This window comes from Musca autumnalis, unplaced genomic scaffold (assembly GCF_047663935.1).
Source record: "Musca autumnalis isolate F117 unplaced genomic scaffold, ASM4766393v1 scaffold_5, whole genome shotgun sequence".
Classification (NCBI taxonomy): Eukaryota; Metazoa; Arthropoda; class Insecta; order Diptera; family Muscidae; genus Musca; species Musca autumnalis.
In genome coordinates, this window is record NW_027412088.1 from 79,549,496 (window position 1) to 79,693,674 (window position 144,179).

Below are 144,179 nucleotides of genomic sequence, written 5' to 3' on the forward strand. Positions count from 1 at the left end.
TGCAACTTTTGGTACTTTTTGAGTAGAGTTGGATTTTTTTGCACAATTACCGAATACAACACTGTATTTTAGGTGGATTTGTGCCGGATTTAAAATAAACCCAGTCGTGAGAGGATTTAATTTTTGTATGGCAAATCTGGTCAGATTTGACCAGATTAAGCAATAAATCCTCATGAAGTGGGTTAACCCGACAAAAAGCTGTAGTGTAACCGTGCTATAACGCAATTAAGTTCATCATCTCGATTTATTTGATATGTATATATTTTATGAAAATGACAACTTAATTCGACTGAATCCAGCATAGTCCAAATGTATTATAAATTAGTGTGTAAACTGGTTTATTTCAATCTTCCCAAAATCATATGGTTACTAGGCGTTTACACCAGACAGTTTGTCTTCAAATACAACTCTGATTTACTAACACATACATACATTTGTCGTTTGTCTCCCAGCTGTCCATCATTTTTTCACAGACACTAGACAAATTTTTGACATTTTTGTAAAAATAAGTGGGATAATAATTGAAATGTGTTGAAAACAAAAGAACATGAACAAAAACAAAATATGTGAATGGATAACAAAAAGAAATCGACGATTTTCATTCAAAATTTTACAACTGTTTTTGCAGTTGTCGGGACGCCTACGTCACACAGGCAAGTTGTGGGATTATGACAATCAATACATGAAGTCAACTGTCCTGTCATTTGTAAACGCAGGGTTAGGGAAGCCAATTCGCAGCGCTAATCTTTTGTATATAATCAAGCGAGTAACCATGGTACAGATGAAATTGAAACTGACAATTTGACATTTCTTTTCTTCCATTTTCTGATTTTCGGTGTGTATTGGCTTAGTTTGACGTGTGGTTGTGTGTGTGTGTTAGAGAGACAACTGAAAGATAGAAGCAAAAATAAAGCTCCATAATTTTTGTAAGTTTTTAGTAAAATCAAGAAAAATATTTAAAAAAAAAACTATGTAAAACTTGTAAATCAATGTCCACCGCACAAGAAACAATAAAAAGTTTGAGAATAAAACACATTTATGTATCGGAAAACTCGATTTTCAATATGTGGCTAATGGCTAATCGGTAAGAAGAAAAAGCAGAAAAAATAGGGTTCTTCATTCGTGGAATTGGAAACGAAACACGGAGTATGAAATAAGAAAAAATTGACAATGTAACGTGCGTGCGTTTGTGTTTGCAGATGAAAAAACATAATTTTAAGTGCATTAAAAAAGTATGGAAGAAATGGTTGGTCCTTAAAAAATTATATATTGTGTGCTCGTATGGAAATTTCTCGTGAAACCCTGCCATGATCGAAGAGTTATGCGAAAAAAGTATCCATTAAAATTTTTAATACAGAAGAAGAAAAAAAAACGCAAGAAAACATACACACAACCAAACATTGAAACAGCCAGCAGACCAAGACCAGACCGATTATCGTAGTAGAGGAGCTGGCTATTTTTTGTTTTATTGAAATTCATTTCTTGGTCGGTTTCTTGCCTTTTGTTTTCGACTTTTCGTGGTGTGCTGATGGGGTTCCCAACGAATGTAATGTTTTTTTGTTATATACGAAGAAGTGAATTCGTTAAAAGTTTTGACCTATAGAAATTATGTTTAATAATGAAAATAACAACAACAAAGTGGTACATGGCAAATAGAGTAAAACAAACGAAAATGAATCTAAAAACAAATATCAAAAGAAAAAAGATGATGTGAAATGAAAAATATTTGTTTGGTTTATTTCATTAAAATAGTGTGATTTTAAATAAACGTTTGTTTTATTTTATAAAATGATAAACACATTTTTGTTAAATTTAAAGAGAATACCAATACCTGAATACTTACGAGTTTTTGTTATGCCGAATGTGAGAGTAATCGTTAAAATCTTTCCTAGTATGTGTATGTTTTTGTTGTTTTCTTTTGTTCGACATTTTCCATTTATGTGTGTCCATGTTTTTTTTTCTAAAGCGGTAATGTCTTACCCCCCTCAATTTATTAGTGTTGTTTTGTTCTCTCTATCTCCCCCTTCCTTCCTTTGCCTAAAATGCGTTGCTATCGTCGGTCTCAGTGTCTCAAATGAAAACAAATTTATGTATATTTTGGGGATTTTTTGTCGTTTAAGGTTTGTCTTTGCAAGCCTCATCTTTTTCACTGTATGAGTAAATTTTTATGGGTTTGAAAAGCCTATTGTGTAAAGAAAAAAAAACTTAATTACACTTCCATTCCATACACAGACAAGAATTGCATGACGACCTGTTTTTTTATAAGTTAGTTAATTATTGGTCTGTTCCAGTACTGCAAGAACCTACTAATTTTTACTATTTTTTTCGATAACATAAAGGAAAAATTGTTATCGTAGTAGAAAGTAGTAGCTTCTTGCAGGTTCTGGAACAGAGCAATTAGTGAAGGTAATCTATTGTAAGTTATTTATGTGTCAATTCCAAAGACAATTTTGTCTTGTGTTCATATTTTGTGTATTGCTTATCTTTATGCCCAGCTGCATTTTAAAAATTCCAAGGGAAATAACTCCCATAGTCTTGACATTCAGCGAGAAATTACAATCCGGCATTTGCCTAAATTGCTGCCGTACTTCTCATTATGTTTAGAGGAAGGAAAGTGTTATAATTCCTCTTATGTATCCCACAAAAAAGCTCAATTTTAAATTTAGAATGAAATTCTTGATTATGGTTACAGTAGCATAACTTGTTTGGGGTTTTTTTGATAACTCTATACCTTGGTACAGAGTATTGTAGCCTATATTGCGAAGCAAGGCACTAAAAGAAATCTCAAATCTGTATTTATTGTGGGATTTGAAGCATTACAACCCCATGAGAAGCAAAGCCATTTTTAGTAAAAATTCAATTTAACCGTTTGTTTCACTAACTTATATTTTTTTCCTTTTCATGTTTCCCTTTCCACACTGGCACCGCAAATCATATCCACCAACAACTTTTTATCTTCTCCACCACTACGATTCATACAACCAACCAACCACTTTGGACTGCTTCTTCTGTATATTCGTCGACACCATAAATACAATCGATGATTTTCATGTGGATGTAGAAGTGAACAAACAACAAAAACAAAACACATGTGAAAAGGTATCAAATGCAACTACAACCTTATGCTAAAACAACAAAACAGCAGAAGAGGGAAACAAATCGGCGACAACAAAATATAATACAACACTAGTACACCAGTCCAGCCGCACTCACTTCTTTGCAGAAAAGTAAATAAAGATAAAAAATAATATAAAGATTTCTGCGGGGGAAAAGAGGAGCAAACTGCACAAAATTGACTGAAAACGTTGATTTTTAACTGCTATAGAGGAGTGATAATATACTGCAAATAAATCTCCTCGGAAATATTCCAATATGTCAAATTCCGTTTAGAACTACTGTCTGTGCGGCGCACTGCTACAACTGACAGACAACAAAAATACATGAGATAACACAGAACATCAGGAGAGTGAATGTTAATGTCAAATTCTCACTGTACCAATAGAGAGGGAATAAACGAGACTTCAGTGTCTTCATTTAGTCAATAAAATAAACGCAAAGAAAACGCAGAAAACACACAAAAAAATTAACAATAATCTACGTTCCTGTTTTTATATGAGTAAAAACTGAAAAAAGTCAACCATATAAAATATAAACAAAAACAAAACTTTATAAAATAGAGACTGATTTGCTTTGAAAAACAAACCACTCAAATACATCCATCAAAGCAAAGAAATTAAGCAAATTCTAACAACATTTTTATAACTACCAGTGTTTTTGGGTGATTTGGTCAATGATAGCCGACATCACTTCAGTTGTATGTCAGCTATATTGCAATCACAACATACGTACAAGCTAAATGTAATGTGAAGAAACTGAAGTAGAGCTATTACAATTAATACCCAAAACTCTCCAACTGAAGCAAACACACCACAAGCACGCTTTACCAAGAAAACTTTAGCAGCCAAGCCAGCCACATCCACACACATTAAAAAGATGGGTAAACGTGTTGTTGTTGAATCTCACGATCACCACCATCAACAGCATAGCAATAATCATCATCATGTTACACCAGTTACAACCGGAGCACGTAATATACGTAAACGTAAATGTAATTCAAATGGCAATGCCAATACTAATCACAGCAGCGATAAGATCACCAACAAAGCTCAACGTATGAGCTCTTCATCGGGCCATGAATGGCATGAAAACGATGACGAGGATTCATCATCCAATGATGGTCCACCGGAGGTAGTACAAACACCCCGGAATTTATCAAGTAAACAAGCCAACAATTCCTCCATATTACTAAATAATTCCCTTAATGTAAGCCTTGCAAATGAGCCGAATGCATCGCTAACAGAATCACCAAAACCGGTATATACCCTCAGACCATCGGTTGTCAATGGCACCGTCTTATATGATTTAAATGAGAAACCATGGCGTTTGGGCCGACCTATTGGTAAGTCTGTGTGTATTAGAGTGTGGTTGATGTCGTAATGTGATTATGATGTTTTACCTTTGTTTTGGTAATAAGCAATTAATCACGTTAATCACAACAGCATCAACAACGCGCATTACCTATTGTTTTTATTTATTTATTAATGCTTATTTTTTGTGTGTTTTCTATTATTTAGGCAAAGGCAATTTTGGTGAAATATTTTTAGCATCTGATAACATCAGTATTCCGGTCACAAATGAGAATGCAAAATTTGTTGTTAAAATTGAGCCGCACTCGAATGGACCGCTATTTGTGGAAATTCACTGTCTGATGAACACTGCCAAAAAGGATAAATGTAAGTTTGATGTTTTTCTATTAAATGTTTAAGAGGTTTTAAATTTTGCAATACCGCTATCTTTTTGTTACATCAATTCCATTTTAGCTGAATGATATTATGGCACTAAATATTGAAAAGTTTCTAGTAGAAACGTGGTCACAAATATATAGGGACATTTTTTTTGGAACCTTTTTGAACGTTAAATTTTTGGAAGAGTCAATTTTCAAGAATTAATTGCATTCCTTCCTGTAGTCGGAATTTGACCGGAATTTAAAACATTTGACCATGGAAATACTAGAAACAGATTTAAAGTCCTTTCTTAAAATATTTTGGAAGCCTGTATGCCGAGATGTACCGACTTCCGCAGGAAAACAAAACGATACTTATACCCATGTCACATAGTGGTGGGTTATGGGAAAATTGTAAAATTGTACCAATGATAGTTTTTTTACCTTACAATGTACAGTTTTTTTTGGGCACAATTCATATCTCCAGAGAAATGAGGTTTCAAAGTTCACCAATGGGTCAATTTTAAGATCAAGAAAGTATATTTTAAATAACATCTATCAATGAGGAAAAGTATGAAATTTAAGGTACATTATGGGTTGAAAATATAACACATTTGCAGAACTTTCGAATACCTTTCAAAGTATGAATTTTCCCCTAAAATTGTTGTCTAGGGACGCGCCTAAGGCATTATTCTTTTCTATGGAAAGTACATACTTCCCGAGATATGGGCTTTCAAAGTTCCAAAAAACGGCCGTATAATGGGACCTATGTCAGAAGGTGAGAGCGTCTACCTCGTGTATATCCATTAGGCACACCTAAAAAGTAGATGCTTGGCCGTTTCTGTTTATTTTTCATCTCCACACGACAGTAGCCAATGCCACATCGGTGGGTAATTCAAATACCGATTATATTACTATGTCCTGATCAGGGATGCCAACTGTTCGAGGAAAAAATCGCTACAGCCACATACGCACCATAGGTCTGTAGCGATTTTTACCTTAAAACAGTTGACATTCCCGCTTAAACAGTGGTTTTTGTACGTCAGAAATCACCACAAGTAGCGGGAAAACCACCAACTTGGCACCCCTGGTCCTGATACCCAGAAAAGGCAAGAATAACTAGAGAGTTAATGGTCTATGACTTGACAATTTGACCTATCGACATATGCAGTCACGGGTTCCGTAAGACTGGTTTCAAGTTCCCCAGCCAACTCTGCTGCTTTTTTGATCTATAGATAGCTTATGTGAGTATTTGGACTTTCGTAGCAGTCACCGGCCCAGTGTCTTCCTCCATTTTGGATTCCTCTATGTGTAAGAGGCTTAATCCCTTCTTTTAATATTTTATTAAAACAACTTCAATTTATTAGTGGGAAAATTGGCGATGTTTACCAAGCGGTAAGGCAGGGAAGCCTATTTCGGATCTCGCTACAGATCCTCATCATCGTCTTTGTGTATATTGCCAGGCCATCCAGAGGAAAATTATAAAAGTGGTTCGCATATAATCGCTTGTGTGAATACTGTCGCCAGATTCAAGCTGACTTGATGGAATCCATGCTGATGATCGGCAACTTGATAGCTGTTTCTGATATTGGGGAGGACTAAGGCCTCAAGGGTCTTTGCTACGGACGACAAAAGCGAAATCGGGCTGTTCGATTCACTTTTGCTGGCATCCTTGCCGGGCTTCCGTAGTGGGACCACCATGCCCATTTTCCAGACTTCAGGAACAATGAGGGTGGATAGCGACAAGTTGAGAACTTTAGTGAGATACTCCACTCCCGGCTCATCCAGCTGCTTCAGCATTACCATGGAGATAGGGACCAACGCTTTGGATGATTTAGCGTTCTTGATGGCATTGGCAACATCATCCATTGTAAACTGTGGTGGTTCCTCCTCGGCAGGAAGAGATCTGATGCGACGTAATACTCTTCTCTTCGCCCTGTCACTCTCGGGGTTCTCGACAAACTGTCGATTGAAATAACTTGCGCACCTCTTCGTACAGTCAACGTAACGTCGCCAAACGTGACTGAGGTCCTATCCTCCCTTCTTCCAGGGTTCGAGAGTAACTTGCCCACAATTCACCTATACCGGCTCCAATGTTGCAACTCTTCAGATGATTTAACCACTTGTTCCGCTTATGCTTGCCGACCAGCCTGTTAACTTCCAGTGTCAGCTCCCTGAATCTGGGGTTGGTTCGGCGAAGCCCATCACGCTCATTTGCTAATCCCGTCGCCTCTGCTGGGAAGTTTGGTCTTACTTCGGGTATTTGACCAGCAGGGATATGGCGAGCGGCTTCTTGATTGGGACATGATGTTTTGTTGTTGGTTTTTTTTTTGTAGCCAAATATGAAATGTGAGGTAGTTTGTAGGGAGCGGTCAATCATGTTCCGTTGTGTATCAAATTTTTCTTCGATAGTCTAAAACAGATTGGGGGCCACCGTGGTGCAATGGTTAGCACGTCCGCCTTGCACTCAGAAGGTCTGCGGTTCGAATCCCAGGCCAAGCAACATCAAATTTTCAACGGTGGCAAAATTCCCCCTCAGTAATGCTGGCGATATTTCCTGAGTATTTAAGCCATGAAAAACTTCTCTACAAGTGGTGTCGTAAGACACGCCGTTCGGACTCGGCAATAAAAAGTAGGTCCCATATCATTGAGCCAATATGAATCGGCGTGCATTCATTGATATGAGGGAAGTCTCCCTTGTCCCATCAGGGATGTTTGTGGAACAATTATTATTATAATTATTATAGTCTAAAACAGATTACTTGGTTTGTGAACCGACGTTTCTATTAGGGCAGAAAATATAATGAAATTTTCAAGCAGATGGTTATGTTGAGGGAAGTTGCATTCTAATATTCTTAGCGATTGGTTATTCTTTTTGTCCATCAGTTTCTGTTTCTAAGTTAGAGCCCATCATTCTAATTTGTGGATAGCGAAACACAGATCTTTTTCGAACTAAATAATTTTTTATTCAATAAGTAAATAAAGATATAAGTTTGAGCTATAGTTCTATAGAAAATAACATATTCGAGGAAATACGCATAACCGCATTGTTTTTTTTTTTTCACATTTTGGGAATTATCCCATCTTAGTCTACATATTATTATTATTCTATTCATACATATAAGTAGGTAATGAAAGTAAATTAAAATAAAATCACATTATTTCAAGTAGTCCCTTTTTGGGCATGTTTGTAGGATATTGATAAGAACTTCCAATTAAAAATGTCAAACTAATCCCAATTCTCTTCGGATTCATAACTTGTATTACTGGTATTAAGCTGACAACCTAATGTTAATTGTGATAATTCATCATCACTACGTGGTTGTTGCGACCCAGCCGAGTTATTCCAATAATCATCGTCATCACAATCAACGATGTCATCACGATAATCATCATCATCGTCATCATATTCTGGCAAAATTATAAAATCTCCTTCAACTTTTATACCATTTGCTTCCAGAATATCAAACATTTCTTTCTCTGTCCCACCCAAACTTATTGTATACTCCAGAATACTTTTCCAGGGCAGTTGATATATGAAACGTTCACGATTGAAATAAAGCGGAACATGTCTCGATTGACTTATAAAATAGCGAGTTTCATCAATGATTTTTTGTTCTTTTGAACGTTCATCTTTATTGTAGGGAAAATCCACAGCATATATTGTTGTATAACTGGCAGCCTCGGTATTAACTGGTGGATTCTTGACAATTTCATGACGTAAAGGTCGATCCAACATATCGTTTCTAGCAAAAATCGCCATTTGTGTTGAATAGCCTATTTTACGATGCGTTGATGGTGGTTTGCCTAAACCCATAAATGCAACTGAGTAATTTGGATATTTTTTACATATATCATGAGCCCATTTTTTGAATTCATCTCGTGTCCATTCGAATTTGTGATCATGATGACGAAATCCATTTTCCAACAATCCATCAAATAAGACATTGAATTCACTATTTGGTGTTGAAACTATTGCCAGTTTTGGTTGTACAAAACCAAATACATTTTCGGGAAATTTCTCAAGTTCCTCTTTGTGTAGATGTTCAATACTTTAAATAAAAATGTGAGAAGATAAGGACTACATTTTGTATCTACATGGTTATAACACTTACAGTTCTAAAGCTATGACAACATCAACATCGTACAACTGTTCGACAGCATCCGTAACACTTCCCACTAAAATTTCAACTCGTAGGGGATTTTCACGTTTTTGCAAATAATCTGATATTAAAGGTATGGCCTTTTGTTGATGTACTTTTAACAGTTCGGCATCGATGTCAACCTGAAAATATTAAAAAAGAGTGTTATAGATCTTTTATGATTTCGTTTGGCGTTTTGGCTTTGTGTAAAATGGAATTGGAAAGTAAGCCTGCACAATAATACCAAGTTCTAGTGGGTATACCCATTCAGAACTATACGAATGCACAAGATATCAAAAACTGTCGCCTTAGCCATTCTTTAAGAAAAATGTATATTTTGGACGATGGATGGTTAAATCCCTTCGGTTTTGCTTCTACACCTTTCATTCAGCTAAAATAGAAATTTCTCTTCCTGAAATGTTTGTAGTTTTCAGTCTGTTCTAATAATTTTCTCTTTTATTTTTGCAGTTATAAAAACGGAGCCTAAAGCTGAAGAAAACCACCACCACCACAACAAATCGGCGGTAACACCCTCTGCTGCTAATTCCATCCTATCAGAACCTCCTTCGGGTATACCCGATTATATAGCATCTGGTTCGCATTTCTTTGGTAATGCAAGATATCGTTTTTTGGTTTTACCACGTTTCGATCGAGATCTTCACTCACTTATCAAAAAGTGCCGAGTTCATCAGAAATCTGTATTGACCCTGGCGATACACATAATAAATGTTTTGGAAAATTTGCATGACAAAGGATACTGCCACAATGATGTCAAAGCCCAAAATCTCATGATATCAAAATGCAAATATTTCGCACAACCCAGAAAGTCGTCTGCATCAGGGTTTAGTACTACGACCACAACAACTAAAAACAATGGTAAACACATAAAATCTTCATCAAAATACGATGATCATTATGAAGAGAAACAGCAAACGACGGATAGTGGTAATAGTTCCGAACAAGAAGCTAACGATGACGATGATGAAGATTTTGTTGTTAAACGTAAAGTTTATAATAAAGTTATCGATGAAAATTACGATGATGACGATGAGGAAGAAGAGGACAACGATGATGATGAAGAGGATGATGATGACGACGACGAAGATTTTGATGATGGAGCCACAACAAACAGTACCAACAGTAATAGTTTGGATAATTATCGCACACCGGTCAACAAACGGCACACACAAAAACGTAAAACCTCTCGCAATGTGGTACCCTATAGTGGTTCCAATCCAGTCAGATCATGTCGCCGTGAAAAAAGTAATCCTATGTATGATGAGATGGTATCATCCCATTACCTGCGACCAACAAAACGTGTTAGCTATTTGGAATTTTTCAATGAGGATAATGCAAGTAACAGTAATGGCATAGCCGAAGATATGCGTAGCTTATCATCTGATGAGGAATCTGAAGAATTTCTGCCACCTGGTAGTGCTAAAAAATCATCAGCGAGTAGAAGTAAATCACGTCGTCTCACCAGACGTCAAGAACAGTTACTGGCTGCAAACAATAAAAAACATTCATCCATTAAAGCTAGTAAACAACAAATAGTGGACAAAGATGAGAAAAAGAAACCAATTAAAATGGAAACGCCCGAAGAACAACAGCAACGGATTTTGGTCGAAGAGGAACGTATTTTCCTTATCGATTATGGCCTAGCCTCAAAGTTTATGGACAATGGTATACATCGCCCATTTGTCATGGATCAACGCAGAGCCCATGATGGTACATTAGAGTTTACATCCCGCGATGCTCATATGGGTGCCCACTCCAGGCGCAGCGATATGGAATGTTTAGGTTATAACCTGCTTTTCTGGTCACAAGGTTATTTGCCCTGGAAGGAGGCGGCCACAAATCAACAGCAAGAGAAAGTCCACCGCGCCAAGGAATACTTGATGACCGATGTACGTGAAATGTTGCGACAAATTTATGGCAAGCAAGTTCCAAAATATCTTGGCGAATATTTACATTTAGTGGGCCAGTTAAATTACCATGAACGACCCGATTACAATCGTTATAGGCGTCTATTCGAAAGGGAGTATGAACAATTGGGTTATCCACTAGCCGATATGCAATTGCAAATGACGGAGATACAACGTACTTGTGTACGTGTTAAAGAAGAAATTGAAAACAAAAATGATTTCTTCGATATGAATCGGGCAAATGGTGTGTTTAATTTAGCCTATAATGTTATGCAGACAGCAGTGGGTGGTACACCATTTCATGAACGTACCCTCTCAAATCGTGTATCACCGAAAAATTTACGCTCCAAGTCTGATAAAAAGGCGCCGAAAAAGAAAAAGTTCTCATGGACGGAAATTCTTTCACAAGATCCTGATCTGATTGCACGTGAAAGGGCTGAACGCGAATTTGACCGCGAAGAGGAGCTTAGTGATGTCCAGCAAGATATAGTAAGGCGTTATCAGGGAAAGCCTACATATGCGATACGGCAAGTTCTTCATAGAATGGGTTGTCCCATAGAAGAATATGAAAAGCAAAGAGATGACGAAGAAAAAGCACGGCATAAAAATAAAACTAAACAAAAGAAGGAGGAGGAGGAAGAGGTAAGTAAAAATATAAATATTTTTTTGTTTGTTCACCCAGAATACCAATATAGAATCAATTCGTTTGGTATGCATAGCCTAGATTTTCAAAGTAACTTAAATCAGCGTTAAAAGGCAAGTGTAACAAAACATAGACTACTATTGTTGTATTTTTACATTTATATTTTATACCCATCGGGATCCCGAAACACCAAACTTCAGCCAATTTCATTGAAAAAAGCAACCTTCAAAAAAGAACTGTACTAAAATGTCGGTTTCAAAATAAACATTTAATGCTTGGTTTACATTTACGAAATCCACTCGATTTCAACTGTCAATTCCATTTAAATGAAATCTCATCTGAAATCCATTGGATTTCATTTGACGTTTAACCAATGCAATTGACAGTTGAAATCGAGTGGATTTCATAAATGTAAACCAAGCATAAAACGGTGAGGATAATTTAAGCAAATTTAGTTAAAAATATGTATTTGAAATTTTATTAAAATCATATCAATGCTCCGCACATTTATGCGCAAAACTTTTAACGATTCCTGACACCATGATAAGGCCAACGTCTACTTGAGATGAAAGGGAAGGGAACCATGACATTAACAACTTTCCTACCAACTTCCCTTAAAGCACAAATGGAGAATTCTCTCACATCACTGAGAGCAGCCCTAGTCTATATTTAGCTCAGTGATGTAGGATCCATTCTTGGCAAAACACGCCCCAGCGTAATATAGGCCACATTCCCTCAGTGTTCGAAAAGAAACAGTACACTAAAATAACGTACCGCTCCAGGTACGGTATCACTAAAAAATATTTTAGTGTACCGTACCGGTACACAACCACTAAAAAATATTTTATCGTACCGTACCGGAGCACAACGAAAATCGTAGTGAACCGCAGTCGGTACACTAAAAAATCGTAGCGTACCGCAGTCGGTACACTTTAATATCGTAGTGTACCACTGGTCGGTTCACTAAAAAAAATAACGTACCGGTAATGTACCACACATGTGTTTTTATTTATGCGGAAATATGAATTGCTATATGCAAGTATAATAAATAAATTCAATATTATATAAATTAATTACATTTTAATCGTTTATAAATATTGAGAAAATTACTAGAAAAGATAATGTTGTTTACCAGGTTAGGCACTTTGACATTTATGATATTTAAAAAAGGGTGAAAATTCATGAATTCTAAAATCATTTACGTGAATAAATAAAGAAGAATGTTAGTATTTTGGGGTCACTAGCATTTTTTGCGAAAAAGATTATTCAAAAAATTTAATATTTGCTATACAATCCACATTAATTAATATACCCATGTATTTTGTTTGTAGTGAACAGTATCCCCTTTTTATACCCTCCACCATAATATGGATGGATTAAATTTTTCATTCCGTTTGTAACACATAGATATATTCATCGGAGACCCCACAAAGTATATATATTCTTGATCAGGGTAAAATTCTAAGTCGATATAATCATTTTCGTCTGTCCGTCCATCCGTCCGTCTGTTGAAATCAAGATACAGCTCGCAATTTTTTAGATAGAGCGTTGTAATTTTGTATAGAAGTTTCTATTACTCCTAGGATGTTTGGTATTACAAATTTGCTATATCGGTCCACGTTTTGATATAGCCCCATAGATCGGTACCACCCGATTTTCGGTATTTTGAAGGTTTCAGCCACATTATCACACCGAAATGGCTGAAATTTTATATTTAGTCTTCGTTGGGGTAAAAAACTTTCGCCCAGAAATTTGTCGGTATAGGCCCACGCCTTCATATAGCCCCCATAGGATGGTACCTCCCAATGTTCGCTATTTTGAAGGTTGCGGCCTCAATATTACACCGAAATGGCTTAAATTTGGCATTTGGTCTTCATTTGGGATATTAAACGTTCCATATGAAATTTTTCGGTATACGTTCACGCCTTAGTATAGCCCCACAGAACGGTACCACCATATTTCCCGTATTTTGAAGGATTTAGCACCATTTGGTATTTAGTCTTTGTTGGAGGAAAGACCTTTCTGACTGAAATTCGTCGGTATAGGTCCACATTTCGATATAATTGCATAGAACGGTTCCTCCCCATTTTTGTAATTCTAAAGGTTGTGACGTCATTATCCCACCGAAAGAGTGAAATTCGTTATTTAGTTTTCCGTGGGGTTATTTAATATTCCTGAAAAGAATTAACAGTATAGGTCCGCGGGTTCCTATATCCCCCATAAAAAAGTACCTCTTGATTTTCGGTATTTTGAAGGTTTTACCGGATTATTGGAAATTTGGTATTTAGTCTTCTTTGAGTCTATGAACTTTCCGCCTGAAATTTGTAGTTATAGATCGACTTTTTGATATAGACCCAAGGAACGGTATCTCCCGAATTTCGGTATTTTTTTTTAGGTTAGCCCCGTTGTTTTACCGAACTTGCTGAAATGTTGAATTTAGTCTTCTTCATAAACGAAAGGAAACTAATTGTTCCATTTTGCTTCAATACAACTCGTGAAAAAAAAGTTCGGCCTGGCCGAACTTAACGAAGTTCTAACTTGTTACTTGTAAAAATTGTCTAATTATTCAACTAAGGAACAAACAATATTTTAAAAACAAGTAAGAGAGGGCTATAGTCGGATGGGGCCGAACATGCGATACCCTGCACTACTTGCACTGGGCATTAGTGTTCCACGAATTTGTTTATATTATTGCGATACGTTATATGTTCTTTTAGAATGTGTAATAAGAAAAAATGTGATTTTTACCGAATTGACCAAAGAAAAAGTAAGAAAGCACCAGTTAGCTGTACCTCTGACCAAAAAATAAAAAGAAGCAAACCCAATAATTATACCGTATATAAAATATATTGATTTAGTATTACAAGTTTGCTTCAAAATTAGTGGAATAATGTGGGACTATACAAAATCACCAACAGTTTTAATTAGCAAAAATCTGCTTCATACTTCTCTTGTAAAAAATTCAAAACGATCCGAGAGGAGCTCTGAAACTTTACTTTCTCCAAATTAAGTGTAGAAGGTACTCGAAAGAGTAGATCGATAAAGTCTATATTCGCACCCGATGTATGTACATATATTTAGGAGGAATAACATAATGTACTGATTTTGGACCAAATAGAGTGCTCCCTTCGAAAGTTATCGTTCACACCATTTCTTGCAAATTTTTTGGACTTTTGACCCGATATGACGCATTTTTGAACTTTAACGAAGTTTGGGGAAAATATTACGAAGTTCAAAATTTTGTTCGAAGGCAGCCGGACAGGGCTAAATCGAGTCCATATTTTTTAAACGAATCCCCTCCAAACATACTTGGTCTAAAACCGTCATTTCTATTAGGCACATATTTGGTCGATATAAAAGAAGACTAAACAATATATCGAGGTATTGCATCGTTTTCTACCAAAGGTTATACACAAACTTCAGACCCCGTACAGCATTGCAATTTGCATCAATTAAAAAATATATAAATTTCTCCATCATGGTTTAAAAACATTTCTATAATGATTGCGACATTTTCTAGCATGAGGTAAATATAGTTATTTGCAAACAAACATTAACGACAAGAAACCCACTTATATGTTTTGCAGTAGTTTTGTTATTCAACCACTATATTGCTATCATTTACATGGGGAAAGTTCAAGAGTTAGTTTTCAAGTTTCGCGTTCCTATTTTGTCGGAATATATCCCCCAGATCTTCAAAAAAAAAAAATATGGGCGATTTCACCCGCTAAATACTATCCTGTTATTATCCAAGATGATTGGCATTTTTTTTTTTTTTTTTTTTTTGACCAAAACCCTAGCCTCTTGAAAAATTTTTCCAGTATTGAACTATAACTACGACATCTAGGTTGATTATGATTACACTGCACAATTGAAACTGTGGGATCCATGTATAGACTGTGCTGTAACTCTGTTATCTGACCACGTACTTCAACATAATTAGTATAGAGAGCTCCTCTGTCAAATATAACTTACGAGGAAGGAACATGCCTTCCAGCAATAAAGATATATGTAGTCATTAAATTAAAAATTTTAGGAAATTTCACACAAAAGTTTTGGTTCATTTTACCCGCTTAATATTATCTGATCATCACGTAAAATCGCAAGCTACTCCTCTGTCGTATACCCAAAACTAACTTAAAATTTCGCGTCTCTCAGACTGCCATTGCGACCTACAGAGCCGCTCCAAATATGCATAAAAATTTTGTTTTTGGTTCATTTCACCCCATAAATATTTCACGATCATCGCCAACTATAGGGGTCTATTCCGGTCTGAACCCGACCTCCATATACAATTTCATGACGATTGGTTCATAATTGCGGCCTGTAGAGTGATTAAAATTTTTAGTGGACGGACGGACACACGTCTCAAAATCGCTTTATCTCGCCGAGTTATGAATTTTGGTATACCACATATTTCGCGGTGTTACATGAATTTTTCGAAAAACAAATTTATAATACCCTTTCCACATTGTTGTGTAGGGTATGATGTTTTGATATGTACATTGACTACAAGGACCCTAATGAGCTCATAATAAACATTTCTCAAAGAAGCAAATAGAAATGCTTACATTAATAATGTGGATTTCAAGCCGTATGCCATAATAGGAAGTGGTTCACTTAAAACTTCTTATAGAATTAATTAAAAATATGTATTGATTGGCAATTTTAGCTATCTTCATATTTCACACTAATTTTCACAAAATTCGTAACCGACCGAATTTACCACATTCCTGCTTTTAATTTATATAATCTTGAATTTTATTTACTATTCTTACTCTTATTATCAAAACATCAAACATACAAATTTCCATCACAATTCACAAACCACATATGTGCGGTACATTACCGGTACGTTATGTTTTAGTGAACCGACCAGCGGTACATTACGATCATCGTACTGTACCGCAGTCGGTTCACTAAAAAATCGTAGCGTACCGCAGTCGGTACACTAAAAATCGTAGTGTACCGCAGTCGGTACAGTAAGATTTTCGTTGTGCTCCGGTACAGTATCACAAAAATATTTTTTAGTGTTTGTGTACCGGTACGGTACATTATCGTAGTGTACCTATCCACCTTGGTACGGTACAGAACGGTACGGTACGATACCATAGTGTTTATTTTCGAACACTGCATTCCCTAGTATTTCAGGCATGTAAAGTAGTAATGTCACCGTGGTGCAATGATTTGCATGACCGACTTTAGAGTTCATGACGCCAGTTATACATTTTTCTATTACTAAACAGTAGTTAATGTTGAATTATTATCTTGGAGACCTGTCATCTTAAGGTCCATTATTCACGTTGGGCGTTATAACAATCTAGAACGCGGTCGCAAGGCCCCAAACATAGCTAAAGATGTTTATAAATAACAAGCGAACAGTTCACAACGCCCAATTATTGTCTTTATTTTCTTTAGGGAGGGTTTTCAAACCAGATTTAAGAATTTTATCTAAATACAAAATTATTTTAAATAAAATTACCGGACTTAATGCTACTTTTATAATATTCTGGAGGAAAATAAATGGAGTCCTAATTTATATGTTTATTTCGTTTTAGCAGAATGATATTGAAGTGGATGCATGTGATGGAGGAGTTGGTGAAAATTCCGAACCCATGGAGGTTGATGATGAGCATGAAAGTGAAGATGCCGAAACAGATGCTACAGACGCTTCGGAACAGCAAAAAACAACGAATTCACGGCGTCAAAAATCAAACGGTAGGGTGCGCAGCAGTACAACCACCACTAAACGAACAAAAGTAGGCGCATCTAGAAAACTGATATTGAAAACACCAAACAGTTTACCAAGCGAAAAGCCAAATGCTGCTGATGATACACCCGATACGCAAACAGAAAGAAGAACTACACGCAAAAGATATGCCAGTAAAGTGAAATTATCAACACCCTCTAATTCAACACCCGTTTCATCAATAGTCAATGGTGGTGGTTGTAGTAGTACGACTACAAAAACGGCCAAATCTGCGGCAAAGCCAACAAGCAAACGTGGCAGTGCCATTACCAAAAGTAGTCGGAAAACTGCTATAACAGCAACGCCAGCAGCAGCTTCTGCCGCTGGTGAGGTGGAACAGCAAGAACCACAAACTACAAATGCAACAAAACGGGAACGTCGAACCAGGCGATGTCTACTCAAGACTGAACAATATGGTGGTCTTTTAGATGATGATTCAAATTCCAATTACACACCTGAGGGTTACGCTTGGAAGGGTGGCAATAACACAGAAAGCGTTTACACACGTAATTGTAGAAAATGATTTATTCAAAGGAAAATCAAAAGAAGTTTTCCTCAAATCGTCATCATCACCATAACCGTGGTCGATGACATAAATTTCCAAATCAGACATTGTTGTTTAAAATATTTTTTATTTGAATAATTCCATTTTTGATTTCGGAATTAGTTTTTTTACGTTTTTGTTACAAAACAAACAAAGAATCTAAGTTGTATTTTGTACAATTAAACCATGAACAAAAAAACAAAAATAATCCAAAATATACATAAAATAAAAAAAAAACGATTTGTTAAGTCGTCGTCGTATGAGAACTTCAAATTTACTAAAAAAAAGTATTAAATATATTTTAGAGCTTTTGTGCTTGAAAAATATATATTAAATAATTTCGTTATAATTAAAATGGATGTATTTTAAAATCATAATAAGAAAGCAAAAGGCTCCAGAGAGAAAATTCTTTACTCAATAAGTATGAAGATGCTCTTGATAGGAAAAACTCCATAAGTAATATGGCATATATTCAAAGAAAAATTCAATAACTTTAATTTTCAATACAAGAAAAAACAAAAGGAAATTCTTCTATAAAGAAAATGATATACAGCTAGTTAATAAAACTTCTGAAAAAAACACTTAGTAAATATATAAATATATAGCATAAAAACAAACCCACATTCATACAATGACATTGAAGAACATTATTGAAACGCATAACCCCCATAGTTATTAAACACGGCAACAACAAGAAAAGTGAATTTTAATTGAATACAAACACTAAAATTGCCACATTTATTCGAGTTTTATGTTTGATATTTGAAATTGTATTTATTTTGTCCTTATACATACAAACAACAAACACAAACTATTTTGTTTTATTACTTTACAAATATTGAATTCAATTCATTAATTATTATATTCTAATAAATTTTAGTCAAATCAAAATGAATATTCATCCTATAAAAGGAAAACCTTTTTTTTTTCTGCCTCACAAAAACCCAACTCAATCAACATTAGTAACGCATAAAAACAAAAGCCGTTCGTTCGCCCCCCGATTACATCCCAAACACATTTCATTTCATTCATTAATATTTCTTTGTTAAGTTCTTATGTTAATTTTATTATTATTATTATTTTTTAAACAATTTTTTATCCTTTGTGTCAGCAGTTAGTTACTATATAAATATGAAATAATAATTTTTATTTTTTTAATATCACTTGTTTTCTTTATTCCTTTCCCCTCTATTTGTGGATTTTTTATTATTTAAGTAGTATTAGTTGTAACTATTTAAAAATTCGTATAAGAAATTTAAAAAAAAAACGTAAACTAAAAATATTAATTTTTAAAGAATAAAAAAATAATAAATTAGGCTATACAGAAAAATAAAAACACCTTCGTAAGAAACAAATTATCTTTAAATTACAATACAACAAAACCCCTTCAAAAATACAAAATCAAATAAAAATATATTAAATTAAAAATAACATGTGTTTTCTTATAGTGGAATTAATTGGAAGTGAATGTGATTTTTCTATCGAAAAATCGAAAAAAATATTTAATTATTTTGGAAAATAAATAAAGGTAATGTCGGTCACATTAGGCAAATATTTGATCCAAATATTTTATCATACAGAGTTAATTTTGTGTTCACATTACGCTTATTAATGCAACAGAGATATACCCTCTTAAGTCTAAATCATTGAACTTTTGTGGAAAATGTACCGGCAGATGTGCACCGATATAATCTATCTCTGATGGACCAAATCGAGGATACCCCTAAAGAGCCATAGTGTGTGGCCGAAGGGGTTTTACAGCTTCAAAGTAATTATTACAGTCATTATGGACCTACCCCCGATAAAAAATTAAATTATCGTAATATGAACCGCGATGACTACCTGGTGTACAAATTCCAAAACGGTCCTAGGCATGTCCCTAAACTGGGGGCCTACTTACGACATCGAATCGAAGATCGAGTATTTGTTCGAGAATGAAAAAATCAAATTATGAAAACCTATTCGGGCCACCAACTGTACATTTACTAAGGTATATGAATTAGCAATTTGTTATAACAAAGTCAAAAAGTTTTACAAAAATAAATAATTTCGTAGTTTTCTAGCACAACATTCCGAAATTATTAACCAAAGTATTACAGCCAGTTTCTGTATGTCGAAAGAAGAATGTGTGCGAATGAACATGAACAAAAACTATCGAAATGAAAATACGGAATTGGAACCATTCCGATCGGAATCTGTGACATGCCTGGTAATCTGTCCCTCCGATGGATTTCTAACCATCACCACTCTAAATATTTTACATCTTTACAAAATACTTCTTTCTACTTTCTGATATCGTTGTTATTTCCCACAATCACCCCCTAAAGGATGATGTGTGACTTTTCACATATGCAGCCCGATTCTATACTTGGCTCAGCCTATATATTCTATCAGGTATAAGATGAAAAGCGAATGGATTCGATTTGCAGAATCGAAATGGTATATATTCGGGTGCCTTTGATGCTTATAGTTTTGCTTCGCAAACTCACCTTATTTAAAATATATGCAAGAAGGGCGCACTTACCAATGCACGACGATGATACTCAACATTCGCCTATAACTAATTTTGACCCATTTTAATCGCCGTGAGCACATTCCAGTTGTAAATTCGCCGTTTGGGGCCATTAAAAAGATTGCTGGCTTACACATTCTTTTCTATTTTTCCTTGTGCTCGGACAAAGAAATACAACAGAACATTTTTACTCGGCCCAAATTAGTATTATTTATATGTATTCTGTTCGTAAGTTGAAATTTTATGCCATTCCCGTTTTTGTGTACACACACATGTAACATTACTTCTATATATAATTGTTCCATAAACACCCAACCCATAAGGGGGACAAGGGAGACTTACTTACCTCTAAAATATGTTCCACAAAGGGTATTCGCCTGATCAACTGTAATAGTCGTACTTCAGCACATCCGAAATCAACAATCTGTAAAATAAGTCAATTCTAATGCAATACCACCGAATTCAAAGTGAAGCTACAACACATACCTTCTTAAGAGGTTGTTTCCAGCAAGGATCTTCTATAATACGTACTGCTGTTGAATAACGTTGTTCATAAACAGGAGGATCAAATTTAATTTGTCCTTCGTTAGTGATATAAGTCTTTGTGATAAGTCCTCCATTTGGTAAGCGATATGAAAACATATCGTTTGTTTTTGTCCTTTAAAAAAGCAACTTTTGAGGAGAACAAAAAAAGTGTGCAACTTCCGGAGCAATTTGAATGTTTTCATTAAGCCCTGATCGGGACTAATTTTTTTCACAGGTAGGTCTCGTCACACTGATCACAAATAAATACCTATAAAGGCCCCCACTCATTTATCAGTCTGTGCCGTCAGTCCGATGAACCCTTTCTGTATGTGTGACTGACAAGTGTGTAGCACGAACCATCAGTCAAGTCTAAAAATCTTGAATTTCTCCTCCAAAAATGAATGAATTCTACGTTTTTTGTGTTCCAACACCAACATTATTTTCTGTTTTTCAAAATTATTTATTGGCAATTTGCATGGATAGGTGCAAATCTAGGGAACGGGAACAAAATTTTCTTTAAAATCATAAAATAAAATCATTTTTGTCTAAATAGTCGGCCTTTAACAAGGGAATTTTCCATATCTTTGGAAGTATGGACTTCCGCAATAAATGTTATATATATTTGTGATCAGGGTGTCGAGACCTACCTGTGAAAAAAATTTGGTCCCGATCCGAGCTTAATGAAAACATTCAACTTAAACCAACTTCCGAAGCAGGGAGGAATGGAGTAATTTCTTAGATTTTCTTTTTTCCATGCAGCGCCTTTTGTGATAGCAACACACTCACATTTACGTATTATAAACAAAATAATGATTGAGATTTCAAAAAACTAAACACTGGCACAACAGCGAAATCAAAACAAACGAACACTCTCGGGGCAGGGATTTAAAGATAGAAAATAATACCTGATAAACCAGCTGATTTAAGTGAATATTAATTTTGGCGTCGATTCTGAACGCCATCTATCCTGAAAGGAAGGAACTTGTTAAAACCCAGAAAAAAGTTTGCATCATAACTCCAATTGCACAAGTTCCAATTTTTTTTATGGGTAGGAAAAGATGTACTCCAACGGCAAATGCACTGTAGACTTGTAGTGATTCAACTGCATCCGCGGATGCAAACTTTTTGCTGGGTATGAATTCACTTATGAATTTTATGAATTTTACAAGAGAGCGCGCAGCTAGGATGCACTCCATTTTGCTTCCATAGCACACAGCTATGATCATGGTACAATAAGAAAGGTAGATGCATCGGCTAATTGCTACAAGCAACTTTTTTTGTAATGTAAACTGTCAAAATTTTCGCCAAATGGTCTCTTGTTGTCTCTTTTTATCGCTTGTGTTTGTCTATAAAGTGTAGACATGCTATCTCTTACTTACCGAATCATATGGTTTTTTGTTTTGATTTTTCATGGCGAATTCATAGTTTTTTGACGTTTTAGATTCGATCAGCTGGGCTGAGGCATCTACCTTTCTTATTGTACCATGGCCATGGGCTGAGGCATCAAAGACATAAAGTAATAAAGACCTGACAAAATGCATGCAACAAAAAATGTTTACGAAACTTTGTGTAGAAACATTACCCTTAACAGATTGCAGTTAATTCAAAATCGCAACCAAGGAGGAACATTTCATGTAATGGTATCAGAAACGAAATTTATGAATTCAAGGATCTATTCAAGAATAATTCTATGTCAATTGGATCGGTAAATTCGGTTAAATACGTAAAAATGTATAAAAGAAAAAAATGTTATATCACCATATCGTGATATAACATTATGTTAAATTCAAAAGCCATTCACTGAAGAATGATAGCAAAAAAAAAATGTCTTATCTTGTTGTATTTATGTCTTTGGAGGCATCTACTGCTGGGCTGAGGCATCTACCTTTCTTATTGTACCATGGCCATGATCATGGTACAATTATACAGGTAGCATTATCATGCCAGCTGATGGTAACATAATGTGTCAATTGCATTGATTTGATGTCAAATTTTGACATCTTATGTTGCCAACAATTGCCGATGCGGCTACCTGTGTATTTGTACCATGGCCATGATACAATAAGAAAGGTAGAAGCCTCAGCCCAGCTGATCGAATCTAAAACGTCAAAAAACTATGAATTCGCCATGAAAAATCAAAACAAAAAACCATATGATACGGTAAGTAAGAGATAGCATGTCTACACTTTATAGACAAACACAAGCGATAAAAAGAGACAACAAGAGACCATTTGGCGAAAATGTTGACAGTTTACATTACAAAAAAAGTTGCTTTGTTGTAGCAATTCGCCGATGCATCTACCTTTGTAATTGTACCATGGACGCACTCCATTTTCGATCCAAATAACAGCTTTTGATGTAGTATTTTGGATGGAATTTAAAGGCACTCTTCGGATTGCATTTTCAATCAATCTAAAGATGCAATTAAAATGCAAGCCATTGCGAAATATCCCAGAATAAATAATGCCAAGTTTACACTTGCGCTCCAAAATCCACTGGATTTCACGAAATCCTGAAATACACCCCGGTGTTTATACTTATTTTTTGTTGATTTCAAACATATCACAATTATCAAGGTAGATGGATATGCGCAGCTGGTCAATAATGTATTTTCAAAACAAGCTTTTGTAACATGGTAGAATAAAAAAAAGTAGCAGCAATACACAGCTGACTGAACTGGGTTGTAACGTTAGTGTCAAATTTCATATGACATTTTATACATTTAATTCTATTTCGATGTACATTGGGGACATATATTTTTTGAGAAAAAAATATATCATTCGGAAAAAAACATTTCCCATAAAGACTTCTTCATATCAATGATATGTAACCTTCGAACGATAAGCCGCGCAGTAAATCCCCGCTTGTAGAGGCGATACAACGTTTGTTAATATGTGAGGTATTTTGTTAAAATTTAAAAAAATAAAGCCCTAATAAACATGTGCTTCTTTGATTTCTAGAACAAAACATTGAAACAGCTTCTCCTTTTTCTATGAATTTCCAGCGACCCCAAACTTTTTTGCAAGAATTCTACTTTCTGCGAGAATTTATGCATTTAGTGGAATGATGTGGAAACATAAAAATTGAAAATGTAACGAATTTTCATTCATGTTTTCCAAAATATTCAACCAAATGTGAAAAATGATTAGTTTTTTAAATTATAATATTTTATAGACATTTCCTTGTTTTGTTTACAAATACAACTGGCAGTAACGTTACAAACAAAAACAAATTCCTTTGTGGTTGTTGTTCGAGTTGTATTTGTTGTAGTATTAACTTTACCTTATATTTGTTCTACCATGCTTTTGTAAATTGAATTAAGTCCCAATTTACATTGGGCGAGTTTACTTGCGGCAATTGTCATTTTGTAGGAGAGAGAGGTGAGGCATATGGTAACCCTTTTCCTCTCAGCACCCTCTCTCACCAACAAACTGACAATTGCCGCAAGTAAACTCGCCCAATGTAAATTGGGACTTAGGGGTGAGTACATAAGCTGCCTTGCCTGCTTACCTTGCTTGCTTCTGATAAAAGAATGAAAAGGGCAACCCAGTTCGAAATTTGATCGGCCTTCTTTATTATTTTATTTTTATTATGTCAGAAATGAAGCAGGAAAGCAAGGCAATCAGGCAAGGCAGCTTATGTACGCAGGCCTTTAGTCATCAACAAAATACGACAATATAGAACTTTACTGCTTTATTTCGAAAAGTATCGTAAAATTATCTATATATCGTATTAATAGCCCGTTTCCACGGTACGTCGTTCGTTCTCTATTCGTTGTTCGACCCATAACTACGAATAAATTACTTATTTCCCCACACAAAATTCTATGAACGAATGACGATTTTTCTACGTTGTTCGATTAGAAATACTCTCTGTACGACGAATAAGTATGTCCCATCCCTAACAAATGAGAGAATTTATCGAAAAAATTCATTATGACATGTCTAAATTCAAAATTGAAAAATTTGTTGAAAACACAAACATTTTTAGAAAAAAGGAAAAAGATGAATGAAAATTAATGAACTAAACATTTTATATAGATGCAGAAGAAAGATGGTTGTGTTTCCTTCTTAACTCCACACACATTTCTTGTCCATTAGTTCAAAATCGCGTAAAAAATCAGAAACGAAAAGGTAACAAATACCTGAAAGTCTGTATACACAAATATTGTTTTGACATGTCTCTCTCTCTCTTTAATTTTGAAAATAGAAAGTCGATGGTCAGACTAGCAAGGTTTCATGAAACCAATTTCGTTAAAGTTTCTTTTCAAATTTCGTTAATGTCCACACACGTTAACGCGAAATTTAAGATCTTTGCGTGTCCTCTTTATTTTACCATTCGCGTTTGTTGTGTTTCTCATACCAATGAAAACAAAAAAGACATAAATAAACCAAAAAACAACACAAAATAATTAACATTAATATTTAAATTAATATTAATAGTTAAATTTTCACTATTTCAGTAATTAAATGTTTTTATTAAATATATTTATGTTGGTTTTGATGTTAACGTTTGCTTGAGAAAATAAAAATGAAAGAAAATTGAAGAAAAAAATCTTGCAACGAAGAACAAGAAGAGGCAACACAACAAACACAGAAAACCATGTACATGGGTTTCACTACTTCATACCCCTCGCCTATAAACTTGACGTCGCCATGTTGAAATCGTGCTAGTCTGACCATCGACAAACATATAAAAATATATTGAAAATACAAAATTATTCAGAATGAAATGTGTGTAGTTAAATATAGAAGATACATTTGAAGGAAAGTCTATTGCTTTCCTATTCATTTAATGTATATTTTATGTGTTTTCGGTTCAAATTTTCGTGAAAACAAGGAAACAAAAATGAACGAAATTTTGTTTATGTTTCTGTTAATTACGAATGGTTTCGTGAAAACGGGTTAATTCGTGTACGTCGTTCGACAGGCGAACAACTTAATTGAAACGCTCGTGTGAACATGACATAATTGTGTATAATACTAACAAGTGAAAAAATAAAAAATTATTTTATCGTTGAGACATCATAATAATAAATTTTGAAAAATAAAAATTGTGTTCAAAATATTACTACAAATCTAGCAAGACTTGCACTTCTCTTTAAACGAAAATAGCGCTGAATTACAAACGCCCTCTTCTGCTGTTTTCTACTACAAAAATTTGGCATAGTGGAAACTAGCAGCATGTTTATTGGCATCTGAATATGATAGCTGATACTTTGATTTTGATATTTCTGCTGGAGTTTTCGCAATTTCCGTAAATTTTCCGTTCCCGTATTTTTTAAGAAATTTGTATGTGGAAGCAATTTTTGACAATTCGCACTTTTTTCTAAAATTACTGTTAAAAAGTACGGGAACACAATGGAAAATATCATTGTAACAACGTAACTTAATACTTTTCACATTGTTAACACATTTTGATAATAAACTTTTTTGTTGCAGCAATTGACCATCTACCTTGTTTATTGTGATACGTGAAAAGTGTTGCAACTTTTGGTACTTTTTTAGGCAAAAACAGGGTTGTATATCATGAGTAATGTGATTTCGATGTTGATTTCGCTGAAATCACGAAATGAGATGATTTCATTTTTGTATGCGAAATCAGGATACATTTCGCTTGATTCCGCGCGAAATCATGAAACGCCTTCGAAATCACGAAACAAAGCCGAATGTAAACCAAGCATAAAATGCATTTGTTATTTGTGTAATGCTAAGTTTACATTTACGAAATCCACCCGATTTCAACTGTCAATTCCATAGCTCAAACATCAAATGAAATCTCACCTGGATTTCATTTGACGTTTAACCTATGGATTTGACAGTTGAAATCGAGTGGATTTCGTAAATGTAAACCAAGCATAAAACAAAAATACAAAGGACTTTATTGTATAAACACAATTTAAAAGGCCGTTTACATATAACCGGGTTAACCCAGTGGGTCTGGGTTTCAAATGCCATTTCCATTGTGTATACTTCAAATTAATCCTCACAAAGAAGGTTAACCCTGCAAAAAACTATAATATAAATGCCGTATAAAAAACTTTCCATTAAATCATCGATAGCAGCAAATCTCTGCGACAATTCAGCAAATTTTCTTTAAACATATCATATTTTAATATTCCAGCACTGTTTTTGTAATTTATAACGGTATTTAACAAAACAAAACAGAAGAAGTAGACATTTACGTATGATCTCTTAAAGTCCATTTAGACTACGCTGGATTTAGCAATTATCTGGTTTTATTTGACATATGTTGTATGAAAATGACAACTTAAATCCACTGGATTTGCTAAATCCAGCATAGTCTAAATCAGGCATTAAAAACTTTAAAAACACCGGTAATGCTATGTTTACATTTACGAAATCCACTCGATTTCAACTGTCAATTTCATAGCTCAAACGTCAAATGAAATCCAGATGAGATTTCATTTGACGTTAGAGCTATAAAATGGACAGTTGAAATCGAGTGGATTTCGTAAATGTAAACCAAGCATAAGGTTGTGACTTCTTACATGCCAAATAATTCAAAATTGAAAGGATAAAATTATTTTTTTTCGAAATGGAAGTTTTAGTACAAGGTTTTCAAATAACTTTTACATAAAAATGTGTACACATTGTTCGCATAAAATGTGATGGAAATCACATTTTTTATAATACTTTTTTGTGGATTTTTTTCCAAGTCCTAAAAATTGAAGTTGAGTTTTTTATACAAAATGTATATGAAAAGTGACAACGCATATGTAAAATCATATCGTGTAAAGTAGCCATAACTTCGCCATCCTTCGCCACTCTCCAAATTTTTTGAAGAATGTTCCAAACAGTGTCAATTTTACAAAAAATTTGGTTCCAGCTGCATATATGTATTTGCATTTCCGTGTATGACATTAAAAATACTGACGATGCCTCTGGTCGTTTCAATGAATATGTCGTATATCTGTATTCTCAGTTTCAACTTTGTTTTGTGTTTTAATTGTTTGTTTTGGTTTTCTTCTTTAAAGATTTAGATATTATTGTTCTGGAATCTACTTATGAGTGTATTTTTTACATTTGTATATTTTTGCTACATAAAATATGAAAAACATGTAAAAATGTAAAGTTCGGTGGTACCGAAGTTTATTATATCCCCTATCATGAAATATTCTGACCTCAAATGGAATAATTTGTCTCCTTTCCTGTCCACGATACCAGACCACTAAGAACTCCAAATAGCGAATTACAACGAAGTCGAACCGAAAATGTAGATAAAAAACCTCAGAATAACTGAAATAGAGAGGTACCGTAATATGAGGGCTATACCGAAACCCAGATCTAAGACCACAATTTTTGGCGCAGAGGGTTTTTGATCATTGAAAACTCCAAATGGCAAATTACAACCAATTAGGGCTGAAAATGTTGAAAAAATCTTCAAAATACCTGAAATCGGGAGGTACCGTAATATGAGGGCTATACCGAAACCTGGACCTAAGACCAACATTTTTGGCGCAGAAGATTTTTGATCATTAAGAACTCCAAATACCAAAGTACAGCCAATTAGGGCCGAAAATGTAGATAAAAGCTTCAAAATACCTGAAATCGGGTGGTACCGCTTCATGGGGCTATAGGAAAAACTTGACCCATATTGATGATTTTTTTGCTAAAGTATTTTTTACTTAGTTTTAGCATATACTGAAAAAATCAGATTGATCCGAAGATTATAAATATTTATGTCGCACCTTCCCATACAAGTGGACCACTGTGCACCGCTTCTATAAGAGGTGTTATAGAGTGCGGCATGGCACGTTGTTCGGACTTGGAAGAGGTTACATATCATTGATATGAAGAAGTCTTTACGGGAAATAATTTTTTTCTGAATGATATATTTTTCCTAAAAAAATATATATATCCCTAATATACATCGAAAATAGAAATAAAAATATAAAATGTAGTATGGAATTTGACACTAACATTACAGTCCAGTTCAGTCAGCTGGGTATTGCTCTTACCTTATCTTGTTCTACCATGATTTTTTGAGGGCTATTTTCTTTTTATTTTTAATAAAATACAATATGTTTGCTTGCTTTGGTTCCTTTATTGGCGGACAAATTGTTCTGTTTTGGCAAATCAGCTGATAGCTTGCTGGTTTTTGCAGGGAAAGTATCTGTTTACTTTTTACATTTTTCTTGCAAAAAACTCCTTATGGGTACTTTACACGATATGTATTTTACATGTGGGTTGTCACTTTGAGTATACATTTTGTATATAAAAAGTGGCAATCCATATGTAAAATACATATCGTGTAAAGTACCCATTAGTCCCGTGCCACACTACAGTAATTTCACTGAAATTTTGATATGAAATTATGCGTCTCTAGATCGACGCCCATAGTAGATTAAAATCATAAAATTGCTGTAGTGGGGAGTTCGATTTAAGAACACCTAATTTCATGAAATTTTTTAATTAAATTCACGCTAGTGTTGACCGGGATTTACTATCCGAGAAAGTTATTGCTGGACAATTCTTGCTGGGAAAGTAACTAGACAGACCTATCTTATAATATAACAAAAATAAAAGAATAAAGAAGAAAAGGGCAACCTAGTTCGAAATTGGCTCGGCCTTTTTTATTCTTTTATTTTTGTTGTGCCAGAAATGAAGCAGGAAATCAAGGCAAGCAGGCGAAGCAGCTTATGTACCCAGGCCTTTAAGGTGTGAACAGAATGAAATACGCCGCTTTCTTCACGCTCAGTTTTATGTAAAAGATTAAAGGCCAAGTACTACCTAATTCAAATGCTCAGGTAACCTTACCGGGCCAAAAACGGCTATGTTAAGCCCTGAGTATATAAGCTGCCTCGCCTGCTTACCTTGCTTGCTTCTGATAAAAGAATAAAAAAGAAAAGGTTAACCCAGTTCGAAATTTGCTCGGCCTTCTTTATTCTTTTATTTTTATTATGTCAGAAATTAAGTAATGTGTTAAAAGTTGTAAAACACTTCTTGTGGCAATTATTTTGCGAAATCACGCGTAGATAAAGATAACTAAAGGCCCCGGCACATACGGTCCGTTGAGCATCGCGTTGCAACAACCATATGAAAACTTCAAGAACAAACTTGGCATCACTTACACTTTTTTCGTGTGGTTGTTGTTTCTAACGCGTGACGCGACGTACAACGGGGCCATAATAGGTAGCTACCTATCCTAGGCGTTGAAATTGCGGGCATAAACAAAGCATAGTCTAAACGGGATATTACAGAATCCACAATTTTTTGCTCTTAAGTTTTCAAAAAATTAACTTTTTTCGAACATCATTGGCCAGCTGATGTCACACAATCTATTAAATTCACTGTTATTCAATTATCATAGCAATAAGATGTAAACAAAAATTATGACAACTTGAAGTACTTTCAATCAAAATAATCTTGTTGTTGTAGTATCTGTTTCACGTTATTAAGTCCCGGTCCACACTAGCGTGAATTTCATTAAAAAATTTCATGAAATTAAGTGTTCTTAAATCGAATTCCCCACTACAAGAATTTTATGATTTTACTCTACTATGGAGGTCGATCTAGAGACGCATAATTTAATGCAATTTTTTCAATGAAATCACTCTAGTGTGGACCCGGACTAGTTCCTCTAAAGCCACACGTTGAAACATTCACAGCTTTTGAGAGATGAAGGCGCTCCTTTACCTCCGCTCGCTCCCAAAAGCTGTGAACGCTTCGTATGAAAGTTTTAACGTGTGGCTTCAGAGTTGCATCATGCTAGCCATCAATAGGTCTGTTTGATAACTTCGCAAGTAAAAAGTTCTTGCAAGTACTTGGAAGTTCTCTCGGTTCTCTTTTATTGGACAAGTTTGTTATCGAATTTCATGTAATTTTTTAATGAAATCGCACTAGTGTGCGCCGGGACTTAAGACATTTTCTTGTCCTTTGTAAACGCCAAGTTATGAAACCAGTGTTGTATTCATATGCACTTGTTTTAATTTCTGATCACTTCCCAGACGATTAGGCAAACATCGACCTATGTATCTCTATGATTCCATTTCCGTTCTTGTAAAATGAAACGTGAAGCGATGCAGTACGCGTTTTTTGGTCGCAACATATTAAAAATTACGTTTGACAATCCAACGTGGAAATTAAAAGGGTCTTGAACGGATCATTTATACTTAAATTTTGAAGTGAATAAGGTAAGTTATTTCTTTTTATTAAATGAAACTAAAAAAGCATTGTGATGATAATTTACAGTAGACAAGCATATAACTGAATAATGTTTTAACATTATTTGTTGATTACTTTCGTCTGATTACACTGTGAACACAAATTTTGGGGCAGAGATAATTCCTTTTGGAGATGAAAGCTCTTGGTGAGTATGAACAACCCCGAAGGACAGATCCGCGGTGAGTCGAATTTCCGCGTTATGGCCTGATGAAGTTTTTGCTAGAGACCCTGTAAGCCATCAGGAATTAGCTTTATATCTTTGATCACTGTTGATTTAGCTTATTTTTTGAAATGTCCTTTGGGATTCTTAATATACTCACCAAGGGATTTCATCTCCAAAGGAATTATCTCTGCCCCAAAATTCGTGTTCACAGTGTTATTAGATTATTATCAAAATCTTTTTAAAATTTTAAAAGAGCTGTTAAAAACATGGTGCCTTCTCTTAATTTCAGATGGTTTTTCCATATTTTGACCCTTGGAAATAATGGTTTTCTGAAAAAAGGTGTGTACTATTTTGGTTATATTATACTTTGTCAAAGGCAATGATGAGTTTTAGTTATCCCTGTCAGAAAAAAGAAAACCTTGATGATACAACTAAACTGATACATTTCATTTAATTGCATATCGCAAATGAATTTTAGTAGTTTGTTAAAAATCTAATGTTTTGTTTTATATTTTCAGAATTTAAAATGACGTCTTAAAGTGGAAGACTGCAGATCTTTAATGAAATGGTAAGTTGTGCTGCAAAGAAGATGTAGTTAATATACCAAGATTTTTAAATGATGCTTTTTTATACCGCCCCAGTCTGACTATATGGTGTTGATTGGTTTTTCTCACTGATTAAAATTGTGCTAAATAATTTTTCTTCACTTTAAAAAGCAAAAACCTAATAGCTTTCTTTCTTTTGTGTTGCAGATTACAAATCATTGCTCTTTTTGAAAACATTTAGGACCATTAACGTCATATTGGAGTTGCTAAGGTATGTTTATCTATATGCGCTCAAATAATGTTACATAGGTATACTGGAAGTTGAAAGTGTTGAGCTACAACCTCACATTTTTAACCCCTAGTGCCATTTAGATAATATGATGCTTTATATACCGCCCCAGTCTGACATAATAATGTTGATTGGTTATCTTAACTGATATCAAAAGGTCGCTTAAAAACCACGAATTTTTAGTAGAAACCCAAAGATTGTAATAATTTTTTATCTTTGCAGGATATTGGAATTATAAAAACGTGGGCAGCCAATGAAGTGGAACGAAGCGGATTTATTTTTCCTGAAGAATGGGTATGTATCTCTGCTTTTCATATTTTTCCATAAACATCTTGTGATGATATTTATAGTAGACAAGCATATAACAGAATTTATTTATGTTGATTACTTTTCGTCTGACCTATTCGATGAAAAATGAAATCAATTTTTTATCTGTGAAGACTGGCATTGTACTAACACGTGTTCTTCTATTTTCAGTGCATTTCATGAAACACGTGATTTCGATTCCAGTTTGTTCCTCTTCATATAAAAGGTAAGAAAACGTCCGTTTTCATGGTAGAACAAGAAAAGGTAGCAGCAATACCCAGCTGACTGAACTGGGTTGTAGTGTTAGTGTCAAATTTCATATGACATTTTATACATTTATTTCTATTTCGATGTACATTAGGGACATATATTTTTTGAGAAAAAAAAATATAATATTCGGAAAAAAAAACATTTCCCAGAAAGACTTCTTCATATCAATGATATGTAACCTCCTCTAAGTTCGAACGATAAGCCGCGCAGTAAATCACCGCTTGTAGAGGCGATACAACGTTTGTTAATATGTGAGGTATTTTGTTAAAATTTAAAAAAACTAAAGCCCTAATAAACATGTGCTTCTTTGATTTCTAAAACAAAACATTGAAACAGCTTCTCCTTTTTCTATGAATTTCCAGCGACCCCAAACTTTTTTGCAAGAATTCTACTTTCTGCGAGAATATATGCATTTAGTGGAATGATGTGGAACCATAAAAATTTAAAATGTAACGCATTTTCATTCATGTTTTCCAAAATATTCAACCAAATGTGAAAAATTATTAGTTTTTTAAATTCCAATAATTTATAGACATTTCCCTGTTTTGTTTACAAATACAACTGGCAGTAACGTTACAAACAAAAACAAATTCCTTTGTGGTTGTTGTTCGAGTTGTATTTGTTGTAGTATTAACTTTACCTTATATTTGTTCTACCATGGTCCGTTTTATTAAATTATTCCATTAGGCAATGATGAGCTTTTAGTTATCCCTGTCTGAAAGAATATCTTGATGATACAACTAAACTGATAAATAAATTTTATTTTTAAAATTATATTTATTTAAATTGTCTAAATATTGTGAATAATGTATTTTGTTATTTTCAGGTAATTGGAACGATGTGTTGGGAACGTAACTGCGAAAAATGTGCTAAGATGTGAAAGTATTAGTAAACCTCGGTTTGTTAATACGACTATATCTACCGGGAAAATGTAGATACCTGGAAGTGAAACGTCGAGGTAAGCTAATAAAAATTGTTTTTATTTTTTCAATACTTGGAAAAATGTAGCCAAATTTGAAATAATTACAAGGAGTCCACCTTATACTCCACATAGAAATATTTTTTTTCTTAGAAATTATGCATAAAAATTGTTTTGGTCTGTTCCAGAACTGCAAGAATCTACTAATTTTTACTATATTTTTTCGATTCTTGCAGATTATAAATTATCTCCATTAGACGTTAGCTACTCGCATTTTATTGACATTATAATTAGGAGAAACATAATTTTAAATTTTCTGAGAATAATGGGTAACATAGAAGAGTTAGGGCCATTATTACATGTGTTCTTTTACTACCTGATGAATTTAAAAAAGCAAAATAAACCAATTTGGAGGCATTAAAAATGTAATTTTTACATTGAAAGTTAATTCTACGAAGCTCCTCCGGAACCGGAACGCTATAAATCTGTTCGGTAAATCCAACATATCACAAAAGAATACTTATAATAATGGGGGTTATCACTATTTTGTATTTTTTGTAACTTCGATTAGTCTCAAAAACCTGTGAGAATTATCGGAATTATAATGTTCATAATAGGCATACATACATAGCTGTTCATTCGAAATAAATATTTATAAATGATGTCTTGATATACCGCCCCAGTCTGAGTAAACAGTGCTGATTGGTTATTTAAATCTGATTAAAATGTTCACACATTTATCATTATTTCAAAATGAAAATGAAATTATTTACTTAATATATATTTATACATTTTATTTTCAGATTGGATGTTTCAAAATCGTTCAAAACTCGGCATGTACATTCTGAACATACTTCCATTCAAGGTTAGTTGCTAAAAAACAATAATGTTGTTTATATAAATTAAAGTTTTAATGATGCATTATTACCGCCCCAGTCTGAGATATTGTGCGGATTGGTATTTATATTTCTCTGATTAACTAAAATAAATACGCTTATGGTATAAAAGTGGAACATTATTTTATATGGTATGTTTTCTTCTTTACAATTTCAGCCATACCCACAATTTGACTCCATCCCCTGAACTAGCATTCATTAGAAAGAAACCAAAAGGTTAGTATTTTGTTGTATTTTCTTCAACTAAAATTATAATGATGATATTTACAGTAGACAAGCATATAACTGAATTTCACATTATGTTGATTACTTTCGTCTGATATTTTAAATTCTAAAGCATTTATCATTTTTGTATGAAATTTATCTAATATTTTATATTCTTTTTTTTACAGAATGTGGTTGTATTCCACGATGAATGTCTGAATGAAACTAACATGATTTAATTGTTCAAGGTAACTATTTAACTTATTTTTATTTCTTATACTTGTAAAGGCAATGATGAGCTTTTAGTTATCCCTGTCAGATCAATATTTTGATGATACAACTAAACTGATAAATACCTTTCAAACAAAAAATGTTTAAACAATAGTTTTGTGCAAATTACTAATTACGATTTTTTCTTTTCAGATATTTCAACAATATTGGTGTCTTGAACTGGCGTTGTGCTAATCTTGAAAATAAATAAAAAAAAACAATAAATTCAAATTTTAGATTAAAAACTTGCGTTTCTTTTAGGGGGGTTGGCCTTGAATTGTGGGGTATATGAAGTATAATTTCCACATGTAAGTGGTCCGAAGAAATCAGCACATACAAAGTAGTTAAATAACGCTAATATATTTTTAGGGAAAGAGAATCAATCTCTTGTTAAAATAAAGGGAACATTTTTTCCTTTAAAAATTTTCTACAGGTAGTGTTTTTATAGGCTAACTTCCGTATCGTCAGATGCTTTTTAGTTTTATGGGCCGATTCCGTACAGCGAGGCGAGTCATGTCGCGTCGTCTATCGTCTCTGTGACAAAATTTAAAAAATGCACTACGTACAGCGATAGAAAATAATCGTCGATAACAAGTTATTTTTATTTTTTTTATTTTATTTTTATTCGTTAGTAAAAATGTACGGCGACAGCTAATTTGTTGTCGCCGGAAAATGAACATTTCGACGACAAAATTTGACGACGTCAGGCGATATTGCCATACGGAATCGAAAAATTGCATTTGTCAACGCGACACGACTGCCTCGCTGTACGGAATCGGCCCATTAAAACTTCGTCAAAAGATTTAAGTTTCACACACAGGCGTTGATCCTCGAAAATGCATTAAAAATAAAAATGATACATGTTTACTGCGCTAAAAATGCGCTTTTAAATACATAGCTTCGCATTTGTTGAGTATTACGGCGTTATGATCACCCTTATTACGGTTGGCGTAGTCGTATGCGTTGTGTCTCACCATTGTATCACGAAACATGTACTTCCCTAAGAAAAACAATATCGCTGTAAACAGGGCCACTAGGAGCACCTTCGGAAAAAATTCACAAATGATCCTCGAACAGACCCTTAAACGCACAATAATGATAATAGTATGGTTCAAAATTTTTATGTTCAGTTTGAAGTCTGTTCGAGTAGGTATTCTTTGGAAATTGTTACCGAGGGTGCTCTTTGTGGTCATGTTTAAAGCGATATTCAGGGCAATCATGAATAAAAATTTCGTACTTAATTTGTTCCCATTCCCCAATTTTTTGGGTTCGATTATGGATAGCAATCCAACTTCAGTTGCGTTGCCAACAGCAAATTTAATAATAGCAATGTTCATTTCCTCATTAGAATTCAATACTTTTCTTTACAAATAAATTAATAGCTAAAGATTCAAAAAACACTGATATTCAGGTATGTGATGAAAATAGATTTCGAGCACAAAACGAGTCAAAAACGACTGTAGGTGCGATGCATGTACATTTTCCGACATCGAATTGTTTTCGATATCGGTTTCATATTCCATTTTGTTCTATGGAAAAATTGACCAAAAGACGTGTGATGCAATTCGATAATCGTTTTTTTTTTCTCTTATAGAAAACGGTCATATTTTTGTGGTCGATTGAAAAACGATGTAATAAATTTGGATAGATTTTTTTATGAGAAAAAGTTTGAAATGTAAGAACGGGAATTAAAAGATAAATTAACATTTATTTTCCTTATTTCTGGAATATTCACCCTATTACGGTTGGCGTTGTCGTAGTCAATAATTTTTGGTATTATGTAAAATTTTCGACTACGTCTGTTTTGTAATAGATTGCAAAAATACAGGGTGTTGAAGATTATTAACATTTTCGACTATTACACGCCACCCTGTTATAAAAAAGAAAACAAAAAATAGAGTCAGTTAAAATAAAAAAAAAACAATTATTTATTAATAAACCATAAAAATGTTAAGTGTGGGTTATTTTATATCCGAGGATGAGGATGAATATACTCCGAACGATTTAAAAGTAAGACGAAAACAGTTACGACAAGAATCAAACATATTTTCCATGACTGATACTCAGTTGCTGTTGCTGAAATCCATTTCTGTGAGGGGTATTTGTGACTAGTGGGCACAGATCCTGGTTCACTTGGACCTGTTGCTCATTTCCATGAGTGATACGTATGCTTACAGGGGTTATTGTGCGGGGATCCTGATTCACTACGACCTGCGGCTCTTTTGCATGAGGCCTGCTTACGCTTTGGGGAGTAACTGTGCAGGGATCGTGGTTTTCTAAATCTTCATGGATTATACATGCTTCAAACAGTTCTTCCTCAGTGGTTGTTTCTCGAAGCGTTGAAGGCTGCTGGATTCCAATTGACTGATTGCCCGCGTTTACAATTGTATCCAATTGTAACAAGCTGGATGCTGCTTCTTCCGTGTCTGTTAGTATGTACTGTTTGAAGGATCCTCCACCTGTAGCACGACATTCCGCCTTATTGTGAACTAACTTCTTCCTTAACTTGAATTTGTAGTCAGCCCAGACTTTCATTCAACCCTCACCTGTTCGTACGTTCGTACTGGCGGTCCTAAAATGTTGAGTTTCGTACTTATTTTATTCCACTCTTCTTTCACGCTAATTTTTTTTATTCCATTGCTGTAACGTCTGGCCAAATTTGGATTGTTCTGCAAAATCTGGACCATTGTGTCAAACTGCTTTTTTGTGGTGACTTTTGTTCTAAAACATGTGCAATATTATAAAATTTATACGAATATATAATCTTTTTGTTATATAGACACATAACTTTTGTTTAAATCCATTTTATTTGTTCGTTTTTATTAACGTTTTAAGAAATTTGTCTGTTGTCGTCAACAAAATCTCTAACGACTAATTTCACAGCGTTTCACGTAATAAGGGGTAGTTTACACTATATGTAAATGTCATATGACATGAAATTTTCCATCATTATATAGTCGCTAATATGTGCAATATTGGGGATTTTCCTTACGCCATTTACTTTGTGCGTCCACACCAGCAAAAATGTAATAAAATTACGTCTCCACATTGCCTGCGTGGGTAGATATGGAATGCTTTTATTTCGTGTCATATGACATTTACATATAGTGTAAACTACCCCTAAAACGCATCTCGTGGTAGCAAAATTGTAAAAGAATGGCATACAGAGTTGTAATATCTCGTATACGACATACATAATACCAATTAGTCGTTGCGAAAATGTCGTGTACGACATACATAATACCAATTAGACGTTACGACACGTCAATTTGCAATTTTGGATACGACTACGCCAACCGTAATAAGGCTGATTGTGTTTACAAAATATTTGATATTTTGATAAATAAAAACACAGAACAAAAAAATCTACTTTTAACATCAGTGTTTTCTCCAAATTGGTGAAGACACCCGCTTAATATGTTGTTATGCGCTGTTTGTAGTTCTCATCATGTAATAGCATAAGAATTTCCTCACTAAACTCTCATATAAATTTAAATAAGAACACACATTTTTTCATTAAATTTTATTTCGACTCTTGCCTTTGCCAAAACAAAAAGTCCTTTATGTCGCTTTCAGCTGGAGATTTGGGGTGACTAGGTCCGTTTTTGTATGTGCGAATTTAATGGAATTGAAACAACGTGGAATTGAAAATCGATGCGGTTCCCATCACATCTAAATACAATTCACTCGTTTCGAACAAATCGTTTTCATACCAAATCGATTCGAAATTCATCACATACCTGTATATCTCTGAAACCAATGCGAATCTTCTTCTGATCCTGAACCAAATTTGTAGATAAGGACAAGAATGAAATATTTGGAGAAATAATGAACTCGAAAAACTACATTTTTTGCCTCAAATTTCAAAATATATGCAAAAATACCACAATATTTATACATTTAGCACCGTATCTCCAAAACCGTTAATTTTTTCTGAACATTTTCTTTTGGAAAAATATTCCCTGGAATTTAATACATAACTCTTCAGAACATGTCATGTTTCAAAGACGATTAATAAAAATGTCAATAATGTAGTGAAATCCGAAATGCGAGAATAAACTGTTGGTGTGAACTGTGTTTGAAATACGTGTTGTAAAAGATATGATGCAAAATACCGCTGAAACAACATGAAGTAAGCATTTTAGAGTTTCAGAACGTTCTAAAGAATTGTTGAGAACTTTATTTGGAAGATTTTTGCAAAGGTTACTTGGTTCAACTCCCAATAGTTTAGCCGGTACTGACCAGAATTTTAGCAATTATGTAAAATTTTCTATATTTTATAGATTTGGATGCCCTAGTTGGAGTTTTTTCTTATGTGGTTTCTTTAAAATATAAGTTCTACTAGTTTGGGGCTACAATATTGCTAAAGACAGCAAGGCCAAATTCTTATTCGTTTCTGATATAAAGGCCTGATAAATGCAAAAAGTATAGATTTAGACCTGTTTAGATGAGACCATAAAATCCGAACTGGGTCTGACAGGACAAAACCCAACTAGGGTTTTTGTAGTCTAAATATGTACTTTCAAAAAATGCATACTAGAAGTTGTTTGCATTTTCATTGTTGCATAGTGTTATCTATTCATCACGTTATAACTCAAAAGTTTCACCCATGGGAATACTAGACACTTAAAGAGTTCGGTTTTTCGCTAAAAAAGGCATAATTTCAAAAACTGAGAAGCCAATTGATAATTCCCTTCGCCGGGATGAAATCATGATATTGGTAGCGATCAGTAAAATTTTGCAACACTGTCAGTTCGTTTTGAAAAACATTACTCTCTGTAATAGAGGGTAATAAATGAAGTTGAGCCAATGGGGGAATACTCCACTCAAACAATCGAAAATGAGATTGAACTTCAACAAAAAACAAAACAAACATATATAAAAAATAAACAAAAATAAGAAAATGACAACCCCCAGAATTTCAGTTCGATTTTTTGCATACGTTATCAGCTTGGTATCTTAACTGACCCTGTGTGCTGTGTATGCCATGGTCGTACGTTTCATCCCGGTTGACATTGAATAATAATGAAACAATAACAAAAAAGTACAAATTCATTGGTTTTATTACAAAATAATTTTGGGTTTTTCAAATTTTTTGAATTATTTAACAAACTATTTTTCATATTTTTTTCTTTTTGGCAAAACTATGTTCCTTATTGTAAAAAAACTTATATGCACTACAAATTTTATAAAATTAATTAAATATACATAGATTTTTGTTTTAATATACAACGACAGGAAACAAAAAAAGGAATAATATACAAAGTAGTTGTGGCAATAAATTAAAAAGAATATCAAAATTTCCAAAAGTTTTGATAACAAAATTAAAAAAAAACATCAAAAATCTATTTTAAGTTGGGTATTTATAAAATACATAATGCCATGGGCACATAATATAAATAATTTACAAACTAAATTTCTTATGGAAATCTTTAGACATTTTATTTAGAAGCATATTAATTTTTACTAATTCCAGGTGATCATCGCACTTGGAATCACATTATCAAAAAGAAATTAATTAATTAACAAATGCTGATTGACAATAGTTGCTGGAACACCTTTCTATTGGACCATGAGAGCGAATCAACTGATGCCATCTGCCTATTACATTGCATTCAACAATATTGCTTGATTATAATCACTGCATTGGATTTTGTTGTTGCAGTTGCCTCAAGAAGTTCGATTGTTTTCTATGTATAAAACTTTTAAACATTGCCTGGGTACGCGGCTCCAAATCATAGGTTGGTTTATACGAACGCAAACGATTGAAACAATTTACATAGCCAAAACGTTGTAAACGTAAAATCGAACACACAGCCGCCTCTTGAATGATTTTGCGTGTAAAAGCATTAAGAAAACGTGAAAATAAATCCAAATATATTTCCACATTCCAATCGGGTGGAAATGGTTTGACAATAATCGATATAATTTCCAATAGAGCTGATATACGAATATCATAATCACTGTTTTGTAAAGCATAATCGAAAAATTCATTGGCCAGAGGTAGAAGATGGGCTTTTATCAACATATTTTCGGCCTTGATGGGATACAAACGATAGGCAAATAAACCAAAGGCAAATGTAATGTCATCATTGAATTTGGACGTTTTCAATTTCTCTATTAGATTTAAAATCACATCATTAGCCGTGGGTTTAAAGGGATCATAATGATATTCAAAACGCAGTTTGGATATTAGGGATTTACCACGTAAATCTGTGTTCTCCATATCATATTTGGTGCTCATAAGACAGTGTTGTATGACGGTAATAAGGGCATCAGAACGATCATAGATCGGGTCTTCACGAGGCGGCAATACACTTGGATACCACATTAGCAGCTCGTGAATCATATTTATGGCCTTAATGGCATAGAAATATAGGCATTTGGCCAAAAACAAACGGGCGGGATGTAAGTGTGTTTGGGGTTCTAGAAATTTGCATGTAATCAAGTACAATTGGGTTAAATGTAAACATCCTTGTAGTGTTATTTTTTCTGCTTGTTGACAATTAAATAAAAGAGATTCTATTTTCAATTGTAGGTCTGAACAACATTTGCTTTGGGGGTTCATCATTATGATGTGTTTGAAAAGATAAAACAAGCGTTGTAGGACAAGATTTAAATGCCTTGGAGGCATTTCTTGTATAACTGACGGTAACTCACATTCCTTTACACCGGATGGTTCTGATTCTTTGACAATTTTTAAAATACTATGATAAAACAGTTGCCAATCTGAATTGGCATCCTGTTGAAGTTTTCTTGCAATTTTCGAAGCATGAATATCAGGATCTAATTGTAGGGGATTGTAACAATAGCCTTTCAGAAGTTCATAATAATATGTGGTTAAAGTTTTTTGCTTTTTGGAAAAGGTTTCTTCGCAAAAAGTTTTTTTAGTTGTTATTTTATTAAAATGGCTATTGGAATAGTTGTTAATTAAACTTTCCATAAGAGAATTATGTTTACGTTGTGGCCTATATTCGCTAAGAAGTTCTAGGGGAATATCCAAAGTGGTAGTATTCAAAACATCTTCCATATCATCTGATGGTGGGGGAGACATTGGAGAATCATAACAATCATCTGATGATGGAGTTTGTGAAGGAATGTAATGCGGCACATTTGGAGGTTTTTGTTCACTTTTGTTAACTACAAAGGTAGTGTTACATGTTAAGGAAGCATGAGAGATTGGATGGGAAGGTGGACTTTGTGGTGAGTAGGAGGAACTGCATTGATCTTCAACACACCTAATTGATTTTGTTTCTTCTCGTTTTTTGTTCAACACAAAAGTATTGTAGCTAGACAAAGAACAGGTTAAAGGAGTATGAGAGATTGGATGGGATGGTGGACTTTTTGGTGAGTAGGAGGAACTGCATTGATCTTCAACACTCCTAATTGATTTTGTTTCTTCGCCTTTTTTGTGCCCAATAAAAGCATTATTGCTAGAAAGAGTACCGGTAGCATAATTATACTTGTAAGTTGGACTTTGTGATGACGACTTTGGCTTGGAATAATTGCATATGGAATTGGTATTTTGTGAAGAATGTAAATTAGTTTGAATATCTGTATAACCTACAACTGAACTATTGTTTTGCAATGAATTGAAATTGTTTACTGTAAAAGTTTTATTACCAAACAAAGGAACCTGAGTATCTGGAGCATCATTTACCTTTGGTTTGCTTTGAATCTCTTCACAAATATTTAATGTTTCCTTATCACTTTTATTTGGTGTTTTATTTCCATCTGCCTCTATTGCCGAAACTTCATTTAATTCCCTAAAGAAGCCAATTTTTGGATAAAACCCCCTGTGGATAGGTTCACTTGTTTCCTCTTCTATTTTAGACTTAATTTCCTCTTTTCCGGTTTTATTTGCCTCGGCCGAAACCTCATCTATTTCTCTAAAGAAACCAATTTTTGGACACAACTCCTTGTGTATAGCTTCACTTGCTGTTTCTTCAATTTTAGACTTCATTTCCTTTTTTCCTGTTTTATTTCCCTCTGTTGACACAACATCTAATTCCCTAAAGCAACTTATTTTTGCCAACAATTCCCTCTTTATTGGTTCACTCATCTCTTGTTCCATTTCAGACTTCTTAATGGGGACTTTTGTTTCCATAATGTTTGTTACACTTTGCCTCGTACTTATTCTAGTATATTTACCAATTTCAACTGGAGAAATACTTAATTTTATGGATTTTTCCAAAACAATTTGCTGCTTAGCTTTGATACGTTCGGAACGTTTACAAGGTGGTTGGACTGTTGGTTCAGGTTGACATTCACTTTTTCGTTTGCGTCCACGTTTCTTTGGTAACGTCTCGGGAGGAGTTTTAAGTAAAACTTCAGCATCGCCATTGTGTAGTATATCATCGACAATTGGACACAGGGATTCGCTTAGAATATCATTGCAAAGAGAACTGTTGAGTATTGAGCTAACTTCACAGGGACTTTGGCTATCGTTAGTATCATCAGGCATCATAGATGTGGCTGTTGTGGATTCCAGTGTCATAATGTTACTCAATTTTGATATATGTGTACCATTCTCATGTGACGCTGATATGTCCGGTGGGCTAACGGTTTCATATTTTTGGTTGGCAATTTCTTCTGGAGGTTCTTCGGCTAAATCTTCATCAATTACAAGTTCATTCAGTTAAAATAAAAAAAAAAACAATTATTTATTAATAAACCATAAAAATGTTAAGTGTGGGTTATTTTATATCCGAGGATGAGGATGAATATACTCCGAACGATTTAAAAGTAAGACGAAAACAGTTACGACAAGAATCAAACATATTTTCCATGACTGATACTCAGTTGCTGTTGCTGAAATCCATTTCTGTGAGGGGTATTTGTGACTAGTGGGCACAGATCCTGGTTCACTTGGACCTGTTGCTCATTTCCATGAGTGATACGTATGCTTACAGGGGTTATTGTGCGGGGATCCTGATTCACTACGACCTGCGGCTCTTTTGCATGAGGCCTGCTTACGCTTTGGGGAGTAACTGTGCAGGGATCGTGGTTTTCTAAATCTTCATGGATTATACATGCTTCAAACAGTTCTTCCTCAGTGGTTGTTTCTCGAAGCGTTGAAGGCTGCTGGATTCCAATTGACTGATTGCCCGCGTTTACAATTGTATCCAATTGTAACAAGCTGGATGCTGCTTCTTCCGTGTCTGTTAGTATGTACTGTTTGAAGGATCCTCCACCTGTAGCACGACATTCCGCCTTATTGTGAACTAACTTCTTCCTTAACTTGAATTTGTAGTCAGCCCAGACTTTCATTCAACCCTCACCTGTTCGTACGTTCGTACTGGCGGTCCTAAAATGTTGAGTTTCGTACTTATTTTATTCCACTCTTCTTTCACGCTAATTTTTTTTATTCCATTGCTGTAACGTCTGGCCAAATTTGGATTGTTCTGCAAAATCTGGACCATTGTGTCAAACTGCTTTTTTGTGGTGACTTTTGTTCTAAAACATGTGCAATATTATAAAATTTATACGAATATATAATCTTTTTGTTATATAGACACATAACTTTTGTTTAAATCCATTTTATTTGTTCGTTTTTATTAACGTTTTAAGAAATTTGTCTGTTGTCGTCAACAAAATCTCTAACGACTAATTTCACAGCGTTTCACGTAATAAGGGGTAGTTTACACTATATGTAAATGTCATATGACATGAAATTTTCCATCATTATATAGTCGCTAATATGTGCAATATTGGGGATTTTCCTTACGCCATTTACTTTGTGCGTCCACACCAGCAAAAATGTAATAAAATTACGTCTCCACATTGCCTGCGTGGGTAGATATGGAATGCTTTTATTTCGTGTCATATGACATTTACATATAGTGTAAACTACCCCTAAAACGCATCTCGTGGTAGCAAAATTGTAAAAGAATGGCATACAGAGTTGTAATATCTCGTATACGACATACATAATACCAATTAGTCGTTGCGAAAATGTCGTGTACGACATACATAATACCAATTAGACGTTACGACACGTCAATTTGCAATTTTGGATACGACTACGCCAACCGTAATAAGGCTGATTGTGTTTACAAAATATTTGATATTTTGATAAATAAAAACACAGAACAAAAAAATCTACTTTTAACATCAGTGTTTTCTCCAAATTGGTGAAGACACCCGCTTAATATGTTGTTATGCGCTGTTTGTAGTTCTCATCATGTAATAGCATAAGAATTTCCTCACTAAACTCTCATATAAATTTAAATAAGAACACACATTTTTTCATTAAATTTTATTTCGACTCTTGCCTTTGCCAAAACAAAAAGTCCTTTATGTCGCTTTCAGCTGGAGATTTGGGGTGACTAGGTCCGTTTTTGTATGTGCGAATTTAATGGAATTGAAACAACGTGGAATTGAAAATCGATGCGGTTCCCATCACATCTAAATACAATTCACTCGTTTCGAACAAATCGTTTTCATACCAAATCGATTCGAAATTCATCACATACCTGTATATCTCTGAAACCAATGCGAATCTTCTTCTGATCCTGAACCAAATTTGTAGATAAGGACAAGAATGAAATATTTGGAGAAATAATGAACTCGAAAAACTACATTTTTTGCCTCAAATTTCAAAATATATGCAAAAATACCACAATATTTATACATTTAGCACCGTATCTCCAAAACCGTTAATTTTTTCTGAACATTTTCTTTTGGAAAAATATTCCCTGGAATTTAATACATAACTCTTCAGAACATGTCATGTTTCAAAGACGATTAATAAAAATGTCAATAATGTAGTGAAATCCGAAATGCGAGAATAAACTGTTGGTGTGAACTGTGTTTGAAATACGTGTTGTAAAAGATATGATGCAAAATACCGCTGAAACAACATGAAGTAAGCATTTTAGAGTTTCAGAACGTTCTAAAGAATTGTTGAGAACTTTATTTGGAAGATTTTTGCAAAGGTTACTTGGTTCAACTCCCAATAGTTTAGCCGGTACTGACCAGAATTTTAGCAATTATGTAAAATTTTCTATATTTTATAGATTTGGATGCCCTAGTTGGAGTTTTTTCTTATGTGGTTTCTTTAAAATATAAGTTCTACTAGTTTGGGGCTACAATATTGCTAAAGACAGCAAGGCCAAATTCTTATTCGTTTCTGATATAAAGGCCTGATAAATGCAAAAAGTATAGATTTAGACCTGTTTAGATGAGACCATAAAATCCGAACTGGGTCTGACAGGACAAAACCCAACTAGGGTTTTTGTAGTCTAAATATGTACTTTCAAAAAATGCATACTAGAAGTTGTTTGCATTTTCATTGTTGCATAGTGTTATCTATTCATCACGTTATAACTCAAAAGTTTCACCCATGGGAATACTAGACACTTAAAGAGTTCGGTTTTTCGCTAAAAAAGGCATAATTTCAAAAACTGAGAAGCCAATTGATAATTCCCTTCGCCGGGATGAAATCATGATATTGGTAGCGATCAGTAAAATTTTGCAACACTGTCAGTTCGTTTTGAAAAACATTACTCTCTGTAATAGAGGGTAATAAATGAAGTTGAGCCAATGGGGGAATACTCCACTCAAACAATCGAAAATGAGATTGAACTTCAACAAAAAACAAAACAAACATATATAAAAAATAAACAAAAATAAGAAAATGACAACCCCCAGAATTTCAGTTCGATTTTTTGCATACGTTATCAGCTTGGTATCTTAACTGACCCTGTGTGCTGTGTATGCCATGGTCGTACGTTTCATCCCGGTTGACATTGAATAATAATGAAACAATAACAAAAAAGTACAAATTCATTGGTTTTATTACAAAATAATTTTGGGTTTTTCAAATTTTTTGAATTATTTAACAAACTATTTTTCATATTTTTTTCTTTTTGGCAAAACTATGTTCCTTATTGTAAAAAAACTTATATGCACTACAAATTTTATAAAATTAATTAAATATACATAGATTTTTGTTTTAATATACAACGACAGGAAACAAAAAAAGGAATAATATACAAAGTAGTTGTGGCAATAAATTAAAAAGAATATCAAAATTTCCAAAAGTTTTGATAACAAAATTAAAAAAAAACATCAAAAATCTATTTTAAGTTGGGTATTTATAAAATACATAATGCCATGGGCACATAATATAAATAATTTACAAACTAAATTTCTTATGGAAATCTTTAGACATTTTATTTAGAAGCATATTAATTTTTACTAATTCCAGGTGATCATCGCACTTGGAATCACATTATCAAAAAGAAATTAATTAATTAACAAATGCTGATTGACAATAGTTGCTGGAACACCTTTCTATTGGACCATGAGAGCGAATCAACTGATGCCATCTGCCTATTACATTGCATTCAACAATATTGCTTGATTATAATCACTGCATTGGATTTTGTTGTTGCAGTTGCCTCAAGAAGTTCGATTGTTTTCTATGTATAAAACTTTTAAACATTGCCTGGGTACGCGGCTCCAAATCATAGGTTGGTTTATACGAACGCAAACGATTGAAACAATTTACATAGCCAAAACGTTGTAAACGTAAAATCGAACACACAGCCGCCTCTTGAATGATTTTGCGTGTAAAAGCATTAAGAAAACGTGAAAATAAATCCAAATATATTTCCACATTCCAATCGGGTGGAAATGGTTTGACAATAATCGATATAATTTCCAATAGAGCTGATATACGAATATCATAATCACTGTTTTGTAAAGCATAATCGAAAAATTCATTGGCCAGAGGTAGAAGATGGGCTTTTATCAACATATTTTCGGCCTTGATGGGATACAAACGATAGGCAAATAAACCAAAGGCAAATGTAATGTCATCATTGAATTTGGACGTTTTCAATTTCTCTATTAGATTTAAAATCACATCATTAGCCGTGGGTTTAAAGGGATCATAATGATATTCAAAACGCAGTTTGGATATTAGGGATTTACCACGTAAATCTGTGTTCTCCATATCATATTTGGTGCTCATAAGACAGTGTTGTATGACGGTAATAAGGGCATCAGAACGATCATAGATCGGGTCTTCACGAGGCGGCAATACACTTGGATACCACATTAGCAGCTCGTGAATCATATTTATGGCCTTAATGGCATAGAAATATAGGCATTTGGCCAAAAACAAACGGGCGGGATGTAAGTGTGTTTGGGGTTCTAGAAATTTGCATGTAATCAAGTACAATTGGGTTAAATGTAAACATCCTTGTAGTGTTATTTTTTCTGCTTGTTGACAATTAAATAAAAGAGATTCTATTTTCAATTGTAGGTCTGAACAACATTTGCTTTGGGGGTTCATCATTATGATGTGTTTGAAAAGATAAAACAAGCGTTGTAGGACAAGATTTAAATGCCTTGGAGGCATTTCTTGTATAACTGACGGTAACTCACATTCCTTTACACCGGATGGTTCTGATTCTTTGACAATTTTTAAAATACTATGATAAAACAGTTGCCAATCTGAATTGGCATCCTGTTGAAGTTTTCTTGCAATTTTCGAAGCATGAATATCAGGATCTAATTGTAGGGGATTGTAACAATAGCCTTTCAGAAGTTCATAATAATATGTGGTTAAAGTTTTTTGCTTTTTGGAAAAGGTTTCTTCGCAAAAAGTTTTTTTAGTTGTTATTTTATTAAAATGGCTATTGGAATAGTTGTTAATTAAACTTTCCATAAGAGAATTATGTTTACGTTGTGGCCTATATTCGCTAAGAAGTTCTAGGGGAATATCCAAAGTGGTAGTATTCAAAACATCTTCCATATCATCTGATGGTGGGGGAGACATTGGAGAATCATAACAATCATCTGATGATGGAGTTTGTGAAGGAATGTAATGCGGCACATTTGGAGGTTTTTGTTCACTTTTGTTAACTACAAAGGTAGTGTTACATGTTAAGGAAGCATGAGAGATTGGATGGGAAGGTGGACTTTGTGGTGAGTAGGAGGAACTGCATTGATCTTCAACACACCTAATTGATTTTGTTTCTTCTCGTTTTTTGTTCAACACAAAAGTATTGTAGCTAGACAAAGAACAGGTTAAAGGAGTATGAGAGATTGGATGGGATGGTGGACTTTTTGGTGAGTAGGAGGAACTGCATTGATCTTCAACACTCCTAATTGATTTTGTTTCTTCGCCTTTTTTGTGCCCAATAAAAGCATTATTGCTAGAAAGAGTACCGGTAGCATAATTATACTTGTAAGTTGGACTTTGTGATGACGACTTTGGCTTGGAATAATTGCATATGGAATTGGTATTTTGTGAAGAATGTAAATTAGTTTGAATATCTGTATAACCTACAACTGAACTATTGTTTTGCAATGAATTGAAATTGTTTACTGTAAAAGTTTTATTACCAAACAAAGGAACCTGAGTATCTGGAGCATCATTTACCTTTGGTTTGCTTTGAATCTCTTCACAAATATTTAATGTTTCCTTATCACTTTTATTTGGTGTTTTATTTCCATCTGCCTCTATTGCCGAAACTTCATTTAATTCCCTAAAGAAGCCAATTTTTGGATAAAACCCCCTGTGGATAGGTTCACTTGTTTCCTCTTCTATTTTAGACTTAATTTCCTCTTTTCCGGTTTTATTTGCCTCGGCCGAAACCTCATCTATTTCTCTAAAGAAACCAATTTTTGGACACAACTCCTTGTGTATAGCTTCACTTGCTGTTTCTTCAATTTTAGACTTCATTTCCTTTTTTCCTGTTTTATTTCCCTCTGTTGACACAACATCTAATTCCCTAAAGCAACTTATTTTTGCCAACAATTCCCTCTTTATTGGTTCACTCATCTCTTGTTCCATTTCAGACTTCTTAATGGGGACTTTTGTTTCCATAATGTTTGTTACACTTTGCCTCGTACTTATTCTAGTATATTTACCAATTTCAACTGGAGAAATACTTAATTTTATGGATTTTTCCAAAACAATTTGCTGCTTAGCTTTGATACGTTCGGAACGTTTACAAGGTGGTTGGACTGTTGGTTCAGGTTGACATTCACTTTTTCGTTTGCGTCCACGTTTCTTTGGTAACGTCTCGGGAGGAGTTTTAAGTAAAACTTCAGCATCGCCATTGTGTAGTATATCATCGACAATTGGACACAGGGATTCGCTTAGAATATCATTGCAAAGAGAACTGTTGAGTATTGAGCTAACTTCACAGGGACTTTGGCTATCGTTAGTATCATCAGGCATCATAGATGTGGCTGTTGTGGATTCCAGTGTCATAATGTTACTCAATTTTGATATATGTGTACCATTCTCATGTGACGCTGATATGTCCGGTGGGCTAACGGTTTCATATTTTTGGTTGGCAATTTCTTCTGGAGGTTCTTCGGCTAAATCTTCATCAATTACAAGTTCATTTGAAGGTGATCTAGTATCTCTTGTTCTTTCGATATCTGTAAGATCGGATGAAATTTCAATAATTGAACTTTCTTCCTCTTCCTCTGTGCTGATGTTGGCAGTCGAATCAATTACAGTTATGTGGGATTCTGTAGTAGAATTCCTAGATATTTCTTCCCTTTGAAGAGATGAAATGGTATTTGAGTTAAGAGTAGTACCCATACGGTGGTCTTGGGGTAATACACTAGACTTTGGCATTGATGAGCATGCATTTTCCTTTGTATCCATGTTTACAGAACTGCCAGGTGTATGTGACTCTGTAGTTGAATCCTTGAATACATCAATACTTTCAACAGCTGATGCGTTTTTCATTTCTGCATAATTTTGAATACTAGGCGGTCTATTTGATGAAACTGCGGGCTTAGTTGCTATTTCTTTGCATTGGTTGAATGATGTATCCTTTAAAGCAGTTTCTTTACAGCCGCGAATATCTGTAGATTGTGTTTGGGAAGAATTAGTAGACATTTGGGAATGTAAAACGTCTTTGCCATCGATGTTTAATGTGTTGGCAGGGATATGTGATTCGACAGTTGTATCCTTTAACATGTCTTTACTATGGACAGGTGAAGTATTGTTTAATTTTGAAGAATGAGCTTTAGTAATTTTTTGTTTTGATACACTCAGAGGATTTAATGAGATATCTTCACTTTGTACAGAAGATGGGTTATTCTTGTTGGAAAAATTTTCCCCACCATAGGCTGGTGGAGCAAACTGTATTCTCGATGTAACTGCTGACATTGTGGAAACTTCTTCACTTTGCTCAATGGAAGTATTCATTGATTTAGAGGCATTTCCTCTATTTCCGTCTTGAGGTGTAAATTGTTCAGTTGTGCCAAGATGTTGTGACGAAATTTCTTCACTGTGTACGAATGATGTGCTCTTCAGTTTTGAAGCACTATCTCCATTGCAGTCACGGGATGTAAAATGTGTTTTTGATGAAACTGCAGACATTGGAGAAATTTCTTCACTTTGGACACCAGGTGTGAATGGCACATTTTCTTGACCAAAAGGTCTTGTTGAAATTTCTTCACTTCGCACAAATGAGATAAAATTTAGTTTTCGATAATTTTCTCCACTGCTTAGTTGAGGTGTAAATTGTATTTTTGAAGAATCTCTAGACTTTGGCGAACGAACCATTTCTTCTTCTTCTGATGAAGACATGTTTGAGCTGTTGTTAGTTGTAGTTTTAATATTTGACACAATTATAGGATGTCGATTTTGAGTAGGGGAATCTATGGGTAATTTTGCCGGTGATCTATGGTTTGTAATTTCCATCTTTCTAATTTCAAAATCTCCATTTCCACATTTGCTATTTGGATAGAAAACAATTTCTTCCTCAATATTTAGCTTGGGGGTTTGTGATTTTGGTTTTCGTTTTTGATGGCGATAATTTAGTAAATCTCTAATTCGGCTGTGCTGGGGTTTTATGGAATTTTCATCTTCACTACAACTTGAAGTTGTTGGATTATAATCACATCTTTGTTCTGAAAATTCAACTTGCGTATCATCAATAAGAGTCTTCTTACAATTTTCTTGTATTATACATTCACCATTGTCATTTCTTTTAGATGTTATTTGAAAATCATTTTCACTTTTATTTTCTGATATTTCACAGCTTTTTTCATAAGCAACTGGTGATATACTTTTCCTAACGTCTTCACTTTTTGATGTTTGGTAAATATTTCCATGATCATCTTCTGATGAAGATATTTCCAAGTCTTTTTCATAGACAATTGTTGTTAAACTCGGCATAGCTTTCTCATTGTAATTTAATGTTTGGGGTACACGTACATTATCATCTTCCGATGAAGATATTTCAAAATCTTTCTCAAAATCAATTGGTGGCATATTTTCCTCATTATTTGTCTGATGATTCTCCTCTAGTTCTTTTTCAATAATCAGTTCTAATACCTTTTGATTTTCACTATCCATATTTTCAAGTAGTAATGTAGGACCAGTGGAATTTTTCATCATTGACATTTCAATATTTCTAAGTACAGGTGTTGGTATATCGGGTATTGAAAATATACTGTCATTACATGTTGTTGTGGAGGTGTTATTATAGCCTGAATAATTGTGGTCCAATTTGGAGACATCCTGCTGAGGGTTTTTCGTCGATTCTTCAAAGGAATTTCCACCTATTGGAATATCGCTCTCAATTGGAATGGGCTGTGCAAAATCTTTGCCTTTGCATGTTAAGTTCTTCTTTTCTATTTCTTCCATGTTATTATCTTCCCCACAACTTTCATCATTATCCGTATCAGAAGTTTCACTAAAAGCTTTAAGGGATTCTTCATTCTCCATGTTATAAATTGGTCTATTGCTCTTTGAGGTTTGAATGGACTGCGATGTCATGTTTTTGCTTGTATTAAACGTTAAATTCTCATTTTCCATACCTTTTATTTTATGATCTTCCTCAAAGCTTTCATCAGTTTCTGTGTCAGAAGTTTCACTAAAGGCTTTATGGGATCCTTCATCCTCCATAGTATAATTTGGACTTATACTATTGGTTTGAGTGGGCTGGAGAGTATTTTTACCTGTAGCAGATGCCAAATTCTTATTATCCTTTGTTTCCATGTAATACTCTTCCTCACAACTTTCATCATTATCCATATCAGAAGCTTCATTTAAGAACGTGTTATCCGTTATAACTTTGTTGTATCTTTCATTCTTCATGTTATATTCTGGACAATAACTCTTTGTTGGAACAGATGATGCTAGCATGTTGTTATCTGTGGTGAATGTTAAATTCTTCTTAACCATTCCTTTCACAGGAACATCTGCACAACTTTCATCGTTATCCGTATCAGAAGTTTCACTTAAAACGCATACTCTTTTGGATCTCCCATCCTTCATGTTATAATTTGGACTATTTCTTTTGGTTTGAATAGCTCGTGAAATGTGATTGTCTGTGCTGAATGTTAAATTCTTCTTAACCACATCTTTCTTGTTATGATCTCTACAGCTTTCATCATTATCGGTATCGTAAGTTTCCCTCAAGAGCGTGGTGTCCGTTGCCTTTTTATTAGATTGCCCATTCAAATTGCAAATTCGATTATAACTCTCTTTTTGGATACGCTGAGAAATGTCGTTTGCTGTTGCAGCCCCTATATTCTTCTTTGCAGTTCCTCTGCCGTTTTCTACTTCATAACATGCATCAATATGCGTATCAGAAGTTTCACTAATGTTATGAATTGGACTGTGTTGAATAGGTCGTGAGATGTTGTTGTTATTATTAAAAGCAAAATTCTTTCTAACCGCTCTCTTGGTGTTATCTTCTCCACAACTTTCATCGTTATCCGTATCAGACAATTCACCAAAAAGTGAAGTGAATAATTCCTTTTTCTTTGCGTATTTTGACTTTTTAGCTGTTTCTTTGGGTTTTGTAAAGCAAAATGTTCCTCGTGATATTGGTGGTGGGTCTTGAATTTGCTGAGGAGAATGTGCTTTTTGTTCCAATCTATTGGTACATGTTTGTTGGATTTTGGGTTTTATATCTTTTGGAGCAGCAAATTTATCTGTAGATGGTGGATTGATGTTCTGTGATGGTCTAGTATTGTATATGAAGTTGTGATTGCTTTCCATTTCTTTCCTATAAATCGACCCACTTCTTACCATCTTGATTCGTTGCTCAATTAGAGAACACGAAGAATCTTCTGGTTTATGGTTAGTAGTATTACCTTTTACATGCAGGTGTTTAGCCCTTTCACCTTCAATGTTGTCACCACCATTTAGGAATTCACTGGTAGCTTTTACTTTTCTGAATGTTATATTTTTTTCTTGTACATGGTTACATTTTACAAAGCTTTCTTGTAAGGAAGGAACTGCTCGGGAGGTAATATTCAAAAACGACCCTTTATTATTGTCTGAGTTTCCACGATTGACAGATGTCGCCTCATCAGAACCACCTTTAGAGTAGTAAGCATTCCTCTTTGAACTTAGAATATTTTCACTTTGGACAGCCAGATTATGTTGTGGTAACTGTTTAGATTTTGTATAAAGTTCATGGTGTAAAGAAGAAGTCGCTTGACAAGAATTCGTAGGGTTGTGGTGCATCTCTTCATTGTTCTCTGGGGTTTCATATTCCACATCATTGTTGTTGCCAATTGATGAGCCACCATCACATTCTTCTCCGTAACTGTCTCCCATTTTACTGGTTTCTTCTCCGTGTGGATGTAAGGATGGTGGCGGTACTGAGCAGGCAACTTCGTTTTTAATTTTAGATTCTCCACTACTCTTTTGAATCTCACAATTCTCTCCATCATAACTTTCTACTGTCATTTCCTCGTTATACTCTTGATTATCATAATCATTATTGTTGTTCTCATTTGAACCATATTGTTCATACCCATCATTGTTGTCGTAGCCATTTTCATTCCTTCCAATGATTTCTTTCAAAAAATCTATTGCCGTTTCTTGTGAGGTTACATCTTCATTTTCAGAATTTTGTTTTGTTTTGGGATTCTTTTTCGATTTCTTTTGCTTCTTGCCTTTTAATAATCGCTTAAGATCTTTCCGTTTTGATTTACTCATTTTTAACTCCGGAAATAGCTCTTTTATGTCCTCTAATATTTTAGATTTCTCTTTTGGCTTCGAAGGCTTTACTTTTTGTTCCACATCTTTCGGTTTTTCACTTTCCAGATCATTACAAGTTTGTAAATTATTTTCGATCTGTTCATCCGGCCCCGAACTGGAATCTTTATCAATGTTTTCGGAGGAAGGAGTTGATGAACTGCAATGAGGTGTTGACATTTCGAGAGTATTGCCTATAAAATAGAAAATGTGGAAAAGTTAAAATAAGTTTTCGGAAGTTTTTTATTCATAAATTCAGTGGAATCTAAGACAAGTAAAAATGTATCAGGCGGCTTTGTCGACAGATATACCATCAACCTGTGTGAATTGAAACATTTATCTATTGACAATATTGAATCGAATACCGGCTACGTAACCAAAATCCTTTTCTCCAATAATTATGTATTTGGGGGTTTTCAGATTGTGTGGATTAAAACTCAAAAGTTTTGCAGGGGAGGTAACAGAAGGAATGGATCGATATAGTCTATTTTGAAGTGGAAAATATTTTGGAGTCATTTCTTTTCGGCAGATATCGCTCCCACCAATCATTTTAGATAGTCACCGTATAACTTAGTGCTGTTGGATCACTATGTCAGGAAGCATGAAACTAAAAACAAAATAACGTTGAAAACAGGACCACAAGGTATATCGGAATAAATTTCCAAAGAATCTTCGAACAGACCCTAAGGATGTTGACCTTTTGGGGGAAAGCTAAGTTAAACTAAATTCGGACAAAATATAAAGAAAGGTGAAATTTTGGACCGAATCGGCTGATACGTTCGAGTGTTATCTTGGCTCCAGCCACTACACATGGTGCCATAGGGGATGTTTTCAGCTTTCGGGCCATTTTCTCTGGAAGTATAAACTTGCCCCTGAAAAAAACATGTACCGTCGTAATGAGGGCAGCAAATACAAATTGTTGCAGCAAAAAATCGAAAAGATTCGAGAGGAGGTATTAAATTACACTTTTCCCAAAATTTGTGTGGGAGGTACCCGAAGAAGTGGACCAATAGAGTCCATATTGGAACCTAATTTATGACTTGTAGAAATTTTACGATGTGCAAAGTATGGGCCAACTCTGTTATTGCCTTCGTGAGTTATCGGCGTACAATTTTTTCAAAAATTTTTAAACTTTTGTTGGGAAGGTACCCGAAGGAGTGGCCTGATATGACCCGTCTTCGAATTTAACGCTTTCAGTGTCAATAATAAATTCTGTCCACATAAAAACTTTCGTAAATGTCGAATATAATCGACTTGTGGGCTGGGAGGGTTAAACCTAGTTTGGACAAAATATTACAAATGCCAAATTTTGGACCCGATTGTTTACCCGATCGAGAGTTATCGCGCTCTCATCCAGGCAGCCAGACCGACAGACAGAAGGACGGACATTGCTAAAACAACCCAAATGGTCTGAAACGAATTTCGTCCAAAAATACTTGGGGTCTAAAATCACTATTGCGATGAGGCACATTTCGCCCCTATGAAAGTGCATATACCCTCTTTAGCATAAATGCGAGGGTATAAAAATTTCGATCAATATGTTGTATGGAAATATTTTTTTCGCAACTTTCCATACAAGTTAAACCACTGTGGAACACCACTAATATTATTGACAGATAGTTATTTAAAGTACCAAAAAATACCCACGAGTATGGGTATATATGAGAGCCTTAAACCAGTCAAAGACCGAAAAACATAGACCGAATGCGTGCTATTAAACTGGTTTTGTCCGATTCGATTAATTTTAGTATCTTTTTCTTACCTTCTTCATGATCACATTCTTCACCCATTTCATTATCCACTTGTTCCTGATTCTCTGATATATCAGCAACAGATCTCCTTGCCTCAGGGCGTACAATATTTGTAGAGGTTAACAAAGAAGATTCGTTAAAATGTAAAGGACTCGTAGCAACACTATGGGTATTTCTCGCTGTAATATTAAAGAACAAAAGAAATACAAATAACTAAAAAAATATACGAAAAGCTAAAAAACAAACCTTCGTTTCTCTCTCTTTGTGCGGTTGTATTATCAGTGTCTTCATGATGTGTATCAATATTAGACGATTGATTTGTGGCAGATGCAGCTTGTACCGAACTATCATAGATTTCTCTTAACCAATTGTGGAATTGTTGCTGATTAACGGAGTCTTGTGTTGGAACAGCAACGCCTGCATTGCTGCTATTTGTGGTATGTAATAGACCCAATACCATTCTACCAAAAATATGCCAAAGTTCATGAAATGTAGGATTTGTACTTTGACTTAAAATAGCACTTGAATTAAGAGTGGGCAGCAATGGATTGTTGGGTATATTGCTGATTGTTGGGACAGCGGGTTGTTGGGCGGCGGGTGTAGTGTTTTCATTTTGGCTAGAGGTAGCATTTGGTGTGGGCGAAGGAGATGGTGTTACCCTCTCTTCTTTAATAATGGCATTTTGTGTATTAGCCTCCGAAGAATCAGCATTGGTTGCCGATCTTTTTACTTTATTACGCGGTATAAAATCAATTGGCCTTCTTATATTACAAAGCCATGTACAGGTTCCTATTGTTCTAAATGTCCTTTTTATGTCCTCAGACATGTGTTGTATGTCTGATAATGGAGATACCGGATTTATATTCTCCCATGGAGCAAATTCCTGTAAAATATCATCAATAGCAGGTTGCATGGTCTGCGCATCTGAACAACTTGTTCCCACACTACGATAACTAATAAAACACGATGTTGTGGTACTGCGAGTTGTCATGGTGCTAATGTGTTGTGTTCCCTGAGTACGCAATGCCACACTACACTGGACACTTTGATCCCTCATTTCTGGTTGTTTTAACGGCCTTGTCTCTAGTATTGGATCACATTGAGTTGATGCATCCTCCGAAGAAATTTTCTGTGTTTTAGATCGAGAAGATAACATTTTGTTGTTGCCGTAAACCATATTAGATGTTATATATTTTAATTTAAATTTAGCACAATATTGCTTTAGCTCTTCCACCAAGTCCGTTTCGCTAAAATATCTAAGCATTTCCTCTCCATCCAGTTTGTGCACAAGTCTTAGATATTTTATGACCAGCTCATTGTAATCCACTGGCCTTCCTTTTTGATCCTCCAAACATGCCTCAAATTGGTCACATCTTAAAGACTTGACAGCCAATTCGGTATCGACCTTTTCATATTTCTTCTGCAATTCTTCCAGTGTTTTGGATTTTAGTTCATTTTGTTGCTTTTCAGCAGCATATAGATTTTGTATATCCAAAGCTGTCCTTTGAAAATCCTTAAGCTGAGTTTGTAACTGTAGATTGTCATTTTTTAAGTTTTGAATTTCTTTTAACAAACGATCAGCACTGGAAATTTTCGTAGCCCAATCCAGGCGTTTTTTAGAGCGTGAAACTTTTTGTGTTGGAACATATATCTCATGTTTATGTGCGGGAGCTGGTGTAATAGTTCTCACTTGTTCTGCATTGGATGCTGATGCTTTTGGTGGTGTGGATTGTAAGAAATCCAAATTTAAGTCATTAAAATCAAACTCAGCCATTTTTAGCGCAAATAGTTTCCTTCTTCTCTGACGTCATAAACTTATTTTAATGTTTAATATAAACAATAAGCATATTATTTCGTGTGTAATATTTGGCTTATCTGGAGTTTAGCCGCTCAGCTCCGATTTTGATGAAATTTTTTTTACAAGTAGATTTCACTTCCCTGATCACGAATGTACACATAATTTTTTTGGGAAGTAAATACTTCCCGAGATATGGGCATTTGAAGTTCCAAAAATTCCCTTGTAAAAAGCCACTTAATAAGAGAAAATTTTTAAATTAGAAAAAAATTGTGTTCCCTTGCCCTAGATTTGCTCCTGTCCATAGGAGAAAGTCTTAAATCGCCGGCCGAAGGCCGGCCAATTAAAAAAAAACTGTAAATTAAAAAAAAAAAATTGGGATGAGCGGCTAAACTCCAGTTGCTCCTAATATTTAATAACTGGAGCACATTTTAATACAAATTACGCGAATTTTTGAGCACATTAATTCTCATTATTTTGCTTGTAAAGTGTAAAACAACACATTTTTTCCATGCCGTAAACGTTTTTTTGACGTTTAGTAATGTCAAACAAGAAAAGCCGCTAGAAAGGGATTTATAATTCGATATTTTATATCGATTTCCGATTTCGATATTTGTGTATTGTGTCCAAGCCACACTTCAAGCTTGGTACTAGAGCTGGCAAATAATCGATATACCAACACTATCGTTAGTTTGTCGTCACCATTAATTTGGAAATAAAAATGGCGGAAATGTCTATGATTTGGTTGATATTTTGCACAAGTACTTAACAGAAATATAAAGGAATAAAAACAATTGCTTTTAATAAAAATACACAAAAATTTTCTTTTCCGAAAAATTTGTACGTATGACTACGGACTTACTTTCTCACATGCACAAAACCGAAAAACCTCGTAATTTGTATTTATTTCAATAAATTTCGAGGTTAGGGGTTTTTAATCCGATAATATCGATAGACAAAACTATCTATGGGCATTCAATTTTTAAAAAATAATCGATACTATCGATAGTATCATCGATTTTTTGCCAGCTCTACGGGGTACACATTGTCAGTTTTGAATAACAGCTTTGCTCAAAAAATCGGTTGCTTGCTAGTGTGGCCGTTAACTTTTGTTATTCGTCATGCAACCGCAAAATATTTTGTGGTTGTTGGACGGTTGGACAGTTATCGATAATTGCGAAAAATCGACACTCAAAACTGACAAATTGCCTTTTCTCCAATAACTCTAAAGGGCTGTTTACACCATCTATCAATGTCGTATGAGATGTCAAATTTTCTACCTGCGAATGTTGTACACATAGTGTGACCACTATGAAAATTTTCACCTATCAAAATGATTTGGCAACTCATATGTAAATTTTTCATTTAGGGGGCGCTCTATTTGATACGGCATTCTCGTATGTAAACATAAATTAATCAGCTGTTTTCTGGAATTCTCAAAAAATTGAAAAACAAAATCTTTTAAAAAAGAAAATGAAGAGTTATGTATATTTAAATATTTAGAAAAGTAAAAAAATGGTGTTTATAATGTTATTTTCAGATCGATTGGTCGAAAGAAGCAGTATTGGAAATGATTGCTTTGTGCCAAAAACATGAATGCCTCTATAACCCCAAAAGCCTATTATACCACAACAAACATGCTAGATATTCATATTCCTTCAACCAAAATTAAAATTTGCGCAAATTTGCAACTCAACAATAAATGTAAACAATGACAAAAACAGCTGTTTTTATATTTATAGGTTATGTCATACGAAAATAACACTTGTAGGTATGAACGCACAAATTGAATGTTGTATGTATGACGTCAATTTTGACAAACATAGAGAATGTCGAATGGGTGAAAGAAACGACAGCTCATGTGACATTGATAGATGGTGTAAACAGCCCTTAATGCCACACGCTGAAACTTTCATACGAAACTTTACCATTAATTTGGCGTTCTTAGGTCGAGTTTCCCAATACAGTAACTTCATAAGTCCCTGTTTATACAGGGAAAGTTGAAGGGAAAGGAAATTGAGTTTATGGGCGAGGGAGTAGAGAGGAATAAGAGGGGGTACACACACCTCTGTACTGGCAAATTCTGTTTTGTTTCGTTTTTCTTCGTATACAACCTGAAGTTGGCTGCAGATTTGTTTTTGCATTTTCTTTCATTTTATTTTCTCTGTCGAGAAACAAACAACAGCGGAGGAAATTGAAAAAAACCATTTGGAGAAAAAACTATTTTTTTAAGTGGAAACATCAAAATTAAAATGCAATTCAAGGGTTCCATTAATAATTAATTGTTTATCACACACGTCCATTTTTACTTTTCATTACAATTTTGCCTTGGCTTTGTTTTTGAAAGGCGCAATGAGAAAATGAGTGTGAAGAAGAATAAGAAAAATTATAATATTGACACAAACATGATTTCCGTGTCTAAACAATAAGGAAATTTTAAAAGAAATTGGGAAGAAAAATTTTCTTTCGAGTTTGAGTGTCTAAACACGGTCTAATATTACTCTAGTATGAAACTCGATCTATAAACGCCAAGTCCCGGTCCACACTAGCGTGAATTTCATTAAAAAATTGCATGAAATTAGGCGTTCTTAAATCTAATTACCCACTACAGCAATTTTATGATTTTACTTTACTATGGAAGTCGATCTAGAGACGCATAATTTCATGCAAATTTTTCATAGAAATCACTCTAGTGTGGACCGGGACCAAAATAATAGGAAAGTTTCGTATGAAACTCAGTAGTCACACGCGCAAAATTTGCGACGAAACTTTCCCATTAATTTGGCGTTCATAGATCGAGTTCCCCAATACAGCATTTTCATAAAATTACTTTGTCCCGGGCCACACTACAGTAATTTCACAGAAATTTTGCTATGAAATTATGCGTCTCTAGATCGACGTCCATAGTAGAGTAAAATCATAAAATTGCTGTAGTGGGGAATTCGATTTAAGAACACCTAATTTCATAAAATTTTTTAATGAAATTCACGCTAGTGTGGACCGGGACTTTAGTATGGAACTCGATCTGTGAACGCCAATATAATGAATTATAAATTCTTGTGTAGCCACTGGAGAATAAACGAAACTTAATTCTCTTGAAAATAATGAATGTGTATGCTAATTATTAGCTCCCTCCAAACATTTTCTATCGCTTGCTTGACGCAAAAGTCACTGAAAACGGATTGTTGTGCCTACTGCGACAGTCGCATTTGTTTCCGAAAAGACAAAAATGACTAAAGAAACTTCCACTTATGCGGTCCAAACTCTATTTTCGCTTCCGTCACTGTTGTATGTTTCTTATGCGATTCAGTTGGAGTGTGCATTAGGTACTCATGCAGGTACCGTTTACGAAACTTTCAGTAGTGGCGGAAGCGACAGTTGCTCTGTTCCTTTACGTGCCTGAGGTTACCATTTCTTACCATTTTTAACATGTAAAGTGTTCCCTTTACCATTTTCTGCCACTGTTACCATTTTTAAAAGTAAAGGAACAGACCAAGCAAATTTATATAAGGTAAATGCATGAATTACAACAACTAACAAATTTACAAAAACAACATTGTTGTTATTGAAAATTAATTGTCAAAGAAAATATTGAATAATAGGGTCGATTCAAAAATTCTTTTAGGAAAAACATAAATACATTTTGAAAATCCTCTAAAATAGAACAAATTTGAATCAAAATATATATGTAAAGCATTCAGAACTCTCGTATGTCATTGTTATTACACGTTTACGATAGAATGAAGAATATTATGGTAGCAAATTTCGAAGTTTAAAATTTCATGAGTAGACCCTATTACATTTTGAAAACTAAACTTACAAAAAAGTGAAAATACAGCTGATTGTCACGTCTACCTTGTATAAATATGCCTTGGAACAGACCAAGTATTTGTAAAAGGCTATTTAGTTTTTTTTTATTGTTTATTCAAACATATTATTATTATTCATTTGAATTTAATATTACTGCGGTTATAAAATATACATTTTATTATAAAATTTGTCAAAAAAGAAACAATTTTTATAACCGCATTAACATTGAATTCAAATGGATAATAATACGTTTGATTTGCTTTTTTATAAAAGTTGTAAATAAACAATAAAGAAACTTAACAGCTTTATTTTCATTTAAATTTGTGTATCAAGTTTTTACCGATTGCTAACAGAACGTCTCAAGAACTGAAGAAATCAACTAATGTTTTCTTCTACTCAAGGCATATTTATACAAGGTAGAAGTGACAATCGGCTGTATTCTTACTTTTTTGAAAATTTAGTTTTCAAAGTGTAATAGGGTCTACTCATGAAATTTGAAACTTCGAAACTTATTACCATGGTAGAATAATAGAAGGTAGTCGCATCTGTCAAATTTGGATAAATACAACACTGTTTGTCTGTACGGGAGCGTGTCAAATGCGGCATGACATTTCATAATAAAAACAAAGTTGTTTATTATTTTTTTGTATTTGTAAAACAAGAAATATTGGATAATTAAACTAATGCTCTGACTGGTAAGGCGCCCTTATGAAAAAAACACTTTTGAACATCATAGTCTCAACAATTCCTCTCTTATAGATGCGGTGGAACAACGATTTTTTTGAACTTTTACCGAAATAAAACAGAATCTGCAGGTATTTACCAAAACTGAGTTTATTTTTAGAAGTCATTGATGGCGGACCACTAAATCCTCTGCCGCACTGTTCACCACTTGGACGGCTGGTATAGATGGTGTACTGATTTCTACCACTAACTACGCCAAATATTGGGTATAACCTATTTGCGATAAGATCAGACGTAGGAACGAGATCCTCAAGTTGCTGGCCGGTAGCACTTGTGCTGCAGACAAAAAAATTGTTGACCTCTCACAAAGCAATAGACCGGTTTGTGGTTAGTTATGCGGACCTAGCGTGTTATGCAAATGTTTGCGCTGCCCAGTGGAAGAATATTCAAACCTGGCAGAATGCAGCCTCTGCAACTCATGTCACCGGCGGACCGTCTTCATGATGAGGCACAGATTTTACCGGTCCGTCAACACACCAAATGTTGCCGATGCAGTACCTGCTTGGGAGTTACCGCCTTGAGCATCCCTGCCACGATCCCCACCCAGTCATGTCACGGGAGATATCTTTATGATCTGGAGAGAGAGGTGCGAGAATCTGTAGATCAACGAGCCTATCAGACATGCTTGAATAGCACTCAAGCTGATGCAGTTGTACAGACAACACAAAGTTACAGTTTGAATGTCGTACTTGGAAACCACATTCATCGCCGCAGAAGAACCTCAGCTATCAAGGCACACACAAGAGGTTGCATTTCAGGTTGCAGAATTGAGGACACGGAGGAACCAGAATCAGATAACCGAATAAAATATACGAACATATTTGCTTTGCAACAAAAACAACAACAAAATTATCAATACATATTGACAATGGGCCTGCGCCAACACCTCCACTAGCAACAATTGCATGTGGTCAATATTGCAACAATCGCAGCTGAAGCAAAAACATTCACGAACATTACCACCAGACTAGGTAGACCTGCTGTTAAATAATTTAGACGTTTTTTTTTACAATTACGACACCATTAGTTTTGTGTTATATAGATATAAAGATATAGTTCTTTTTAGTTACTTTTTATTAATAAAGAGATCTTAAAAATAACAAATGATATTTCACTTTTTTAAATTTGTTAGATACGGTTTAGTCACACACTATTGAAACAAAGCTTAACGGCTTTGTATAAGTGCTCCATGACGTCATCCAAAGCTTGGGTTTCTACTCCGAAAATCTCGTTGACAAGAACAGACCAGCTGCAAAGGGCTTGCATTCCTTACTGATTTTACCAAATTTTTTGTGTTTTCTAGCCCCTGTTTGGCCCGTCAAATAACGCAGCCGGAATACGAAGAACAGATCGATGTTTGTCTCAATCATTTCAGGTTCGTTGGGTAAACAACATAATCATTTCTTCATATTTGGGATGGATTTCTTCAAATGTGCATTAATATGTTGTTCCACCAACAGCGGGAACAGTGAAGGGTACATCAATAGAAGGCTTTTCAATATCTATTTGTCTTTTGCACTTTTTGACGACCGAGAAAATCTAATTTGTAAACAACATTTTTTCATTTCAATTTAAAAAATCAAATCAAAATTAAAAAACTGACATTTGCACTTACGTACATTCAAACTTATGTACACATGTAAACACACACATATGCATGTAAGCATTCTGTGTCAAATTCAGAGTGACAATGAATGTACTTCAAATTCAAAAATTGAAAAAAATTTAAATCAGATGTTAGCATGGAACTACCTTTATTCTTATACCATGCTTATTACAATAAAATTCTTTTTTTTCACCGTAAACGTGTAATAACAATGACCTACGACAATTCTGTATGCTTTATATATACATTTTGATTCAAATTTGTTCTATTTTAGAGAATTTTCAAAATGTATTTATGTTTTTCCTGAACAAATTTTTGGAACGACCCTATTATTCAATATTTATCTTTGACAATTAATTTTCAATAACAATAATGTTGTTCTTGTAAATTTGTTAGTTGTTGTAATTCATGCATTTACCCATGGTACAAATACACAGGTAGCCGCATCGGCAATTGTTGGCAACATAAGATGTCAAAATTTGACATCTATTCAATGCAATTGACACATTATGTTACCATCAGCTGGCATGATAATGCTACCTGTATTATTGTACCATGCATTTACCTTATATGAATATAGGTGTGTACGATAACCCAATAATTGGTCTGTTCCTTTACTTTTAAAAGTGGTAAAACCGGCAAAAGTAGCAAAAGTTGTAAACTGCCCCATATGAATTGTATGGTGTCTGAAGTAAAAGAACGCTTTTCGAGTAAAAAGTGGTAAAACTTGAAGATTCTTGCACGTAAAGGAACAGAGCTAATTTGTACAAATTCGTACAAATTTTTGCTGAATGCTGTTCGATAACAAAATTATCCAGCAAAAGAGAGCGAGTTTGGAGAGATTTTTGGAGAGTTTTGTGACTGAGAACTTGCAAATTTTTGCTGGGAAAATTTGTCCCGCAAAAATTTGCAAGTCTGATCAGCTGACTTTTAATCACATGCTCAATGTAAACAAATCGAAATGTTAACATTTTCGATTAAGAAAATTTCACGATTGCACATTTTTTTTAGATTCTAAAGCGTTGTGGATAGGATTAAAGCATTAAATAAGTAAAGTGCAATTTTAAAATTTATGTTTTTGTACCGTTTGGTTTAAAATATCAAAAGAAACAAAAACAAATTTCATACATTTTCGGAAACAGCTGACTTTCTTGCAAGTTTTTGCAAAATGCTGTTCGATAACTTTCTGCAATTTTTCTTGCTTGAGAGAGTAAAATTCACTGAGAGAGGTTGCTGGAACTGACTGAGTAATTATTGCTGGGAAAGTTATCGTACACACCTTATGCCTTGCTTCTACTTATTTGCTTTCATTACAATTCGCTTAACTTTTTGCAAGATAAATTGTTTTTGTATTGCTGCCACTATTGTTTTGAAAACATTTGGCATGGTACAATTACCTAGGTAGATGCCTCAGCCCAGCTGATCGAATCTAAAACGTTCAAAAACTAGGAATTCGCTATGAAAAAACAAAACAAAAAACCATATGTTTCGGTAAGTAAGAGATAGCATGTGTTAACTTCACTGTACAAACACAAGCGATAAAAAGAGACAACAAGAAACCATTTAGCGAAAATTTTGACAGCTTACATTACAAAAAAAAGTTGCTTTGTTGTAGCAATTCGCCGATGTTTCTACCCATGGTACAATTAGAAAGGTAGATGCCTCAGCCCAGCTGATCGAATCTAAAACGTCAAAAAACTAAGAATTCGCCATGAAAAATCAAAACAAAAAACCATATGATTCGGTAAGTAAGTCCCAATTTACATTAGGCGAGTTTACTTGCGGCAATTGTCAGTTTGTAGGTGAGAGAGGGTGCTGAGAGGCAAAGGGTTACCATATGCCTCACCTCTCTCTCCATCAAACTGACAATTGCCGCAAGTAAACTCGCCCAATGTAAATTGGGACTAAGAGATAGCATGTCTACACTTTAGTCCCAATTTACATTAGGCGAGTTTACTTGCGGCAATTGTCAGTTTGTAGGTGAAAAAGGGGGCTGAGAGGCAAAGGGTTACCATATGCCTCACCTGTCTCTCCATCAAACTGACAATTGCCGCAAGTAAACTCGCCTAATGTAAATTGGGACTAATAGACAAACCATGGTACAATCAGAAAGGTAGATGCATCGGCGAATTGCTACAACAAAGCAACTTTTTTTGTATTGTAAACTGTCAAAATTTTCGCCAAATGGTCTCTTGTTGTCTCTTTTTATCGCTTGTGTTTGTCTATAAATTGTAGACATGCTATCTCTTACTTACCGAATCATATGGTTTTTTGTTTTGATTTTTCATGGCGAATTCCTAGTTTTTTGACGTTTTAGATTCGATCAGCTGGGCTGAGGCATGGTACAATTACTTAGGTAGATGCCTCAGCCCAGCTGATCGAATCTAAAACGTCAAAAAACTAGAAATTCGCCGTGAAAAATCAAAACAAAAACCATATGATTCGGTAAGTAAGAGATAGCATGTGTTCACTTCACTGTACAAACACAAGCGATAAAAAGAGACAACAAGAAACCATTTGGCGAAAATTTTGACAGTTTATATTACAAAAAAAGTTGCTTTGTTGTAGCAATTCGCCGATGTTTCTACCTAAGTAATTGTACCATGGGCTGAGGCATCTACATTTCTAATTGTACCATGCATGGAAAAATTTTGACAGTTTACATTACAAAAAAAGTTGCTTTGTTGTAGCAATTCGCCGATGCATTCGCCATGTTTCGGTAAGAAAGAGATAGCATGTCTACACTTTATAGACAAACACAAGCGATAAAAAGAGACAACAAGAGACCATTAGGCGAAAATGTTGACAGTTTACATTACAAAAAAAGTTGCTTTGTTGTAGCAATTCGCCGATGCATCTACCTTTCTAATTGTACCATGGAAAGTTCCGATAACATGGGAAGAGTTATCGACCAGTTCTCTCATCTCTAATGCAATTTCTTATTTGCGAAAATTATTCCATTCGTTTATTCAACAACCAATTTTCGTCGGGAAAACACGACTTAATCGAATTAATATTTTATTGAGAGAGATTAAGTAAAAAAGATAAGGCCACAAAGAAAACGGTATTGGTGGGTATTGTTTGGTACATTTTGTAATTGAATGATGTTAATATAAAATTAATTAATTGTTTATTGGAACTAATATGGCTTCTACAACAGTTATTTAAACAAAGAATAATAGCTACAACGTATATTTTCCCCTTCTATCCCTTCTTCTTATCTACAGTGGAAAAAATGATTAAATTCGTCATATTATTAAGCTTAGTGCTCCCGGCCATCTTGGCTGAAGAGAAACTAATCCGTGTTCCCATCACGAAAGTTAAGTCGGCCAGAAAACATTTCTACGAAGTCGGAACAGAGCTACAACAATTACGTTTAAAATATGGTACTGGAGGAGTTACTCCCGAACCTTTGTCCAATTATTTAGATGCGCAATATTATGGACCCATTTCAATTGGTACACCACCACAAAATTTTAAGGTAGTTTTCGATACAGGATCCTCTAATTTATGGGTTCCCAGCAAAAAATGTCATTTGACAAATATCGCTTGCCTTATGCATAACAAATATGATGCCACCAAGTCCAAGACATTCAAAGAGAATGGAACTGAATTTGCCATCCATTATGGTTCTGGAAGTCTTTCGGGATATTTGTCTACGGACACAGTAAATATTGGTGGCTTGAATATTCAACAACAAACATTTGCCGAAGCTTTAAGCGAACCGGGTTTGGTATTTGTTGCTGCAAAATTTGATGGTATCTTGGGTCTAGGTTATAGCTCAATATCGGTTGATGGCGTTAAGCCACCCTTCTATAATATGTATGAACAAGGTTTGATCTCACAACCTGTGTTTTCGTTTTATTTAAATCGCGATCCCAAAGCTCCTGAAGGTAATGTAAACATCACTTATTCGTATGACAGTTTTACTATATTTTACTTTATTTGACTTAGGCGGTGAAATCATATTCGGTGGATCTGATCCAAATCACTATACTGGTGATTTTACGTATTTGCCGGTTACACGTAAAGCCTACTGGCAAATTAAAATGGATTCAGCCTCAATGGGCAATTTAAAATTGTGTCAAGGTGGCTGCCAAGTGATCGCTGATACTGGTACTTCTCTAATTGCTTTACCTCCCAGTGAGGCCACATCGATAAATCAAGCTATTGGTGGAACTCCCATTATGGGCGGCCAATATATGGTGTCATGTGATGGTAATGCGTTTTTTTTTTTCAAAATGTGTTTATTGATTGATAACTGTTTTATTGTTACAGCTATTCCAAACTTGCCCGTTATTAAATTTGTTCTCGGCGGCAAAACATTTGAACTCGAAGGTAAAGACTATGTGCTGCGCGTGGCTCAAATGGGCAAAACTATTTGCTTGTCTGGTTTCATGGGCATTGATATTCCACCACCAAATGGCCCTCTATGGATTTTGGGAGATGTTTTCATTGGCAAATATTATACCGAGTTCGATATGGGCAATGATCGTGTTGGCTTTGCTGATGCCAAGTAAGCAGCAACAGTCCATCCTGTGAGATAGTACAGAGGGTGTTTCTTTGTTAATTTTGTCAAATATTTTAATTTTTTATAATGAATGCCTTTGTTAAAAGTAATGTAAAATGATGGACTGTATCGTATTTAAAGCATAACAATAAAGATTAAATTTAATCAATTTGGGGTGTTTGTTTACTTTTTTATTTTTTGACACTGCGAAATCAATTCTCGTTGTTGCTGATATTTGCATTGCAAAACAAAATTCTTTCGATTTCTTTTCTTTCCTTTGTCGCAAATGTGAGTCATTTTAGTCTTTTTTGCGTGTCTTTCCCCGTGCATTTTAATGCACTAATTGCAAATGCATTAACAACTAATACCAATGAACGGAAAGAAACAAAACGATTCACGTACCAATCACACAAAGCCACAAACTTTTCAGCTTCTCTGAATCGTTTCATTCTCACAACCAAAACAAAATCACAAACTTTTCAATGTAAAAAGATGGAAACCGTACGATTTCTGAAATGTAACTTCGGCTATGCTTTGCCGAGCTGTTTTATTCACCACCCAAACAAAAAGAATTTTTGGCAAACATTTTCTGTGCGAAATGATCAACGACACACACACATTTGATTGCTTAACAACCCTCCTATCGCTAACATCAACATATGAATTTTGGGAGAAAATATTCAGAATATCTAATAAAACATCAGAATAGTTTCCGATTTACGGAGAAAATATCTAGAATTTTTTTAGAATTTGTTCCGAAAATTTTCAGAATCTCGAAACAAATCTCCGAAAAGAATTCTTTTTTCTTCAGATTTTCGAATATTTCTTCAGAGTGTTATCAGAAAATCTTTCGAATTCTAAACGAATTCGTGTAGAAACTAGAATGTTCTTTCCGAATTTCCCTCGACAAAACGTTCCGAATTCTGCGAACCGCTTCACACAAATTCGGACCTGTTTTGCATGCGATTACGGCATCAGAAATGGAAACTTGTGCAGAAAATACATCCGAATTCGGCACGATCTCGGCAAAAATTGTTGGCTGGGATACTAAACATACTACGGTTGATGTGGTTGATGTTTTCAACCACCAAACGAATCATTCGTTCATTAAATCGTTCATGTGTTTTGAACTTTTTTGTTTTCTATCTGTTGTTGTGGAATTAAGAACTTTTCGCTATTCGTTTTGTTCGTACTCACGAATGTAAACAAAACTAAACAGCGAGTTCGGTCAACGTGGGTTATGTTTCGTTTTGAATTGTTCCTATGGAAAATACGAAACGAAACGATTGGAAATGTTATTTAAAGTATTTTTACGTACTCTGACTAATACACATCAGTACGCTTAGGTCAGTAATTTTATATTAACAATCAGAACAAGAGAAAGTTATTTTTATAAACTCAACTGAAATGATACGGAAATATACAAACAATTTAGTGAATTTTTGGGGATTTCTAAAGTCGTCAAAACGGAGCCACTGATGTTGTATATCTTTGTAAGATTCATAAAGAGAACAAAAAGGACTTGGTAATGAAACGAGGAGAATATAGCTATTTAGTTTAAAGAGTGCAGCTGTACATATCCCAGCAAAATGTTTGTAGCCAAAGAAGTAGTTAAATCATGAGTGCAAGTGATTTCGGACTACATCTTTTTACGTGAAAGAAGTCATGATTTTTACAAGGGCATGGTGCAGTGAGGATACTGTCTAATTTACTTCTTAAGCACACATTTTGGATTAGTTCTTTGTAGTGAATAAATCACAACAACATATGATTCAACTACTTCTTTGGCTACAAACAAAGATGTAGTTCGAAATCACTTTTATTATTTTTTGTATACAAATTACTTTTTATGGATGCAAACATATTGCTGTTATTATAATTAACAAGAAACAAATTATGTTCTTTGTCTTTTTAAGTTTTTTTTTTTTTTTGCAAAATTTTGAAATTTCTAAAATGTGAAAAATTTATGAAATGGATTCAAATCGGACATTGTCAAAATGTGAAGAACGGACTGCATTTTTCATGACTCTGCGTGGACTGCTTCAAAAAAAGCTATTCAATCACTACTTCACAAGGAACAACTTCAAATAAATTTTGCTGGGATGTAGTTGCTCTACTCAATTATTAACACAAATGTGTGTATGTGGTTTGTATTTTTAACATTTACAAGATTGATAACTTATTGAACTTTAATTGAAAATAGGAAAAACATGCATATTCCAAAGTGTTGTTCGTTTTTCAATTTACATTTATGCATATGTTCAATGACCAGTAGGAGATAATGGGTACTTTTGCCTTGACTGACCATTGGAATGGAAATAAATTCCTTGTTTTGTTTTGAAAAAAACATATGTATTATATTAAACAGATTTACTTCTATAGGTAGCACGAAACAGAATGTTTTTTCTATAAAAAGTGCGTGAAATAGGTGCCAATATTTCACTTATTGTTACAGTAAAGTGTCCTATATGCCGACCTAAGGGTGGATTTCCAAAAACTTTAATTTAATCTATACAAATTTTGGATATACGTATAGTCTCGATAATCCGGACAACGCGGTAATCCGGACACTAACATTTTTTACATTGCAGACTCGGTAATCCTGACATCTCATATTTTTCTCACCTCGATAATCCGGACATCAATATTTTTTCCTATCATGAGTGTTAGAGACTTTTTTATTTCATTGACATTTTCGTTCTTAGCAATAGCAATTGGTGTATAAATAAGACAAATTAAGTTTTTCAAAGTTTTCGGTCCACATCTCGACAGTATTTTAAACCTAGTGTTGGGTAGCCTAGTTCCCATAAAAATCGATGTTGGGTGTTCATTTCCTCTAAAGGTTCATTAGGCCTCTGATTAGTGAGATAGTCCCATGGAACTGTATAATGTATGCCAATGAAATTTTATTTAGAAATTTTTAAAACATTTAAGGCGTTAGGATTAATAGCTTAGTTTTTGGATTTTTTAAGATTCTCTCAGTTTTCGACTTACCGACAAAAATCGGTAAAATTAAAACGCAACATTATGAATGACAAGTTTAAATATACGTTGCTATAGGCGGAACTTAACTACTTTTTGATCGCTAACTAACTGAAAAATATCGTTCATTACCGAAATTAAGGCCTCGCTACATAAGCTGCTTTGCCTGATTGCCTTGCTTACCTGCTTCATTTCTGACGTAATAAAAATAATAGAATAAAGACGAAATTTCGAACTGGGTTGCCATCAGTTGGAAATTGGGTCGGCCTTCTTTGTTCTTTTATTTTTTATTGAAGCAGCAAAGCAAGGCAATCAGGCAAAGCAGCTTATGTACGCAGGACTTTACAAAAAAATTAAATATTACCGATTTTTTCGGTAGCGCAAAAAATGATTTGGAGAATCGCAATTCTCGTATAGAAATTGCAATAAATTATTTAAAAAAAAACCCATGACTTCTTTTATTATCATTCTTTGATATTCAAAATCACCGGTAACTACGGATTGTTTTATTGTACTCTCGTAATTATACAACCAATAGATTTAAATTCCATTGTTTTCTTCAAAGGCTATACCATTTATATATAAAGGTAGGGTCACATTAGGCAAATATTTGCCGAAAAATGACAAATATTTGTTTGCTTCAATCTGACCAGCAAATATTTTTCAAGGGCAAACAAGAAAACAGCTGATTTTGGGGAAACAAAACCATTTGCCAGCAAACAAAAAAATTTCCAGTTTGCCCATAATGTGAACACTCTTGAGCAAATATTTTTCACTCTTTTGTGCAAATATTTATTTGGTCTTACAAAAGTTTTGTAAGAGCAAACAAGGGCAAATATCTGCTGAAACACATTGTTGTCACCTATTAAAAAAGGATATTATCCCAGCAAAATGTTTGTAGCCAAAGAAGTAGTTAAATCATGAGTGCAAGTGATTCCGGACTACATCTTTTTACGTGAAAGAAGTCATGATTTTTACAAGGGCATGGTGCAGTGAGGATACTGTCTAATTTACTTCTTAAGCACACATTTTGGATTAGTTCTTTGTAGTGAATAAATCACAACAACATATGATTCAACTACTTCTTTGGCTACAAACAAAGATGTAGTTCGAAATCACTTTTATTATTTTTTGTATACAAATTACTCTTTATGGTTGCAAGCATATTGCTGTTATTATAATTAACAAGAAACAAATTAAGTTCTTTGTCTTTTTAAGTTTTTTTTGCAAAATTTTGAAATTTCTAAAATGTGAAAAATTTATGAAATGGATTCAAATCGGACATTGTCAAAATGTGAAGAACGGACTGCATTTTTCATGACTCTGCGTGGACTGCTTTAAAAAAAGCTATTCAATCACTACTTCACAAGGAACAACTTCAAATAAATTTTGCTGGATATGAATATAAAAAATTAACATTACTTGTAAATATATAATACAAAGCGAATATTTAATGAATAAACAAATAAACAATTGAAAGGTGAGAGATTTATATATGTATATACTGAATGATGCCCAAAATCAATTTTCCGAATTCTCTGGACCAAATTTGATATCATTTTAGGTGCAGATTTGTTAGGTATAGGAATAGGCGAGCTGTTTTTTATAACGGAAAATAGAAGAGGAAAAACGCGAAATTTATTGTGAAATCTATCGTTGATGGATGTCTTGGAAGTAGAATACCGCTATAGAAAATATTTCTACATTTAGTCAGTGGGACTGGAAAAATGCCATGAACATTGATTTCAATGCTTGCATTACAATTAAATAATTATTTTGGTTATTATTGTACTACTTCGTGGATTTATTTTTTAGTGTCTATTGTCTTCAAGAAGTCGGCCAATTTTTATAAAAAAACTACATCTTTATCACGGTGCGCCTCAACCAAATTGAAATGGTAGGTGCTTACACCTGGGAAGTTTCGTGGATTCTGAAACGCGTTGCTGTTTAAAGTTCATATTTGTTGGGGTTTTTTAGGTGTTTTATTTTGCTTGGAAACATCAAGTCCTATCGAAATGGGACTAAAGAAGGCGTTGAATGGAAATTCTCTTCAAGGATTTTGCTTGAAGTCTTATAGAAATTGGACTAGAGATAATCTTATAGCTGTGAATATTCTCTACAACTTTTGTAATTTTTTCCTAGATTGTAATATTTCTTGAGATATATAACCTTAAATTGTGACATTGCAGTCACATGCAGTTATAAGCAGTCGATGGAGTCAGTGCATTGTCCCAATTTGAACTTCTATATCTCCAACATTGTAAACAATAGGAAAAAGTCATAATGGTCAATCGTTTATAGAATTTTCAATGCTACATTTTCACTTGCGGTTTCTAAGCCAAATCTTGAACGCCTATAAAGACCCGAAAAATATGAACTTTGGCCGCGACATATTTTAATATCGCTTAGGCGGTTTTTTGTTTTTTGATTTTTCATTGAAGTTTGTAGTTTCATTGTAGTTTTAAAATCTGAAAAAACTTTCCATGTGTAAGCACTTTCCATTCCAAATTGATTCACGCGCACCGTGTTATCTGTCAATTTTAATAAATTAACACAAAAATCCTTTTTTGGTTTTGAAAACATTACATTGCAAACTAAAAATTAAAAGCTGTTAATAAAAATAATTTTCCAAAGCACAATGTCAATGTACCATCATATACATATGTATGTATGTACATACATTCGCAACAATACGCAAATAAACTCATTCCGACAAGGCACTCACTGCCAAACAGATTTTATTCTCATTCTCCACAATAAACGAAACGCCATATTTTTTATTTGACCATATTTACATTAGGCAATTTTCCTTGCGGCAATTGTCAGTTTGTAGGTGAGAGAGGGTCTTGAGAGGCAAAGGGTTACCATATGCATCACCCCTCTCTCCATCAAACTGACAATTGCCGCAAGGAAAATTGCCTAATATAAATATGGACTTTCTCTCTTTCTATTTTTCTAGTCCAAATAAATTTATTTTTTCGACAGTTTGCTCAAACACCCAGCAAACACAATGTCGGACGTCCGACGCGTCTGCTCAAAGTCGGAAGTTTTTTCCGAGGCGTCTGACCGACTTCGGTCCGAACTCTGTCCGACTAGTCTGACGAACTTTTTCCTGTCCGCTCTCTCCCTCTCTGAAGGAAATTTTTCTATTTTCACTTGTGCTGCTTTGGCAAAATTAAGTGTAAATAAGCAGAGAGAAAAGAATTGTACATGTTTCGCTCGCACATTGTAAATGTGTAATTGTTGATGTGCCGACATTGATGCAGTACGAAGAAAAATTGAGTGCTCGGGTTTTAATTTCTGTATCGGAGAACAAATTTGGTTTATTTTTGTTATGCGTGTAGATGCATGATAGTGTTTAAATGTTATTCATAGTGATCGGTTGCATACATATTTCTTTATTTTTGTGAAGTTAATGAAAGTAAAGATTTTCTTCGTCAAACTTCAACACTATGTTTTATATTTGTATATGGCCAAAGTTAAGTTTCTTAACACTTTTATGTGTATGAACATTTTTTGCATGTGAAGACATGTATTTCCACAGATCGTGTTGACGAATTTGTTGTTTTCCACAGTTTGTTTTCCGCATTTAACACAGCATAAGATGATATTAAAACCTTTAATATGTTTATAGTAGATAAACTTTTATAGAATTTGGATATTTCTTAACTAAAACACTTTCGAATTTCATAAGATTTTACTTCCGAATTCGGACCGATAGCTGTCCGAAAGTCGGTAAATAAATCAGAAATTTATACGATAGTTTATCAGAGTTCGGACCGAATTCGGTCCGAAAGTCGGCTAAAACATCCGATTTTCATCCGAATTTCGGTCAGAGAACACGTCAACCACGCCATATGACTTTCGGTCAGAGTTCGGACCGAATTCGGATCCGAACTCGGACGTTTCATCCGACTTTCGGACCGAATTCGGTCCGAACTCTGATGTTTTTTCCGATTTTGGTTTGCTGGGCAGTTTTTGGGTGAAAATATTTTTTCAAATGTGAACACATGGCAAATATGTTTGCCCGTTGCGTTATTTGTCACTGTTTGAGCAAACAAAATAGGCCAAATATTTGCTTCTAATGTGAACGCAAACAAAAATTTGCATGAAATTCACATTTGTTTCGGCAAATATGATGAAACAAATTTAGAGCAAATATTTACCTAATGTGACCTTACCTTAACAATAACTTTTTTTGGTTTCGACCACAAGGTAAATTCTGTTGCTGATGATCTTAGGTAGCAGTCATTCCTTTCGAAAGGATCTTAACTAGCGCCCTTTTCCTTGGGAAAGGGTCTTAAATAGCAACCTTTCCTTTTGAAATGGTCATAAGAAGCACCCTTTCCTTTTGAAATGGTCATAAGAAGCACCCTTTCCTTTGAAAAAGGTCTTAAGTAGCACCCTTTCCTTTGGAAAAGGTCTTAAGTAGCACCCTTTCCTTTAGAAAGGGTCTTAAGACGCATCCTTTGCTTTGAATAAGGTCTTAAGTAGTCCTTGGAAAGGGTCTTAAGAAGCACTCTTTCCTTTGGAAAGGGTCTTAAGAAGCACTCTTTCCTTTGGAAAGGGTCTTAAGAAGCACCCTCTCCTTTGGTAAAGGTCTTAAGTATCACCCTTCCTTTGGAAAGGGTCTTAAGTAGCACCCTTTCCTTTGGAAAGGGTCTTAAGTAGCACCCTTTCCTTTGGAAAGGTCTTAAGTAGCACCCTTTCCTTTGGAAAGGGTCTTAAGTACCACCATTTCCTTTGGAAAGGCTTTTAGTAGCACCCTTTCCTTTGGAAAGGATCTTAAGTAGCCCCTGTCAGGGGTAACAATCTTGACGCGATACAGGGGCATAGGTCGCAATTTCTCGATACTCGACATGTTATTCTGGACGGACTTGCAAGCTCCGCCCTACATGACATTTGTGAACTGACCAAAGGTTATCCAGGTAGCGATCTCCTACCCATTAGTGATCCCCCAACACCGGGGTGTTATGCGTTATACTCGTGCATATCGGTGTTTCTCAAGGTTTGCAGTGGGGTACCTATAAACTGTATTTGAACGGAGCCTCGTTGATACCTGGGCGAATCAACGAGTAACGAACTTGTTTTTCTGTTAAGCCCTAGCCGTGGTAAGGAGGCTATGCCACGGTTGACCTCCTGACCTTCCCTTTAACTCAATAACATATGGATACTCGAATTAATAAACCCCCCCCCCCCAAAAAAAAAAGAAAAAAAAACAAAAACCCTCAGAAAAACCAAAAACTCCGAATGATATTGGTGTGGATGCCTTGGCACCCTCAGTTTTCACTTCCACAAGCGCAAATACCTCCTTCTCGTTGACGATTAGGAACATGGACACGAACAATTCTTTCTCAATTTCCCCTTCCACTTCGCGTGGTGCCCCAACTAGGGGCGAGGTCGCCAACCCGAGTTTAGACATCATAAACGATAGTCTAAACAGACAAAGTAGGGTCCTTTTGCCTAAACGATTCAACATTAACCAATGAGGAGGAAATAATGGAAACCTCCATTATTCCCTCCACCGGTCAAGCTGAGCCACCACTTCTGCCTGACAAGGTCGCACCTTCAAACTGTTCAGGTGGAGAAAAATTACCATTGCTTCTTAGGCAAACTGCGGTGAATGAAGTTGTCGGAGAGTGTGAGGCAACCATGGACAACATGGATGAGACACAAAAACCTTTAACTTCAAAAAGCGCCAGCAAAGAAGCAATGGACAGAAAAGACTATCGTTTTGCGATCTCGTATTGGAAGCGGTATGTCAAAAAAGATCCCAAACTAATCACCGATAGGGAATTCAAATTAATTCGGAAAAACCTAAAGTTTGTGAGGAGGTTCGAAAGAAAATATCCTCACTTAACGATTAAGGATTTTCCTGTTGTATCTTCCGTGTGCTATAAATCAAACAACTGTTGTCTTCGGAGAGTTCATTACAACTGAATGACTATTTATTAAACATATGATTACATCGATAGTGGATTGACAATTATCCAATACGTATCGTATACAACACCTCTCCCCTCTCTTATTACCAAGTTATAAGATAAAAGTAAATTCAAAAATAGTATAAAAAACATTAAAAGTTATGTCTAAGAAAATAGATACATTTCAATCTGTTTCAACTACATAATCGTTCAGCCGATATGGACGTCGTAAATTCCTTCTACGATTCATCCTGACAGGGACTGCCTCGTCATTACCATTCGGTTCTTCTTCTGGCTCTTCAAACCCGATGAATGTTGACCCCGGAGAACTTGGTGGCGTTGCGAATGACTGCTCGCGGACATCAGCATTCACTACTTCATCAGTTACTTCTCGTTCAGAATCGGACTGCTCGCGGACATCGGCATTCACTACTTCATCAGTTACTTCTCGTTCCGAATCGTTCGTTGTTGTAGGGCCCTCTCTCCCCTCCATGACCAAATCTGATGGTTCATAATTACCTCTAAGTGTTCTATCAACCACATTACAAGGCATCACTTCGCTACTAACCTTCCGTAGTTGATCAATTTGTCTGCTCCAACACCTGCCATCTTTCAATCTTATCTTGTAATGCAAATCGCCAATTCTCTCACTTACTCTTCCAGGTTTCCACTTTAGCTTATCCAAATAGTCTCTGGCCATCACTGCGTCTCCTATTGATAATTCTCTTTTGATTTTTTGTCTTTCTGGGTCTCGGACTTCATTGTTTGGCAGTAGAAGGTCCAATCTAGTTTGTATTTGTCGTCCAAACATTATCATAGCTGGTGATTTATTCGTAGCCGGATGTATTGCGCGCCGATATGCCATTAAAATTCGATCAATTTTTTTCTGCAATTCGTCCTTACGCGGTATTGCCTTCAATTTGGTCTTGAACGTTTGTATAAACCGCTCCGCTTGCCCATTAGTTGCGGGGTGGTACGGTGCACCCAACTTATGCATGATACCATTTTGTCTTAAAAATTCTTGAAATTTAGGGCTTTTGAACTGTGTTCCGTGGTCGCTGACTAGTATGTTCGGTATACCAAATTGAGCAAATATACTTCTGCATACTTCAATTGTTGTTTCAGTGGTTATATCTGGAACTATCCTGACCTCCGGCCACTTACTGAAAGCGTCTACCAGTACAAAAAAATATTTGCCCAAAAAGGGGCCAGCGTAATCCACATGTACTCTCTCGAAAACCTTTTTTGGAGGAAGCCAGTAATGAACCAGTTCTTTCTTGATATTTGGTCGTACTATTTGGCATTCATAACATCCACCAACAACTTCCTCAATATCCTTATCCAAATTCTTCCACCAACAATACGCTCTAGCAAGTGACTTCATTTTTGATACACCAAAATGTCCCGAGTGTAGTTCTTGTATGATCTTTGCTCTCGAAGGTTTTGGCACATACACTCTTATGCCTCTCAATAGACAACCTTGCTGCAAGCTAAATTCAGTTGAGTCGATTCCAAAACTATCGACAGACTCACACTTCCTACCATATGTCAAACATTCCACTAAGCGCTTCACTTCAGCATCCTTCTTGGTGGCCTCGCTTAATTCCTTGACAGTAATTGGTAAATTTTCAATTAAATCCATTTCGATCTGATCTACCTCACAGATAGTTTTGTTGCATTCCTTTACTGGAAGCCTCGACAATGCGTCCGCATTACCATTGTCCTTAGATTTACGCAGTCGAATCTTGTAATCAAAGGATTCCAGGAATAATGCATAATGTCGCATACGTGTTGCGGACAAAACAGGTAATCCTTTATCAGGTGCGAAAATCTGCGATATTGCTTTATTGTCTGTGATTAATGTGAATTCCCTTCCATATATATATTGAAAAAACTTTTTAACACCAAATATTACCGCATACGCCTCCTTGTCCACTTGACTATACCGCCTCTGTGTTTCATTTAACGTTTGGGATGCAAATTGTATAGGCCTCTCAGTTCCATCGCTGAATTCATGGCTTATCACAGCACCTACCCCCGTGGGACTCGCATCCACCGCTAACGTTAATTTCCTCCTTGAATCATAATGTGTGAGCACCACCTCTGAGCCAACTTGCCTTATTTCCTCGAAGGCAGACTTACATTTGGCATCAAAATTAAATGGAACTTCCTTGTGCAGTAACCGATTCAAAAGATAAACTATAGAGCTCAAGTTCCTGATAAACCGGCCATAATAATTCACCAGCCCCAAAAATGATCGAACTTCGTCTTTGTTCACTGGACATTTCATTTCCTGAATAGCCTTTATTTTTGCTGGCATCTTACGAATTCCTTGTCGATCGATTACGTAGCCACAATACTCTCTCGTAGAAATTCGGACTTACTGAGGTTTACACGCATATTGTACCTGTCCAATCTCTTTAGTACTTCTTCCAAACGCTCCAGGTGTGTTTTGTCATTGTTGGCTGTTATTTTAATGTCATCTAGAAACACCTTAACGACTGGTATGTCCGCTAACAACTGCTCCATTAACCGTTGCCATTGTGAAGGGGCGCTAGCCACTCCAAACATCAGTCTTGTTGGTTGAAATAACCCTTTGTGTGTGCTCAAGTTTAACAATTTCTGGTCATCCGAATGTACTTCTAATTGGAGATATGCTTTGGATAAATCTATCTTCGAATATTTTTGGCCACCCGCCATTGTACTGAACAATTCGTCGACTGTAGGCAGTGGGTGTTTGTCTACTACTAGCACAGGGTTGGTCGTTATTTTGTAGTCTCCACAAATTCGTAGCTTATCATCTCTCTTCCTGACTACCACTATCGGTGTGGCCCACTCACTACGTTCCACTTTTATCAATAATCCATCCTTTACCTGATTATGGAGTTCCTCCTCTACTCTTTGCAATAATGGAAACGGCACTCGTCGCGCCTTCATACATCGTGGAACAGCATTGGGTCTAATATTCAACCGAGCTTGAAAGCCCTTAATTTTGCCCACTGTCTTCGAAAATAAATTTGGATAACTTTCCAATATCCTCGTCAACTGGCCTTCCAAATTGGCCGACTCCTGAATTTTATTTACACAAGCGGATGACACACTCCTTCCTTTCAGCATCTTCAGCCAGTCCAATTTGATTAACCGAAGCCACTCTCTACCTAGCAGTGGCTTCCGATTTGCACGCACTAAATACATTTTGACCTTTGTTACATCTTGTGCACTTACTTTCACTCAAATATAACCCGTGCAATCGATAGGGGTCTTGCAGTAACTACACAGCTCCGAATCTGGTTCATGAATTCGTATTTTCCTTGAAAAATATTTATATGCATCAGCAAGGCTTACAATGGTGACAGGGGCTCCCGTGTCGACTTCAAACGTTATATTTCGATTATTCACTTCTAATGTGCATAGGATTTTATCCCGTATGTTGGAGTCTTGTACATTACTTTCCATCTTATATACTCCATTGTCAGATTCCTCCTTTTCACTGCCTTCGCCGTCTGATATTTGTTTCATTGTTCCTCGTGCCCTAAAACACACCCGTCTTAAATGGCCAGTCTTTTTACAAAAGTTGCACACCGTATTTATGTGACGACATTCGTTTGAATTATGTTCACCGCTGCCACATCTGTTACAGAATGTGTTTTGTTTTGCTCTTGTTCTTTGGCCTGCCTCTCGTGTTTTCTTTTCTCTCTCTTGTCTTTTTTATATTCACCATACCTACCGCTTCTTGTTGATGTTCATTGCTTGTTTGTTCTTGCTTGTTCATTTCTGCAAAACCCTTTTCAGCTTGTTCATACATGTTCGCTAAATTTATTGCGTCATCCAATGACAAATTGTCCTTTTCTAGTAACCGACTTTGAATTTTCTTATTACCAATTCCATAAACAAATTGATTCCTCAGTGCTTTATCCTCGTATGTGCCAAATCCACAACCAATTGCGTGCTGTCTCAAAGCCACTAAATATTCTGCAGCTGATGCTGTTGAGTGTTGCTTACGCGAATGAAATTTGAAGTTCAAAAATATCTCATTTGGTTTAGGATTATAATGTGCTTCCAACAATTCACAAATTTTATCATATCCAAAATCCTCTGGTAGCTTGGGTAACGCCTTGTCGCATAGCTTATCATAAGCCGCAGTGCCCATAAAATGCAACAGATAACTGGCTTTCATGGCCGTGTCCGTCTGAAAAATCAGCATCGCCGTCTCGAATCTTTTCACCCAGCGATTCCAAGATGTAGCCTTTTCATCAAATGGCTCTATTTGAAAGCTGCTACGCGGTTTTGGTTCGCTCGTCGCCATAATTGTTGTATCTTCCGTGTGCTATAAATCAAACAACTGTTGTCTTCGGAGAGTTCATTACAACTGAATGACTATTTATTAAACATATGATTACATCGATAGTGGATTGACAATTATTCAATACGTATCGTATACAACATTTCCGGTTAATGAAATTCCCACGTCGTGTGAGAGAGGGAATCCTGTCGACAGAATGCCCTCCTGCTCCACCTGCAGTTGACCTGGCTACTTCTTCCTTGTGCAGTAACCGATTCAAAGGATAAACTATAGAGCTCAAGTTCCCGATAAACCGGCCATAATAATTCACCAGCCCCAAAAATGATCGAACTTCGTCTTTGTTCACTGGACATTTCATTTCCTGAATAGCCTTTATTTTTGCTGGCATCTTACGAATTCCTTGTCGATCGATTACGTAGCCACAATACTCAATACTCTCTCGTAGAAATTCGGACTTACTGACGTTTACACGCATATTGTACCTGTCCAATCTCTTTAGTACTTCTTCCAAACGCTCCAGGTGTGTTTTGTCATTATTGGCTGTTATTTTAATGTCATCTAGAAACACCTTAACGCCTGGTATGTCCGCTAACCGTTGCCATTGTGAAGGGGCGCTAGCCACTCCAAACATCAGTCTTGTTGGTTGAAATAACCCTTTGTGTGTGCTCAAGGTTAACAATTTCTGGTCATCCGGATGTACTTCTAATTGGAGATATGCTTTGGATAAATCTTTCTTCGAATATTTTTGGCCACCCGCCATTGTACTGAACAATTCGTCGACTGTAGGCAGTGGGTGTTTGTCTACTACTAGCACAGGGTTGATCGTTATTTTGTAGTCTCCACAAATTCGTAGCTTATCATCTCTCTTCCTGACTACCACTAAATCGCAGCCCACACAGGCTGTGAAGAAGCCAAAACGGTCAAAAACAAGGTCCAAAAAACCAGCTGCCTCCCCAACAACATCTCCGCCGCCCCTTCTTCTAAGGCCTTAAACAAGGTGATGGAGGTGGGTCAACTGATGGGAAGGGGGAAGCTCGCAAAACGGGATAATAAGTCTGTGACAGCGGCGATGTCCTCAAAAGCTGGTGGTACCTCAGTGACCAACTCATCTACAGCCGTAGTGGTGAAGAGGATGAGGTCTTCTGAGGAGCAACCAACCGGGTGCGAAGAAGTCAACTCTGTCACGACCGATCATCTCGCATACCTCTGCTGCATCGGCAACCAAGGTTAGTGCAGGAGCTAATAACTGTGGAGCTATGAACTCCACAGCGACCGCCACCATGCAAAAACCTTGTGAACCGAAGGTGACCAAGGATAGTGTGAAGGACAACACAGGGAAGGCAATACTTTCACAATACTTAACGTAACAATTCCCAGCAGGGATTCCTGGTCTAGTGGTAGCCGTCCTCTTGGCGGTCTGGCCATCTATACAGACGGTTCAAAGATGGAGGATTTCACAGGTGCCGGGGTCTTCTGTGAAAACCCACAAATTAAGCAATCCTTCAAACTCAACGATAACTGCAGCGTTTTTCAGGCAGAGATTTTTGCAATAAGGAAAGCAGTGGAGATGGTCAAAGAACTTGGGAGTACCCTTAAAGGACCGGTGACTATTTTTGTCGATAGTCAAGCGGCTCTTAAGGCTCTCAAGTCATGGACCATAAATTCAAAAGCTATCCTCTACTGCAAAAACGCTCTGCTTGAAGTACGCGACTTCGTTGGTCTTTGCTGGGTTCCAGGACACAGTGATATAAAGGCAAACGAAGAGGCGGATGAACTAGCACGGTGTGGCTCTCAGTCGACTGACTTACCAGTTGAGTCATCAGACCACCAAATTGCTACTACATCCGAAAACTTCGCGGTTACTTCCTTGAGACGGCGGGGAAAAGATGGCAAATGGAACCTGGCTGTAAGGTATCCAAGTCAATCTGGCCCAGCTATTCTCAACATAGAACCAACTCTCTCTTTTCACTAAATAAGTTAGGGATAAATACCACTGTAGGTCTCATTACCGGTCATAACATGGTCAGGTCCCTAACTTCTAGATGGGACAACAGTAGTGTAGACTACTGTAGGCTATGTCAAGATCCAGAAGAAGCAGAGACGGTCGAACATCTACTATGTAGGTGCCCCCCGTTACTCACGAGGTGACATCGATTCTTCGGTAAATATGAGTTAAATACTTTGACTTTCTTCTCCGACATAGACCCCATCTACATGTACCAATTTGCCAAAAATCTCACATGGCTAGGCAAACAAAACTATTAATCTCTGTTTTTCATTCTTCTTCACAGAGGGGGATGGAAATCGGCTCAACTCTGAACCACACCCTCAGCGGCAACACATCCACACCCGCATCCCATCCACTACATCAACATCTTTGCCACAACCATAGCAGCCGCACACCCATATCCATTACTCATCGCATCCATCACACCAAACCACTCTACATCAACAAAACCTGGAGTAGCTACGATGTAATGAAGAACTTTCTAAAAAAACGGAAGAGCAAACCGTAATCAAAGTAATTAGATCTCCAATTTCTAGCTTTAAGAACTTTTTTCCCTGCGCGAAAATTGTAGAAAATGAATGTGGAGGCACGAGGATCGTTTTCTATTTTGTAATTCAGTTCTTTATTGAAGGAAATATGTAAGACAACTAACTAAACGTTACAAAAGTAAATTATGTATTATGTACAATGATGGATGATATGTGTGACACATGTAATATGGCAGACAATATAAAATGCAATAAATAAGAGAAGAGAGAACATAAATGAGTATGCGTGAATACTGTTGCATTTGTATATAAGAACAATGTTGCCACACATAATATTATTGTTATTTATCTAGGTATTCTCATAGCAGGGTTACCAAGCACATATGATGTACAATTGGAAATATCAACACTCCTCCTCAATTGTACACGACTTGTGCCAATGTTCTAAATTTCTCCAGCTTTGACAAAGGTAGTGGTTTAGTCAGCATATCTGCAAGCATTTCTTCGGACTGGCAATAATTACAATCGATGACCTTTTTATCAATATAATCTTTTACGAAGTAATATTTTGTGTCAATATGTTTTGTTCTGTTACTTAACTTCTCCTTCTTTATCAAGTTTAAGCAACTTCTGTTGTCTTCGTAAATTTTCGTCGGTTGAACTTGTTGACATCCGAAATCTGCTAAAAGGTTTCTCAACCACTTCGCTTCTTTTGCAGCTTCTGACAGCGCGATGAATTCAGCTTCAGTTGTAGATAGAGAGACAAGTGTTTGCTTTTTACAAGCCCAGCTGATTGCGCAACCATTTAATAAAAACAAATATCCAGAGTTACTTTTCCGGTCAATTCGGCATTCAGCCCAGTTTGCATCAGCGTATCCGATCAACGTATTCGGTGTATCAGTCTCACAACTAAGTTTCAAGTACATATCAATTGTTCCTTTAAGATATTTCGCCACACGCTTCAGCTCAATCCAATCTTCTTGCGAAGGACAACTTATTTTCTTTGATAAAATGGAAATACTTGCCGCAATATCTGGACGGGTGTTAACAGCAACATACAGCAAGTGACCCAACAGACTTTGATATTCATTATTTCTTAACAACGGATCAGAATTTATTTTTCCATATGATGGTTCAAACGGATATTTTGCAATTTTAGCATCTTGAAGTCCAAATTTGTTAATTACCTCATTGATGTACGTTTTCTGGCCAATTAGAAATTCACCTCTGCTTGTCCTTTTGACTTCAATTCCCAAAAATGTTGACACTGGACCGAGATTCTTGATTTCAAAATGATTACTCAACATTTTACCAACATCCGCAATCAAATTTTCATTTCTCGAAGCAACCAACAAATCATCAACATACATATAAATAATTCTTCCCCATTGATGATTTTGGTGTAACAGCAGGAATCAGCCTTACTTCTCGAAAAACCATTATTAATCAAAATATCATTAATAGCATTGTTCCAAACATTTGCTGCTTGCTTCAAACCGTAAATGCTTTTCTTCAGCTTACAAACCTTGTTTGAATCGCCTTCCACAAAACCAGGTGGTTGCGCCATATAAATGGTCTCCTTCAGTTTTCCATTTAGGAATGCACACTTTACGTCCATATGATGAATTAGCATGTTCTTTTGTCCAGCAATAGAAAGTAATATACGAAACGTTGATTGCCGTGTTACAGGTGCGAATACTTCATCATAATCAGTTCCGTATTTCTGATTGAATCCCTTTGCAACAAGGCGAGCTTTATAGCGTTGAATTTTGCCATCGCTATTAGTTTTTAATTTGTAAATCCATTTACATCCAATCACATTTGCATTTTCAGGTTTAGTAACCAACTCCCAAGTATCATTTTTTAACATAGAATCCATCTCCTCCTGCATCGCAGCAGACCACTTTTCTTTTTGTTTCGACAATACGGCTTCCTTATAAGTCTTTGGTTCGATAATTGATTCGGATTCCATGACACATGCTGAGTATCGAGCAGGACGAACACCTTTATTTCTTCTTGATGATCTACGTAGGACATTTTCGTTTTGATTAATAGCACTTGTAGTAGGGACCTCCTCTTCATCATCAGAAAAATATTCCAAATCGCTGCTCAAACTACTATACGAATCACCACGAGAGTTCATGACGTCATCAGAATCTTTCTCACCTATTTCCCTTTTTGACGAAACGTCGATTTCTAGTTGACTGGGTTGTTTGACTTTATCGCCTTTGGCCTCAACACTTTCATTTGAATTCACAAATCTAAAATCTCTGCTTATTGTCACTTTATTGGTATCAGTATCAACAAACCGCAATCCTCTGCTTTCTTCGTCATATCCCATGAAGGTTAACAGCTTTGATTTATTATCCAACTTCTTTCTTTGCACATGGGGTATCAAAACATAAGCCTTTGTTCCAAAAATATTTAAATTTTCAATATTCGGTTTTGAACCATTCCACCTTTCCAAAGACATAAATACAACAAGATAAGACATTTCTTTTGCTATCATTCTTCAGTGAATGGCTTTTGAATTTAACATAATGTTATGTTACGATATGGTGATATAACATTTTTTTCTTTTATACATTTTTACGTATTTAACCGAATTTACCGATCCAATTGACATGGAATTATTCTTGAATAGATCCTTGAATTCATAAGTTTCGTTTCTGATACCATTACATGAAATGTTCCTCCTTGGTTGCGATTTTGAATTAAATGCAACCTGTTAAGGGTAATGTTTCTATACATAGTTTCGGAAACATTTTTTGTTGCATGCATTTTGTCAGGTCTTTATTACTTTATGTCTTTGACCTTTCATACGGTGTACACGGAACGGAATTTGAAATCAATCTATTTTGCAGATAATTTGCACACACGACTGCTTCACCCCAATACTGTTTTGGTAATTCAGCTTCTTCCAGAAGACATCGGGCCATTTCCATCAAATACCGATTTTTTCGTTCAGCCACGCCATTTTGTTGTGGGCAATAGGGGACAGTGAACTGAGATTTTATGCCACGACTACTTAGAAAATCAACCATTTGTTTGGATTTATATTCCCCACCGTTATCCGATCTAAAACATTTGGGATACCTTCCAAATTTATTTTTCACCATTTCAACAAACGCCTTTAATTTTGTAAATACTTCAGATTTTTCATGTAACAGGTATACAACGGTGTAACGGCTATAATCATCAATAAATGTCAACACATATTTCTTCTTTCCAGGTGTTATTGTTTGCATGGGTCCACAAACGTCTGTGTGGATAACTTCCAAAACTTCCCCAGTTTTTTTGACTTTGACATTTTTGGAAAGGGTTTTTGAGTCAATTTACATTTGGTACATACCTCACAAGTCTTTCTCACGCCGCAATCCACAATACTAAAATTATTTTCCAGCATACCAACTTGCATAGATTTAACAGCACTGATGTCTCGGTGTCCAAATAATTTATGGTAATAATGTTGGCAACGATCCATTTTACACGTAACAACATTTGCCTTTTCGGTACGTTTACAACGCAATTGGTACAAATTGTTGACCAAATCTGCCAAACCGATTTGCACGCCCTTATCGTCGCTTATTTTGCAAATATTACCAGTAAATGTAAAGGTATAACCCCTAGTCGACAATCTCTTCACTGAAAGTAAATTTCCTTTAAATGATGGAATGAAGAGAACATCTTCAACAGTAATGACCACTTCAGCGCCTTTATTATTCATCATTTTAATTTTGCACACTCCTTTACCATTCGAATAAACAGCATCACCATTTGCAATTGTAACCTTTTCACGCCATGATGTATCCAGTTCCATAAATTGTTCTTTTGCACTGCAAATATGGCATGTCGCTCCAGAATCAACAACCCATTCACCTTCAGCACCGCTCATAATGAAACACGCATTCTTCATATCTATATTTTCTTGTGCAATTTTGGCTTTGTGTTGATCCAATTGCTTATTTTTTAACTTCCAGCAATTTCTCCGTATGTGCCCAACACCGTGGCAATGGTGACAAATAATTTTCTTTTTGTATACAACTTTATTCGTTGTTTTCAACACAGAGTCTTCACCGGCTTGCCTTTTCTTTAATTTATCATGCTCTTCCAATAATTTATTCTCCACAACAGTCATTGTAAGATCTTTCTCATCTCTAACTTCAAGAGCAGTTATAAGTGTGTCATATGTAGCAGGCAGGCTACTCAATAGCATAGAAATAATCCACGACTCTGACAAATTTTCACCCAATGATTGCAACTTTGAAAACATTATCTTCATTTTTGTTATGTGGGAATCCATATCTTCCCCAGGTTGTAATTTGAGTTCACAAATATTTCTCATAAGTTTCACCTTATTACTCAATGAAGATTTTTCGTGATACGATTTAAGTGTGTCCCAAGCTGTTTTTGCATTTGCACAATTTGCAATACGATGCACTTCACTTTCTTCAACAGCTAATCCAATCAGAATTGTTGCCTCAGTGTCACGCTCTTTCCATTTTTCATCAGGAGTCACAGGAACAGGTTCACTGACAACATCCCATACCTTTTCCTTCTTTAACAACAGCTGCATTCTATATTTCCACAACTCATAATTATCTCTGTTCAACTTTGTGAACAAGAATTTTGAGTCAGCCATGATTCTCGCCAATCGAGTAAATATCCACGATAAATTTCACAATAAAAATTTGTCAATTGTGAACAAAATTCGCAGAATCCAGGCACCAAGAATATTTATTTCAATTCTTCAAGAAACAGCGACAACAAATCCTCTTTAATTGCGAACGCATAGGCCCATAACCTGTAGAAAATGAATGTGGAGGCACGAGGATCGTTTTCTATTTTGTAATTCAGTTCTTTATTGAAGGAAATATGTAAGACAACTAACTAAACGTTACAAAAGTAAATTATGTATTATGTACAATGATGGATGATATGTGTGACACATGTAATATGGCAGACAATATAAAATGCAATAAATAAGAGAAGAGAGAACATAAATGAGTATGCGTGAATACTGTTGCATTTGTATATAAGAACAATGTTGCCACACATAATATTATTGTTATTTATCTAGGTATTCTCATAGCAGGGTTACCAAGCACATATGATGTACAATTGGAAATATCAACAAAAATTGATTGTCATTTACATACATACCACATCATATATCTGTTAATTATTATCAACATTAAATTTTTTATATTGTATTATTAATTTGTATTCAATTTACAAGTTGCTTTAACATTGGAGTAGCTATGATGTAATGAAGAATTTTTTCTAGGTTTAACCACTTTTTATCACTCCGCGAAAACTTATTATCATTTGCATACCACATCATACATCTCTTAATGATCATTTCCAAATTTAACTAATAACTTATACGATATACTTATTATTAATCTGTTGCTTTAAAATTGGAGTAGCTATGACGTAATGAAGAATTTAAAAAAAAATTAAAGAATATAGTTGTAACCAAAATAATTAGATCTCCAATTTCTAGATTTAAGATGAATTATATATATGAAATTTAGGTGGATTCTTTGTAATTATATAAATTGGCCTCAAAATTGGCTTCAATTGCAAAGCAAATAAATAAAATAAATAAATAAAACCTGCAATAGACCAAACACCATATATTACTTCAGAATAGACCAGTCACCACTTTCAACACCCATCTTATAAATCAGAATCTATCATCATCACATACCCTTACTCATCACATCCACCCCACCAAAACCACTCTACATCAACAAATCTGCGACATACCAATCACCGTTTCATCTTTATTATAAACCGTCACCTATCATCATCACAACCTCAACAACAATACATAAACATCTCTATAATAGACCAACCACCGCACATCACTGCAGAATAGACCAGTCACCACACATAACAACTTGATTATAAACCTACATCCATCATCACAACCTCAGCAACAACCTATAAACTTACATCCATCATCACAGCATCACCTACACAATCAACTTCACAGACAAATCCGTAATAGTCCAGCATCTATCATCACCACATATAGTCAAACCACAACACACAGTTTCTTTAAGGATGATCACATTGGACCTCAAGGTCTCCGAGTGAAGTACCTGCCAACAACGGTAACTGCGCGTCCTAAAGCCAAACCAAGCACCCTTTCCTTTGGAAAGGATCTTAAGTAGCAGCCATTCCTTTGGAAAGGGTCTTAGCTAGCGCCATTTCCTTTGGAAATGGTTTTAAGAAGCACCCTTTCCTTTGGAAAATTCTTAAGTAGCACACTTTCCTGTGGAAAGGGTCTTGAATAGCACCCTTTCCTTTGGAAAAGGTCTTAAGTAGCACCATTTCCTTTGGAAAGGGTCTTAAGAAGCACCCTTTCCTTTGGAAAAGGTCTTAAGTATCACCCTTTCCTTTGGAAAGGCTCTTAAATAGCACCCTTTCCTTTTGAAAGGCTCTTAAGTAGCAACATTTTCCTTCGGAAAGGGTCTTAAGTAGCACAATTTCCTTTCCTTTGGAAAGGGTCTTAAGTAGCACACTTTTCTTTGGAAAGGGTCTTAAGTAGCACACTTTTCTTTGAAAAGTCACCACATATAGTCAAACCACAACACACAGTTTCTTTAAGGATGATCACATTGGACCTCAAGGTCTCCGAGTGAAGTACCTGCCAACAACGGTAACTGCGCGTCCTAAAGCCAAACCAAGCACCCATTCCTTTGGAAAGGGTCTTAGCTAGCGCCATTTCCTTTGGAAATGGTTTTAAGAAGCACCCTTTCCTTTGGAAAATTCTTAAGTAGCACACTTTCCTGTGGAAAGGGTCTTGAATAGCACCCTTTCCTTTGGAAAAGGTCTTAAGTAGCACCATTTCCTTTGGAAAGGGTCTTAAGAAGCACCCTTTCCTTTGGAAAAGGTCTTAAGTATCACCCTTTCCTTTGGAAAGGCTCTTAAATAGCACCCTTTCCTTTTGAAAGGCTCTTAAGTAGCAACATTTTCCTTCGGAAAGGGTCTTAAGTAGCACAATTTCCTTTCCTTTGGAAAGGGTCTTAAGTAGCACACTTTTCTTTGGAAAGGGTCTTAAGTAGCACACTTTTCTTTGAAAAGGCTCTTAAGTAGCACCTTTTTGTTTGGAAAGGTTCTTAAGTAGCACCTTTTTGTTTGGAAAGGGTCTTAAGTAGCACCCTTTGCTTTGAAAAATTCTTAAGTAGCACACTTTCCTGTGGAAAGGGCATTGAATAGCACCCTTTCCTTTGGAAAGGGCCTTGAATAGCACCCTTTCCTTTGGAAAGGGTCTTAAGTAGCACCATTTCCTTTGGAAAGGGTCTTAAGTAGCACAATTTCCTTTCCTTTGGAAAGGGTCTTAAGTAGCACACTTTTCTTTGGAAAGGCTCTTAAGTAGCACCTTTTTGTTTGGAAAGGCTCTTAAGTAGCACCCTTTTGTTTGGAAAGGGTCTTAAGACTCACCCTTTCCTTTGGAAAGGGCCTTAAGTAGCACCCTTTGCTTTGAAAAATTCTTAAGTAGCACACTTTCCTGTGAAAAGGGTCTTGAATAGCACCCTTTCCTTTGGAAAAGGTCTTAAGTAGCACCATTTCCTTTAGAAAGGGTCTTAAGTAGCAACCTTTTCCTTCGGAAAGGGTCTTAAATAGCACCCTTTCTTTTGAAAAGGGAGTGGCGGTTCGACGCGCCCTCCAAAATTCAACGAAATATATAGCCTGTTTTCACCACAATTCATTCCTGTACATTTTCTGAAAATTTTCCGGTTTTAAATCTATACGGAACATACAAACATTATATTTTATATATAAGGAAGATTATGCTCTTTTAATGTTTTTCTTCAATTTTATAGCATATTTTTAGGCTAAAAAAGATGCAAAAATAACAATCCGAGACTTTTGTATAATCATCGACAGAACACAACTATTTACAAGAAGATTAGTAAAAAATAAATGAAAACATGTATTTTTCTATAGAATAACATCTAGCAATGGCTTATTTTATTTATTTAATACCAGAATATGGTTTACAAAATGTGTTTATTCTTACAAAAATATTTGATATATTTAATAAAAATTGTTTTTAATGTGTGTTTACCAACTAATATAACAACAATAATAAAATGATTCTAATTCAATTATGTTAGTACAAAATAACACGTAGATATAAAATGTTGAATAGTTTATAATGTAGAGTGTGTGATGAGCGCAATTCTTTTTGGGGTTAAAATTTCATATTTACACATTTAAGTTGTAATTTCAAATTGATAATTCAATTAAAAATATATACTGATGATAGTTCGTTTACTGTTGGAAGTTAAAATTATAAATGTGCAGAGTTGAATAATTTCCAATTGACAACTCCGAGTTATTTGTTGAAATCGGATTTCTTTATGATTTCGTTTGGTAAAGGTTTTTATAAAAATTGTTTTGTTTCTCCAAACAGATTTAATTTGTTATTAATACTATTCTTTAGGAAATCAGAAATAAAGGTTCGAAGTGAAGATTTAAATTGTACTAATGTAATAATATAATACACAGTTACTGTTTTTGTATTAAGCAATATTAGAATTTGAAAATAGTCGATGAAACATTTCATGACCATATTCATATAACCATCATTGTGGTCGATTTTCAGTGTTTTTAATAGTGGTTGATGATGTGGCGGAACCTTCGTTAGTTGCTGTTTTTGGATTTCTCGATGACTGTGATTCGGCTTCTGTTGCTTCAGATTCTTTGGAATGTGCCTCTGGCCCGGAAGTATTTGCATGCTCCTCATCAGACTCCGTTGTATCTCTGATAAGTTGACGCATTTTATATAAATCACATGTTTCGTTGACATAACGATTAAAGATCTCAGGTTTATCGGCATAAACATGATGTCCAGCACCATTAACTACTTTAATATCCACAGTGGAATCACCACGTTGTGCTTTGATTTTCTCACCAGACGATGAATCAATCCAGGAACGTGTGCCATAAATAAATGTCATGGGTATATCATGTCGTACATCTTTGATACGATGAATCATTGGATGCTTGGCCCAACCAAATGATTCCATCATTGTGTGAAAAGCCGATTCACCACTTGGATATTGGGCATTACATTGATGTATATATTGGGGTATGAGATTAATGTCATCATCAATGGTGGAAGAAAATTTACGCATAATATCGGGGCGAGTTTTTTGTACTACCCATTGACCAAATGGTCCAGCTGCTCGTAGGGCCCATAATGGATTTAGGGGTGTTAAAGCGTGAGCCAGGGCTCTTACCCACAGTGGTATTTGTTTGCTGGAGAGTGCATCAGATGGTTTTTCAGGAAAACCCCATGGATCGGCCAATATAAGATGTTTTACTCTGTCTGGATAGGAGAGAGCATAGCTGGAGGCAATAAAACCACCCATAGAATGTCCCAATAAGATCATATTTTTAATATTCATTTCACGCCTCCATTCTTCTACTGATTTGACAAATTGTTTTTCACACGTTAAAGCATCATTGGAAAACTTCGGTCGCGAACTTCTGCCAAAACCTAAGATATCAATGGCATACACTGGACGATCTTTGGCCAACGCATCAAAATTCATAACCCACAAGGCTACACCAGCACCCAAACCATGTAACATTACTAAGGGTACCTCTTTCGATTCCGTATTAAAGCTGACCGTCCATATTTTATCGGACTCTCCAATAGCTGGACCTATATCAACAAAAAATCCACGGTACGGTGTTTTCAAAAATGATAGAATTTTCTTTTCGACGGCTCTTAACATGGTGGGTGAACTGGTTGTCCAATTGCTTAAAAGTCGAAATAACCAAAATCCTTTGGGTTTGTAGTCCTATTGGGGGAAAAATAGACGAAAAAGTGGTAAGTTTTAATAGATGTTGTGCATTAAGATAAATTTATAGTTATATCTACAAGTAAAAAAGTTTTGAAATTTTCATCTATGGACAGATCAAAAAGTGGCTACATTTCCCCAAAAATTATGTATTTAGAATATTTACAGAATTATGTGCCCCTTTTCGACGTATTAACTTGTCTATTTGGATTAAAGCTAAAAAGTTTTGCGGAGGAAGTACCTAAAGGAATGGACCGTATTGTCCATTTTGGGAGTGGAACTTATTTTGCGAATAATTCCTTTCGATAGATATCGCGCACACCGGTCATTTCAGTTTATTATCGTATAATTTAGAGTTTTTGGGCCATTATATCAGGAAGCATGGACTTGCCCAAGAAAAACATAATATCACTGTAAAAAGGACTCGGGACTACAAGGAGTAGCTTCCTTAAAAATTCCAAAGGATCTTCGAACATACCTTAAACTGCACTTAAACAAAAATATTGAACTCTTGTGAGGGTGGTAACCTATGGAGTTGACCGGTATGATCCACATCCGAATTTAAATTATGTTTGGACAAAATATTAGGAAATCCAAAGTTGCGATTGCTCCGTTTAAAAGATATCGCGCGAAATTTTTAGAAAACATTTATGAATTTTTATGGGGGAGCTACTGGATTCGCATAAATATTACGATATCACACCTTTTCAACAAAAAGGTAGTAACTCAAAATTTCTTATTTTTAAGTAGAGGCAAAAAACTGTTGAAACATTACTAGTAACTCTGAAGACATGAAGAGCGGTATAACGGTATTTTTGATAAAAGTGTAGACAAAATAATGAGATTTTTACAGTGGGTGGAGTTGATCATTATGTATAGTTTTTTTTTTAATAAAAAGTGAAAATGGCAGAATGTTGAGTTACTACCCCTTTGTTGAAAAAGTGCGATATGTAAAGTTTGGACCAACGCAGTATCCTGCACTTGTACAATTTTAACAGAAAGTATGGACGTGCCCTGAAAAATCTTGTACCGTCGTAACAATGTGGCTGGAACCTCCAAAATACCGAAAATCGGCCAGTATGGCTGACTTCCGTATTGTCAATTGCTTTGTATTCGTGCATGAAACTAGGGGTTCTTAAATCGAGTTCCATACTAGAGTAATTTTGTGAAATTGCAGTAGTGGGGCAATCGATTTAAGAACCCCTAGTTTCATGCAAGAATACAAAGCAACTGACAATACTGAAGTCGGCCTATCTGTCTATAGCGCCAATATCTGAACGAGGACCTTTACCGACAATTCTTTGTAGGGATGTATCCAAAACTAAATTCCAAAATTTCAGCCATTTTGGTTGAATAATTTGGTTAGAACTTAAAAGAGAATTGGGCGGAACAGTTCTATGAAGCTATGTCAAAACGTGGACCAACATAGCCCAATTTGGATAACAATTTCCTTTTAAATTGTATTTTTTTAAATGCCAGACCTTCGGCCGTGGATTTAAGGTTTTTTTTCCCCATGGACAGGTCCAAATCTCTGTTACGGGAACAAATTTGTCTTTTTGTCATTTTTCCCTTATAAACAAAGGAATTTTGGGAACTTCATCGACTTCCCCCATAAGTGTTGTATATATTTGTGATTAGGGCGATCCGATCCCACCCGAGCTTAGCGCGTAAACTCAACATAAGCCAACAGAAAAACGGATTTCTATCAACATATCATTTTAACCTGATCAAGAATAAATATACTTTATAGGGTGTGTTACAAACGGAATAATAAAGTTAGCGTACACACTTGCTATGATGGAGGGACATAAGACGAGTTTACCCAATAAGCTCGGATCGGCATGAAAGTTCTGAAGTTGCGAAAATTCCCTTGTTACTTAGTGAACAATTTACAATTTAACAAATATTTTATTCCTGTGCCCGAAATTAGCTCCTGTCCATAGGAGGAATTCTTAAATCCCGGGCCGAAGGCCGGCTATTTAAGAAAATTTTGTTCGCGTAGTGCTTAAACTCGGCTTGTTCCTTTTTTTAAATCTTGTGTGATACCATTACAATTTTCATGAAAATGTTTTGAGTTTATGGGTAAGAAGGGAGAAAGGGAGCCCCTACACCACTTCTCTCTCCTAAAAGTTAAAAAATTTCATTATATATTTTTAATGTCTGGCCCTAGAGTAATTGTAAGTTTCTTAATTAGCCGGCCTTCGTCCGGGATTTTGGAACATTCTTTTAATTTTTAATTTAATTTCAGATGCCCCTATCTCAGGAAGTATATATATCCCCGGAAAGTGTAATACGTCGTTGGAATCAGGATCAAAAGGTAAATAATTTTCCGCATACTGTCGGAAAGGGAAAGATAAACCAAACTTTTTTGGTTTCATCTATGAAATAGGTATACTACCTACCAATCATCCTTTTAGCGAAAATAATTTCGTAAACCCTGCCGGGGAGTGTGTGGCTAGCGTGCACTCTGTCGGATTTTTTCCCGTCCACTTATTATTTCACAACTTTGCACTTAGAATTTAACACTTCCAGTGTTTTCCACTAAATATCAATATACTTTAAAATAAATTAATAGGAAGCGATTAACACAATGTTTGAAAGAATCATTTTTCAAAAACTAGTCTATCAATTTAGAAAATATTTGCATTGCAAATTTCCATTAAAATATCACTATAATAGCCAAAATATGTCGAGCTACTTGATTTGTTTTCAAAAAAAAAACATATTTCATTTTAAATTAATAGGAAGGAAATAGAACTTTTGCACAATTTGTTTTTCTACTTTTAACTATTGCAAGTCATTTAATTATGCTTATCTAATACAATAACGTCATCGTCCAATTTTCATATTAAAACAATGCAGATAGAATGCATTTCTTTCTTTCATTTGCCCTTTGATATTTATCAAAGTTATTTAACAAATTACAACAAACAGTTAATGGGCAAGGGATAGTGAGGGGATATAATAATTAAATTATTACTCAATATTCCGTTTGGAGGGTGAAAAGTATACAGCCCATATCATTACGTTTGCGGCTCAGATGTTAATTTTTTGATTTGCTTCCTCATTGCTGGTTCTATTACGTTGTGGCTATTTTTTTTTTTAACAAAACGACGTTGTTGCACACTTGATATTCGACAAATAACACAGATTCGATTCGTCTGTTTTGCTTACCTCTACGTCCATTCCCTCTTTAACAACAGCAACAGATTGACAATAGTTTGTCTGTGCCAGAGTCATCTTAATTTTTGTTTTGTTTTTGTCTATTTTATGTGAATTTCTATATTTTTTTGAATTTTTTCTTTATTTTCGTTTGTTTCACTTTGCAATTTTTATGTTTCTGTTTTTGAATTTCTCTCTACAAGGAAATCAAGGAAATGTTAGAAAAATTAAAATAAAATTAATTCAGTAATTTCAACCACACAAACAACAAATATAAACTGCGGACCGATGGAATATTTTTCATTTTAACTATTCCGTTGTTTACAAGAAATATGAGAATACATATATTCTCTTACTTTTTTATCATTTAATACTGCAAAAATATGTAGTCACACGATACGATTTGAAAGTGTTGTGAAGAAGTTCTCGAATGTTAGAAGATTGAGATTGATAAAAAATGATTCTGCCCCCCGCACAACGAACAACAACTGTAATTTTCGGGTTTTGTTTTGTTTCCAATATTTATGATTTGGTCTGTCGAGTTAGGGTTGTATAGATCGATTCACAATTTTATCATTTATCGATTAATCGAATCCGATAAAATGATATATGTACCATCAATATTTGCTCTGTTCCAGAACCTGCAAGAAGCTACTATTTTTTACTATGATAACATTTTTTCCTTTATGTTATCGGAAAAGATAGTAAAAATTAGTAGATTCTTGCAGTTCTGGAACAGACCAATTGAATGACAGTTTTGCTCATGGTGGAATAATACCCAGCAAAAAAAAATGGAAGTGGTGCAAGTTGGAGTGAGGATTTCATTACATGCATGGATGCGCTTCCAGTGGACTAATGAAAAAGGCAATCCTTTTCCTCACATTTGGATTACATCCAACAAGCACTTTTATGTATAAACGATAAAAAATTCAATTTTCATTCAACAAATGAAATTAAAATATTATAGTTTTTTGCAGGGTTAACCTTCTTTATGAGGATTTGTTTGAAGTATATACAATGGAAATGACATTTGAAACCCAGACCCACTGGGTTAACCTTGTTATATATAAACGGCCTATAAGAATAAAATTAAAATGTCTTATTAATGGCCTGTTCCCGTACTTTACAAAGTGGTAAAAGTCGTAAACGATTTTCATACAAATTTTTGGTCTGTTCCAGAACCTGCAAGAAGCTACTATTTTTTACTACGATAACATTTTTTCCTTTATGTTATCGGAAAAAATAGTAAAAATTAGTAGATTCTTGCAGTACTGGAACAGACCATTTGTGTACGGGAACGCAAAACTCGTAAAAGTGGTAAAAATTTTAAAAATGGAGTGCTTCCTAGCTGCGTGCTGCGGAAGCAAAATGGAGTGCTTCCTAACTGCGTGCTGCGGAAGCAAAATGGAGTGCTTCCTTTCTGCGCGCTCCCTTGTAAAATTCACTGAGGAATTCATAGAAAAAGAAGCACTTCGTGACACTTGCACCAGTGATTTAACTGCTTCCGTGGATGCAAACTTTTTGCTGGGTAAGGTATTACATCGATAACAATAATCGGAACATTTACCAGACCAAACGTCAAAATTTGCGAACAAATGATGACGTTTGGTGTGGTAAATGGCCCGATTATTGTTATCGATGTAACACATTATTATTCCGCCATGGTTTTGCTTGACTTTTCTTGCTTGAAGCGGATCAGTTTTGACCGACAGCTTTGCTCAAATAATCGGATGCTTGCCAGTGTGGCCTTTCATTTTCGTCATTCATCAGGCAACTACAAAAAAATGTTGTGGATGTTGGACAGTCAGCTGTTGGTTGATTGCTGATGTGAACCAAGGCATATTTATATAAAGTGGGGTATACACGATCAGTTTTGTCTATCAGTTTTGCTCAAATAATCGGTTGCTTGCCAGTGTGGCCGTTTATTTTTCTCAGTCATCAGGCATATTTTGTGGTTGCTGGACTAGAGCTGGCAAAAAATCGATGGCACTATCGATAATATCGATAATTTTTTAAAAATACAATATCGACAGATAGTATTGTCTATCGATATTATCGGAATAAAAACCCTTAACCTGAAATCCATTGATATAAATAAAAATTTCACTGCTTTTCGGTTATGTGTGTGTAAGAAAGTAAGTCCGTAGTCACACGTACACATTTTTCGGTAAAATAAAATGCATTTTTTACATTTTTTATAAAATAAAAGCAATTGTTTATTCTCCTTTCCCACGGGAGTTGCCAATCTTCTACTGGGCGCGTCTTCCCGGGTGGCGGATGGGAAGGGGGTTTCTGAGATATGCGGGGTCGGCAGCGCCCGAGGGAAACTGAAGGTGTTCACTGTCTCCACATATCTCAGAAACTCTGGGGGTTTGTTTCTCTTTCAAACCCTCCGTGGACCAAAATTGGATCGGGGTAGTTCCCTTAAATAAATCAACTAAGATGGGTAAAAGACGTAAAAGGAGTAAAGTTACGGTGCAGGGAGTTAATAACCCAGTACCGGCGGTAAGCGTTGGTGAGATCACAAGCCACGTACCGTCGAGATCAAGCGATTGTGATCCGGCTGTCTCAGGTGTGGATGCCTTGGCACCTACAGCCGTAACTGCTACAAGTGCAGTATATACAACCCGAATTATTGTTGACGGACCGGTTTTTCAAAGGATAATGCTTTAGCCAAAACTGGTGTTAATCAGTCCACGGCTGACAGGACCGAAGTTTTGGGCGGGGACGACCTACATCTCAAAGTGATTGGGGACAGTCTGGAGAGACAGAGTAGGGAACTCCTTGACCAACTGGAGAGACTTGTTCCGACCGTACCACCAGAGGACATGCTCAACAATCTCACCCTCACTGACGACGAACTGGACATTACGGTGATCCCAGCTGAGTCAACAAGAAGGTCTGATGACGACATGTCCACTGACGGTGATGTGGTCGAAGAGGTTGTGAATCTTGGTTCGCAACCACAGACTAGTCGCAACCAGTCTGGTCCTGTATCGGCACCAGCCGATACTAAGCTTCGAAGGCAGATTGCCACGGAGTCAATGGATGTTGATGGAGAACCTAGAGATGATCCATCAGCAGCCACTGACTCTAAGTCGATGACCATCGAGGGGGAATCAACGGAAGCTCCAACAATCGCCACTGACTCTGAGTCTCCGGCCTGCGTTGGGGAATCCAAGGAAACCTCATCGACGGACACCGACGCAGACGCAATTTCCGCCAAAGAGGCTTCAGATACGAGGCACTACAAGCGTGCAGCTTCGTATCTGCGCAAGTTCGTGGGAAGGGACGCGAGCTCGCATACTAGGAGAGAGATCATGTTCATCAAGAGCAAGCTGAAGTACATGCGGAAATTCGAAAGAATTTATCCAAATGCACCCAGATGCGAGCTCCTGGTGGACAAAATCTTTCTCCCGAACCCTGCTTCAGCTTCAGCCAAAGACTCAGTAGAGACTGCGGCGACAAGTAAAAAGGTGGAGGTGAAGCCTGCTGCTTCTGACAGCAAGGTGGAACCTAAAGCTGTTCCGAAGCCGAACCCGAGCCAGAAGGGACTGGAAAAGGATAAGGGGCATAATCCGACTCCAAATGATTCTCGTAAGAGTAGTCAACTGGAGAAGGTGACTGTCCCAAATCCGGCTCCTACCCCAACTAATGAGGGTAAAGCGGACGAACAGAAGACCTGCGCAAGCCACTCGGGAGTAACGACGGGTGGATCGACTGGGACACCATCGACTTCGGAGAAGACGAACAAGTCCTCGCAGTCAAAGACTGTGAAGCGAGTTCGCTCTTCAGAAGGCCCTCAGCCTTCGCCAAAGAAGACGATGATCTCTCAGACGGTCAACACGGCGAACTCCTACGCTGGTGTCCTTGCTCACAAAGCCAAGGGAAGCAGCACCAGTACTGAGAAGGCGTCCACCTCCTCAGGAAAAGCTGTTACCAAGGCACGTGAGCGAGGACGTAGGAAACCCTACGCCAAAACGGCCACTGTGGCAAACGATGACGAGCTCCTAGTAGCAATCATCGACCGAGCTGACCCCTTCGGGGAAATCAGCGAAAGTCACTGGTTGCTCTTCGAGACTCGGCTTCGTTTAGCCATTGTGTCCACTGAGGCGAACCAGGGTGACCGTCAGTTTGGTGGCGCCTTCCTTCACAAGGGAGTTAAAGTCATTAAATGTCTCAACAGGAGCTCGCAAGAGTACCTTAAGAAGACAGTTAATGGCTTTGATGAACTTTGGGAGGGGGCAAAAATTGCTGCGGTGTCTATAACGGAGATTCCGTCCAGGAAGGTATTCCCAGCATGGGTTCCCCCACCTACCGTGGATAAGGAACTTCTGCTGAGGATGCTGGAGCTCCAGAACCCCGGTCTCCTTACTAAGGACTGGACTGTAATGAGTCTCACCCCTTGTAAGGAGAATGGAGGGATGGACATCAAGATGGCGGTAGACTCCTCAGGAGAGGAGTACCTTAAGATTCGTGAGGGAAAACTGAACTTCGGTTCAGGATGGGTTCGGTTCCGACTGAGTCCACCTCGCGGAAGTCAGTAGGAGTAGGCAGGCGGCAGGTGCTACGCATTTTGCAGATTAATCTGCATCATTGTAAAGCAGCTGCCGCCGAACTACTCCTGTCCCTCACGAACTCAGAGGTAGACATTGTTCTAGTCCAGGAACCTTATATATATAAAAATAAGGTCTCTGGACTGAACAATGCCAACTTCGAGGTCTTTGCATCGTCCGAAGGGGACAAGGTGAGGACCTGTGTGGTAGGTAGGAAGAACCTCAATCTAATCTTTCTATCTAATTACAGTAATGGAGACATGTGCACGGTGCGACTGGAGAACGGCAGGGAGAAGGCCACTCTCCTGTCCTCAATCTACATGCCGTATGAGGACCCTGATCCACCAAATCAGGGGGTACACAGGCTGCTGAAGGAGAACCTGGGCGTTTGTAACGTTATCCTTGGATGTGACGCCAACGCCCACCATTTTTCACTGGGGCAGCAAAGACACAAACACTAGAGGTGAGTCGATTTTCAATTTTATATTATCTTACAATCTAAGAATATGTAATATAGGAAACGATCCCACCTTTAAAATTAGAGGCAGGGAGGAGGTCATTGATCTAACCCTGTCTAATTTAGATGATTCTGTCGTCAGGAACTGGAGGGTATCCAACAAATGCTCCTTTTCGGATCATATGAGGATATACTTTCAAATCTCTTTCGACGGAGTCCGCCAAAATCCTTATAGGAACCCGAGAAGGACGGACTGGGGAAGGTTCACTGATCTGACGAACCATCAACTGACACTTCCCGGAAGGATAGAAACAGTTGCTGAGCTTAACAGTAAGGTGTCCAACCTAACAGAAATCCTTCTTCGCTGCCATAAGGATGCCTGTCCATTAACTTATCCTGGGAAGAAATCCCAACCGGTGTGGTGGAACAAGGATCTTAGCGAACTACGGAAAAACACCAAAAAGTTGTACAACAAGGCGCACTCGACGAAACTTGACAGTGACTGGGAATCGTATAAAGCGAGTTTCACCAAATACAAGAGTGAAATCAAGCGCGCCAAAAAGAAGTCATGGGTTTGTTTCTGTGAGTCTGTAGAAGGGGTAAACGACGCTGCCAGATTCCGTAAGATACTCTCGAAGGACCCCAAATCCATCGGTAGTGTCAAAAAACCGGACGGCACGTGGACAGACTCAGGTCTTGAGACTCTAAACCTTCTAGCTGAGACCCACTTCCCTGACTGCACGGATGCCAGTAACCTTCACATTGAATGTGACAACTTCCAAGTCCAAGAGTCAGTGGACGAGAGCCTCATCGATAAGGTTGTAAGCAGAAACAAAATAAAGTGGGCAGTAAGTACATTCAAACCCTATAAGTCACCTGGTCCAGATGGAGTAATTCCTGCGATGCTTCAATTTGCTGCACCGCAGATATACCAAATTCTGGAGGAGATCTTTAGGGCCTGTTTGTTTCTTTCCTGCGTACCAGATCTGTGGAAAGAGGTAAAGGTAACTTACATCCCCAAAGCGGGGAAAGTCAGTCACTCTGCACCGAAAGACTACAGACCTATTAGTCTATCCTCCTTTCTCCTCAAGACACTCGAACGACTGATCGATCTGGAGATTAGGAGCTTTGTAGACACTGCCTCGCTGAGCGACTCGCAGCATGCCTACATGAAAGGTAAATCTGTCGAAACTGCTCTTCATGAGGTCGTGGGTTTCATTGAGAGAAATATGGAGAACTCAAACTTTACCTTGGCGGCTTTCCTGGATATAGAAGGAGCCTTTAACAACGTAAAACTTGAATCCATTCATCTCTCGCTTAGATCGGTCAACACCCCGGAAACCCTGATCTGCTGGATAAAGAGAATGCTGGAGAGCAGGATCATAAATTCCAGTATCGGGGAGTTGACAACAAGGAAGACAGTAACACGAGGTACTCCCCAGGGAGGTGTACTCTCACCGCTGCTGTGGCTACTTGTGATAAACAATATTTTGGCGGAATTCGACAATCAGGGCATCAAGGTTGTCGCATACGCGGATGATGTAGTTTTACTAATAACTGGCAAATTCTTGTCCACTATTTCGGAGCTTATGCAAGGAGCCTTATCAAAGCTGTCTCGTTGGGCCACCACAAATGGCCTTGGTGTAAATCCAACGAAAACAGAACTGGTATTGTTCACCAGAAAGCGTAAGCTTGGCGACTTCATACCACCAACATTGGATGGAGTGCAGTTGCATCTATCTCCCGAGGCCAAATACCTAGGTACAATCCTGGATTCTCAACTGAGATGGAAAAGGAACGTCGAGGAACGGACGAAGAGAGGTATGATCGCACTCTATTCATGTAAGAATTCGATTGGGAAAAGTTGGGGTCTAAATCCAGCTATTATACACTGGTTGTATAATACTGTGGTGAGACCCATCCTATCCTACGGATGTCTTGTCTGGTGGCATGCGCTTCGACACAAGTCGAACTCGGGCAGCATAGACAAGGTGCAAAGGGCAGCCTCGATCCTGATAACTGGAGCTTTTAGAAGTACACCACAAGCAGCTCTGAACGCGATGCTAAACCTCTTGCCCACGAGAATTAGCATCAAAGGTCAAGCAGCACGTAGTGCTCTAAGGCTACATGAATTGAATCGTTGGCGTGACAGCACCTATGGTCATGCATGCATTCTTCGAGGGCTAGGGCCAAACCTTGGCTTAAATCAGCAGGGGAAGTTCAGCGACTACTTATCACCAATCCATAGATTTGATGATTTTGAGGTCGTTATCCCTAGTAGAGATGACTGGACCTGTGGTAACCCTCCTCTGGACGGTCTGGCTTTCTATACAGACGGTTCCAAGATGGAAGAAGGTACCGGAGCTGGCGTCTACTGCGAAAAGCTTTGCCTCGAGTACTCCTATAGGTTGAACAGCGACTGTAGCGTTTTCCAAGCAGAAATCTTCGCGATCAAAATGGCCGCAGAGTTGATAAAAAGTCTGGATGCTGAAATCTTTGAACCGGTGACTATCTTCGTTGATAGTCAGCCGGCTCTTAAAGCCATCAAATCCCCCAATATCAAGTCTGAGGCCGTTCTTGAGTGTAGAACTGCTTTGGCGAACCTAACTAACGCTGTCCGACTCTGCTGGGTACCGGGTCACTGTGACATTGTGGGAAACGAGAAGGCAGATGAATTGGCAAGACACGGATCTCAATCAACAAGTCAAGCTATCACTGTTTCTATTAAACCACCCATATGTCACGTTTTTCGGAAGGTGGAGACGTTCTTTGAAGAACATGCCAAGGAACTATGGCATAATGAACCAAGGTGCAACGTGTCAAGGGCCATTTGGCCGAATCTTTCAACAAAGAGAACAACTTCGCTTTTAAGTCTGAGTAAATCAGAAATCAGGGTATTGACGGGAGTCATTACCGGCCATTGCTACATCCGAGCTTTTATCGGCAAATGGCAGGATGATGGAGTGGACTATTGCAGGCTCTGTGAAGATGAGGAGGAAACGGAGACGATCGAGCATATTCTATGTCGTTGCCCGATGTTAACTCAAAAGCGGTATAGACTAACAGGAGTACGCTTTCCTCCAAGCTTAACCTTCTACTCAAACATGGAACCAACAATCATAAACAACATCATTAAAAATCTGATGTGGCTGGGACGGCGCGACCCATAAGCGTAACTACTTCTCTGACAGTTTTTTCCACCATCGCCAAAACCACCCTCTCTGTCTTTATTACATCTTCATTATTTCTTATAATTAATTCTTTTATTATTATTCTCCAAACCACACCCCCCTTTTTTCTTTATTCTTCTCTCTTTTCTCTTCTCTTTTCAGGTAATTCTGAACCTCCTTTTTCTTTATGGATGATCACAATGGACCGAAAGGTCTCCGAGTGGCGTAGTCAATATACATATATATTGACTACACATCCCCAAACCTAACCTAACCTAACCTTATTCTCCTTTACATTTCTGTGAACTACTTGTGCAAAATGTCAAGAAAAACATTGACATTTCCGCCATTTTCATCTCCAAATTAATGGCGATGACAACTTAACGATAATATCGATAGCAATCGATATTTTAAAACATTCAGCCCTATTCTGAACATTCCCATGGGAGCGAAATTTCCCATTCCCACGTTTTCCATATTCTAAACGACGTGGGAACTGCAAACCATGGGAGCTGAAATTTCGAAATTCGAAATTAGTTACACCAAATTATTATAGCATACTTTTGGGAGCTGTAATTTTGTTTTGTAATACAAAATGCCTATTTGCATTGAATTCGCGGTTTTTGAATTAGATTAGCAAAAGCACAACTCACTTAATTCAACAACCGTGCATTGATTTATGGATTTTTAAGTGAATGGAGTCGGCGATGTGTGATGTGGTTCTAATAAGCACATTTTCTTTAGAATGTGCGAATTGGTGTAATCATTTTTTTAATTAGTAGGCAAAAATAATTTTTGTGTATAAAGTAATCGGAACTTTTTAAGTTTGTAACGAATTTAAAAATTGTATGTTGATACGGAGTAATTTTAGTTAGGGGTTTAACGAGTATATCGCTAGTTTTACTTATTCCTAATGATCGCTAGAACTCGTATTTTGCATATTTAAAAAAAAAAAACAATTCAAAAAGATAAATTCGGATATTTTTCTCAATTATTACATATTTTTGGGTGTTATTACATATCGTCACCATAAATTTCCGAAGACGTATCTCAAAAAAAAAAAATAAATAAATAAATAAAATACGTTTTTGATTGAATCTAAAACTAAAACACGTGCCCTTGAAACATTTCAAGCTTCTACGTTAAAAAATAACGATCCTATTCAAGAAAAGGCATTTCGGAAAATGGAATAGCATTGCAATAATTTGGCATATATGTATGTACGTTTGTGTGATCGTTGTCGTGTCGTTGAGAAGACTAACACGTTTTCAATAGAACGTTAGTCGTCTGATTTAAAAAACCCGAAGGTTATATTACGAAAATGAATAAAAGTTGTAAAGATTGTATATATTATGGTAATTTTCCAATATATTTTAATAATTATTGCCAACAATTCTTTTGAAATTGATTTGTTTTTACTTGGTGTGCTGCGTTAACAGAATCAACCATGACTCTTTCTAGTATTTCAATACATATGGTCTCTTCCAGAACTGCAAAAATCTACTAATTTTTTGTTTTGTTCGATAACATAAAGGAAATTTTTTTATCGGTGTAAAACATATTAGATTCTTGCAGGTTTTTGTATCATATAAGAATATGCAAAATCCGAAGTCTACTAATGACATATTTTACAGTACATTTTGTATGCTTTTATTAAGCAAACACATGGCGAAATAAATATTTGCAATAATTTTGTCGTGTAGATGTCTTAAAATATGAAATTTCATAAAAATATAAAAAATTTCTTGAAATTTTTTTTCAAACTCCCACACTGTTTGCTTGGGAGATTTTTCCCACAAAAAGACACAAAATTCTCCCACAATTCAAGATAGAGAATGTATACTTTTTTCCCATGGGAACAAATTCCCAATTCGAACTTCATTCAGAATGAGGGGAGATGGGAAATGGGAAAAAACTCCCACAAAATTTTGTTCAGAATACGAAAATGTGGGAATGGGAAAAAATTCCCAACTCCCATGCGTTCAGAATAGGGCTGATTATATCGAAAATATCTAATGTTGGGAATATCGATGGTTTGCCAGCTCTAGGCGAGGGGTATGAGGTAGTGAAACCGCTGTACATGGTTTTCTGTATTTGCGATGTTGCCTCTTCCTATTATTCGTTTCAAGAAACTCGCTAGTGTGACCAAGTGCTGTTTTACATTTAAACGATTTCTCTTACGATTTTTTGTCTCCTCTTTGTGGTGGTTATTCTTGTTAAGCAGAGTTGCAGAACATAGTAAGAGAAATTGAAACAGAATTTAAGTTTTGCAATGAATTTGTGCATAAAAAATTATTTAACGCATAAAATGATTATTTTTTATGAGTTTTTTAACATTTTTATGAAATATTTTTTTAAAATACCTTCTTTTGACAGAAAGAACTTTTAACAAAATGTACACTTGGTACAATGTTACAAAAAAAAGCAACCCTGTGTGTGAAATTTACGAAGATGAGCAAAGAGAAGACAAACAATCGTAAGACAAATCGTTTAAATGTAAAACAGCACCAACTCTAAAGCAGACGAACTTACAGTTGACTGGACAACAGACAACTGTAAGGTCGTCGACACCTACTGGACCTCATTCTTCTGATGTAAAGAGAGGTGCTGGCAGTGGGAGTGGCCATGGGGTTGTAGCGGATGACGGACCATCGACCTCAAAACAGAGCAGATACTCGAAGACATCTGCGCAGGAATGCGTCAAGAGGGTCCGATCTTCTGAGGATCCGCATCCTGTTGCTAAGAGGGTGGTGGATCGTCGTCCGAGCAACCGCATGGGAACTCTCTCACAGGGGACGACCGGTCAGGGGAGGTCTGAGGGGGCTCAACCTGGGAAGGCTAGTAAAGCCAACCCAGGTAAGTCATACCCACGGTCTTCCAAGGACAAGGCCCCGATGTCAGTCAACCGGGAAGGCGTGATCGCCCCGGAGAATCTCCGGGTGGCGATAATTGACAAGGCTGATCTGGATGGGAGGATCAGCGATTCGCACTGGATTGCAGTGGAACGCCTGTTGAGAGAGGCTATCACCTCTGATGAGGTTGACGCCAGTAAGACCGGCTTCGGCAGAGCAGTCATCCAAAGGGGAATCAGAATTCTCTATTGTCAGGATGAGGAGTCAAGAGACTTCCTCGTCCAACTAATAGGGGATTCTGGTAACCTCTGGGAAGGCTGTAAGCTAGCTGCTGTCCCTGTTGAGGAGATTCCCAGGAGGATCGTTGCCACTACGTGGGTGCCGCCTCCTGACTCTGAAGCAGAGGGAGTGGTTAAGATGCTGCGGAAGCAAAACAGAGGTCTTTCGGTAGACGGCTGGAGGCTTTTGAAGCGCTTCAGGGAGAGAGACGGCATGGTGATGCGTTTCGCCATAGATAGTGAGAGTGCTGAGTACATCAGAGACTGTGGGGGAGTGCTGTACTTCGGTTCCGGTTCTCGGGGTCACAGTAAGGTTGTTCAGCAGCATGGTCTCAAGGTGTTGCAGATTAATCTGCACCACTGTAAGGCCGCAGCTGCTGAACTCCTTCTCTCCCTCACAGACTCTGCTGTGGATATTGCTTTGGTCCAGGAACCCTATTTATATAAAAATAGGGTTTCTGGGCTAAACAATAAGCTCTTTTCACTATTCCACGCGAATAATGGAGATAAAGTAAGAACTTGTATTGTAGCTAGAAAAAGTTTAAATCTTATTCAACTCTACAATTACAGTGATGGTGATACGACTGTGGTGAGACTTGACGAGGTTACCGGTAGGGCTTTAGTCATGGCCTCAGTCTATATGCCTTATGAGGCACCCGACCCACCTAGCGAATTGGTGCGCAAACTTGTGGAGGAGACGGCGGGCAGTTGCAGATTGGTGATGGGCTGTGATGCAAATGCTCACCACTTTCACTGGGGAAGCAGAGATACCAATACGAGGGGTGAGTCCATATTCGATTTTATTTTAGTTAATAATCTGAGAGTATGCAACAGGGGTGACACTGCCACCTTTCATAATAGGGTAAGGGGGGAGGTCTTAGACATCACTCTTACAAATATGGAAGATACTTCCATAATGGACTGGAGAGTATCGAATGAGTGTTCTTTTTCAGATCACAGGGCGATACACTTTCGAGTGCATTATGGAGGTAAAAGGCAACCACCTCATAGGAATCCAAGGAGAACAAGCTGGGAAATCTACAACTCCCTTGTTTCCCCGAGGTTGTGCGAGTTCCCCGAACCACGTACAACGGAGGAAATAGATGGCCAAGTTGAAGATCTCACGCGTGTCCTCCTGTGTTGCTATGAGAAGTCCTGCCCATTAACTTATCCTGGTAGGAGAACACAACCAGTTTGGTGGAATAAGGAGCTGGCTAAGCTTAGGAAAAGTTGTAGGAAAGCATATAATAAAGCTAACAGAACAAAGTCTGATACCGACTGGAACCTCTATAAAGAGAGTTTCAATCGGTATAAGAGTGAAATCAGGAAAGCTAAAAGGGACTCGTGGAAAAGCTTCAGTGAGTCGATAGAAGGGGTTAATGCAGCGGCAAGATTCCGTAAGGTGATCTCGAAGGACCCAAAACCCTTCGGGAGCATCAAACGGGATGACGGTACCTGGACTAACTCCGCTCTGGAGACTTTAGATCTGCTGACAGGAACACACTTCCCTGGGAGTGAGGATGCCAGCTCGAGTGCACCGGGTGTGTATGAAAGCAGGAACCGCACGCCCGAGGAGGTGGCTCTTGTCAACAGATTAATAAGCTATCCCAAAAACTCATGGGCGATAAGTACTTTTCAGCCATATAAGTCGCCTGGACCTGATGGTGTCATTCCAGCGATGCTTCAGAATGCACCGGCTGCGCTGATAACCATCCTTCAGAAGATTTTTAAGGCATGTTTACTACTATCGCACATTCCGGCACTATGGAAAGAGGTGACAGTGACCTATATTCCCAAAGCTGGGAAACCAAGTCACTCGCTGCCTAAAGACTATAGGCCGATTAGTCTTTCCTCCTTTCTCTTAAAGACTTTGGAAAGGTTGTTAGACTTAGAAATTAGAACTTTCTTCAGCAGTGACCTTATAAGCAATTCGCAACATGCTTATATTAAAGGAAAATCAACAGAAACAGCGCTACATTGTGTCGTAGGTTATATAGAGAAGAATATGGGGGATTCGAACTTCACCCTGGCTGCCTTTCTGGACATAGAGGCTGCTTTTAACAACGTGAAGCTCGAATCCATTCATCTCGCTCTAGAATCTCTGGGTGTCCCCTCTATCTTGATAGAATGGATTGATAGCATGCTTAGAAGCAGACTTATCAATTCTAATATTGGGGAGAGCTCTATTAGGAGATCTGTCACCAGGGGCACACCTCAAGGGGGAGTCTTATCCCCCTTGCTCTGGCTACTGGAGATAAATGGGATACTAATGGAATTCGAAAATCTAGGAACAAAGGTAGTTGCCTATGCGGATGATGTGGTAATCCTGATTAGAGGGAAATTCTTAACCACATTATCTGATTTAATGCAAAGGGCACTTGCTAAACTCTCACGCTGGGCTCACAACAATGGACTGGGTGTGAATCCGGCTAAGACAGAGCTGGTGCTCTTTACTAGGAAAAGGAAGATCAGCGAGTTCGTACCACCAGCACTGGATGGAGTGCAGTTGACTCTCTCTACAGAGGCGAAATACCTGGGTGTTATTCTTGACCATCAGCTTAGATGGAAAAGGAACACAGAGGAGCGCGCTAAAAGGGGTCTAATTGCACTCTATTCTTGCAAGAACTCAATAGGTAAGAGTTGGGGTCTGAGACCAAATGTCGTACATTGGTTGTTCTCGACAGTGGTATGCCCCATTTTGACCTATGGGTGTCTTGTTTGGTGGCAGGCCCTGAATAGTAAGTCAAATCTATCTAGATTAGCTAGTGTGCAAAGATCTGCTTCAGTACTTATTACGGGGGCAATGAAGAGCACCCCTCAAGCAGCACTGAGTGCAATACTGAACATCCAGCCTCTGGATGTTTCTGTTCAGTATCTAGCATTCCGTAGTGCCTTGAGGCTCAAGGAGCTTAATCTATGGCGTTCTTCAGGGTCTGGACATGCTAGCATTTTACATCTTAGCAGTCAGATCGCATTACGTGACGGGGGGTCTGTAACAGACTACATCTCGCCTTCGCTGGACTTTGACGCAGCGGAGGTCTATATCCCTGACAGAAGTGAATGGGAGCATGGCAGGCCACTATCCGATAGCCTCTCCATCTTTACTGATGGCTCTAAGATGGTCGAAGGTACTGGTGCGGGGGTGTACTGCGAGGAGCTGAACGTTACACGCTCTTATAAGCTTAATACGAATTGCAGTGTTTTTCAAGCGGAGGTCTTTGCAGTATTGAAGGCCTTAGAATTAATAGTAGGACTGACGGACGAAACAGGTAGGGCAGTTACGATCTACGTAGATAGTCAGGCCGCCCTTAAGGCGCTAAGGTCGTACACTATTAAATCTAGGATTGTTCAAAACTGTAGGTCCTTATTAAAAACATGTAATTTACGCGTTAGGCTATGCTGGGTACCAGGGCACTGTAATGTTGAGGGAAACGAGATTGTTGACGAACTAGCAAGACGTGGCTCCCAGTCCTCTAACCTCGTGGTGGAGGACTACGTTAAACCACCGCTTTGTTACTTCCTCGGCAAGCTTAGCCAGTTCTACGCAGAGAAAACCGAAAGGATATGGCAGGACGTACCTGGCTGTAAGGTATCAAAGTCAATCTGGCCGGCAATCTCGAGGCGTAGAACTGCGTCCCTTCTCTCACTTTGCAAGTCGGAGATCAGGACCGCCACAGGAGTCATAACTGGCCACTGTGGCATTAGATCTATGACATGCAAGTGGGATGGCAACAGCATTGAGTACTGTAGGCTATGTGAGGATGAGGAGGAAACGGAGACAATTGAGCACCTTCTATGTAAATGTCCTAGACTAACTCTCAAAAGGCATTTATTTTTTGGTGTACATGTGATTGAATCTCTTTCCTACTTCTCTTCTGTCAACCCAAAAATTCTGGTAGCTTTCTGCAAGAGCCTTAAGTGGCTCTGGGGCAGGTCAGTGCAGACTTAATTTGCATCCGTATGTAGTATATCTATATTTACATGTATATACATATATCTATATCTATATTTTCCTTTACTTTGATTTACTCTTCACCCTCCTTTTGACTATTACTAATTACTTTATTTTCTTCCTCCTCCTCTCATCTATTCTGTACATTTCCATTCCTCCTTCCTATCCAAACCTCCTACCTAACCAACCATCTCCCAACACATAGCATTGAAACCCCCACATCACCAACACTGCTCTTGGCAAACCAAATTAATCTACCTACCATCAATAAACATCATCATGCACACAATCACCATATATTCAAAAACAATAACCGGATGCATCTAATCATCACAACACAGAAACTTACTACATCACAACAACCATACCATCAATCACCAACAACCATCAATAAACATCATCATCATCATGCACACAATCACCATATATTCAAACACAATAACCGGATAAAATCTAATCATCACAACACAGAAACTAAATTACATCACAACAACCATACCATCAATCACCAACAACCGCACCATCAATCACCAACAACAACAATAGTCTGGATGATCACAATGGACCTCAAGGTCTCCGAGTGGAGTGGCTGCCGGCATGGCAGTCACGCATCCTAATGCCAAGTTTACACTTGCGCTCCAAAATCCACTGGATTTTACGAAATCCTGAAATACACCCCGGTGTTTATACTTATTTTTTTGTTGATTTCAAACATATCACAATTATCAAGGTAGATGCATATGCGCAGCTGATCGAACATGAATTTTCAAAACAAGTTGTTGTATATTTAATTAGTCATCAAAAATATACGACAATATAGAACTTTACAACTTTATTTCGAAAATTACCGTAAAATTATCTATATATCGTATTAATTGTGTATAGTACTAACAAATAAAAAAATAAAAAATTATTTTATCGTTGAGACATCATAATAATAAATTTTGATAGATAAAATTTGTGCTCAGAACCTGCAAAATATTATTACTTGAAGTAGTTTGCCCGTTCAGTGCTAAAAATGATTTCCCGTACTCCGAAATCTAGCAAGACTTGCACTTCTCTTTAAACAATAACAGCGCCGAATAACTCTCTCTTCTCCTATTTTCTGCCATACAATTTTGGCCTATTAGAAACTAGCAGCATGTTCGTTGGCATCTAACTACGATAGGTGATACGTTGATTTTGACATTTCTGCTGGAGTTTTTGCAATTTCCGTCATTTTTCCGTTCCCGTCTTTTTTAAGAAATTTGTATGAGGAAGCAATTTATGAAAATTCGCTCTTTTTTCTAACATAACCACTAAAAAGTACGTGAACACAATGAAAAACAGCATTTTAACAAAGTAATTTCATATTTTTTCACATTGCTTACAAATTTTGATAATAAAATTTTTTGTTGCAGCAACTGACCATCTACCTTGTTTATTGTGATACGTGAAAAGTGTTGCAACTTTTGGTACTTTTTCAGGCAAAAGCAGGGTTGTATATCATGTGTACTGTGATTTCGATGTTGATTTCGCTGAAATCACGAAATGAGATGATTTCATTTTTGTATGCGAAATCATGATAAATTTTGCTTGATTCCGCGCGAAATCACGAAACGCCTTCGAAATCACGAAAAGACGCCGAATGTAAACCAAACATAAACCTAACCTAACTCTAAAGCATAGCCGACCAAGAAGAGCGAGCGCTTAAATTGTTTATGTGTGGGTAAAATTACACTGACAGAACAGAACAGGGTGATGATTTTCATATTGAGTATGAAAAACGCAGGAAAAAAGTTGTCACGGCGTGTTAGCGTTCAGAGCCAAACATAGTGGTGGGTGTGTGGGTTCGAATCGTCGGCTTTCCTTTTTCATTTGCATTATAGATCATAAAAACGCTCTATTAATAAATTAAAAAAAAAACAAATACTAAAAATGATCTTCGCCTAAAAAGGCAAAATTTTCAAATAGAAAAAATATATTGTTGGCGCGTTCGCTTTGTATATAATAATTGTTCCACAAACATCCCAGAAGGGACAAGGGAGACTTCTCTTCTTCGCTTTGTATGACTAAAATTAAAAATAATATACAGTGAATCACAGTCAAAAGTATCCACTTCAGTTTCTTTTATTAAAACTGCGATTGCTACTTTGATAACGATTTCAACTTTAAAATTTCTTGAAATGCATTGAACAAATTGTCTACGGTTCTAATATAAATTAGCATTTGACTTGTGTCCCTTATATCAGTGCTTTCATCAAAGCAAACAGATACATATACCGCATTTCGAATCCTCTCCTTTGTTTATATACATTTTTTATTGTTGCATTGCAGACGAGGCATTCTGCGTCATTAAAAATATTAATACAAAACAAAAAATCATTTTCAAATTCTTCCCTCCACATATTTGCTGTACAACTGCAAAATCTTTTCAGTGTACCCAAAAAAAAAAAAACAAATAAAGCGGCATCAACCTCCCAGGAAAATGTTCGATGACAAATCATGAGTTGAATCATAGGTGCAAGTGACATGTCATAGGTGAAAATTTAGGTGAATCACCTATGAAATTTACAAGGGAGTGACACATGATTTCACGAATTCATTGTCATAGCATTTTGCACCAGTTCATTGTCATAGCATCTTGCACCAGTTCATCGTCATAGAATCTTGCACCAGTTCATTGTCATAACATCTTGCACCAGTTCATTGTCATAGCATCTTGCACCAGTTAATTGTCATAGCATCTTGCACCAGTTCATTGTTTTGGCTTCTTGCACCAGTTCATTGTCATGGCTTCTTGCACCAATGCTTTGGATCCGGATTTTCGCCAATCAGAAATAAAATTCGCAATACAATTATGTAATTTGTTGAATTAATAAGAATACAATGCGCAGATGATTTGTATCGCCAGATGTTATTTTTCTTTATTTTGTATGTAATTTTCAAAATTATATATTATATTAATCTGCAATATCATATTTATCTCTTCCGATGGCTGCAAGATAATTCTTTCAACTTGGGAGGTTCCGTTTTTCCAATATTCGAGAAATTATGTGTCAATCTCTGAACCAAGCTCATCGTTTGGGAAATCTAGTATAAATTTGAATTTTGTTATTTTATTTCAAAAGAAAAAGCTTATCCTGTAATAGTTACCATGTTATGGTCTCTTTTATACTTATTTTACCGATCTTCTACTTTGCTTCTCTAACTTTGCATGCCATGTTTTGTGATATCGTGATCTTTCCATTGGAGTTTTGTTCCCTCGGGTCGCATAACGTCAAATGGCTCGTATTCATATGCCGGTGGCATCTTTATCCATCCTGTTAACATGGCCCAACCAACCCAATAATTGCAGCTCGATATGTTTTACTATATCGGTGTTGGTCGGCTGGGGAAACTCGTGGTTTATAGACCGGGTCTTTTTCATACTTCTTTTTAATATCCACAAAACGAAACAGGTTTCCAAACACAAAATATATTTTTCCTTTGTTTTATATCAATTTACATTGTATTTTTAATTAAAATATATAAATTTTGCCACTATCGACCACTTTCATCTGACTTTTATTTTCATTTTAACAATTACTTTTGCAAGTACACAATTATTCGAGTATATGAGTATTTGATTATTTATTGTGCGGTTACTTATCAATTTATTTGAACTCATGACAATATTATGACAAAGATCGGATCTTTCACCACTTCAATTTCACTCATGAAAATTCGATGAAAAAGATCGGATCATTCACGACTTCAATTGCACTCATGAAAATTCGATGAAAAAGATCGGACCTTTCACGACTTCAATTGCACTCATGAAAATTCGATGAAAAAGATCGGATCTTTCACGACTGCTTTCGCACTCATTCAAAAGAACCAGTGAAATCATGATTTCACATGGAATCACTTCCATTTAATTTTGCTGGGCTGCTTGCATGACATTCAGTACAAGACTTAAGTAAAAAAATCAACACATTTGCTCTCTTACTTTGCGTTCGGGTCGCGTGTGTGTGATTTGCCGAAAAACTTCGTAACCATATCAATACCTACGAACGGGTTTGCTCTAAAGCCACACGCCGAAACTTTCATACCAAACTTTCCCATTATTTTGGCGTTTTTATGTCGAGTTTCCCAATACAGTTATTTCATAAAATTACTTTAGTATGAAACTCGATCTATGGACGCCAAAATTATGGGAAAGTTTCGTATGAAAGTTTCAGCGTGTGGCTTTAGAGCAAGGACATACTAAAGAAATTTTATGAAATTGTTGTAGTGGCGAACTCGATCTAACTCTAAAGCCACACGCTGAAACTTTCCCTTAATTTTGGCGTTCATAGATCGAGTTCCATACTAAAGCAATTTTATGAAAATACTGTATTGGGGAACTCGACCTAAGAACGCCAAAATAATGGGAAAGTTTCGTATGAAAGTTTCAGCGTGTGGCTTTAGAGTAAGAACGCATAATTTCATGAATCTCTGAATCTAAACCATTTAGCTTTCCCGTGATTGACGAATGTACAGCGTTCAGATGTGAAGAAATCGGGCGATATGCGAATGGAGACAAGTATGTGAAGATGGCCTCACTCAAGAAAAACGACGAGTTCCCAGGTGTTGTCATTTGTGAGGTGACACGATGGTTACGTCCGGGGAGTTGTGACACTCTCCGCTAAATCTGGTAGGGGGTCCTCATGGACCGTGTAAAACGTAAAGCTATCAATCTGCTCAGCAATCGGCAGCACTATACCCCTCTGGTCGTTTCCCAGGATCGAATGCCACAACTGACGATGAGCACTAAAATCCCCCAAGAGCAGACGGTTATGATCCTCAAAAAGCAACTTAATGTTAGGTCTATACTCTGGAGTACAGATATTTATCAGTGGAATGTATACGTTCAGCAGCTTATCTCGGCATATCCACACCTGACTGACATTCCATGTACGAGTCATTAGAGTCAGGCTCAAGCGAGATAAGTCTGTATTGAAGAGACTGGTGCAAAAGGAAAGGTAGTCCCCCACCTCCACTTCTAGTTCGATCCTTGCTCAGTGCGTTGTAACCATCACAACGCTGTAATCTGCTGTTGTTAAGCATGGTTTCCTATACCGCCGCGTCCATGATATTCTTCCGGCACATGAAGTGCCGATCTTACCTCGGAGCCCATTGTAAAAAGGATGCATTATAAGGGATTGGAACAACAACGGCTGGTGTTAAATGCTGCGTCTGTGGCTGTCGCTGGGGAGTCACGATATCTGACGACGACTCACTGGGGGCTGTGTTCACGCAACATGCAGCAACATCCCAGCAAAATTAAATGGAAGTGATTCCATGTGAAATCATGATTTCACTGGTTCTTTTGAATGAGTGCGAAAGCAGTCGTGAAAGATCCGATCTTTTTCATCGAATTTTCATGAGTGCAATTGAAGTCGTGAATGGTCCGATCTTTTTCATCGAATTTTCATGAGTGCAATTGAAGTCGTGAATGATCCGATCTTTTTCATCGAATTTTCATGAGTGAAATTGAAGTGGTGAAAGATCCGATCTTTGTCATAATATTGTCATGAGTTCAAATAAATTGATAAGTAACCGCACAATAAATAATCAAATACTCATATACTCGAATAATTGTGTACTTGCAAAAGTAATTGTTAAAATGAAAATAAAAGTCAGATGAAAGTGGTCGATAGTGGCAAAATTTATATATTTTAATTAAAAATACAATGTAAATTGATATAAAACAAAGGAAAAATATATTTTGTGTTTGGAAACCTGTTTCGTTTTGTGGATATTAAAAAGAAGTATGAAAAAGACCCGGTCTATAAACCACGAGTTTCCCCAGCCGACCAACACCGATATAGTAAAACATATCGAGCTGCAATTATTGGGTTGGTTGGGCCATGTTAACAGGATGGATAAAGATGCCACCGGCATATGAATACGAGCCATTTGACGTTATGCGACCCGAGGGAACAAAACTCCAATGGAAAGATCACGATATCACAAAACATGGCATGCAAAGTTAGAGAAGCAAAGTAGAAGATCGGTAAAATAAGTATAAAAGAGACCATAACATGGTAACTATTACAGGATAAGCTTTTTCTTTTGAAATAAAATAACAAAATTCAAATTTATACTAGATTTCCCAAACGATGAGCTTGGTTCAGAGATTGACACATAATTTCTCGAATATTGGAAAAACGGAACCTCCCAAGTTGAAAGAATTATCTTGCAGCCATCGGAAGAGATAAATATGATATTGCAGATTAATATAATATATAATTTTGAAAATTACATACAAAATAAAGAAAAATAACATCTGGCGATACAAATCATCTGCGCATTGTATTCTTATTAATTCAACAAATTACATAATTGTATTGCGAATTTTATTTCTGATTGGCGAAAATCCGGATCCAAAGCATTGGTGCAAGAAGCCATGACAATGAACTGGTGCAAGAAGCCAAAACAATGAACTGGTGCAAGATGCTATGACAATTAACTGGTGCAAGATGCTATGACAATGAACTGGTGCAAGATGTTATGACAATGAACTGGTGCAAGATTCTATGACGATGAACTGGTGCAAGATGCTATGACAATGAACTGGTGCAAAATGCTATGACAATGAATTCGTGAAATCATGTGTCACTCCCTTGTAAATTTCATAGGTGATTCACCTAAATTTTCACCTATGACATGTCACTTGCACCTATGATTCAACTCATGATTTGTCATCGAACATTTTCCTGGGATAGTACTTCCATGGACAAGTCCAGCACAACCCCATAGATGAACCCCCTCCCGACATTGCATCTCACCGAAGATACTTTGGGTGAAGATGTGCATGTGACAAACCGAGCACAAATACATTTATTCTGGGTTTTCCTCCGTCCCGGAACTGACCAATAGAAAAAACACAGAAAAACGATACACACATGTGTACAATGAGGTAGCACCTTCTGGCCAGAACACGGGTGTTGGTTGGTGTTGGTTCCAGGTCAATCCCGTATCGAAGAACCCGCTGCCGTGGGATAGAGTTATTGGTCGGCTTATTTGCCGGGAAGAGTTACCCAGCAAAATGTTCGATGACAGATCATGAGTTGAATCATAGGTGCAAGTGACTTGTCATAGGTGCAAATTTAGGTGAATCACCGATGAAATTTACAAGGGAGTGACACCTGATTTCACCTGTTCATTGTCATGGCATTTTGCACCAGTTCATTGTCATGACATTTTGCACCAGTTCATTGTCACGGCATTTTGCACCAGTTCATTGTCACGGCATTTTGCACCAGTTCATTGTCATGACATTTTGCACCAGTTCATTGTCATGGCATTTTGCACCAGTTCATTGTCACGGCATCTTGCACCAGTTCATTGTCATAGCATCTTGCACCGGTTCATTGTCATGGCTTCTTGCACCAGTTCATTGTCATGGCTTCTTGCACCAGTTCATCGTCATGGCTTCTTGCACCAATGCTTTGGATCCGGATTTTTGCCAATCAGAAATAAAATTCGCAATACAATAATGTAATTTGTTGAATTAATATGAATACAATGCGCGGATGATTTGTATCGCCAGATGTTATTTTTCTTTATTTTGTATGTAATTTTCAAAATTATATATTATATTAATCTGCAATATCATATTTATCTCTTCCGATGGCTGCAAGATACTTCTTTCAACTTGGGGGTTCCGTTTTTCCAATATTCGATAAATTATGTGTCAATCTCTGAACCAAGCTCATCGTTTGGGAAATCTAGTATAAATTTGAATTCTGTTATTTTATTTCAAAAGAAAAAGCTTATCCTGTAATAGTTACCACGTTATGGTCTCTTTTATACTTATTTTACCGATCTCCTACTTTGCTTCTCTCACTTTGCATGCCATGCTTGTGATATCGTGATCTTTCCATTGGAGTTTTGTTCCCTCGGGTCGCATAACGTCAAATGGCTCGTATTCATATGCCGGTGGCATCTTTATCCATCCTGTTAACATGGCCCAACCAACCCAATAATTGCAGCTCGATATGTTTTACTATATCGGTGTTGGTCGGCTGGGGAAGCTCGTGGTTTATAGACCGGGTCTTTTTCATACTTCTTTTTAATATCCACAAAACGAAACAGGTTTCCAAACACAAAATATATTTTTCTTTTGTTTTATACCAATTTACATTGTATTTTTAATTAAAATATATAAATTTTGCCACTATCGACCACTTTCATCTGACTTTTATTTTCATTTTAACAATTACTTTTGCAAGTACATAATTATTCGGGTATATGAGTATTTGATAATTTATTGTGCGGTTACTTATCAATTTAATTGAACTCATGATAATATTGTGACAAAGATCGGATCTTTCACGACTTCAATTGCACTCATGAAAATTCGATGAAAAAAATCGGATCTTTCATGACTTCGATTGCACTCATGAAAATTCGATGAAAAAGATCGGACTTTTCACGACTTCAATTGCACTCATGAAAATTCGATGAAAAAGATGGGATCTTTCACGACTCCTTTCGCACTCATGCAAAAGAACCAGTGAAATCATGATTTCACATGGAATCACTTCCATTTAATTTTGCTGGGTACATATACCTTTGTTAGTGCAGAATACTAATGTCTTCTTAAGCATATTCTTTATTATATATCTTGAAAAAATATTATATAAGAATACATATAATAAGCATGTATTTTGTATGTAAATTTAGACTATATACAATTTTTACTTAAAATTATATAATTTATAAAAATAGAAGAGGAAGAGATGAGAGAGAGAAAGAGAACTTATAGATAGAAAAGCTTAAAAATAATAGTTTAGTATTTACAAATAGTTGTAATAGATTATTTCATTATTCATAGGGTAAGGGGAAGGGGAAGAATAAATATTTGCTTATCAAAAATAAAAAAGTGCGAATGTAGAGGGGCCATAAAAAAGTAAAGTCTTTTTGATATAATCACTTTTCATACTGAAGCCAAAATAATAACAAATTATAATTTTGCTAACAATTTTTTGTGAACTCTTCTTGCTTAAATTTATAATAAGTATAATTTTAAAACACAAGCATTGGAGAGAAAAATCATTTGTCCTGGAATTAATGAAATTTGTAAAAAAAAAAAAACGATAGAACAATCTAACTTCATTATTTAAAATAACGTTTGAAGGCATTTTAGAATAATGTGTGACCTAAGCAGTAATAGAGTGTACCAAAAATGTGGGAAAATTAGATTTCATCATGGTGTCACATAACCTCAACTTGTGAAATTTAGAGTTTTAGGGAACAGTGATCGCAGAAAAATTACCAAATTCGGTGCCTTGAAAATCACTGCGAACAACCAATTTGGATTACAAACTCCCTGTTGAGAACCGTTCAGTTAGGTAAGTTTAAATCCCAAAATGTAACACCACGTTGAAACAATTTGAGCAAACACACAAATAATAGAATACAAATTCTTCATTTAACAATGTTAAATTGTGAGGTCGGTCTTTGATACTACTGGTCTGGTTATTAACATTTGGTTCCTAATACATTTTAGGCATCAACATTATTGGCACTGCACTGAGAACTAACATCGTAGTCGGACACTGAATCTGAACCATAACCACCAAAAACTCCACCCACACCACCACCAGTTCCACTTGCATTACTTGCAGCCGGGACGGATGTAGTACCCGAACCATTATATGAATGTGGTCCCATGGGTATGGAATTGTGGGTATTTCTCGGTTTCAAGACATCCGGTATATACACTGGAGCTGGACCGGCAATTTCCACAATGCTAGGCCTACGTGCCTGTGTGCAACGTTTAATAGGTGACATGAACGTAAACAGGGTTAGGGTAATTATTAAAGTTATACTTAGTATTATCGCCCTAGCCATACCTGAGCCTCTGACGGCCGATATCATGGCCATAACTAGTAATAGAATAACCACTGAGAATTTGGTCATTGTTACGGCCGTTGAATGTATCTTGCCGCCATTACGTGAGATCATATTCGAAGGTCCATAGGCAAAATAGAGATTATAACGATCCACAAAATGTTTAAAGCATACATAGACCATTGCGAAAGGCATGATGAGGGGGCAAAATACACTATAGACAATCGAAATGGTAAACACCAGTGTAGACCATGCATAATGGGTGCCAAAGGGAAATTCCAATAAAATGGATTTTCTTATATACGGAGTTTCTGCCTTAGATTTGGCCGTGATCAACATATAAATGTAAACAATCAACTCTGGGAATCTTAGCAATTCCAATGAGGTACCAATGAAAGCAGTAGTTATAATATAATTGACATAGAAAGAACCACGATCTGGCACGAAGAAACATTCCCAACGCAATGATTGATCGCTGACTGACCATTCCAGCAAGGCTTGGGCCGATGTCAAACCCAATGAGGGCAATATCAAAATCATAAACAACAAATATCCAAAACATTTTGTCATTATGGAATAGTTCTGTTTTGATTTGGTATAATGACTCATCCACTTATCGGAGAAAGCCACAATAACAGGCATCAATATGGACAAAACCCACAACATTAGAGTGGGTAAAAATTCAGATATCAGAGGTGATAACGTATAGATATTATCTCTTGCCAATGCCACACTGTTCAATAGATTTACTACCATGGCTGGCGTTGTTAAAAAGAATAATGTTATAAACAAAATGGCATTCACTATTATCCATTTCAGCATCCAATGACCACTGCTGACATTAAGATTTTCCCAGAACAAATCATTTGGTGAGGGGGCGAATGAAAGATTCCACTGTCTATATGTACCAGGTGTAAAGTGTGCCACAATATTCTGTGCCTCTTGCACAGTGGAAACAGTAAGGAATGCAATGCCCAAGGGTTCATTAAGTGCTGCGGCCCTTAACCGGCAGACATCACCATGTAAGCTCCGTTCTTCACGTTGATAGTATTCATAGGCATTTTCGGTTTTACACGAACACGTTTGAGTGCGTACCTGTAAAGGAAAAGAAAAAAGGAAGGCAATTATAAAAAAGAAGCATAAAAATTAAAGGGTGTATAAATACGGATCACACGGCGGTACATTTAGAGGGGGAAGGACAGTGTTTTGACAGAATAAACAAAGCGGGATCAAAACTTGTGCTATACAAAATGAGTAAGTAACGCAACAGCTAGGAAGGTGTGAAAATGTATTATTAGTTCGCATTATGGACAAATTGTTCTGTATCGGGCCACATAAGTACAGCAAGTAACAAAAGCTTTAAGTTCGGCCGAGTCGAACTTTGTACACACTCCACCATAAATTCTATTGTATAGAAGACCTCCAAAGAGGTCATCTATTGTATTGAAAACCTCCAGAGAGGTAATCTATTGTATAGAAGACCTCCATAGAGGTCAACTATTCTATAGAAGACCTCCTGAAAGGGGATTTATTGTATAGGAGACCTCACGAGAGGTTAAATATTCTATAGAAGGCCTTCAGAGAGTCAGCTTTTCTAAAGAAGATCTTTAAAGAGGTCATTTCTTTCACTAAGATTGGCATTCTGGCACGTTTGAATATTCTTCTACTGAGTAGCGCTAACTGGCGCCGAATAGCTTACTATAACAACTAAAATAAGGCATCCTTGTTAGCACTCTAGGTGCTGTCGGCAATTGACTTGAGGACTTTGTTTCTACTTCTGATCTTGTCCCAAATATATGTGGGTTGCGCGGGCGGCTTCAACAATATTTTCGGGTGGTTGGTTAGTGGTCGGAATAAGCACACCATTGCTTAATAAGATGGTAACAAAGTTTCCTTGTCAGACAGCGACATTTTCATCCTTTTGCTTAAGCATTAAGATGACGTGTGGTTCTAACGCTTTCGATGATTTCACCTTTGGGATGACATCGTAAATTGTGGTGGTACCTCCTCGGCTGACAGGGCACGGGTTGCTCTATAAGTTGCTGGTTAAAATAATACGCTCACCTCTTCGGATCTGCAACTGTTACGATGTTGCTCGTAATAGCCGTTCTATCATCATTCATTTCCGGATTTGAGAATGATTTTATCGTTGCTCATCGTGTGGTCTAAATTCCCTAACTCTTGGATCCTGACGGTTCGTACGATGGAGGTCATCACGCTCATTTGCAAGTCCGTCTCCACTGCTAGGATATTTGTTCTAATTTCGGGTATTCGACCAGCAGGGGTGCAACGTATTGAGCGACTGCAGCTGTTTTGATTACCGTTGCTTATCGTGTGGTCTAAATTCCCTAATTCTTGGGTCCTAACGGTTCGTGCGACTGAGCTGATCACGCTCAATTGCCAGTTTCGTCGCCTCTGTTGGAAATTTTTTTCTAATTTCGGGTATTCGACCAGCAGGGATATGGCGAGCGGCTTCAACTGTTTTGATGTCCCGGAAAATTCTCTCACCTACATGTGGATCTAAGGGAATGAAGCGGTGATTGTTAAATTGCCTGAACCCTTGCCAATCAATCATATTTCAGAAAAGTAAGGCGGTCGTAGGTTTTGAACTCGTTTGGTCTGTTAAAAGAGACCGCGATAGGAAGGTCGTCGCCAGGCGAAATGACGGCTTGCCAAGACACGCCATTTATCAGACCGGGTGCCACAATGGTGATGTCTGGCGACTGTGGCAATTTCCTCTTATACTCGTAGAAACTTCTTCGTTCACCGTGCAAAATGAGAAGCTATACATTTGCTCGGCTAGCGCTGTATCACTCTGGTCATAGCAAGGAATGGAATGCCAAGGCTCATGATGACCACCAGACGGTGGACAGACCGGTGTATAAAGAGGGAAAGTCCTTTCCTTCACTTCTGGTACGATCCTTCCGAAAAACGTTGTAACCATCACAACGTTGGAAACAACAGGTGACGATGAACTTTGTTTCCTGGATCGCGGCGACCATGATGTTTCTCCGACTCATAAAATATACCATTTCGCTCACTTTGTTGCGGAGGCAGTTGCAATTGAATTGCAGGAATGGCGCATTCCCGGGGCCCTGAACTACAGCATTAGGTGAAAGATACTGTCTTTGTTGTTGTAGGGAGAGGGTGCAAGAGTGTTTCGTATTTCGAAGACACGATGAATCCGACGATGAAGGTAGAGATACGCTGGAAAATGTTCTGGTGTAGTGATCTGAATCATAACTCCTATCGCAGTAGTCATGGAGGCGGTTAAGATCAGAGCAGCATAGGAAGTTCACACATTGGTGGACTTCCGAAACGTCAGTGGCTTTGTAGATGGAGTTCCCACTAATTGACATGTGGTGATTGTGGATCGGGCTAACGGAACAGAACAATAGTCCGGGGTTTTTCTCTATCCCCACACGGACATGTTGTTCCTCCCATGTTGAATAAACAATATACGAATAAAAAATTGTTGGGGTTGCGGTAGTCGAAGATTCCTCCGAATCAATCCGGTGCATAGAACCGACCGCCTTGGGATCTCAATCCCACTTTTTATTATAGACTGATGGTTACTTTTTATTATTTGTAGACCCGATTAATGGCTTAACTAGAACTTGTGTTGATAATTTGATATAATAAGCTATATCTTCTTTAATCACATAAAGCTGGTGTGGGATATCTTAACTTAGAAAATATATTAATCAAAATCATACTCACCACCAAACTATCTCTATCGCGATGTTGTTCACAATACATTTTAGCATCCCAAACACGTTCATATTCCGCATTACGAACATACAGTTTTGATATGTTATATGCTACTTGGACATCTTCAATACTGACATCGGGAAACAGCTCTTGTATGTAATTGCGTATAACGGTTTTATTGCGATCATTTTGTGAAATATTCGTAATCATAATGGTACGGGTTGCGGCTTTTTTAAATGCATTACGACCCGATGAACGACGCATTATCAGAACTATCAAAGGCACATAGATAATGGCAACAATAACGTGGACCCACAACCAAGCCGAGTCTGGCGGTATATTTGACATTGTAGTGCGAGCAAAAGAATTGACATCATTGACATTATTTGCCGGTCCATTGAGAAAATTCACGGGTAGGATCACTACTAAAGAAATTACGGTGATAATTGCCATTACCAACATTAAATGTTTTTGGAATGACAAATAGTAGACAGCATCAGGACCGGTGTGGAGCAGTACTTGTTCTTTTCTCAGTTTAAGGGTTATCATAATCCATGAAAATATACCCTGATCATAGTGTATGGGTGATAAAGGTGTTGAATCGGCTGTCGAATGGGAGGTAATACTGCCACGTGGTTCATCAAGACCATTAATATTGGTGCTAGATGACGGTTGACCATCATCGCCTCTTCGCATATTACCAGCAGCAGCTCCATTACTCGAGGAGGTATGGGGTTGTTCGATTAAACTTGTTCCACGTGAATAGAACACCTCTGTCCAACGTTTGCGATTGCCGCCATTATTTACCAATGCCAAACGTCCATAATCGCCAGCATGATGTCTCAAGACGGTAAATAATATTATAAGTAATACCCAGGCCGATACGTTTAGAATAAGGGTTTCAGGTATGCCATTGTAGGCATTTGTAATAACTGTTGTTTTATTGGCCACGGAACAATTGTAACTGGAACCATCATCAAAACTACGAAAATTGAAAATGGATTCCATAGTTTTTGTATACAATTCGTTGGTTACGATTCGCGGGCGGAATTTGTGATCCTAAATTGCGTTTGCACGCAATTTTCTACAAAGTTTGTGATTCGCCAAGACTGCAAAAAGGAAGAGATGGGGTTGTTAATATAATTTTAATATAAAAGGGGATAGGGAAGAAAATTATTTGAAATTTCAAGCTGTCGGTAAAAAATTCAGCTTATATTGCCTTAGAGTTTCTAAAAGCTTAGAAAGTTATTATCGTTGTGTGTTTTCTTTCCTTATACATACATATGTAGTTCAAGAACCAAAACGCATCCTCATCATTTAAATATTTTGAAAAACAAAGCCGTATGATTGTCTGTCTAACTAGGAAAACAAAATGAATAACAATATAAGTCAATCTGACGCTCTAATAAAATTCCATGACTGGTTGATAAGAAGCTATGCGTAATTCTCCGCTTTGATCAGTCTGCAACACTTCTCTTCACACAACAAAAAATTCCATTTAATATGTGGTTGTTGACCAATGACGACAACAGTAAATATCTTCCAATTCACATTGAATTTATGCCGACATGTCTGCTATGGAGTAAAGAGGCTGTGCTGATATCAATTCGGACGGTTTTTTATTACTGCAATTTCATGGTGTGTGGTTGACTTTTTGGTAGTGAGGTAAGTAATTTTGCATGTTGCTTGTAATCCAAATGTTTACAAAACAATTTAATATTTTTTTGTTGTGGTTCGCAATCTCATATTTTTTTTATCAAATTAGGTCGAAATTAATTAGAAATGCATGAATGTGAGAACATTAACGTAAATGTGATTTAAAGTGGTATTGAAATGGAAAAATTATTAGAAAATAATTTGAATGGTGGCGTTTTGATGCATCCATCAATTTGCCTGATAATGAGAGAGTGGCGGAAGAAATTATCATTGTTTAAATGTTTACTGCGAAGTGCAGATAACATTAAGAGTTTTAGTGAAATTGGCAAAATACACCTTTTCAGATGTAATTCGAAACATTTTAGTTGAATTTCGTAACATTTCATTTGTAATTCGAATTATTCTATTCTTAATTCGAATTATTCCATTTGTAAGTCGATTTATTCCTTTTGTAATTCGATTTATTCCATTTGTAATTCGAAATATTTTATTTGAAATTCGAATTATTCCATTTGTAATTCGAATTATTCCATTTGAAATTCGTATTATTCTATTTGTAATTCGAATTATTCCATTTGAAATTTCAAACAAAAAAATCGAATTACAAATGAAATTTTTCGAATTACAAATGGAATAATTCGAATTACAAATGGAATATTTCGAATTACAAATAAAACAATTCGAATTGCAAATACAATAATTCGAATTGCAAATAAAATAATTCGAATTACAAATAGAATAATTCGAATTACAAATGAAATTCTTCGAATTACAAATGGAATAATTCGAATTACAAATAGAATAATTCGAATTACAAATGGAATAATTCGATTTACAATTGAAATGTTTCGAATTACAAATGGAATTCTCGAATTACAAATAAAATGTTACGAATTAAATATGGAATTCTCGAATTACAACTAAAATGATTCGAATTACATCTGAAAAAGGTGGAGACGTTTTTTGGTGTAAGAGGATTGACACGGATAAATCTTTCACCAGGGGTTGTCACCTCAACAACTATGTGTTTGTGTTCATATATTTTTTTTTCTTCATGGGAGCGGCAATACATCCCGAAATGCCAGCTCAGAACCCTTTTTATCCCTTCCGGGATAGAGAAGAACCCCAGCCCATGGAACTGTTCCATTTGCCAGATACGCATTTATCACATGTCAACATAGGTGAGTTGTAATGAAGGTAGGGAGGGAATGACACAATGATCCTCCTCAGCTTCATCAATGGACGGTTCATCACGAAATAGCACCGAACGTTGATCGAGAAATAACAACTCACTTTGTTCCTGCAAAGCGTAGGCCATATCAAGTAAATTTTGTATTTCACGACAAAATTCTGATTCTTCAGCTGTGGTGAGCAGGGTTGGAACACCACCGGGGGAATAGTGGGCAGCCAAAGCATCTTCCCAAAAATTAATGACCGTATCAATAGCCTCCATTAATACAAATATCTTCTTTAATACACACAAAAAGTCCTTACTTGAGGCGTCCAGGCTATTGTCTTTGGTAAAGGAGCTACTACATTCAAGTTTCTTATCATTGTGGGATGAATCGGTTTGGCCCCCGCTGACGATATACTGATTTGATAATCCTCAAAGAAGCATTCAATTGAATACATTTTTTCTTTAAAAAAAAAATGCCGCCGGAAGACGCAGGTGCACTTCCGAAGCTGCTCTCGCCTTAGTCGCCTACTGCAATAGAAGTTATGCCGCTGCTAGCTGAAGACCCAAGAGTTATGGAACTTACTCTTGAAGTCAATAGGCTAGCAGGCGAACATAAGAGGAAAAAGTGAAGCAATGCAACATCGTTTTCCGGGAAAGAAGGATGATAGAACGGCAGTGCGCGTGTCATTTGAACCGGCAATTTATGCAGCACCCCGAGAGTAATATGGCGAAGAGGAGTGAGCTACCCCGTATAAGAGCCGTCTCAGCCGAGGAAGTACCAACACAATTTACGATGAGCGATATTGCAGACGTCATCCGAAACACGAAATTATCCAAAGCGTTGGACCCATACGCAACCCCAGTGGTAATACTTAAGTGGATAAAAACCGGTGTTGAGCATTTAATAAGTGTCCTCAGTCTATCGTTAGCCATCCACATAGTTTCTGGTGGCACTACTCATCCCCATTATGAGAAGCAGTTTCCCAGTTGTCCAACATCAGAATGGATTCCAGAAAATGCACAGCTCCAACAACAGCATTACACGCCAAATTCAAATATATCAGTCTTCGACTGAACAAGAACTGGCTGTGCGACCGAACAGTCATTGTGGCTCTTGACTTGTCGAAGGCCTTCGATACCGTCAACTATGCCAAGCTGTTCGAGGATACAGAGAAGACTACCCTCCAGGTCTTCAGGAATGTGTGAAACGTCGGAGTAGTGACATATCTGCGCTTTGTATAATGTATTCCATTTATTAGCCATAAGGCTTTGTTTACTTGTAAGGATTCAATTTAAATAGCTAAATAGGATTATTTCATATGCATACTGAGTAGTGATAACATACAAATATGTAATATTATGTAATTCATTTTAATTGCCTGATGGCTTGAATTATTGTAAAGTTGATTAATAAATAAATATGTGTCGGACCTAAAGAGATCAAGAGGTATTCTGTATAAGGAAGATGGCCTCCGGAGGTCTGTAGAATTTTTTAAGATGTTTTCAGCTACATGTGTCGGACCTAAAGAGATCAAGAGGTATTCTGTATAAGGAAGATGACCTCCGGAGGTCTATAGAAGACTTTAAGAGGTTTTCAGTTGTCTATGGAAGACCTTAAGAAGTATTCTTTTGTCTATGGAAGACCTCAAGAGGTATAGAAGAACTCAACATGTTCTACAGAAGACCTCAAGTTTTGAAATTGCTAACTTTACTGTATATAGAAGAATTGATGAGGACTTCTGTGTTCTATATGGTAACATGGGGCGGCTTCGCCACTGGGGAGCATTCGCCAGCACCGATTTTCTTGATAATTATAACTGCTACAGAAATGCCGTTAAAGGGAAAATTGTGAGTTTAACGAAGATCTTTCATCTGACAAAAAAAAAAAAGCATTTCTATCAAATAGACAACTACTGAAGCATATAAATCCAAATAATTTGCATGATAAAAGCAATTATAAATGCCAATATATTCATATTATGAACTATATAGGGGGTGGGGTGGCTACGCCATGACAGGGGTGTTGTGGGTTAATGTGAGAAATATGTCAGGTTTAACTTAAATTGTTTATGCTATTGATATACCACGCTATATGTGAAGTTGAAATCAAATATTGTGCTAAACCTATCTAATTTGGCAAAAATTTCATTTTTATGCCTAAATTCAAGGTACCTACTTCAATTAACGGCTAGAATATGTTTCTTTTTGTAAATTTTAGAATCAATTTTGATTATTAAATAGAAAACATGTTCCTTTTATGCATAATGTTGATATTTGGGGAGGAAGTATGGTAAATGCAAGTTTTGTAAATTCTCAAAAATAATATTTTAAAAACAAAATTATAATCATTTATATATCAAAACTTATAGTCAAGACATGCTAATATTCTTACCAAAAATAATATTTGGAAAAACTTTAATGATGTCGATATGAGAACATTTTGAACAAAAACGTGGCGAAGGCGCCCCATGTTACCATAAATAATCCACAGCAAGTTGTTTGTTGGCTATTGAAGACTTCAAATCTTTTGCCTTCGGAATAGTCCAAAGGGTCTTAAAATCTTTTCCTTTTTCAAACTTAATGCACCCATAAAAAAGAAGACTTTGGTATCTAAACACCATTACCATCTCATTCTCTGCTTTATTCATATTTCACGATAAATCTTGGCGAAATGATAAAAAATTGATAAACGACAACTCTAGGCATACAACAGAAATTACTGCTACTATATTAACGCCTCCTAATACCCCAAACATTCACAGCACACCGACAAAGAAGGCCAACGCAATTAAATGATAAAAAACAAATTTTTGAATGTCGTTATTTTTGGGGAGAAATTAAGAGGTATTAAATTGAAGAACAAAAAAATGAGACTACAAAAGGAAGGCAGCAACACATGACCGCTACCAGTATAAAATACAACAACACATCCGCAATAAACTCAATGACCATTAACCACCAACCCGCTAAAGATGAATAAGAAAACGGCAATATATGGAAAACGGAAAATCAAATTGTATTTTCTTTTGCAATGCAAACGAAAAAAAGAAACAGAAAACAAATGAAATAATCGTGCATTCACATCTTTCGTATATTAGTAGGAAAAGTATTGCATTGTACAAAAATATTAGTAACGTTTCGGAAAAAAAAAAGATGAATCATCTAACACAATGAACACAGAGTTGTTGGATGGAGGGGAAGAAGAGGTCGAGGGGTGAGCTTAACGAAAACAGCCTAGACGTATAGACTGGTTTTTATTTTATCTCTTATATTCATATTGGCCAAGCCAAGGTAACATGACAGAAGCATATGACAAAAACATCTACAGATCTGTTATAAAACTAAAGGTTTAGAAATCAAACGTTATGGTTGTTGAAGTCATTACACTCCATTCCAGCAACCAACCAGAGTAATAAGTCAGTCATGTGTAAATGAAAAATCAATGGGGGGGTACTTACTCGAGGGCCACCTCTTCTTTACCTTAAAAGTACTTCAACCCAATACAAATACAATGACAACAAACTAATGTTTGAATAACAAACAACTTATCGTCAACTAGACGCGTAGTTGGCTTTGGGGGTTCTTAATGGAAGAATTGCAAAACCACAGACGGCACCACACACTTGATATAGAATTTCAAATCAGGGAAAACCTTCAACTTCCTTATTGAAAGCAACATATCTATTATAACTGCCAACGCAACACAATTTTATATTTTGCTTAATTATTTTTGTGCAAAATTACTTTTTTACGGTTTCACAATACAACCAACCACCACCACCACTCTAATATTTACCACCCCGCGTTCCGCCTGACTATACAATGACGACAAACTTGGCAGTGTTAACGTTCGTTTTGCATGAATTGTAATTTCTTTAAATAGTTTTTTGTTTTCCTTCTTCTTCTTCTTACCAATTCATAAAACAAAACTTGGTTTTAATATATCCGTGTGTGTGTGGGTTGTTATTATTTTTATTAATTACTTTAACCACATTAATACATTTTTATTAACTATTTATGACTTCTTCTTCACCTAGTACGTGTGTTGTTGTTTTACGCTCTAATCGACAACTGACAACTAAAAACAAACCACCAAAGTCATATGTCACCCATTTGAGAGTTCTTGTCATTTCTTATAAGATTGTCAAACACAATTGCAGCGCGGGCGATGAACGTTAAAAACTACGTAGACACGTATCGTAAACAAAAGTGAGGGCTTGTGCTTGTCCAGAACCTGCAAGAAGCTACTATTTTTTACTACGATAACATTTTTTCCTTTATATTATCGGAAAAAATAGTAAAAATTACTCCCGGTCCACACTAGAGTGATTTCATTGTAAAAAATTGCATGAAATTATGCGTCTCTGGATCGACTTCCATAGTAGATTAAAATCATAAAATTGCTGTAGTGGGGAATTCGATTTAAGAACGCCTAATTTCATGAAATTCACGCTAGTGTGGACCGGGACTTGGTGGATTCTTGCAGTTGTGGAACAGACCATTGGTTAGTAGTATAATAAATACCAGTAATATTTGAAGAATTGAATTTCTTTCGTCAAAATCAAGGCACATTTATAGAAGTTAAGGCCTAGGTACATAAGCTGTTCCGCCTGGTTGCCTTGCTTTCCTGTTTCATTCCTGACATAATTAAAATAAAAGAATAAAGAATGCCGAGCAAATTTCAAACTGGGTTGCCCTTTTCTTTTTTATTCTTTTATCAGAAGTAATAATGGGTGTTTTACACGATATGTTATTTTGCATATGTGTTGTCATTTTGCGTATACATTTTGTATATAAAAAGTGACAACTCATATGTAAAAAACATATCGTGTAAAGTACCCATAAGCAAGGTAAGCAGGCATGGTAGAATAAGAAAAGGTAGCAGCAATACACAGCTGACTGAACTGGGTTGTAACGTTAGTGTCAAATTTCATATGACATTTTATACATTTATTTCTATTTCGATGTACATTAGGGACATATATTAAAAAAAATATATATATCATTCGGAAAAAACCATTTCCCAGAAAGACGTCTTCATATCAATGATATGTAACCTCCTCCAAGTTCGAACGACAAGCCGCGCAGAATCCCCGCTTGTAGAGGCGATACAACTTTTGTTAATATGTAAGGTATTTTGTTAAAATTTAAAAAAAAAATAAAGCCCTAATAAACATGTGCTTCTTTGATTTCTAAAACAAAACATTGAAACAGCTTCTCCTTTTTCTATGAATTTCCAGCGACCCCAAACTTTTGTGCAAGAATTCTACTTTCTGCGACAATTTATGCATTTAGTGGAATGATGTGGAAACATAAAAATTAAAAATGTAACGAATTTTTATTCATGTTTTCCAAAATATTCAACCAAATGTGAAAAATTATTAGTTTTTTAAATTCCAATAATTTACAGACATTTCCTTGTTTTGTTTACAAATACAACTGGCAGTAATGTTACAAACAAAAACAAATTCCTTTGTGGTTGTTGTTCGAGTTGTATTTGTTGTAGTATTTACTTTACCTTATATTTGTTCTACCATGGTAAGCAGGCAAGGCAGCTCATGTACGCAGCCCTTTAGATGCATGACTTACAACAACTAAAAATTTACAAAACTAACAAATTTACAACAACTAACAAATTTACAAAAACAACATAGCTGCTATTGAAATTAAATGCCAAAGAAAATATTGAATATTACAGTACGTTTATATAACCGGATTTAACAAACCCACAGGGTTTCAAAAGTCAATTCCTTTGCGTATACGTCAAATAAATCCTCATTAGTCCCGGTCCACACTAGCGTGAATTTCATTAAAAAATTTCATGAAATTAGGCGTTCTTAAATCGAATTCCCCACTACAGCAATTTTATGATTTTACTCTACTATGGAAGTAGATCTAGAGACGCATAATTTCATGCAATTTTTTCAATGAAATCACTCTAGTGTAGACCGGGACTAACCCATTCTTTGAGTTACCGACCAAAATCGGTAAAATTAAAATGCTTATAATTTAGGTAAGGCCGTCATCAGACCATCTGCTTTTTCACATGTATGACATAAGCTGTTCTGTATATTAGTACACCCAAAGTGACAACATGTGAAAAATCAGATGGTCTGATGGCCGCCTAATTAACGATATTAGTCGGTAAGTTATCGACCGATAAAAAGTAGTCGTAAAGTTCTACGGATTGCATCAGTGTTGACAACTTTTTTAACCTTTTATTCATAATTTTAATTTTTAATGTTACCGATTTTTGTCGGTAACTTAAAAAATGAGTTAAAGAAAAATACTCGGGATTAAATTATCTGTACCAATGAATATACATACATACACACGTCAAATAAACCCCCCACACCATTGCTATCGCAAACGATCCGTTTTCGAATGTTTTTCGATAGTTTTGCGGATATTTTGTTCGAAAACGACACTCGAGAACGAATTAAAAACGATTCATTCGTCGCTCAGTTTGTGGCAGGAAAACCTTGGAATTCGAATGTCGTTAATAATATTATTAGCGAATGAAAGATGATAGTTTTTACGATAGTGCCGAAAAAGCATTTTTGGCGGAGTTTCGATTTTATGACATGTTTAACTTTATCTGACGTCTATTGATTTTTCTGTTATGTACCTTTTCTTCTTTGTAATGTTTGCGATTCAATGCGTGTAACAGTTTATAAACATTGTTGTTTTGTATTTGTAACCAAGCTATATGTTGTGTTTATCATCACTTCTTGTTAATATTGTAAGTAGCATTTATATCGAAAATATTTGAAAAAAGCAAATGGGAATTTTTCACGAACTACATAAAATTATTTTTTAAAACGTAAAAAATTTCTGAAGTAAAAAATGTTTCTCGAAACAATTGTTCTTGTGAAGAAAAAACATTCGCAAAATGTTCGAAAATGATATCGTTTTTAAACTTTTGACGAACAAAAGAACAACGTGCTTGTGTACACCCGAAAAACATTTGCCAATCCTTCGACAGTGATATCGTTTTCGAAAGTTGTGCCGGACATTCGAATAATATCCGCACTTGGTATGGGGGGAAGTTCATATTTTCCTAAAACTCAAAATGTATAGCCATTGTAAATTAGGTTTAATTTTTTAACCGTCACAAATACAACCCTGCGAAATAAATTGTATCTGTTTTCTCCACTACGTGAATAGTTGTGTAATTTAATACAAGAGGGCGCCATGAATTTTTTGAATGAAATTCACGCTAGTGTGGACCGGGACATAGAACGGTACCTTAATATTTTTTTTAAATCCAAATCCTAACAATGTTTCCAATTTTCATTATAAATTGTAAATTTCACCATGAAGTTTAGTTTTGTAGCAGTTATTTATTAAGTCCCGGTCCACACTAGAGTGATTTCATTGGAAAAATTGCATGAAATTATGCGTCTCTCGACTTCCATAGAAGAGTAAAATCATAAAATTGCTGTAGTGAGGAATTCGATTTAAGAACGCCTAATTTCATGAAATTTTTTAATGAAATTCACGCTAGTGTGGACCGGGACCAAGCAACATAATGCCGTCTCTACTCCATTTCTTATCAGTAGCCCAATAGCAAAAGCTGAAAATGTTAAGATGCTTTCAACATGTTCATCTTATCTTTGTGCGAATTAATTAATACAACCACAAATTAACTGAAGAGACATGTCGCTCATCTGCTCCATAAGATAATTGTAATGTTTCCTACGACAAAATTTGCTATCAAATAAACCTTCTACCTTCGAATATAAAGTATATAAACTTTGAATACGATCTGTGTTTTGACAGTTATATTCTTGTTGTTAGACAATTAAAGAGACAACATGAAATTTATTGCTTTTGTTTTCATCTTAGCCATCGTAATTATGATGGCTTCGGCTCAACCAACTAAAGAACCTCAAAATCCCATACAGATCAGACCGGTGGGATCACCATTAAGTCAATATATTAACAATCGTCCTGTACCACCAACACAAAAACCTGCTCCACCAAAAGCTCCCGTCAAATTGACATTGACTGGTAGTAAACTGCCATCACTTTTACCGTCTAAGATTCCTATTGTAATTGGACCTGGAAATGAACCTCAAGCGGAGGATATGTTTAATGGAAAAGTTGTTCCAACACCCAAATATCCACCAGTTTATTATGAAAGCTTGAATAAAGAAACAAATGTGTAATTTTAACATTTTGTGTCAATTGTTATTTATTGCTCTGTAGAAGAACCTGCATGAGCAAGGCCTACATAAGGTCGGCCAAGAAGCCCAGCTGATTATTATGTTTGATGTCAAAAACATTATTGTGATTTAAAATACAAAGAAACTAAAATCACAATAATGTAAAATCTATCATGTTTGTTGTCAAATGTTGTTAACAGTACTCTGAATGGCCGACCTTCTGTAGGCTTTGGGCATGAGTATACTCAAGGCCTACAGAAGTTCGGCCATTCAGAGTACTGTTAACAAAATTTGACAACAAACATAATAGATTGTTCCACAGTCTATACAGTGGGACACTCAGCCCAACTGTATAGACTGTGGAACAATCTATTATGTTTGTTGTCAAATGTTGTTAACAGTACTCTGTTAAAAAGTTAAAAAAAAATTGTAGATTCTTGCAGGTTCGTTGCGAAACAGAGCATATGAAAAGAATGGAGCATATGTCACTGGAAAGACTAGGTTAGCTTGGGGGAGTTGTAGCCATTTGTGTTGAAAGTTAAAGGTTTTTAAGGTAGAGATGGTTGAAAATCGGTCGGTGCTGCATTTTACTTATTCACGTTGCGCCGTCCCAGCCATTCACCATAGTATGGAGGGTTTATTAAAGTTTTGTTCCTTTACTTTTTTAATGGTAAGAGTGGTAAAAGAGAAAAGTGTCAAAATTGTTCTCTCATGAACATTTTTACCAGAAAAGTAAGGGAACGGAAAAATGGTAGATCTGGCAGCAATGTCAAAAAGAAACATAAAAAAATCAATTTTCGTCTTTTATTTCACAGTTTTTATTTTAGTTTTGTCAGCGTTCGACTTTTTCTTCTGTTTTTCGTCAATTTTCTTCTTCATTGTTTTGCCATTTTTTACTTGCAGAAATTTGTCTGGTAGCCTGTGGTAGAAGAGAAAGCCATTTTCGCTCTCTCTCCTGTCTCACTCTCTTAAAAATTGCTTCCAGTTTTGAAACTTTTCGGGGTTAAGGAACGCTTTGCAGGTTAAAAATGGTAAAAATGGTAACCTCAGGTAAGTAAAGGAACACAGCTTAAGTTTGTTTTTCTGTTTGTAACACATCGAACTAATCATTTGCGACCATATAAAGTATGTATATATATATATTCTTGATCAGGATAAAATTCTCCGTCTGTTGTAATCACTCTAGCGTTCGCAATAATTGAGCTAGAGCGCTAAATTTTTGCACCCGGGCATCTTTTTTCCATAGGCAGGTCAAGTTCAAAGATGGGGTATATCGGAACACTTTTTGGTATAGCCCCCATATAACTGTACCTTCCGATTTTCGGTATTTTGTGGATTTTAGCTACATTTTTTGACCGAACTATCTGTAATTTCAGGTTTGGGGTTCCCAGTGGTCACAAAGTATATCCACTAAAAACTGTCAACATAGGTTAACGTTTTGGTATAGCCCACATATAGCGGTACCTCCTGATTTTCGATATTTTGGGGATTTTAGCTAAAATTTTTGATCGAACTACCTGTAATTTGAGTGTTGAGGTTCCCAGTAATCACAAAACATCTCCATTAAAAACTGTCAACATAGGTCCATGTTTAGGTATAGCCGATTTTCGGTATTTTGTGGTTTTTGACTACATTTTTTGACCGAACTACCTGTAATTTCACGTTTGGGTTTTCCAGTGGTCATAAAATATCTCCACTAAAAACCGTCGACATAGGTCCATGTTTAGGTATAGCCCCCTATATAACTGTACCTCCTGATTTTCACTGATTGAATACATACGGATTGAATACATATTTTATGCGTTTTTACCTTATTTAGCTATCAGTGGTCACAAAATATCTCCGCCTAAAATTATCGAGGGTGGAGGGTATAAAAAGTTCGGCCCGGCCGAACTTAACGCTTTTTTACTTGTTTTTTTTTTTTTTGTTTTTGATAATATGCCTGTCTGCGTACTCGATAATTTGTAATAATTATTACTTACTTACTTACTTACTTAGCTGGCCCATTACAGAACATTTGTTCTATAGGCCGAACTAAGAAGAGATCTCCATTCCTCTCTATTTGTTGCTTTGCTCTCTGGAATACCGCGCCTTTTCATCTCAACATCCACTTGTTTGCGCCATCTATTCCTTGGCCTGCCAATTCTGCGTGCACCGCCATGTGGCATGTATTCATACGCCTTTTTAGCGGGTTCATCATCGCTCATTCTTATGATATGGCCTAGCCAACGCAATCGCTGCATCTCGATACGTTTAACAATATTGATGTCGTTGTATAGCAGATACAGCTCGTGGTTCATGCGACGTCGATATTCACCGTCAACGCAGATTGGTCCGTAGATCTTTCGAAGAATTTTTCTCTCAAACACACCAAGCACTGCCATGTCTGCTTGCGCAAGTACCCAGGCTTCGGAGCCATACATCAGCACGGGTAGTATCAGTGTTTTGTAGAGCGTTATTTTTGTTTGACGAGATGTGGCTTTGTTTTTAAACTGCTTACTTAATCCAAAGTAGCATCTGTTGGCCAATACTATTCTTCTTTTTATTTCACAACTGATGTCGTTTGTTGTGTTGACGGAGGTGCCGAGGTAGACGAAGTCTTTTACTACCTCAATATTATAGGAACCAACTTCCACAGTCGGTCCGAGCTCAATGGACGCATTGCGCGTCGACACCATCAACTTGGTCTTCTCACCGTTTACCGCCAGACCCACTTTAGCAGATTCTCCTTCGACCTTTATAAAGGTATCAGTTACTTCTTTTACTGATCGACCCATGATGTCTATATCATCAGCATAAGCAAGTAACATGTGACTATTGGTGTAGATTGTAGATAATTATTACTAATGTTTCTAAAATTGACAGTTGTTCAATGGAAAAGTTGCTGAAAAAGTGTTTCAGCAACATTTAGTAAGTACGAGGACAAACCTAATATTTGGTGTGTCTCTCTACTTACTAAATGTTGCTGAAAAAATTTTTAGCAACTTTTCCTTTATACAACTGTCAAAATTTGAAACATTTGTAATAATTATTACTAATTATCACGTAAAAAGACACAGCTAATATTGTTGATGACAACAGGTTCTATGGCTGAGTAGAAGGAACTTGTTGGAAAAAATACACCAGTACACCGGTATGACTTACCGCTTGCGAGCAAGCATTGGGCAGTGACATAAGAGGTGCTCTATTGTTTCCGTCTCTTCTTCATCTTCTCGGAGTCTGTAATAAACAAGGGCGTCATCCTTCCATTTATGTATTGGTAAAGGCTTTAATGTAACAGCGCACGGTAATGACTTCAGTCTTTACCCTGAGTTTACTTTTGCTCCGGTTTAGTAGTGAATACGTTCTCTTGGTTGATAGAGTTGGACAAATGACTCTCGACACGATTCACCTAGGTTAATAGTGCCATAATTCTTTGTCTCTTTCATCAATGAACGTTTCCACATTCCGAAAGAGGTGAAATCAGGTGGGTTTGACAGATTCAGTGGTTGCTAGACCTGTTGGTTTTGATCGACGCCTAGCTAGTTCATCTGCCTTCTCGATACCCTAATGACACAGTGTCAAAATCGGCAACATTAGTAATAATTATTACTAATTATCACGTAAAAAGACACTGCTAATTATTACAAATTATCACGTAAAAAGACAGAGCTTTTGTAAATATGTTAGTTGTTGTAGAGGTATAAGCATGCCTTATATAAATTTATATAAATTTTTAAACTTAACGCTTTTCTACTTGTTTTTTTTTATAATATTGTTGATGACAACAGGTTCTATGGCTGAGTAGAAGGAGCTTGTAAACAAACGACGCATCTTTCCAAAATTTAAGCGTACTATCTTAAAATTTGTGGATGCTAGTGTGTTTACCACAGAGGGAGGGGCGAATATAATAAATCGACTTAGAATTTTACCCTGATCAAGAAAATATACATATTTTGTAAAATCTAATGAAAGGAAAATCCTAAGACGTGCAAATCTGTGTTAACAATGAATATCGATGACTTATGAACCACAGCTGCACAATGACATCGGCATAGTTAAAGGTATCGAATTACGATTGTGTTGGCTAGACCATATCACGAGAATAAGCGGCCCTCTTGCATACGTCCCTGTTAGATAGGGATGACGTAACAATGTTAAAGTCAATCGGAACCATTATTTGGTATCCCATATCCTCCATGTTACCCTATAAAATCAAATAAAAGATGGTAGAGATAATTTTAGAATTCTGTTATCTGGTTTGTCTGAGAAAAAAAAAAAACAACTTCATTTAAACACGATTAATTACCTCATTTAACCAGACATACCACAATCAACGATTGGTTCTTATTCACTGAAATCAGAATTACTTTTTGATTAAAAGAAAACATAGCGCCAGATAACTTTACTAGCATCATTAGCAAACAACTTGTAATTACTTCTTATACTTATATCTTATCTGACATCTGCAACACCTTAAAGTTTTTGCTTGCTTTGAAAGTACAAAAACCATTTTAACCATTGCGCCTAAGTTTTATTTGCATAGGAAAGTGAAAACGGCGATATGAAGTTTTCAACGGTTTTCATGTTGGCTATGATTTTTGCCACTGTTACTACATTGCGGCCAGCAGAAGGATTCTTCCTTGGAGGACCACTGAATTTATTTAATCGCCTATTAGCAGCATTCGGACAAACTCCAATTGGAAATCCATCAACTACCGTATTACGTTCGCCGGCCATTAATGAGAATTTACCACCCCAGCCTCCTGTATTGATAACAGCCCCATTATATTAAATGTGTTCAATAAAAATATTGAGATTAAAATTATTGTAATGATAAACTAAAATGATAGCGAGACAGAGAATTCATTTACAATATTAAATAATACATATATATAGTCCTTTTAATTCCGACTGGAACATAGGGCCGTCACAAATGTTTTCCATCTATCTCTATCCATGGCAAGGTTTTTCATTTCACTCCATGTTATTCGGCTCTCTTTTAATTCAGATTCTACTTGGCGCCTCCAGGTGTTTTTCGGTCGACCAATACGTCTCGAACCTTGGGGATTGTACTCGATTAGTTGTTTGGTTACGTCAGTCGACGCTTTCCTCATGGTATGACCAAGCCATCTGTATTTCTTTCCTTTAATTTCATCTTCCAGTGGTTGTTGATTCGACATATTCCACAGAGCATTGTTGGTTATGGTGTTGGGCCAGTAAATACCATATATGCGACGCAGGCACCTATTCGTGAATGCTTGCATGGAGCGCATTAGGTTCTTTGGAATCATCCAGGTTTCACATCCATATAACATAACAGATTTTACATTGCTGTTAAATACTTTTAGTTTGGTTCCCGAGGATATAGTCCTATCTCTCCATAGTTTATTAAGCATTCCAAATGCAGTTTTAGCTTTGTTGAGTCTACATTGTATGTCTTTGTCGCTACCGCCATTTGTAGTTATAATGCTGCCGAGATAATTGAATGAGGATACATCTTCAATTGGCTGGTTCATCACTTGGAAGTGGTTGGTGTTTCCGCTATGTATTCTCATTGATTTGGTTTTTGCTATATTGATGTGAAGTCCAGCTCTAACAGCTCTGTCCGTAAGATTTGTAAGTTTTGAAGACATGTCGGAGAAACGGTGTGACAGGAGGCAAATGTCATCTGCGTAGTCAAGATCATCTAAATTTCCATGTAGGCCTATTGTCACTCCACATTGTTCTGCCATAGCTCTTCTCATAATAACATCAAGAACAATGTTAAATAGATGCGGCGATAGGACGCAACCTTGTCTCACTCCAACATTAACCTTTATTTCTTCACTTACAAGGCCTTCGTGAGATATACGGCAATGTGCATCTTTATATAGCTCTTTGATCAGGTTAATTATTTTACGGGGTACACCTTTACATTCCAATGCATTCCAAATAGCATTGTGGTGGATTGTGTCGAACGCTCGTTTAAAGTCCACAAATATTAGATACAGTGGAGAACGCCATTCAGCAGACTGCTCCACGATCACTCGGATGCTGTTAATGTGGTCTACACATGACTTGTTTGGTCTGAAACCTGCTTGCTCTGGTCTTAGTTGGGGTTCAATAATTGTTGATATGCGCTTATGAAGAATAAGTGCAATGATTTTATTTAACATATTTAGCAACGTTATTCCTCTCCAGTTGCTAACGTTTTGAAGATCGCCTTTTTTGGGTAACTTTATGACTAATCCCTCTTTTAGTTGTTTCGGCAGGTGCTCGTTTGTCCAAAAGTGATTAATAATTGGATATATTAACCTTGTCGTTAGCTGAATATCAATTTTTAAGATTTCAGGAGGTATGCCGTCTGGCCCTGCCGCTTTGCCACTTTTAAGTTGCTGGACTGCTTCCGATATTTCGGCCGGTGTTGGAGTTAAAACATTAATATCTTCTCTGATGTTGTTTGTGTGCTGCTTTGGATCACAGTCACATATATTTATATTTTCATTGTTGCTCGTTGTCAATAGTCCTTTATAGTACTTTTCCCAGATTTTCAACTGCTTGTCCTTATCGCATGTAAGGATTCCATTTTCATTTTTGAGGGGTTTTGCGCTGCA

The 144,179-nt window shown here is 36.3% G+C and overlaps 8 protein-coding genes and 1 long non-coding RNA gene across 23 annotated transcripts in view; 3 read left to right on the forward strand and 6 right to left on the reverse strand.

The window, feature by feature from the left end:
- Nucleotides 1-827: 827 nt before the first annotated feature.
- Nucleotides 828-17,991, forward strand: bsd (back seat driver). 7 transcript variants are annotated; one of them, XM_073991692.1, is made up of 5 exons: nt 828-1,084; nt 3,062-4,459; nt 4,635-4,793; nt 9,394-11,492; nt 17,052-17,991. In XM_073991692.1, exons 2-5 carry the CDS (start codon nt 3,994-3,996, stop codon nt 17,763-17,765), a joined length of 3,438 nt encoding a protein of 1,145 aa, XP_073847793.1. In that variant the 5' UTR covers nt 828-1,084; nt 3,062-3,993; the 3' UTR covers nt 17,766-17,991. The 7 variants fall into 7 exon arrangements, with proteins under 7 accessions (XP_073847793.1, XP_073847798.1, XP_073847792.1 ...); XM_073991697.1 differs by having other exon boundaries at nt 17,055-17,991; XM_073991691.1 differs by having other exon boundaries at nt 828-926.
- Hen1 (Hen1 methyltransferase) lies at nt 7,727-21,697 on the reverse strand. 4 transcript variants are annotated; one of them, XM_073991699.1, is made up of 5 exons: nt 21,610-21,697; nt 20,785-20,956; nt 20,645-20,722; nt 8,899-9,068; nt 7,727-8,835 (listed from the first exon to the last, which is right to left on the reverse strand). In XM_073991699.1, coding segments are annotated over exons 1-5 (1,245 nt in total). In that variant the 5' UTR covers nt 21,612-21,697; the 3' UTR covers nt 7,727-8,012. The 4 variants fall into 4 exon arrangements, with proteins under 4 accessions (XP_073847800.1, XP_073847802.1, XP_073847801.1 ...); XM_073991701.1 differs by having other exon boundaries at nt 20,785-20,970; nt 21,529-21,697; XM_073991700.1 differs by having other exon boundaries at nt 20,785-20,970; nt 21,610-21,691.
- Nucleotides 21,698-30,827: 9,130 nt separating this feature from the next.
- Nucleotides 30,828-35,117, forward strand: LOC141405274 (uncharacterized). Its single transcript, XR_012413173.1, has 11 exons — nt 30,828-30,979; nt 31,463-31,512; nt 31,692-31,741; nt 31,926-31,989; nt 32,230-32,301; nt 32,485-32,539; nt 33,410-33,541; nt 34,306-34,367; nt 34,556-34,614; nt 34,791-34,850; nt 35,026-35,117. It is a non-coding gene; the product is annotated as an uncharacterized lncRNA (long non-coding RNA).
- Nucleotides 35,118-40,376: 5,259 nt separating this feature from the next.
- Ice1 (Interacts with the C terminus of ELL 1) lies at nt 40,377-58,981 on the reverse strand. The gene is made up of 5 exons (XM_073955586.1): nt 58,820-58,981; nt 56,851-58,479; nt 56,616-56,783; nt 47,250-55,047; nt 40,377-43,496 (listed from the first exon to the last, which is right to left on the reverse strand). Exons 2-5 carry the CDS (start codon nt 58,376-58,378, stop codon nt 40,511-40,513), a joined length of 12,480 nt encoding a protein of 4,159 aa, XP_073811687.1. The 5' UTR covers nt 58,379-58,479; nt 58,820-58,981; the 3' UTR covers nt 40,377-40,510.
- Nucleotides 58,982-67,425: 8,444 nt separating this feature from the next.
- Nucleotides 67,426-69,238, forward strand: cathD (cathepsin D). Its single transcript, XM_073992609.1, has 4 exons — nt 67,426-67,629; nt 67,787-68,452; nt 68,514-68,777; nt 68,838-69,238. Exons 2-4 carry the CDS (start codon nt 67,795-67,797, stop codon nt 69,077-69,079), a joined length of 1,164 nt encoding a protein of 387 aa, XP_073848710.1. The 5' UTR covers nt 67,426-67,629; nt 67,787-67,794; the 3' UTR covers nt 69,080-69,238.
- A 23,487-nt stretch (nt 69,239-92,725) lies between these two features.
- On the reverse strand, nt 92,726-98,329 carry puml (pummelig). Of its 3 annotated transcripts, none has more exons than XM_073992888.1 (3): nt 98,120-98,329; nt 97,776-97,959; nt 92,726-94,601 (listed from the first exon to the last, which is right to left on the reverse strand). In XM_073992888.1, exons 2-3 carry the CDS (start codon nt 97,839-97,841, stop codon nt 93,378-93,380), a joined length of 1,290 nt encoding a protein of 429 aa, XP_073848989.1. In that variant the 5' UTR covers nt 97,842-97,959; nt 98,120-98,329; the 3' UTR covers nt 92,726-93,377. The 3 variants fall into 3 exon arrangements, with proteins under 3 accessions (XP_073848989.1, XP_073848990.1, XP_073848991.1); XM_073992889.1 differs by having other exon boundaries at nt 98,050-98,255; XM_073992890.1 differs by lacking the exon at nt 98,120-98,329 and having other exon boundaries at nt 97,582-97,796.
- A 23,306-nt stretch (nt 98,330-121,635) lies between these two features.
- Nucleotides 121,636-133,532, reverse strand: Tmem63 (transmembrane protein 63). 4 transcript variants are annotated; one of them, XM_073992891.1, is made up of 3 exons: nt 133,349-133,532; nt 126,613-127,712; nt 121,636-123,987 (listed from the first exon to the last, which is right to left on the reverse strand). In XM_073992891.1, exons 2-3 carry the CDS (start codon nt 127,609-127,611, stop codon nt 122,545-122,547), a joined length of 2,442 nt encoding a protein of 813 aa, XP_073848992.1. In that variant the 5' UTR covers nt 127,612-127,712; nt 133,349-133,532; the 3' UTR covers nt 121,636-122,544. The 4 variants fall into 4 exon arrangements, with proteins under 4 accessions (XP_073848992.1, XP_073848993.1, XP_073848994.1 ...); XM_073992892.1 differs by having other exon boundaries at nt 133,470-133,530; XM_073992893.1 differs by lacking the exon at nt 133,349-133,532 and adding an exon at nt 133,181-133,286.
- Nucleotides 129,425-129,800, reverse strand: LOC141386670 (mitoguardin-like). Its single transcript, XM_073955587.1, has one exon. The coding sequence runs from the start codon at nt 129,710-129,712 to the stop codon at nt 129,425-129,427; it is 288 nt and encodes a 95-aa protein (XP_073811688.1). The 5' UTR covers nt 129,713-129,800.
- Nucleotides 133,533-142,110: 8,578 nt separating the features above from the next.
- Nucleotides 142,111-144,179, reverse strand: part of LOC141386671 (uncharacterized) — a 2,954-nt gene continuing 885 nt past the window's right edge. The window contains exons 1-3 of the mRNA XM_073955588.1: nt 143,881-144,179; nt 142,646-142,830; nt 142,111-142,349 (exon numbers count right to left, since the gene is read on the reverse strand). The exon at nt 143,881-144,179 is cut by the window's right edge and continues 885 nt beyond it. Of these exons, the coding sequence (XP_073811689.1) occupies nt 142,111-142,349; nt 142,646-142,830; nt 143,881-144,179 (723 nt within the window). The remainder of the gene's footprint in view (nt 142,350-142,645; nt 142,831-143,880) is intronic.

Excerpts from the sequence above, each read along its gene's own strand:
- bsd (XM_073991692.1), top strand. The coding sequence starts at position 3,994 with ATGGGTAAACGTGTTGTTGTTGAATCTCACGATCACCACCATCAACAG. Across the intron at positions 4,460-4,634 it reads GCGTTTGGGCCGACCTATTG|GCAAAGGCAATTTTGGTGAA; the intron begins GTAAGTCTGTGT and ends TCTATTATTTAG. Across the intron at positions 11,493-17,051 it reads AGAAGGAGGAGGAGGAAGAG|CAGAATGATATTGAAGTGGA; the intron begins GTAAGTAAAAAT and ends ATTTCGTTTTAG.
- Hen1 (XM_073991702.1), bottom strand. The coding sequence starts at position 21,578 with ATGGAAAAAAGAAAATCTAAGAAATTACTCCATTCCTCCCTGCTTCGG. Across the intron at positions 9,069-20,644 it reads TTGTGGAACATATTTTAGAG|GTTGACATCGATGCCGAACT; the intron begins GTAAGTAAGTCT and ends TAATATTTTCAG. Across the intron at positions 8,836-8,898 it reads GTTGTCATAGCTTTAGAACT|TATTGAACATCTACACAAAG; the intron begins GTAAGTGTTATA and ends TTTTATTTAAAG.
- Ice1 (XM_073955586.1), bottom strand. The coding sequence starts at position 58,378 with ATGGCTGAGTTTGATTTTAATGACTTAAATTTGGATTTCTTACAATCC. Across the intron at positions 56,784-56,850 it reads ACAAAGAGAGAGAAACGAAG|CGAGAAATACCCATAGTGTT; the intron begins GTTTGTTTTTTA and ends TTAATATTACAG. Across the intron at positions 43,497-47,249 it reads CAACAACAAAATCCAATGCA|AATTGATGAAGATTTAGCCG; the intron begins GTGATTATAATC and ends GAATGAACTTGT.
- cathD (XM_073992609.1), top strand. The coding sequence starts at position 67,795 with ATGATTAAATTCGTCATATTATTAAGCTTAGTGCTCCCGGCCATCTTG. Across the intron at positions 68,453-68,513 it reads CGATCCCAAAGCTCCTGAAG|GCGGTGAAATCATATTCGGT; the intron begins GTAATGTAAACA and ends TATTTGACTTAG. Across the intron at positions 68,778-68,837 it reads ATATATGGTGTCATGTGATG|CTATTCCAAACTTGCCCGTT; the intron begins GTAATGCGTTTT and ends TTATTGTTACAG.
- puml (XM_073992888.1), bottom strand. The coding sequence starts at position 97,841 with ATGACTCTGGCACAGACAAACTATTGTCAATCTGTTGCTGTTGTTAAA. Across the intron at positions 94,602-97,775 it reads AAGAGGGAATGGACGTAGAG|GACTACAAACCCAAAGGATT; the intron begins GTAAGCAAAACA and ends TTCCCCCAATAG.
- Tmem63 (XM_073992891.1), bottom strand. The coding sequence starts at position 127,611 with ATGGAATCCATTTTCAATTTTCGTAGTTTTGATGATGGTTCCAGTTAC. Across the intron at positions 123,988-126,612 it reads GCGATAGAGATAGTTTGGTG|GTACGCACTCAAACGTGTTC; the intron begins GTGAGTATGATT and ends TTTCCTTTACAG.
- LOC141386670 (XM_073955587.1), bottom strand. The coding sequence starts at position 129,712 with ATGGAGGCTATTGATACGGTCATTAATTTTTGGGAAGATGCTTTGGCT.